Below are 144,179 nucleotides of genomic sequence, written 5' to 3' on the forward strand. Positions count from 1 at the left end.
TCTCCTTGCTTTCCAATGACTTTGTACAATTAAAAATGGTTTTTGGCTCCCACATGCCGAAGCTACAGAGGCCATCTCTGCCCAGCTGACAATTTTAAAAACAAGAGAGGAACTGGATGCTTTTTAATAGCTCTTAAAATGCTGAGGTTGAACCAAGTCTGGGGCTAAAGCAAGATGAGTAGCTACATTCATAACCTTTCCTTTCTCCCCATGTCTTAAAAAGAAACCTTTTCTTGTATGTCTATTTCAAAAAAGCCCAATATCCAGATTGCATCTGCCTCGTCCTTGAAAGTGAGATATTTAAGAAATTCAAGAGGAATCCTTTTGCATAAATTGCACACATAATTAAAGAAAAGGTGGCAGATTTGGGCAGGGGGGTACTATTTTCTCTTTGCGTAAGTGGCTCCCTTGATGAATGCACAAAGCCATAGGGGAAAATGAGCAATTTCCCAGAAGTCAAAAGACGCACATTCCCCCCACCCCAATTAGGCGGGTATCTTGAGCCACTGTGACCCTTTAGTTTTGCTGTGCAGGAGGGTGATGGAGTGGGAAACAGAAATCAATTACCCTGCTCCCCACCTATAGAGCGCTAAGGAGGGGTTCCAAATATAACTACTTTGTGCTTCAGTCCATGATTCAGGCTGTGATTTCCACGGCTCCTTCACCTGCTTCTACCTCTCACCCAAAAGTCTTAGATGCCAGGGTACTTGGAAAACTGCCGTCCATCAGCAGAGACCTCAAAACCCAGTGCTTTTTTCTCCATGGATGGAGTCCCAGCTGCAGTTCTTCCTCCAGTCTCAGACCAGTTCCTGGGCCACTTTGGCAATGATTAATTTATTATTCAGTAGAGATTGAAGACAGGGAGCTCTTAACTTCTTTCTTGACCAAGTTTTGACATTCATTCCTTTGGAAATCATTCTTCTCTATGTGAGGCTTCCCTTTTGTTTCCTTTTAATTTTTAGAATAAAGAGTTGTAGTTCTTAGGGAATCATTCTTAACCAATCATAATCATCATCATAATAACAATACCTACCAAATGCTCACCATTTGCTCCCTTACACTTCCAGGATCCAAGAGGTTAGGCAGCGACATGTAACTAGTTTAGACCAGTGTAATGTGACATGTGCCATTTGCAGGCTGAGAAAAAGAAAAGGCCCTTTGCCTTTCTCTGGACTCTTCCTTTCCTTTTTTTGCTTAGCAACCAAAACCAATCCTGAAAGTGCCAGATGGTGCAGCTTCAAGATGGTAGAACCTCTGTCAGGCTGAGTCCCCGAGGAACTAAATGGAACAAACCCATATAGACATCTAATGGAAATGCAAAATAAACTTTTGTGCTGTGAGACCTGTGAGATTTGGGGGTTAACAGGTTAAGTATTCCTCGGCCTCTCCTGACCAACACAAACCATATTCAGGGCACATAGTTCTGCAGGTTCAAAGTCTGTTTTGAACTGAAGTAGACAAGTGGACTACTTAAAATTACTTTCTTTGGGGGTTCAATGGAAAATGTGCTACCACAGGCTCTTAAAACTATAGTCCTAATAGTTTACACATACTGTGTTTCCCCGAAAATAAGACCTTGCTGGACAATCAGCTCTAATGGGTTTTTTGGAGCAAAAATTAATATAAGACCTGGTCTTATTTTACTATAATATAAGACTGGGTCTTTAATATAATATAATGTAATGTAATATAATATAATACTGGGTCTTATATTAATTTTTGCTCCAAAAGACGCATTAGAGCTGGTTGTCCAACTAGGTCTTATTTTCAGAGACACACAGTAAGATATTAGTCTTTAAGGCAGAGTTGTGAGTTACATAGGAGTTACTACCATTTTTCAGAGTAGTGGTGGGCAATTTAATCCAATCAAACCCGTGTCTTCGTTGTGTGGTGGGGGTTGGGGTGGGGAGCCAGTCACACTGGCATCATTGCTCCATCTCTTCAAACAACAAAAATCCTAAGAGACAGACTAATTTCAATCCAACACACTTTATTCTTATTTTTCACTTTTTTTGCTTAATTTTCAATGATCAAGTATTCAAGATGTTGTAAACCAAGGTTTATTAGTCCACTGACAACAGATTTCATGAAACACAAGGAAATTATACATCTTTTAAATTACCCTAATAGGTCACCAAATAAATATTCACTTTAAGAATCACAAAATCAAACTCCTTTATGCAACAACTCAAAACAGCCTTTCATGACGAGTGTACCTCTATACACACAAACACACACACACACACACACACACACACACGGAACACGCACTCCACTAGGATTCTAATGCCAGTTTGTTTAACACAATATTATATTTCCTTTAAAGACTTAGAGGCTGACCTCTCTGTTTCGTGCTTTTAAACTAACATTTGGGGTTTTGGGCAGAGGTATGTATTTTAAGAAAAATGCCCATTATGAAGTCTTACCAATTATTCTTCATTTTCTTTTCCAGATACAAACTTCCAACTTTTTTTGTTCACCCCTTTGGTTTATTATGTCCCTACGATTACTTCAGTTTTTAATAATATCTTCTCCTTCGATTTTAAATGTAATAGTAGAATACCAGAAAAAGGCAACATCTTCAAAACCCTAATATTAAAAACATTTTACATGGGTGTACATTTTTGAAGAAGAAATAAGAAACAATTATCCGAAATATTTTTCCCCTCTATGAAGTTATTTTTAGCATGTGAGTATTCTTGCTAAAATAAATATCAAAAGCACTGAGTTTTCCATAGAAAAAAGTATTTCCCCTTACACTCTTCATTTCTGCAGCGTCAAGTTCATGGATTAACTGTAGTAATGAGGAGCAATGACTGCTTGTTTTCTGGGAAGTTCTCCAGATTTCCAAAAGCAAAGCACATGCAGTCCTTTACCAGTGAAATACTGTGAATTCAGTGGGGCATTTTTGTGGTAAGCATGCGTCATCAAATACTTCTAGCACCAAGGCATTTTTTTTTAATGTTGCAAAAGCGAATACCCAGGGAGGGTTTTCATCATATACAACCCTTCTTAGGGCTGAGTAAAAATGAAATGCTTAAAATAAACTCTTCAATCTGATTCCAATGTAGCAAAAAGTCCGGGACAGATACAGCTAGCAGCATCCTGGAAGGTGAGGAAAGAAGACGGAAAAGATAAAGTACACCGAGCCAGTAACTTCGCCTGCCAGTCATGGCACTCTGTCGTGCCAGGAAAGAGAACATGCAAACACAAGTAAAGGCTACCTATTGGTCTGCATAACAGAATCGGCAGACCTGCAGTCTAGGCGATTCAGGGATTATACAGTATTGTGGTGTCTACCTGCTACTAAGAATATGCAGTATACACCTATATATATCAAGAGTTATATTCGCGTGTCTGTGCCATTTAGGATGTTTTACGCACACACAAAATCACAAGGTAGGACTGGCTACCATCCTAGGCTTGGGTTCTACTGCTCCTAGGCATACGAGAGAATTTCCACAAATGCTTCAGGTCCATTCAAACTATGAAGCTTCTCCTTGGTGCTTCTAGAGTTCATACATAACAGGCTCCAAAAAGAACGCTCTGGCTCCATGCCCACCAAAGAATGCGAGCTGCAATTGCCGACTGAGGAAGAATTTTCTGGGTGGGTGGTGAAAATGTAGGACTGCGATTACCGCCTGTAGGTAATGCCCTTCTCTGATAACTGACATTTCCAATGGTATGCTCCCGATTATTACTATAGCTACTAAAGGTCACAATCGGATCGGTGATTTAGTATATAATATATAACACTTTGTTTATGTTCACTTAACATGTAGCACTTTGTATGTGTTCATTTAAAACTTTTAATAGGACACTTAAAACCGATTTTCACCAAACAAACGAATGGAAATGTTAACATTCTGAAAGAGGAGGAGGGAAAAAAGCATACACCTGAAATCTCCAAAGCTCAGATTCCATAAATCTGAACCACCTTTCCTCATGTTTTACTTCAGAAACTCTACTAAGACTCATATGTTAACACCAAAGTTGGATTTGTTCTATATTAAATATGAACTACAAATAAATAGTTGAGGTATATTATGACAAAAAATTGTGAACATTACACTTGGCTAAATAAATGTAAATTTACCTTGCAAATCTAAACATTAAATTGTAATGTTTCCTACAGATTTTCCTCAATTTTTACACAAATAACTTCTCTACGCTTCAGAAACAATAGCACATCAAAAATGAAATGATTCACCTCACCATCTTAATCACATCTTACCTTTATTAATCAAAACTATTATCTGCATATGTAGCACAGGAAGTGAGTGACAGAGAGAAAACTGTGTCTGAGCCCTGACCTGGCCACTCTACGGTCCTAAACAAGTCACCTTACCTGTCTGAGCCTCTGTTTTTACAAGCTGTTGTTTTTTTAAATCAAAACAAAGAAAAAAACAATAAAAATAATTACCTTGCAAAGTTATTAGAAGGCTGAAAATGAATGATGTACATTAAATGTTTGACAAAACGCTCTGCAAATAGTCAATACTCAACCAACACTAATTTGTTTCTTGTCTGTTCCTCTTTTCTTCCCCCCCCCCCGCCCCCTGATCTGAATAACTTTTGACTGTTTTCAAGAATTAAAGCCACCTGCAAAGGATCAGGATTTCATAGTAATAAAGATAACCAAAGAATGTGCTCCAACCCCCACCCCACCCCCTAGGACTTTCTAAATTAATAGGCTAGACTCAAGGATATTATAGTTGCATATTAAAGTAAAATAATATATTAATCTACAGAGTTTACAAAGGAACAAGATGACCTTTTTCCAAGACAAGTAATTATAAGCCTGAGCTCATGAAGAGTGGTAAACTTATAATAGGAGCTGCGAGTATAAAGTCACATAACCAATTTATTGTTATTAACAAGCACATAAGAACCTCATATATATATATACAATTAAAAGGTGTCACCTATAAAATCGTCACTTCAGTTGGCTACATAATATTTCAATGATGCTACCAGAACCCAAAGCATTTTGGAGACAACCCTTACTTGGTACATATTCCAAAACTTCAGTCCCCCATGATTTTTACTGCTTATTCTACACACGTCAACAACACATTAATGAGACACCTGCTATTTAAAAGCATCAGATACTTGAGGAAGTACAATACTAACATTGTGGTGTACAACTCATGCCAATTTCTTTGAATTCTGGCCTAATTAACCCAAAGGATTTCATAGACTGGCAGATGGCAATGGGTAAAATGCTGCCTGAGAAAGAACTGGTGCCCAGTCAATGATTGCTGAACAGGATGACTGTTCAAGGTAGGAAGTGGTGCCTGCTGAGTCCATCATTTCCTATCCTGAGTTCTGAGAGCGGCTCCTTTTTCAAAATGTACTACCAAGAAGAGAGAGATTGTAAGAGTGTTGGAACACACGATCTTAGCTACCAAAAATAAATAAATAAATAAACATTATCTCAATGCAGTTTCTTAATGATCAGAGGGAAACTGAGAAAACACCACCTCTCCCCGAGCTACCTATCTTTAGCTCCAGCACAAAAGGAAACTTTCTCTTCTAAAGGATCAAAGATTTCCCACAGAGGGTATAGGGTAGAGGCGCCAAGGGTAGACAGTATTCAGCCATATTCTTTGCTGACCAAAGTTTGATGGACACCAGTGTAATTACAGGTAACAATGGTTTTATGACTTGGCCAAACAAAGGGAAGCCTTTGTCACTGAGACCACCAGCTCCACCCCTTGGAGACATGATTCAGTTGACTAGTAATAACCCTCTCCACAAACTACACGCAACCAAGAGAATCATTTGACTGATGCCATTCCTAGCTAGAGAGGAAAACAACCTTGTACCCAGAAATATTCATACAACCCCACCAGGGCAGCCAAGGGTGGAGGGCAAAAAGCCCGAATCATGGGATGGTTCTGTCAATCACATTCCTTCTGTGCAAGACTATAAACCAGCCAAGAAAACCGTTTCCCAAATTAGCCCAACATTAAGCACAGGATCCTTGGCAGAAACAGTGATGTTGGTATTTGGACCTGACAGTCCCTCCGAAATCTGAGTTGTCATGATTCTTTTTTCGAGTAGCCAGATCCCCTGAGTTCACTTGCCATCAGTCCATAGCACTGTTAAGAGACATCTGCTTTAAGAACCAGGTTGAAAGCATTCTGTGTGGCAGCTAGGTCGGTGTGACGTGCGGGGAGGTACTGGAAAGGACTGTGGATAATGAAGCCAAAGGAACAGAAAATTCCTCTCTCAGCTCACTTCCAGAAAGTCACAGTAGAAAGGAATCAAAGGGGGGTGTAAAATGATTCTAACCCTGATAGTGTAGGGTTCAGAACATCAGACCAGTTTATTTTAAATTGTTTTCAAACATTACTTAGGGTCACGTTCTAGGTCCAGCTCACAGATCTCCCTCTTCCTGTGTGTAGGGTGATGTTCATATTGCAGATATGACTTTCCTGGCTTACCGACTCAATTTCAGTAGCAACCATAGCAATTTTCCATACATAGGAAAGAGAACAATACAGATTTGCTAGTGTTTCCAGGCATATAACTAAAATGATTGGGTGGGACTCCATCTTATTGCTCTGGAATTCCTTTTTCCAACTATGTTGAGTAACAAGTTTACAATTCCTAACTACCCTGATGCAGGCCCTAAAGAGAAAAACAAAAAAAATCTCTGCAGCATTTTCTTGGATGAGAAAGCCATGAGTTTCTTTCCTTATTATGCGTCTCAAATGACAGTTTTTAGCCATAGAGTTTAGCACACTAGTTTTCAAACCCCCTGTGAAGGAATACTGGCGTTTATAGTCAAGCTATCAGGTTCATGGTTTAGCAGCCTCTTTCACTACCTTACGACGGGGCAGACAGACTAAAGGACAACTCGTCTCATGAAAGGAAGTAGCTGTTCCTTTTATCGAGCTATGCATTGGGCTCCTTTGAAGCATTTGAAAAATTCTACCTGATTTGTAACTCGGCTATGGCTTAAGATGCTGTTAACAGTACTTCAGGGAAAGTTTAGCTTCCTCTTTTCAAAAACGCATCTGCTTTAGTCTCTGAAAGCAGAAGTAACATGCTGCACTTCCATTTTTCCGATCAGATTGCATAGTTGAAGCGAATTCATTTGTGCTTTGTAGCAGAACTCACAGTAGGTGTTCAGATCTAAAAACTTGGATTTGTTAATGCAAAGTCCTGGTCAGCCCACCTTTGGAGTGTATGCTAATCACGTGCACCACCATTACACTTGCGTGATCTTGTTTTAACCATGTACCTCGGCCTTATTGGAGCATGAGCATTAAACTAACATAGCAGAAATGGTAACAAATCTATCTAAACTCCTCCTTCTTGGAGAGAAGGGGTGGGGGTAAAGGCTCTCAGTCTTGTTGAGGTATCCAGCCCTCAATTCCTAGTGGCTGTGTATACTGAGTTTTGTTGGTTTGAGGATTGTGTCTTTAGAGGTTAAAAAAAGAAAGAAAAGAAGGCACGGGTGTTTCTCAAGTCGCCATATTCAACTCAGCCAACAAAACGAACGTCTTCCATTTTCAAGCTTTGGGAGGGAGGCTACATGGCAGCAGGGCTTTCTTCCAACCCCGGGTCTGGGGAGGAACTTATTGCTTCTGGGAAGGGCCCCGGATAGGTCTGTGCTGTGTATTGGATCCCTTTTTGCAAGCCAGTCTCTTCGTGGAATTCTCCCTGGGTGCTGAAAACTGGGCAAGATCTAGTCCGCGCGGACTCAATGGCGCCATCGGATGGGCCCACCATCTCACTCACAGTGCCCAGAGGGAATTCTCTCCACCTCTGCCTTTGCAGGGTGTCCTCCTTGTACTTAATGGAGTACCAGGCCAGAAAAATAAAAATAAAGCCCACAAATTTGAGGCCAGCCGCCAAACCAAAATAGACAAAACGAAATGACGTCACGTTGTACTCCCAGCAAGAGCCTTGTACTCCACATTCTTGTTGCCAGAGCATGCAGGTGGTGTCAATAACGGCTCCGAAGTAAATTGGAGTAGGAATGTATGCTAGAGGTGTAGAGGAGAAGAAAAAGAAAACAAGAAGAGTATTTAGCACATCATATAAGAGACAACAGATTTGGAAATTAAGAAGGTGCTTTGTGTGCTCTGAAACCAGTGGAGGAGAATGGCTGGCTTCCTTGTGTTACTTGATTTTTTTTAAAAAATACATGTCATGTCTTATATTTAGTATAAGCTACATCGTAAATACTTTAAATCTTCAGGATGTGTTATTGATTTTTAAGATCATAAAAATGTCTATTGCTAAAAAAAATGCAATTAGGGAATCCTTTTAAACTTAAAAGGAAAGCATTTTCCACTCTGAGTCAGAAACATGTCAAATAGCATCTTTATAAAGGCACTTGGGGGATGAAAATAATTAGGGCATAAAATTCACCTTTGAAGCTTAGGAAACATCTGTGATGCGTAGTAGCTTCATTCGGGGGCTATGATACAGACATTTCTTTTTCCCCATAATAAAGTCTACCCAAGTGGACTTCCTTCATTACATGTCACTCCCTTTGCCAACACGTGCCCTCATCCCCTTCTTCTCCACCTTGCAAATACCTACTCCTCCTTTAAATTCCTGACTCACTCAGGTGCCACTACATTCCCAGTGCATTTTTGTATATACCTCCATTTTATCAACTATCACAGAGTATTTAAACGTTGCAAATCTGTCACCCATAAGCACCTTGATGGCAGGGGCCGTGTCTTTTATTCTTTTCAACCCAATGACCCGCACGGATCATCTATAGGACAGTGCATGGATGTTCAATAGGAGTTTATAGAAGGAAGTGACGGGACGGCGGAAAAGCAAGGGAGGAAGCGAAGAGAAAAAGGAGGAAGAGAGGGAGGACAGAGGGGCTAATAGGCCAGGAGGTTGTGGATGATACATTTTTTTTTATGCATTTTTAAAATGCGTTGTATTCACTTAAAAGGAGGTAAGAGTCACTACAATTAAAAATTAACATTTTAAAAATACTTAAAATTCTCTTTTTTTTTTTTTAGAATTTGGAGAAACGGAAATTGGCTTGTTGTCCTCACTGCACTTTTTTTTTTTATTTCGTTTTATTTTATACAATAAAACGTAAGGTTGAATTAAATAGTAAATGGCGAAAATGTTCTCCCTCCGCTTTGCGAAGTCCATCTGTTACCCTACCTTTAAGCTCTGCATCCAAATCAAAGCATGCAATTTCGTGGCATCAGAGATAGGCCAAGCAAAAAGGAAGAGCTATGTTTTTCTCTTCCTATTCAACTATTCCTTTGCCAAACAGACTTCTTTGAAAGTAATTTTTCAGTTTTCAGCTAGAAATATAAGGCATACTTCTTACCTACATCAAAGCATGTCAGAGTTTCCTTTAACCAACATGCTTTGGAAAATGGTACTTTCAGTAAAATCCTATTGGTACCAAAAAACAAGCTACCCATTCAATGCAATCAGAAGCCTTGGAGGTTCACCGGAAAGTAGTCACCTCAGACTGGACCATCCACCATAACATTATGACAAAGTGAGAATTTCAGAGAGGACTAAGGTTTGAAAGGGTCAGCTGATACCATTTTAAAAGGTTTCACCCTTCCAAATTGAAATAAAAAATTTGAATCAAGAAACTTTTCTTTTTTTGTCCTGTAGACAGTGATACTGATTACTGGGGGGAAACAACAGCTGAAGAAAATCACTGCCAGAAAAGAATATGCCTGATGATGAGGAAGTCAATTAAATAAAATACATTGAAATTGACCGAGAATGGACTACTTCACACACAATTGATCAAGACATCACAAAGTGACGCAGTGTTTGTAAAAATCAAAACAATATTCTTTATGCCCAAGTAAACTCTGTGACTTCCCATAGGGACACAGCACTAGCGAGGTCTCTTGTTAATAAGTAAAGGGAAGTCCCTATATGTCAATTTGGGGATCTTTTTTCTTTTCAGATTTTTTTATTTCTTTTCCTCAGAAAACGTGGTAGGTATACTCTGTGCAATCCAATAAAATTACTGGAAAGAAGTTAGGAATTGAAATTTTCACAAAGAAAATGAGAACCAATCCCCATCACTTTCATGTTAAAAAGGTATAAAGGGACAAAAACTCCAGGATCATAATAAGCCCATCACACTTGTTTGGTTCAGTAGTTCTTATGGCACAAAACTCTCAGGGGAATTTAGCTCAAGTTCATGTTCACAGTGAAAAAGAAACTGACCTAAAGTTAGTTTTGTTGTGTTTCCTCAAATGACAGAACTGGTCAGCTTTTAGTTCAAATCAGAAAATAAGGAATTTGTGCTCTCACCACTAACCTGCAAAATCCTTGCTATTACCATGGTAACAAATGACTTGTCATTGTTAAAGGACAGTGAGAATTTGCCATCTGCAAAGAGGAACTAAGAGGCACACTTGAAAATTGAGGAACATACCCAGCGTTCGCAATAAAACAAATTGCATTCCCAGAGCGAAAGGTCTCTCCTCATCTTCCACGGACCTGAAGTGCATGGAAAGAAAGAAATGTTTTAAAATTGTGGCCTCAAGAAAACGACTGTCAAATCAAGCCTGCTTGGTGCAGAAACAGGGAGAAAGAGATGCCGTGCCAAAATACTTAATTCCCTAGAATTTCCTAACCATCGCTAACTAAGCAAGGACTGCTGATGGCTAAACCAGTGATTAAAAGTCTCCCCAGTGAAGACACCAAAGAAATTCTGATTTACTCCAATTGTTTCAGTGTAAATACCCGGGGAGGGGCAAAAGATCATGCATGGCTGAAGGTACAGGAGTGGCTCCCAACTTCCCAAATCAGTTGTTAAATACACATATATATATATATATATATATATATATATATATATATATATATATATATATATATATATGTATACATATATGTATACATATAAGGAAATATATATATGTATATATATATAATTTTATCCTAACTACTGCATTTTCTCTTTGTTTGCCTGCACTTTACAGAATGGCAGGTATGTACACTGAAAGTTACTCCCATAATTTCTCAAGGAACGGTATAGAGAAAAAAGTTTTTTAAAAAGTCCAGTCAAAATATATAGGAAACAAGACAAAAGTTAGAGAGGAAAAAAAAATGAATCTTTCTTAGCTACCTCATTTTTTTCTTTTTTCTAAAACTTATGCTCCAAGTAATTCCCACCCAGCAGGAAGATTGGAGTCTATTGATTTTGTAATTAGCAAAGGTTAAACAGCTCATTTTCTGAAGTTTTGCATTACAAGCCAACTGGGGATTTGCCGCATTTGAACACTATAAATTGAGCAGCCCTTATCTGGGAGATTTAACATCTCTTGTAGAATCTAAGTTCAAAGAATGAGAGTATTTAACACCGCCTGTAGAACTAAAGTTCAAAGAATTCGATTATTAATGATCCATATTTTTGAATGATGAACCTTAGGCTTCCTATCCCACATACATAGGGTTCTAGGTATACATACCATAATGTAAAATTCTGAGGGACCAGTGCACTTGTCATCTTTTCCCCAAGTTCTTTATTTTCGCATAGTATTTGCTCAATGCTACACACATAGCTGCCACTCCCTAAGTATCTGCTGATGGAGGGGTTGAGTGAATGAACCAGCAGGCCTTTTCCAGGCTATTGTCTTACTGTCAAGGAGCAAATTGGATGGAAAGCATCTATGTCAGCATCCCATAGAGGAGAAGGCAGATTATGCAGAATAAGCAGGCAAGCAGCCCAACGGCCAGGCTGAGAAGGACGTCTCAGCAGGTGCTTCCCACCAGGTACCCAGCATAGCCTGGTACTGAGGAGCCAGGTAGGAGCACAAAGGAAAACTAAGGACTGACTCCCTTTCCTCGCTTCTTTGTGCACTGCGGCCCTGCGGCCCGCAGCCCCCTTCCCGCTTTCCTCCACCACACTCTCTCCTTCCTTCCTTTGCCCACCGCACTCTTCACTGCGAATACCAACACATTGATTTTAATGTGCTACTGTTAACTTCCATATTCTCATGTAACAGAACACAAACTGGCTCTTCTCAAAGAAAGCACAGCGCAAACAATTGAAAATTAGATTCTCCGGTCGGCCCCATCCTTGTTCAACTCCAACATTTTATATGATAGTAAAATTAATGAAATCGGCATTTTGAACTGCAGGCCCAGCATAAACTATCACTGACCCCAGAGGTATCAGCGATCTACAAGGTTGGAGATGATATTTTTCGCTGTATGCACGATTTAGCAACTTCACCAACATGACTTCCCACCTCCTCTGGGGCCAGGCTTCCTGGAGCTAACACGATGACGGCTTTCATCTCCTGAAGTACAACCTTTGAGGGCAGAGACTTTGGGAACCAGAGGCACCCAAAAGACATTTCACTAAACTACAGGAATAAAATGCATCTGAATAAAGAAAGTTCTGGAGTTTGCAATGTTCCAAGCCTCCTTTCCCTTTCTGAGAGGAGAAAACTCACTCCCAAGCTCGCCAGGCAAACATCTCATTTCCTTTTCTCTCTGCTTTACCACATCAGGCCCTGGCCCTGGGATATGTGTTCTGGCAATCCTGAATGCATCACCCCCAGAAGTTCCATGCTGTTCTCACCTGAGTGTCACTATGATGGCGGATGGCTGGGCACATGCTGTGATGAAGGTGACGATGAAAAGAAAAATCAAGAACGGGATGAGGGTATTGCAGGTCCGTTTGCACTTCCCGGACACAGCGTAGCCATTCTCGTTGAGATATGTTTTGACAATAACCACGCGCAGCTGACTGTGCTGTCCCATGGTGGGGGGAGTGATCACTTGCCGGCTTTGGACACAGGTGCATTCCGTGTAATTCCTTATCTAAGTGACAGGTAAGAAAGATCACAGTTGGAAGCCAATCAAAAGCAAAACTCAGCACAGGAATATGACGACAAAGTTAAGTTCAAGGGCTCCAAAGGAACTTTAGTCATTGAAACCACGCAAAATATTTACTTGGAAGTCTCTTTCTCGTTGCTAACAATTGGGGTCCAAAGTGTCCGATACGAAAATCCACTGGTCAAAATTATTTAAACCTCAACTTTCCTAAGAAGCTTCCTGCACTCAGTTCTAGAGCATTCATACTGTGTACTCAATTTAGGTCATAATTAAATGCTGCTTTAATTGCTGTTTAACTCTCGGGCTCTTCAATAAGAGAAGCTCTCCAAAACAGGAACCGAGCCTTATTTTTGTGCTCAGCAGAGCTTAACCTTGTGCTAAGTTGTGCTAGCTTAACCTTGAATGGAGAGAGACCTAACGTGCATATCTATTCCATAAACGCAGATCATTCATCATGCAACCCTGATGACTTCGGGGCTGATAAGAGTGCACATAGCATCTCCTGTTTCCTTTGAAACCAGCTAATTCAAGGGACTGAAAAGAAGCTTTAATGAAACAGCCAATTAAGCTTCCTGCCTATTATGTTGCTTTTAGTAACTGGACATCAGCTGAACTCACTGTCATTGTGACCTCTCAGCCACTTGGAGAGGCAGTTGGAACAAATACGGGGACGGGGCACTGTTGGGCTTTCTGAGTGCCAAGGACTGCTGGTCACTTTTCAAGAATGAGAGCTGTGCACCAGAGGACACACTCATTCCCAGGGAAGGACTTGGCCATGGAGAAGAACAGATCTCCTTGTCTCTTTCAAGTTGGTGACGTGCTGGACCAATTATAAAACTGGGAGCCAGCAACAGGAATTCTCAATGTATCGCTCTAGTTTGAAACTCTGACGTCAAGTATGACATTCCAAAAAACATGCAGTCAATGGTATAATTCCTTGTCACTACACAGAACACAGAAGTGTACCTTCACCTTTCTACAGCCTCCTACAATCTGTTTCTATGCAAAGAATGAAGCCAGGCTCAATAAGGAACTGACTAGACTAGGAAAACCTTCCCCCACAGTATTACAGCCTATTTATAATTCACGGGGAAGGGAATTCTCAAAATAGCCTATTCTTGAACTGAAAGAAATATCGTTACTCTGAAAAAAAGTAAAAGTCTGAACTGATAATCTATGAAAAATGCCCACTGTCCATCTTCAGAGACTCATTAGGGGAGGTACACTCCTAGTCTTTTCTATCAGCACCAAATGTGGTCATCTTGACCTTCGAATCTATCAGAGAGCCCAGTCAGAATACCAGATGAGAGGCCTAGCCCTCAACCTTATCGAGTTTCACTGAGTTGGCACCAAATGTAAAGTAGGAGAGGGCTGACAGGGGAGCAAATCACTACACCCAAACACTCCAGTCATTTCTGGGAAGATGGTGGTATTGCATCATTTTCTTTCCTCTGGATTTTTGTCACAGGTGTTTTGTAGGTTATTTGAAGTTTCTTGAAAAGGGAGACTGAAGTCACGTGTTTGCCTCTAAATTCTAACACATCCTTGTCACAGGATGTTAGATTAACAACAGTACAGGAAGTTGCGAAATATACTCACCCCAGTGCTAAGGTTACCACTATTAACACAGCCAGCCAGACAAGGGTTAAAGTATGTAATTCCATCTGATCCACAGACTGGCTCATACTCATGTATTTTACAACCACAATTAACATTGCAGCTTCCTGTCAGGTTCCTATGAGGCATGGTGAGAGAAGGTCTAAGAGAGAAAAGAAGCAGATCATGAGTGACATTTGCTAAAATAAAACTAATAGGGAAGTTCTTGATGTCAAATAATTTGTCCATTTTAGAGAAGATATTCCCATTCAATCAAAACTATGGTACTGTGAAACAGACATCCTGGATAATTATTTTTATGACTTTAGAACATAAAAAAAATGTTAACAATTTCTGGTACTGCAGATTTAATACTTTTGTATCAAATTATATGTCCTGCCTCAATTCTACCAGACCTGGTCTCAACATCTGGGCTCAGCAGCTCTAACCCTCGTATAACTACTCGCTTACCGTAGACACTTGGCTCTATGTATTAAGAAATCTGGGCCTTGATTTCTTTAACTGTAAAATGGAGAAACTACTTTTCTTGGCCAAATCAATAACATCATTACGACAGCATAAACATGGAATCCATCATTCACAGTTGTCAACAAAGGTTCTTTTAACCAAAACCTTTAATTGTGTGAGAATAAATTATCAAAGAAAGACACAGGACACTAGAAAATCAGAAGGAAGTGATTTTCAAAGATATGTAAACATAAAAGGAGGGAGGCCAGTAAGGCTATGCAAGGCTGTGAAGAAAAGTATATGGAAATGGCTGTGAAAGAACAGGAGCAGGCAGGTCCCCAGGAGAGACCATGGAAGAAAGAAAAAGGGGCACTGTAGTGCTCATATCCAGTGAGCTCTTTCCTTTGCTTTTGTGTCCACCATTTTTAGGTGTCAATGATGAAATACTATTCCTAAAGCCACATGAATTAGCAATAGCAGATCCTTCATTTATCTATCTATGCATCAACCATCCGTTCAACAAATATTCTGGAATGTCCATTCGGTGCCTGGACGTATTGTTAACGTCCATGCTAAGCAACCACTCCTCCAGCAGCATAGCCCATCCCAACCATATGTATTCATCTATAAACATGAAGCTTTGTTTGTTCGTAGGCTTTTCTCCTGTGGGCTCTTTCACACTTTGATAACTGAGTCCTCAAATTTTAACGGAAGGAACAAATTTATAGCCATATTTAAACCTCACCAAGAAAGGCTTCCAAAAGGCAAAACTAAAATAAACTCTGTTATTCGCTCAGGTCACTCCACAGGAGAAATTTTATCACAAGATACTGGTAACTATTATGTTCACAAACTCTTAGGATCATATAATTTTAAAGTAAAATGTACCTTTACAAATGCGATTTTAGACCAGCAGTTCTCCACAGGGGCAATTTTGCACCCCACCCCCCACCTAGGGGACATGTGGTAATGTCAGGAGACATTTTTGTTGGTCACAACGGAGGGGTGCTACTGGCATCTCGTGGCTAGAGGCGAGGGATGCCTCTAAATACCCACAATACACAGAACAGCTCCTCCCCCATTTTAAAGAATTCACAGGCCCAAATCTCAGCAGTGCGGAGGCTGAGAAACCCTGTTCTAGTCCGACTACCACATTCTACCAATGAGAAAATGGAGGCATCTAATTTCGGGCCTACCATTTAGTCGCTGTATGACTTTGGGTCCGATCTTTTATTCTATGGCTGTGAATACCCCTCCCACCTACATGAGAGGAGAACAAGGATAATCCATGAAGGCAAGTATGGGATAACATGCTACGTAATACCATAGGCTTATCAGAGGACTATGTTCATCAAAGTTGTGCTTAGTGTATCCCATCATTATTTTTACTGTTAAAGCATCCTTTATCTTTATAGCCAACAAATTCAAAGCAGGTGTAATTTGAAATTTGCATATAATGACCTACAACTAGTACAAACCATCTCTTTAAATCTGGGCTCATTTTTAATAAAATGATGTATCGCTTATATAGTGTTTTTGAAATACCTTTACTTATCATTAAAGTAATATGTATTCATTGTAGAAAATCTGAAAAATACAAAAGGATTAAAAAGTATTAAACTCACGCATAATGCTACCACCCAGGAATATCCACTATTATTCTTTTAGTATATTACCTGCTGGTCTTTTTTCAATATGCATATAGATTAACATTAGTAACAGACTGTTATCTAGATTTTATAGAGAGTTCTAAATTCTATTTTGTTTCCTGCTAACATTACATGATGAACATTTTCTATTGACTATGTTAATATGAAGTTATAGAATTGTAAAATTGGTCCTGAGCTTAGTAAGAATCATAGGAGCTTTTGAAGTAAAAAGCCTCATTATGTTTAAACGGGTATCATATAGTTTTATAGATTTCATGTAAATTTGTTTAGATCTTGATTACAAAATTTAAAACTCACTGGGAAAAAAATGTGTGTATATTTCATATTCCCTTCATACTCTTACAAGGAAATAAAACAAATGTTGTTTGTGCCTCCAGATAGATGGAATCATATACTGACAGCTAAAAATGAACTCTAAGCCTATTAATAAAAGTAGCTAGGATAATCCAGAAACACCCATACCTAAGATCTTTTAAGTAAACTTTTTGCCTGTACTTTTCAGAAATTCCCTTCAAAATTAGTAGTGTCTGTAATAAATAAAAGATTTTGAATGGTACCAAAAAGATTTCAACCGTGGGGGGACAAACTTCAGTAGGTTAAGCTGTCTGTGACATGCAGATGAGGAGACAAACAGTTTAACTAGAGAATTTAGGAGTGGTCTGGCCAGAAATGCCACTGCCGTGAAAGGCTGGTAGTAGCTTACTATCTAAATGCACCACATGGCAGGAAGGCAAGACCAGAAGTGGTGACAAGGAGAACGAAATCCACCCATGTGAAGCTAAGGCAAGGTCTGAATTAACAGACTGCAGTGGTATCTCGGTTTTCTAACGTAATCCGTTCCGGAAAACCGTTCAAGTTCTGAAATGTTCGAAAACAGCCAATAGCTAGGCCTCAGGATCTTGCACTCAGCGGAAGTCATGTGACATGTTCGACTTCGAGGCGTGTTCGAAAACTGAAGCATTGACTTCCGGGTTTATGGCGTTCGCAAACCGATTTGTCAACAGAGACGTTCAAAACCTGAGGTACTACTGTATATCTATTTGTTTTCTATAATTGTAGCACTTTGGGGCAATCAAATTACACTGGGAGAAGTAACTTCAGGGGAAAATTCCAGCCTCTGCGATTTTGGAGCTAGGTGGAACTGGGTGCAGCACCCCATCCAATAGTCACTGCCGAACACAGACAACTGAGACTATGCTTCCTCAGCAGTTCATAGCTCAAGAAATCATCCCTGGAAATGTTCTAGCCCAGTAGCTCAAGTCACAAAACCAGAAGATGGTATAATAGATTTTAGTTTAAATGCTAAGAGATGACACTTGATAAATGAAAGATAATAAAACTAGAATTATTAAATGATTTAATCAAGAGTTAGGACTGGTGAAAAATTCTGTACGTCGACATCAGATTTAACCCCATTTGAAAAAATCGTTTGAAGAAAAGGGAGAGTGAAGAGTAGGAACTCATATTATGAAAAGTGCTTATATTATTATGTAAGCCACGGTTTTCACGGTAAATGCTGCCTCTTTGGCTGCAAGATAATCGTCTTGCACACCTGTGTGAAATACAGATCAGCAGACACAGGGGAAGAAAAACACATTTCCTAATTAAAACTGCAGGGAAATTGTGGGTGTGGGAACATAATTACTTCAGTTGGAAATAGGCCAGGCTATCTAGCTAGACCTCCTAGGATCTGTCATAACAAAAACTCATCAGATTCTCAAATATAAAGTAGTCTATTTCATTTCATTTTATTGTAGTTAGAACACTTACTATGCGATCTACCCTGTTAACAAAATTTTGAGTGTATAATACAGTGCTGCTGACTATAGGTACGATTGTACAGCAGATTTCTAGAACTTATTCATCTTACTTCACTGGATTTTATATCAGTTGATCAGTAATATTCAGTTATTGAATATTTCCCTTGCCTTCCCACTCAGCCCCTGGCAACCACCATTCCACTCTTTGATGCTATGAATCTATTTTAGACACCTTGCATAAGTGGAATCATGCAGTACCTGTCTTTCTGTGACTGGCTTATTTCACTTAGCATAATGTCCTCAAGGTCTATCCATGTTGTCACATATGGCAGAATGTCCTGTTTTGTAAAGCTGAATAATATTCGATTGTATGTATATATCACATTTTCTTTATTCATCTTTTAATGGACATTCAGGTTGTTTCCACATCTTAGTTATCAGATCTGAATTTTTCTAAAGGAACCACTAATAACATGTCAGGTTCACCCTATAAAAAGACTATGACTCTGTTTTGGCTCAAAAGGAAAAGCTCATCCTGCTAAAACGTCCCAACTCCATCCCTGACACCCAGACACCTCTTGAGTAATTGATGCGAATTTGAAGATGGGTCAGTCATTAAGTCCTTTAACGTCAGGAAATTAACCATGCTGCTGAACCTGGAGTTCCTCATACAAACTTTAATAAATGGAGTTGGCTTATACCTTGTATTTTCTTCTTTGTGTTTCTTTTTTCTTCTTGCAGAATAGTTTCATAATCAAAAGCATTGCATTCAGAATCAGAGAAACATGGTATAAATCCTAGCTCTATCATTTCCTAGTTGTGTAACATTAAGCAAGTTATTTAATCCCTCTTAGCCTCTTTTTCCTCATAATTAAAATGAGAAAAATATTATTAAATAGTTACTTATCAATTGCTTATTATTTTTGGATTTTTATCCCATTTTATCCTCTATAATTCTAAGAGATTAGAATCCTAAGAGATAGCTGCTATGATTAACCCATCCTAATGATGAGAAAATCGAGGCACAGAGAGGTAAAGGAATTTGCCAAGTACCTTATTCAATGCTCACAGCCATTCAACAAGATAGCTACCCTGTTTCCCTGAAAAAAAGACCTAGCCAGACAATCAGCTCTAATGTGTCTTTTGGAGCAAAAATTAACATAAGACCCAGTCTTACATATCACATTACATTACATTATACCCAGTCTTATATTATAGTAAAATAAGACCAAGTCTTATATTAATTTTTGCTCCAAAAGATGCAGTAGGGCTTAGGTTCAGGAGATGTCATCCTGAAAAATCATGCTAGGGCTTATTTTCCGGTGAGGTCTTATTTTCAGGGAAACACGGTAGTAAGGAGGTGGTATGTGTACTTAGGTGTGTGCCTATATGAAATACAAAATTTAAAACAGCACTTCAGTGCAGTATTCAGAAAGAATACAAACTCTGAAATAAATCATCTGGATTTGATTCAGTTCCACTCCATATTAACTTATGACTTTGGGCAAATCACTTAATCACTGCCTCAGTTTCTTTAATTAAAACATGTGGGTAATAACCCATACAGAAGAGTGATATTGTAAGCATTAGATATAAAAGACATACTTTAAGTGCCAATCACCATACCTGAGCCAAACAAATGCCTAACAAAGGGTCCTCTCTTCACTGCCACTCTCTTCATCTCTCTTTTTATGGGCTTTAAAGGAAAAAAGAAAAATCCCACATGCAAGTCTCAAAATTATGCAGAACAAGAAACAGTGTTTACTAGGCCAGCCAACCGCATACTGATGACCAAGTTTTGCACTGCACAAGAACACTCAGCCAAGGGAGCAAGGAGAGGCTGAAATGTAGCCCACACCCCGTTTGGAGAAAGGGTTCATTATTCTTCACACAAAGGTAACTGCTACTCCAAAAGAGGCACACCACTGCAGTGGAACCACCCAAAAGTGTTTATACTAATTCAGTTTTAGACTATCTTCCTAGAAATATTTGGGAAGCCAAAGGAATTCTCCACAGAAACTGCATTTTTGTTTTGCTAATTTATAAACTTCACTGAAGTCAAGCTGCAAACACTACGACTGGATCCTTACAGCAGCTTCCAGCACTCCTAATCAAGTTTTTCTTTGTTGTATACAATTACATGAGAAGTGTACCAGAACTCATGGATTTAGACAGTTCAGATGTTTATTTACATCAAGTTCTTACTAGTTTCAGCATCATTATGAGTTACTTCCCTGAACAGAGAATTTGCAAACATTTGGTTAAATATTTGAATGCTTCAAACTGGAGGTTGAAAGTAAGGAAAGAAGACATGGACTTTTTATTTTCTATCCTCTGCGGTATTTTAATTTCTCAACCATATGTGTTTTACTTTAATAATACTTATAACCAAGTGTGATTCACATTATCACCAATTTTACATACGAGGAAACCAAGACTCAACAATATTAGGTCACCTTTCTGCAAGGTCACACAGCTAGAAAATGATGTCACTAGTAATTGCCCTTGAAAATAATATAACTTTTGACAAAGGAATTTGAGGGTCAAGGGGAAGAGAAGTTGAAGTAGTTCATTCTTGGGACCTCTGTTTACTCAATAATGCAGAATTCTAGGTTGTACAATAAGAAAAACAAGACTAGAGTAAGGAAAAAAATACTTGAAGAACGGATTTTTTTTTTTTAATGGAACAACCATCACAGGCACAGGAAAGGAAGCTGACTAGGACCAAGGAAATGGATTGCTCAGCAAAGATGAGGGCCTGCTAAGATTGAACTCATAAATTTGTAATAGAGCCAATCAGCACAATTATATAATTTTTGCCCGATTGCACTGGGGAGTCCAGAATCAGTTGATTCAGGATTGGCAAGACAGGTGTGGTGTTAAGCAAGGGCTTTAAAAGTCTTGAGGCGACTTGCAGTTTAAAAGAAAGTAAACCACTGAGTCTGCTTTCCATCCCTTCTGAGAATGCACTTAAAATAAAAGGAAGATTAAAAGGAATAAACTAGCAAAGAGAAATGGAAAGAGTGGCACACCAAACGTCACGTAAAGAGCAAGTGGACAGGCATAGGCTTTATGTGAAATGAGCAGATGCCACCTTGGGGAGGAGCCAGCCTGCCCCGTGGGACCTCCACAAAACTCAGTAGACGTAATAGGGGGCAAAGGGGAATGGGAAGCTGAAAACAACGGGACTCACTGGAGAGCTGAGGGAGAGAAAACTATATCACTGGGCACTTCCATTTTCCTCTGTTCACCCACCTCCATCCGCGACTGAGAGCCCAGAAATCCATCAGAAAGCTCTTCTCTAAAGAAACTGGAAGATTTTTTTTTAAAACTAAGCCTCTACTCTAGATGTTGATAACTCAGAATAAAATTTTGTCATTCTTGTATTTAGGGAAGGGTGGGTGACATAACCTGTGAGATGCTAGACTGAGTGTTGTCAACCTATAAAGCCCAAAATAAACAAAGAGAAAAATTGACCCTTAAAATCAAATAAAATGTAAGGCAGAGAAATAAGTAGAAAACAAACTTCAATTATATGCACAGAGAGATCTGTGAAGATTTTGCTCTCTAAACATCAGGATGCTATGAAAAGGGAACACCAAGAATGCAAGAAAGCAAAAAAGGTATCCTCAAAATAAAATAAATTTCCATAAAGAATAAAAAACAAGGTCTGGAAAAATCTCTCATAGCATTAGAAAAAACATGAGAAATATGAGAGAACAAATTAAACACAGAGGCAACCAGTTCACACATTCTAACTCTGACTAGCAGGAGTCTTGGAAAACACAGGAAAAAAGGAAGAGGAAAGAATGAGTAAAGCTATAATAGAAGAAATTTCCTGGGTTAAAAACAAACATACATATGAGATTAAGAGGGCTCAGAGAGTCCCTAATACAATATATGAATAAAGCCCTGTGCCAAGGCTTTCATTCATCTATTCATTCATTCATGTCACAAACATCTTGCATTGTTTTAGATGGTGGGGGTACAACTATTATGAAGACAGCTGGTAACTATTCTCAAGAAGCTCATATTCAGAGACAAAAGACAAGAGCAACACAAATAATGTAAAAGGTAAGTTCAGGTAGTGGTAAGTGCTATGAGGAAACTAAGAAGGCATAATGTGACAAAGACTAAGGGGAATGAAATCTCACCATTTGCCACAACATGGATAAATCTAGAGGGTATTGCGCTAAGTGAAGTAAGTCAGATAGAGAAAGACAAATACCATATGATTTCACTTACATGTGGAAACTAAACAACAAAATAAATGAACAAAAAAAAAAACCAGAAACAGACTCATAGATACAGAGAACAAACTGATGGTTGCCAGATAGGATGGGAGTTGGGGAACTGGGTGAAAAAGGTGAAGAGATTAAGTACAAATTAGTAGTTACAAAATAGTCATGGGGATGTAAAGTACAGTATGGGTAATATAGTCAATAATATTGTAATAACTATGTATAACGCCAAGTGGGTACTAGACTAATGGGGGAATCGCTTTGTTATGTAAATGTCTAACCACTATGCAGTACATCTAAAACTAATATAATATTGAATGTCAACTGTAATTGAAAAATTCAAAAAAAGAAAACATATAGTCGATAGTAAAATTGGGGCGGGGGAGAGGGAAGAGTGGATTCCCTTAGATTGGGCAGAGAGGAAAAGTCTCACTGAGAAAATGATACTGGAAGGGTCCAGCCAAGACAAAATTTGAGGGTAGAGCATTTCTTTTGAGATTTCACAACATCTTGGGGGGGAAAAATATCCGAAAAACTTCGAAATAAAGTTGGTTACAGAGAATTGAGAACTAGGGCTGGTATTAAATTCCTTATCAGCAACTTAAGTGCTAGATTACAAATAAATCTATGCCTTCCAAGCTCTCAGAAAAACAACTTTTTAACCTATAATTCTATAGGTCAAACTCTCATTTAAATGTGAGAGAAGAATAAAGACACTTTTTATACACTTAAAGGCTCAGAAAGTTTTTTTCCCCAGGAACTCTTCCCCAGGAAGTTATCCAAGGATTTTTCTCTGGCAAAATGAGTTAACAAACAAAGAACTAGTAGATACAATTGAGATCTGTGAAAAGAAGTTCCAGGATATAAATTATGCTAAAAGAGCAACCAGTTCAATTGAAGCAAAGGAAAGTTCCAGAAGAAAAGGAGTCAATAAAACAGAAATTATGATTGAGATCTTAAAAAATATATAGATATGATAAAGGCCAGCAGTAGGAGGAAAAAGAACAAGCCTTTAGAACTTAAAGATACATGACACAAGAAAGTTGTGGTCCAAATATGATACAACGTTAATCAAATTCCCATCCCTACGTAGTGTCATCCCTACTCTACTTAGTACATTCTGTCTTCTACCCCTCTATTTTCTAGAGAAAATGAACGAAACAAACTATGCTTAAGAGCACCACACACAAAGGAGACCTTTGGTGAGATACTAGAATGGTGACAGGAGAATTAGGTAAAAGTTTACAAAATGAACAATAGGACCTCAGCCCGTTCCTACCACTATTCGCCCAGCTCTAGAATGCCAGCAACTAGGCTTTCAACCCTGAACCGCACCAAACAGCCCCAGCTGAGAACCTGGAGGATCCTTCTCCTGAGGAGCTGAAGTACCTCAGAGGTAAGACCTTAGGTTCTCACGTTGAGCACCCCAATGAAAATGTCAACTGCTCCCCTCCACCCCCAATTATCCAACAGTGAGATACACCGTATGACAAGCCCTACCCTCAGGCACAGAGCAGCTACTCAGCTTCTTAAGTTTGCATTTTTCAATACTAAGAGAAAGCTAGGGATCACCAGAAATTTTAGAGAAGCTTCCAACACAATCAAGACAGCAAAATAAACAGAAAGTAGGCACTCATACCACATAAAGACAATTCAGGAAGGAAAAAAACAAACAAAACAAAAAAGACCTCTAAATAATGTTGAAGAAATAACAGAAGATATTCCATCCACAAAGTAAGAAGACTGGAAGCAAGAAACAATCAAAAATCAAGAAAGAAGTTTGGAATTTAAAAGAAAAACATCGCCAAAATAAAGAATTCAACGGATGACTTGGAAAATAAGGTTGAAAAATCTTTCAAAAAAGTAGGACAAAATATGAGTAATTAAATAGCTGATAAAGAATAAGAAAAGTAGAGGATCAGTAAAGGATAAAGAAGATGAAAAAATGGTGGAGAGAAAACAACAAAACAACAAAGTTAAAATAAAAACATATAAACTGAACTGAAGGACAGTCTCCAGGCATCAAAAGTTCACCAAGTGAACATCAAGAAAAAAAAATAATAATTGAACACACCTCAAAGTATATCATGGCAAAACTGGGGAATACCAGGAACAAATGGAAGTTCCCAGCAAGGAGAAACAGGTTACATACAAAAGAAAGGCCAGACTTCCCACAACAGCATTAGAAATTAGATGACAACGGAGGAAAAACTTTAAAATTCTGAGTCAAAACGATTCATCCAAAATTCTTCATCCAGCCAACAACTTAGTAATCACATATAACAAAAAACAAAGGGGAAGGTGGGGGAGACGCTATTTCATAAAAACTCTCCTGCAGCTACTGGAGGAGACATATATAACAAAATATAACAAAAACAAAGGGGAAGGTGGGGGAGATGCTATTTCATAAAAACTCTCCTGCAGCTACTGGAGGATGGGTTCTAACAAAATGAGGGAGTAAATCATATCAAAGGTGTCTACAGACTCCAGAAAACAAAGAATCAATATGGAGAGAGGCTAACGGGATTCCCAGAGTGCAGTGGGCAGCAGGCCCAGAGAGCGTTGTGTCCAGATTAGAGCCAGTAGACTAGGGCTTCTATATAGATGATTCCAGTGGGTGGGGAAATGGAGCCAGGAGTTCATCAGATGGGTGAAAAATCATACTGAGATATTGTGAGCCCTTAGAGCACATGGAAAGCTAAACGCGGATTCCAAAAAAAAACAAAGGAAATGAAAATAGGCAACTATTAATTCCAGGAAAACCAATGTACAAAAAAGGAAATCTAATCATGATACACTACTTGTACCTCAGGAGCTAACAACACTGTCAGAATCATAACGTGAAAATATCAACAAAGGACTTGAAAACTTGTGAAGGGAAAGCGGAACACTTCCCTTACTAAGATAGCAAGTCATAAATAATGCCTCCGTTTGATTAATTTAAAATTAATGCCTTAATATTATAGAGGCAAATACCAGAAGAGACAGCTGAAAAGAATTTTAAAATTATTGCCCCGGGGAAGTAGCAGATTATTCAGGAGACTGCCATTTTTTGGTTACTAACTTTTCTATTTTATTTGTTTTCCGATTGTAATAAAAATAATTTGATAGAAATAGAAGTTATTTTTAATTTATTAGTTATGACTAATAACAATAGCTAATTTTAGTGAACTTATAGTATGCCAAGCATTGAGCTAAGAGCTTTACATGGTTTATTCATGTAAACCTTGCCGCAATCCTCTAAGCGATTACTATTGAGTTAGACTGTATATTTGGATCCCTGCAAAACTCACATGTTGAAACCTAACCCCCAGTGTGACAGTATTAGGTGTGGCCTTCAGCAGGTGATTAGGTCATGAGGGTGGAACCCTCATGAAGGGGTTACGGATGGTCCCTGACTTACAATCCTTCGATTTAGGATTTTTTAACTTTACGAAGCTGTGAAAGCGATATGTATAATAAATCACATGAGATATTCAACACTATCACAAAATAGGCTTTGTGTGGCATGGTTTTCCCAACTGTAGGCTAACGTAAGTGTTCTGAGCATGTTTAAGGTAGGCTATGATGTACAGTAGGTAAGGTGTATTCAACGCATTTTGACTTAAAATATTTTCAACTTAGGATAGGTGTATCTGGATGTAAGCCCGTTGTAAGTCAAGCAGCATCTGGACCTAGAGAGACGCCTCACCCCTTCCACCACAGGAGGACATGGCAAAAAGACAGCCATGTATAAACCAGAAGCAAGTCTTCACAAAACACCAAATCCCAGCCTCCAGAACTGTGAGAAATAAATCTGTTGTTTCTGAGCCACTCAGTCTATGGTATTTTTGTAACAGCAGCCCAAACAGATGAAGACACTATTGTGATCACCCGATTTTTCAGATGACAATACTGAGGCTTTGAGTTAAACAACTGGTAGAGCAGAGTCAAGATTCAAATTCAGGGGCCGGCCCCGTGGCTCAGGTGGTTAGAGCTCCATGCGCCTAACTCCGAAGGCTGCCGGTCAATTCCCACATGGGCTAGTGGGCTCTCAACCACAAGGTTGCCAGTTCAATTCCTTGAGTCCCGCAAGGGATGGTGGGCAGCGCCCCCTGCAACTAAGATTGAACATGGCACCTTGAGCTGAGCTACCTCCCAGATGGCTCAGTTGGTTGGAATACATCCTCTCAACCACAAGGTTGCCGGTTCGACTCCCGCAAGGGATGATGGACTGTGCCCCCTGCAACTAGAAAACGGCAACTGGACCTGGAGCTGAGCTGCGCCCTCCACAACTAAGACTGAAAGGACAACAACTTGAAGCTGAACAGCACTCTCCACAACTAAGATTGAAAGGACAACTTGACTTGGAAAAAAGGCCTGGAAGTACACAGTTTCCCAATAAAGTCCTGTTCCCCTTCCCCAATAAAATCTTTAATAAAAAAAAAGATTCAAATTCAGACTGACTCAGGAAACTGAGGTCTTATTCCACACTGCCCTTCAATTTTTAAAGATTTTATATCCTATGCCCATAGGCACCGTCGAGAGGCCATACACCTGGTACATGCATTGCAGACACATCCCCTGGTAGGAAAAGAACTCTTGGGACCAATGGCCATAGTCTGTCATCTAAATAAGTTCTGATTGGTGGTTTCTTTTTTCCTCTCTAATATTCTAGATTGGCTACATAAAATTAAAGCTTTCATTATTCCAATTTCTAGTAGAACCTTTTAGAACATAAAACTCCACTGAGAATCAAAGGGAAGCAGAGCATTTGTTGGCACCAAGCACCAAAAAACCAGGCATTGAAGTACTATGCAATAATCAGATCCCAACAAACCCCCATGTACTCAAGAAATTAAAGTTAAGGTTTCCATAGCACTCAAAGAAGAGTTTTCCACCTTCTTTTGGCGAGGCTGTAGGAAATCCATGCTCATATCCATCGCTGGTGAGGATACAAATTGGTATAAAACCAGGGGAGGCAATCTGGCCATATTTATTGCAACCCCACTTCAGGGAATGTATCGTACAAATACACAGCACACAAGAGAAGTGATATATGCATCAGGTTATTTACTGCAGCGTTGTTTTTATAACTTAAGATTGGAAATAAACCACTTGCCCATCAAATGGGGACAGGTTAAATTATGAAACAGAATTAAATGGAATGTCATACTGTCATTAAAAGGAGTGTGCTTCAGGGCATGAACTCTGTGGTTTAGTCTGGGGTTAAGTCCTGAGTAACAGGCAGCTCAGCCACCTAGGGTCACTAAAATCCTTCCCTTACATTTTTAGGGATTTTGCCAACTGCTCATTTAGCACGGCCATTATTAAAAATTAAATTGTATAAAACTTACAATGAATGATATGAGAAACAAAGATAAATACTCAAACTTATCACTTCCTCATTATTTTACTACACTTTCACATGATCTCTGCCCTAGACAGGCTATAAAAGTGTATTATATAACAGCGTGTTATAGGGCATTTCCTCTTAACTCGGTGTTTGTTCAGTGTCTTCACATTGGCAGCTTGCAATCAGCCATGGGGGGAATATTTACACCTCAGGAATTGGCAAATGCTATAAACTGGGGCTTTTTATCTTAAAGAGCCATTTGTTACATATTTGTCAGTGTGAACACACACACGATCTGTATCTCAGTTTCGCCATCTGTAAAATCAGGACAGTAACAGCACCTACATGATCAGGGTCTTGTGAGGATTCATTCGTTCTTATATATAAAGCATGAAAATGCTAAGCTCTTCCCAAAAGCGGCCAGAGGTGACTTCTGAAAATGGTTCGCTATTCACTTGACCCAGGGAACCCCACAAAATCATGTAAATAGAGAGGTTCAAATCTACAGGTTCATTTTAAGAACACTCATGAAACTGCCCAGACCATCAATGGAATGCATGTCCAAAAAGCCACCAAGTATCTAAAGGATGTCACATGTTACAGAAGCAGTGTGTGCCCTTCTGTCGTTACAATGGTGGAGTTGGGAGGCGTGCCCAGGCCCAACAGTAGGATTGGACGCAGGGTCAGTGGCCCAAAAAGAGTGCAGAATTTTCACTGCACATGCTTAAAAATGCAGAGAGTAATGCTGAGTTTAGATGGAGACTCTCTGGTCACTGAGCACACCCAAGTGAATAAAGTTCCCAAGATGAGGCGCAGAACTTACAGAGCTCACAGGCAGATTAACCCTAAATACATGCTCTTTCCCTGCCACACCGAGATGGTCCTCACTGGAAAAGAGCAGATTGTTCCTAAACCAGAAGAGGAAAGATCTCCCAGAAGAAACTGAAGAAACTAAAAGTTACGGCCCGAGAGTAAATTCAGCATCAAATAAATGCTAACAAAAGAAGGGGCGGTCAGTTGGCTCAGTTGGTTACAGCGCAGTGCTCATAACACCAAGGTTGCCGGTTGGATTCCCACATGGACCCATGAGCTGCGCCCTCCACAACTAGATTGAAAACAACGACTTGACTTGGAGCTGATGGGTCCTAGAAAAACACACTGTTCCCCAATATTCCCCAATAAAAAAATTTAAAAAATAAAAATATAAACAATAAAAATAAAAACAATAAATGCTAATAAAAGTAAAAGCAGAAAAAAAATGCTTGGCATGCTGTAGTGTCAATATAAAGGTTAGCTATGTTTTGTATTATTATTACTGGTACAGAAGATCTTCAAGCTATATTGTAACATTTTTTTAAAAAGCTCAGAAGTTATGTACAGAATGCTATCTTTTGTATATAAAACAGGGAAAACTGAAAACACATATTCATAGTTTCTCATATAAAAAAGCCTTGGAAGGATACACAGAAATGAATTAAAGTAGTGACCTGGTTTGTCTTTGGTTGGAGAAATGGGGTGGGAGACTTGGGTAAGAGCATAACTTCACTGTCCATTGTATTGTCGTTGAATTTTGTGTTTTGAAACAACGTGAATGTATCATCTATTCAAACATTACATGAAATAGTCTCATTACCCCAACAAGGATTCCCTCATCTGCTGTCATCAAAACTCTTTCAGAGATACTGTGTGAGGTCAAAGGGCACCCAGACCAAGGAGACATGGCCTCTGCTCTCATTGTGCATTTCCTGCTTGGAAGAGGAAGCTCACAGAGACGCCATCTTGGCGGGGAGGAGCACGAGTCTGCCCCTGGGACGTAAACACTTAAATCATGGTTGGGATGAGATACAAGGCTCCTCCAGGATACTTACCCTGTTGTATAAGGGATGTTTATGCCTCCTAGATTAATACTTTCACATCCAACAATAAACAGGGTTGAAAAACACAGTAAAGACACACCACTGCAGATCATTGCTAGTTTTGCAGATTCTCTTGCACCAAGTTTCAATTTTTTTATGATGTAGCCTCCCAGGACAATCCCAACACCAGCACTGGGGACAATAATAACACCTGGAGAGAAGAAGGGGAAAGGATTAACTTGACATAATGTATACTATTATTTGTTTTCTAATTACTGTTTCTGTTTAGCTATTAGTACTAAGGTAAAGAATTAAAAAAATACTGTAATCAAAATTGGCAGTTTTAAAAACAGTCATGGAAATGTAAAATGCAGCATGGGGAATATAGTCAATAATATGGTAATAACTATGTATGGTGTCCGGTGGGTACTAGACCTATCGGGGGGATCACTTCATAAGTTACGCAAATGTCTAACCACTATGCTATACACCTGAAACTACTATAATATTGTATGTCACCTGTAATTGAAAAACAAAAAATGTTTTTTAAATTACAAAAAACTGTAATCAATAAATTATCAAAGTTTGTGATTTAAAGTTTAATTTATTTTCAACACATGCAACCAACAAAGGACTCATTGCCAGAGAAACCTACAAAGCAATAAAGACAAGCAACCCACTAGAAAAGTAAGAATGGGCCCTTCACTAAAGAGGAAATCCAGTAGCCCAATCAACACACGAAGGTGCTCAGCCTCATTACTAAGAGGAAAATACAAATTTAAACCACAGTGAAATACACTCCATAGCAATTACATTGATAAAAATGTAAAAGTCCACATGTTGGCAAAGATATGTAGCAATGGGCATTCTCTACACTGCTAGTGGGAAGTAAACTGTGACACCTACTTTGAAAAATAGTCTGGTGTTATCTGGTAGAGCAGAAGATATACACATCCGTGACAGGAAATTTCGTTCCTGGATCTCTACCCTGAAGAAACTCACACACAAGGGAACTAAAGGAAGTATACAAGCATCATAATTGAATGCTTGTATTGAAGCATTCAATAATTGAAGCATCACAATAGCCAAGAACTGGAAATCAACCAAATGTCCATTAATACATACATTACAGGTAGTAAATTCATACAACAGAACGCCATTTTACAGCAATAAAAATTCAGAAACCTAATGACACACAACTACATAGGTGAATCATGCAAAGACAACGTTGAACACAACAGAAAAACACAACAGAACACATGGTACGACTGCATTTGTATAAAGTTCAAGAACATGTAAAACTAACTAAAATGTTGTTTAGGAATGCCTATACAGGTGGTACAGCTAGGAAGAAAATTTAGAAGTAATTCCCAGGAAAGCCAAACAAGTTGGGGGTATGGAATGCAAGCTGCTGGGACCTGGGAGGACATGGGGAGGGGCAAGGGAGAGCGAGACCAGAAGAGATCGCGGAAAGGAGCGCATGCTGTATCTTTAGGCCATGAGAGACCACCGAAGAATTCTGAGCCAGAGTCTGACAGGTACAAGTTGTGTGTTACAAAGATCATTTCTGGCCGTGAGATGGAACATGGCTTAGATGGAGTCACACTAGAGTCAGAGAAGTGGTCAGGAGAGTCAGAGAGGCCAGGAGTGCCACAGGAAGGCCAGCTCGACAGCAATGGCACAATAAATGAGCTGAGGAAGACAGGCAGAGAACTCTATGGCACGACAGCCTGTGGGACGATCAGGTGCAAATACCTCACACCATTAGCTGCACCTAGGCGGTAAGCTCAGGAAGAGCTGGGCTGGGCTGGGAGTGGGGGTGGGCATTTATAACCTGTAATGGAATTCATGCCATAGAGAGGATGTTCCAGCAAGACTGTACAAAGAAAAGAGAAGGGCCAAAACTAGAGTCCTGGACAGCTCCACTGTTAATGGGATAACACAGAGATGAGCCCACAAAGGAAAGTGAAAATGAGCCGCCACAGAGGCCAAAAAAAAAATGAAGAAAGAAAATCTGGGAAAGGTGAATGTATTGGGGGGGGGGGTGCAGTACTCAGCCTTGGACTCAGAAAGACTGGAGTTCAAATCCTCACACCATTTTTTGTGGCCAGGTGATCACACGTAAGCTTCCTCAACGCTCTAAATCAGATTTCTTTATTGTGGCGATGTCTACCTTTCATGTTAGAATGAAGATTACAGACACTATATGTAGCCACAGTACACTACAGATTGTACACAATATAAATTGTAGTTATCATCATTGCAATTGTACCATAGAAACCAAGAAAAGAGAGTTTCAAGGAGTGTCCAATGCCTCAGAGAAGTCCAGGAAGATAAAGACTGAAATGAGACAACTACGTCCCCTGAGACCTTGGCAAGAACAATTTTCAGGGCGTCGTGAAGGTAGAAGCCAGACTGCAATGGGTTGGGTAGTCAGTCATGACGACTTAGAGACGAGTTAGGCTGCCTTTCTAGAACTTTGGCAGTAAAAAGAAGGACGGCTATGGGTCCATACGTAGACTGGGGACCAAGGCAGTGTTTGGGGTTGGAGAGTTTTGTTTGTTTGCTAAGATATAGAGGGGGCTTACGTATATTTAGATACAGTACTGACAAAAATAGACTAAAAGATAGTAGGAGGTAGAATGTGGAGGAAAAAGGTTAGTTAATGACGATGCCAGATCATTGAGAAACCAGGAGAATATTAGCACAAATTAGCCCCGGGTGTGGAGAGGTCCTTTCCTAGAGCTGGGGCCGGGATTGCGCACTGGGACCCAGAGATAACTCACTGGGTGGGCGGGAGCTCCACAAATGAGAGCTTTTCTGTTTCATTATTTTCCCATTATTTTGGAAGCAGAAGGTAACACATTGTAGCAGAAGATCTGAAAAGCAAAGAAAAGTAGGAAGGAACAAAAATCGGCTTGCATATCTCACTCCAGGTTTGTTTTGTTCCTATGCCTTTTTCCTTCAAGAATGGATAAGATGCTGTCAGTTCTTTTATTTTTTTATAGCTTTCTCCTGTATAATTGAAAATAAAAGTAACTCGTGGAGGGAAGGGATTTTGAGAAATTTCAATACGGCCACGGCTTGGGATAACCATTGTAGGGAAATGAATAGGGCACTAAATACAAATGTGGAATAGGCTTGGCAAATGGGGAGTACTGTGGGTCCAGAAGACACTAGATTCCAGAAGCCAGCCACTGCATCGGTGCACACGGTTGGAAGGCTTGCTTTGTCCTGTGAAACCACCCACACAAAGGAGAGAGAAGGAGGGCTACATTGATCTAAACTCTGAACTCTGATTGGCAACCAGTGTTCATCTTGTAATCCTCACCACAATCCTGGTTTTAGAAAATCAGTCATGGCCTTTGTACAGATGAGGTCATTGGTGGCTCTGAGAAGGGACTTGCCCACCGGTGAGCACGAGGGAAGGAGAATCTGAATGAAAACTGAGGTCTCTGATTCCCAGCCCAGCTCTGTCCCCAAAACCACGGTGGCCTCTTAGAACCATCGGGTCCCTGGAATCTTTTCGGTAAACGGACCAGAGCTCTGGGCTTCCACGAGCTGGTTAATAAAGATCCTCCTCTTCACAGAAAAGTTCACAAGCTGTCAGTATGATTAAATAAGCCAAGCTTTACCTTTAGAATGAAAATGGTCCATTAATAAAATTCCTATTTCAACTGAACAATTTAAGGAGTGACAGGTGCTATTGCCAGACCCCCAGGATAACAACAAAACAAATCCCCACGCTCAGAGCTGAGTCATGACTTAAAAGCAGTATAAGTTACTTGACGATGCATCCTAATTAGCATGCAGTTCTTAAACACAGGAAATGTGTCATCAGCAAACGTGAGGTTACCACAGAGTGAAGACCCATTAAAATTTTCTCCTGATATCTCATGTCATCTGCATCTCCCCACATTATTAAAACAGAAAGATTCTGACTATTCATCCACGCTAATCTGTACATCACTGAGTTCAACCACCTAAGTAAGAGACTCGAATGTTTCCTTGTTGGAATTCTAAGCGTATTGGATGAGTAGGGATGATTTGGTGCTGGGGAGCAACGGGGACGGGGTACAACAGAGCATTCTCACTGCCCCTTCTCCAAGCCCCTAAGTCTGGGAAACCAGACTTTGGTAGTTAGCTCTTGGAGGACGTGGAAGGGCTGAGAGTCAGTTTTTCCACCCACCCCCATGCCGCCACCTAAGCCCCCCAACTTCCCCACTGTCGTGTGGGAGAGGAAACTAATTATGTATGATGGACTCTCCCACCTGGGGCTGCCTTACTCAAAATTCACCTCACTGACCGGTGCTCTCCTTCCCTTCCGTCTGTCCTCAGGCCCCAGAGAGCCAGTGCACCTCCTACTGCCTCCACCCCTCCCAGCCTCTGCACCTCATCTAGCTCCTGTCCGACTCTAGAGGGACCGTTTTCTGCTCCTCATGTCCTCCTGTGGCCTAAAGGTGAGGAGGGCGGGTGGGGACTGGAGCGTGAGGCCCAAGGACATCTGATCAGCTGGTGCCCTAGGACACCTCTGGTACCAGTATGACGGGGAGAGGGAGGGGTCCAAGCTTGAACAGATGGCAATACCTGGACCAAGCCCAGGGACCCACCTAGGATACAGGTGGTAGAGGAAAGAAGTCAACGCAACTACAGATGTCTGAGATTCCAATCATGATCAGAGAACGGGTGGTGTAGACAGATTCCCTGAGTTTGAATCTCAGCTCTGCCACCTACAGGTTGCATGTCCTGGGGTAAGTTTCTGCACATTGCCAGGCCTGTGATTTCCTTATCTGTAAAATGGGGGTAAGAATAGGATTTTGCTCACAGGATCGCTAGGATTAGATAAGTTAAAACATAAAGTGCTTAAAACAGTATCAGACCCATAGTATACACTCAATAAATATCAGCAATCATCATCACAAAAAAATGAACATCAGTAGTACCCACCTAATATTAATGAGTTTAATATTCGCACAACTAAATACATTGAATTATAATTAGGCAAATTTCTATATGCTATTTAATCTCTAGGATTGAATATAATCTACAACTAACGGTCTAACATAAACTTCTATGTTCTTTAACTTATAAACTTTGTTTTGATATTTAGCTACTATGGTCTTAAATACATAAACTTCTGTTAGCTACTTAGCTACTGTGTGTATATGTTTCTTTGGAGAAATCATTGTTGCACTGATTACGGGAATCCTGCTTTGTTCATAAAAGGTCTGAGCACATCCCACTGCTTCCCAGTTGGAAATCTTTTCCCTACTTATTTATCTAAGCAAATTGACATGTTAATTGTCCGACTTTCTTCCTTTCTTTTCCATCAAGCACTATTATCCCATAACATTCAATTCTGAAGGTTTTATACTGTGGGTCAGAGTACGCATATTGCTTGCCCTTATAAAGTGGGACTGCCTGGAGTCCAAAGGTCTTTATGAAAAATGATAGTCAGTGAAGCACCAAATGTTAAAGCTACCCGAGGAATTCTTCCTCTTCGCGCCAATGTTTGTCAACAGAGAGACATTATCTGCATTGCAAATAGACACATAAAAGATACCTGAGCTCAATGCACAGTGTGGAGCACATGAACTGAAGGAGAAGAGGTCAAAATTAGGTGACTTGCTGATTATCAACAATGGTTTAAGTTCAGGGAATGTCAACGGTGCTGCTACCGCTGCTTAAGATCAGTGAGAATATGTTCATGGGACCCTGTCATGAGGCCTGCTTTGTGAGGCCTGTTGTATTTACGTCTGTCTTTCCTGCTGGACCACAAGGTTCCAGTGCACGGTAGGGATAATATTTTTATTATCTTCATACCTGGTGAAGACGTGGCTGAATGCATTAATTTTGTTACTTAGCATTTCTTACATAAAATCGTCAAACGACTTCTTCATTCCTTTCAGTGTTCACATACTCCTTGAACTGGGCTGTATCTCATTTTACAAATAGGAAATCTAAGATCCAATTTCGGGCTAAGATACTTGCTAAAATCAGTTTAAACCTGGCGGGAATTAACTATCTAGACTGATGCCTGAAAAATCGCACAGTTGTCAAAATTCTAAATTGGACGTTATTAGTAGAAGCTTAACTGCCAATCCACTAAAGGCGGTATAAAGCGTGTCGTGTCTGAAGTCCTGATGCCTCTTCTCTCTCGTGAATCTCAATGGTGCAGAATGTTCTGTGGTCACCTAAGCTCAGACAGACAAGAGTCTCAGAATCTTAGATGTCCTCGTGCTCTTTTCTCTAAATTCACTGACCCTATCTGTGTTCCACATCCAAAGTTTTCCTTAGTTAAGTTGAAAATAAATGGCTTGCACACATGAGACTGTGAATCAATAAGGAATATCATTGTAAGTCAGTACAATGGCTCTGCTGCCATGCGGGGTGTGGGGACAGGATGAGCCCCTGGATAAGAAGGAAGTTACAATTCATTCTCATTCTATTCATTTATTCATATTCCCATTCCCTTCCGCTCTCTCTCCCCCTTCCCTCCCTCCTCCTTTCTCTTTCTCTACACACACGTTGTTGAGTATATGCCAGCTACGTGATAACTGCTCTGCAAATAATATCCCATCTAACCCTCAAAACTGAGTCGCTCTGAAATCAGAACGAGTCCTGCAAAGGACAGTATCTCAACCCTGTGTCAGAGTCTGATTTGAACTCAAAATCATGGTGCATCTTACAATGAATGGGGTCTGAGAGTGGGAGGAAACCCAATGTGTGGCAGAGCAGGGCGATGAACTCAGGTTTCTGTCACTTTTCTAAGCACTACGCTTCTAATCTTTTGATACAACATAAATGTTTTCCTGTCACCGGAGTAAATTATTTTAGTCCTTGCAGCTTTCACTTCCCCTTGCGAACATTTTCTTGTAGGAAATCAATATCAATTACGAGAGAAGAGACTATTTTAAAAATTCAAATCTTGAAGCTAGCAAATGTGAAACACTCTGGGAATACATAGCACAGTAAGTATACATGTTCACTGCCTATACATAAACCCACAAAGTACCACAAAAGCACACTACATCTTTTTCTCTTTCATACATCTCAACACTACCCTCCTGAAAAGTCTCAGAAATCCCTTCACAAACAATGAACGACGTGTTATCATTAGTATCAATTTATGGCACCCTTTTGTGTTTAAATCATTCAACGGCTGTTTCAAGACAGAACAGACCTATTTCTTGAAATCCATATTATTTCACAGTATAACACGAAGTCAAATTGGAAAGGTGGGGCAGCAAAGTGTACGTAGACACGTGCCCTGTTTGACAGGATTAGGAGAGGCAGCCGGTGTGTTGAACAGAACAGTGGGTTTTGCAAGCAAAGTTCCCGGGACCTGAAGAGATGCCTAGAGGCCGAGGGGAAGAATTTGTAGAGTTCTTTAAGGAATTGTCCTGAGGCGGATGAGCTGGCAGGGTAGCCAGCCTGCTGCAGACAACCTATCTCAAGTCGTGTCCCTCTATGGTCTCTTCAGTTAGAAGACACAATGCCAGAAGACCTCTCTGGCCACAGCTTCCTCTGTCAAGTACCCCAGGACTGCCAGAGTGTAGGACTGCTCAACTGGGGCCATCTGCAGCTACCCAGTAAGAATGCTGTGAAATTTCTAGCATGGCCTTGCTGAAATTATTAATCAAGGCTTTCCAAGGAATGACACACTTCTGAAAACCCTCACCGCTCTGACCTCAGCACGGAGACGGTAATATATAGCTCATATTTAATTCCTGCTTGGGCAAATGGGTCTCATTCACCCAGAATAACGCTTTCTGCAACTCTGCCAGCACAGGGAGACACTGTGCAGGAGGAGAGAAATCTGAGAACCCCAACCTCTTGGGAGGGAAGGGCTTGGGACCACCAAAGCAAATGTAATAAAAGGTACATTCAACAGAGAAAACAACCACACTTTTCATTTCAGGTTTCTGCAAAGCTCTGGCTAAAATAATACAGAAAAGCAAAGACCAAGCTGTGTCATAAAAATAATTCAAAAATCAAATCAAATTAACATTCCATCGTTTACCCCTGGAAACCTAAAAGCGTTTTCTGCCTGCAGGCAATAAAACCACAGAGGGCACACACAACTTGACGTGATGAAATGCAAAAGAAAAATCAGAGCGCTTACTGGCTCTGGGGAAAAAAAGTGAAACAGCAAAAGCTTTAAACAAGTTACTGCGAAAGGGGATGGAGAAAGCATTTTGTAGTGGAAATTTTACAGGAGAATAACAGGATCTTATTAACTTTCTTAGTTATCAAACCAAGCTTCAAACAAAGACCTTGGTTTTAAGTTACAGGACTTGGTTTCTACTCATAGAGACAAAAACCTACAGATGTGGGTGGATGCCAAATGCAAAACCCTCTCTGGAGGCCCTTCGAGCAAGATCCATTTTCTGTCAGCAGTTTTCAACTTCTCCCCTTTCCATTGTTGTCCAAATCCAGCAGCTCTCAGAGCTTTCCCATCTCCCATCCAGACTGTTAGCATCACTGAGCCCACTAATAGCTGAGCCACGAAAACCTGACGAAGCCATCCTACCCCTGGGAGAAGTAAGCAGATTTCTAAAAGTATTTATCAAAAAAAAAAAATTGACAAACTTCTACACACTTAAACTGTACTTGCTAGAATGTACAGCACCCGCACAAGGGCCAGATAGAAATTTTGCTCATTAAAAACCATGTTAATTCTGCCAAGTTTAGAGGGAGGAACAGAACAGCCATTTAATAAACATAGTCAGCTCATCAATTGAATGTGTTGTTTCTTTTTCTTTTTGACAGCTTCATTGAGCTATAAGTCACCTACTTAAATGACTGTGAAATTCAATGTTTTTAGTAGATTCCCAGATATGCAACCACCATCTCAATCATTTCTAGAACATTTTCGTCACCCCTCCCCACCAAAAAAACAAAACCCTGTACTCATTAGCTATCACACCCATTTCCTCCCAACTTCCTCTCTTAGCCCTAGACAACCACAAATCTATTTTTAGCATTTATAGATTTGCCTATTTTTGATATTAATATAAAGGAAGTCATACAGTATGTCCGTCTGGCTTCTGTCACTTAGCATAATGTTTTCAAGGTTCATCCAGGTTGCAGCACAGATCAGTATTTCATTCCTATTTATGGCCAAATAATAATCCATTTTACTGATATAACACATTTGATTTATCCATTCATCAGTTTATGGACATTTGGGTTGTTTCTCTTTGGGGATATTATGAATATAGTTGCTACAAACATGTGTGTACAAGTGTTTTTTTCAATTATAGCTGACATTCACTATTGTTTTATAGTAGTTTTAGGTGTCCAGCACAATGGTTAGACATTTATATTTTATGAAGGGAAGTGATTCCCCCGATAAGCCTAGTACCCACCTGGCACCACACATAGTAATTACAACATTCTTGACTATATTTCCTATACTGTACTCTACATTCCCATGACTATTTTGTAACTACCAATTTGTACTTCTTAATCCCTTCACCTTTTTCACCTGGGCCTTCAACCACCCACCGATCTGGTAACCATCCGTTTGTTCTCTGTATCTATGAGTTTGTTTTGATTTTTTCGTTTGTTTACTGTGTTGTTTAGATTCCACATATAAGTGAGATCAGATGGTATTTTTCTCTCTGTCTGACTTATTTCATTTAGCGTAATACCTTCTGGGTCCATCCACTGGTAAGATTTCACTTTTTTATGGCCGAGTAATATTCCACATCTTTTTTATCCAATCGTCTATTGATGGGTACCTGGTTGGCTATTGTAAACAGCACTGCGGTGAACATACAGGTGCATATATCTTTTTGAATTAGTGTTTTGGATTTCTTCAGTAAATACCCAGGAGTGGAATTACTGGGTCATAAGGCAGTTCTATTTTTTAATTTTTGGGGAACCTCCAAACTGTTTTCCATAGTGGCTGCACTAAATTATAATCCCACTGACAGTGCATGAGGGTGCATGTATAAATTTTTAATTGGATATATGTTTTCATTTCTCTCAGATATATGCCTAGAAATGAAATTTCTAGGTCAGATGGTAACTGTATGTTTGAAGAAGTGCCAAACTCTTCTCCAAAGCAGCTGTACCACTTGACATTCCTACCAGCAGTACATGAGGGTTCCAATTTCTCCCCATCTTTGGGTATCTTACCAGTACTTATTATCACTGATTATAGTCATCCAAGTGGGTGTAAATTAATATCTCATTGTGGTTTCAATTTCTTTGATAACTAACAAGGTCAAGCATCTTTTCATGTGGCCGTTTGTATATCTTCTTTGGAGAAATGACTATTCAGATCCTTTGCTCATTTTTTAATTGGCTTATTTTTCTTTTGATTATTGAGCTGTAAGAATTCTTCATATATTCTAGCTACAAGACCCAATCAGATATGCATTTTGCAAATATTTTCTCCCATTCTTTGGGTTTTGGGTTTTTTTTTCTTTTTTGATAGTATCCTTTGACATACAAAGGGTTTTTTTGATTTTGTTGTGTTTTGTTTTGTTTTTAATTAAAGTTTATTGGGGTGACAGTTGTTAGTAAAGTTACATAGATTTCAGGTGTACAACAAGCTTTTAATTTTGATGAAATCCAATTTATCTGTTTTTTTTCTTTGATTGCCTTGTCTAATCCAAGGTCACAAAGATTTACGCCTATGTTTATTTCTAAGAGTATTATAATTTTAACTTTATATTAAGGTCTTTGATCCATTTTGAGTTAATTTTTATATATGGTGTGAAGTAGAGGTTCAACTTCATTCTTTTGCATGGGGATATCCAGTTGTCCCAGCACCATTTTTTGAAAAGAAAAATTCCTCATTGAATGATCTTGGCATCTTTGTCAAAAATCACTTGACCATAGATGTATGGGTTAATTTATGAACTCTCAATTTTATTCCACTTATATTTATGTCTACTTCAAGTAAGTACCATACTATCTTGATTACCATTGCTTTTTATTAAGTTTTGAAAGAAGTCTAGGTCCTCCAACTTTGTTCTTCCTCGAGATTGTTTTGGCCATTCTGGATCTTATGCATTTCCAAATGAATTTTAGAATCAGCCTGTCATTTCTAAGAAGCCAGCTGAAATTTTGATGGGGATTATGTTGAATCTATCTGGGGAATACAGCCATCTTAATAATATTAAGTGTTCCAATTCATGAGCATGAGATATTTTTCTATTTGTTTAGGTTTTCTTTAATTTTTAAACAATATTTTATGGTTTTCAGAATATAAGTTTTGCACTTCTTTCATTAAATTTATTCCTAAGTATTTCACTCTTTCATGCTAGTGTAAATGGAAACTTAATTTCATTTTTAAGTTGTTCATTGCTAGTGTATAGAAATACAATTGATTTTTATATACTAATCTTGTATCTTACAACCTCACTGAACTTACTTACTTGTTCTAATAATTTTTAGTGGATTCCTTGTGGTCTTCTCTATATAAGATCATATAACCTATGAATAGAGATAGGTTTATGTATTTCTTTCCAATATGAATGCCTTTTATTTCGTTCTCTTGCCTAATTCCCCTGGCTAGACTCTCCAGTGCAATGGTTTACGGAAGAGGCAAGAGTAGACATCCTTGTTGTATTTCTGATTTTAAGGGGAATGCATCCAGTCTTTCACCAATAAGTATGATGTTAGCTGTGGGATTTTTTGTAGATGCCCTTTCTTGCATTCTGTTGTTGTTTGTTTTTTTAATTTTATTGGGGAACAGTGTATTTCTCCAGGGCCCGTCAGCTCCAAGTTGTTGTCATTCCATCTAGTTGTGGAGGGCGCAGCTCATTTCCAAGTCCAGTCACCGTTTTCAATTTTAGTTGCAAAGGGCGCCGCCTACCATCCCATGCGGGAATTGAACCGGCAACTTTGTTGTTGAGAGCTCGTGCTCTAACCAACTGAGCCATCTGGCTGCCCCTCTGGCAGCTCAGCGGCAGCTCATTGTCGTTCAGTATAGTTGTGGAGGGTGCAGCTCACTGGCCCATGTGGGAATCAAACCGGCAACCCTGCTGTTCAGAGCTCGCGCTCTAACCAACTGAGCCATCCAGCTGCCCCTCTTGCATTCTGTTTTAAATCTTCAACCATTTTAGTATTCGTTGAGCTAAAGTTCATTTTGTGTTATTTATAAATGTGTTGTTAAGCAAAACTTTCAGAAATCATACAAAAATATATAAATTTTAAAACATGTATTTAATTTAACAGAAAACATTAATTGATCACCTACTATGTGCTGAGCGCTATACTAAACTCTGGAGATCTGTAGGGAACCAAGCTGACAAAAATTCTTGCCCACATTGAGTTTACAATTTACTGTGGAGAAAACAGACAATAAATAAGCCAATAATTAAGCAAATCATACTGAATGTTAGAAGGTGAAAAGCACTCCAGAGAAAAATGTTTCGCCTAGCAAAGAAAATCAGATGTTCTGGGACAGGAGCTGCATTTTTAAATGAAGTATACTGGGTAAGGTCTTCTTGACAAGAGGCCATTTGAGCAAAAACTTGGAGGAAAATGAGTGCGGGATGCAGAGGGAATAAATGATACCCCGGTTATACACTGTTTTCACCTATCCATTAAAGTTTACTGACAGCCAAAGGAGAAAAAATAATCTATTTATGTCTCTCTCTATCTACACATACACATTTGTATGTATATGTGTATATAGTGTGTGTGTGTGTGTGTGTGTGTGTGTGTGTGTGTGAAATCTAAACAGCAAGGAAAAGGTATTACGTATATCTAAAGTTAAATGGTAAGACAATGACTAAGTCGAATGCTTTGAAAAAGAAATTGCTCACAAAAACCAGAGGATTTTTCAGGGCTGGTGGGAGGAGAGGATGCCGGTGGAATGTTTGTTAGTTGGTCTTTGGTGAAAGGTCGTCTAATTCAATCCCTCACTCCAAAGATGAGACTGAGGGTCAGAAAGATAAATGTTTACATTCCATCATTCATCAACTCTGTGGGGTGTTCCTCAGGTGCTGATTTAATCAGGATGCACTAAGTAGCAGAAATTCTCTTACATTGGCTCCTGACACTTCAGCCTTCCCCTGGGTTCTCAGTCCTTTTGAAAAGCTCCCTAATCTTTCTCAACTAACTTTTATACACAAGTGACTCCTGCTCTGTATGTCTCTCTCTCTTTCTCTCTCCGTGTGTGTGTGCACACATGGAAAACAAAGCCCCAACATAAGGACTGGGCTATTAATCAGGTAAAAAGCAAAACAAAAACGTTTCATTTAATTGAGAGAGCTGGTCAACTGACATTTCACTGCACTGTGCTCAAACATATGAAATTAAAACACTTAAAATGTCTTTCTTCCCCCAAGATTTGTGAAAAATAGACCTATTTGAGGTTGAAAATTAAATGGAGAATGAATAAATCAGAGATATAAAGATTTGACCCTAGCTCCACACTGCCTCAGCTGAAATCAGTTCCACATACAATGTGTTACACTCTTGAAGCAACTGCCCAATTATTATTTATATTCCATCTGCAAGCCTCCTTCAGGTCAGATGAAACCATCCCTCAGCTCTTCACATTAGTATCCAGTCTCCAGCCTTCTCTTTCATTTTCCCACTTCCTGTTAGCCACACATTCTCTCTCATTACTCTTCGAATCCATTCTCTCCCCCCCACCATTCTCTTTCCTAAGACTGTCTCTACATGTCCTAAGTCCCCGCTTCACTCTTCTGCCTTCGATTCCTTTTCCGGAGTGTCTCATAAAGTGGGTATTGCAGTTATCACTAATAGCTCCTTCAAAACACTGTGCTAACACACTACCCACATTCCCTCATTGAATCCTCACCACCTGTAACTCTCATAAACGTGAAGGACCTTGCGCATGGTCACAGGCAGCCTGCCAGGTCACTGCACTACAAGGTCCTTGAGGGTGGCACCCTCTGTGTTCTCATCATCATGGCTTTTCCAGCACCTGGCAAAGTGCCAGGCCCATAGCAGAAGTTTTATCAATATTTATGGATTTATGGATGGATGGATGGATGGATGGAACAAGAATTTCAACAAGATGTATCTGTCTCCAAAACTGATCCTTATAATTGTACTATATGTCTTACCCCATACATGAAAAGTTGGAGGGGAAAGAATTAGTGAAATAAAAATTCTAACATGTAAGCAGCTTCCCTGAGGACCAGCTCAATCTATATACCATGGACCCATAATATGGATTTCTGGGGGTACAGTTTGCAAAACCTACCCTATATACCTCAGTTTCATCAAGTCGATGCTGGACAGAGTAGGACCTCTAGTGCAGTATTGCAGGGACGACTGCAAACCATGCATCGAAAGCCCCTCTGTGTCACTGGGCTTAGTTCAGGGTGGAAGCCCAACCAAAGTCACCTGCTTTGCCATCACGGCACAGGCTCATACTGAAGGAAAGACTCCAAATGGATTTGGATTCCCAAAAGCTACATCGATTTTTCAAAGTGGTTTCATAAAGATTCTCTTTTGAGCTTTATAACAGTCTGATGGTAAATGCTATACCTTGAGGGTGGGGGAGGACTGAGTATTATATGACAAATATATCCATGGGTTAGTTCTCAGTCTTCCTCCCCTGACTGCAATCAACTTCTCTGCCAGCATTATGGCAAACTGAAAGTGGGACAATGAAACTAAAAAGTTAAAAAAGAAATAAGCATACTTGACAAATTGGCTATTTAGTATGCAATGACATACAGATCATGATACTATGTGTCATTGTAGAAAAGAATGGAAACAACCCAATGTCCCCCAATAGAGGACAAAATAGACTGTGGTAGTTGCACACAATAGAGTACAGTGTGGCTGTAAAGAAATGAGCAAGTGCAGAACAGAGGGTACAGTATACCAACTTTGGGGTAAGAAAGGGGGAAAATACTAATATAAAAAACTGGTGTATACATTACATATATTGCATATTTAATACACATATTTACTTACATATTCAAAAAGAAACAAGCGAGGGATGAACTAATAAAATGCTACTATGGACAGACAGAAAAAAGGAGGAAAGCGGGATGAAAGCAAGATCTCTCTGAATGTCCTTTGTTTTATGGTTTTGACTTTCAAATCATATAAATGTCTTACACAATCAAAAAAATTGATTTAACTTAAAAATAAGTAATCTCTAAAATCTGAAAGCAAATAAACTCCACAGCATATAAGATTGCTGGCATGAGGAAACAGAGAAGAATTATTTTCAAATAACTTAAGGTCACAGGATTTTGCACACCTGTCAGAGATAGCCTCTGGACAAAAAAGAACCGCAAAAGTCTGAAACTGCATTTTGTATTTCATAGTAATAATATTGATAGTTGGTTTGACACTATTATACACACAGAGATACACATGTAGACACACATATAAGGTAATTATGTTAAAGACATTAGCAAAAAAGATTTTCAGCATTAGAGCAAAGAGATACAATATCACATCAAAGACGCAATAACCTGTCATCTTAAATGTGAAGCAGAAATATCAGTATAACCTCATGACTTATTTTTCTCTTTTTATTAACAAGTCCTAGAAACAATGACAACTTTGTAGCACTGAGCACCCCTAGTGTGCAAATGGTAATCTCCAAATACCATTTCCTCCAAAAGGAACCAGGGCTCCTTAGAGAAATCTACCGATCCATCGTAGGTCTAGGGCAGGAAACATAAGATAGACAAGCCATCTTTTGTCTTGCTGGAAACTACGAAGACACCTGAGGAGGTGCCAAAGGATCTAGGTGCTAACGTAAAATTCTTCAAACATATTTTAAAATATTAAAAGTATTATAAAATAATTAAAACCGCCAGCTGAGACTCCATTTTGAACTCTGGTTCTTGGGTGTCCCATGCACACAGAGGTGGTGCCTTATGTAAAAGAGAGCGTGGGTCCTGCCATGCTGTTCAGAGATGGCCTGTGGCTACAAAATAAATTCTTACTTTAATCTGTTATCATACAGTGTCTTTGTGTAAGTATGGTCTTTTTGGATCCCCTGAGTCTTAAACAGTGAGTCCTATTTAACTGTCACCCTTAGTGCATTGGCTAAGCACTTGTCACATGGTAGGCACTCAAACGCGTCCCAAATTAATTACTTAGTGAACAAATAGGACAAATAAAATCTGAGCATCTTGACTTATTGTCTACTATAATCTCCTACAGAAGTTCTAATTAGCATTGAAGAAAAATGTAATTTAGTGTGATAAATACCTCTCTTCCCAAAAGACAAAAAGCCTACAATTGACACTCTTAGTTCCTAACAGCCTGTATTCACGTCAAGATTATTTAAAACTGTAGCAGGGAGAAGGCTAGCAGCTGTGGCAGGAGATGGATTTGCAGGGACCTTCCTTTTCTCTCCCACAACACATCATGTTTGCGTGTGCACATGTCTCATGGAGTCAATTGTCATTGCCTGACCTTGGAAATGGGCAGTAGTGCTAAGTACATCCATACCTAAGATAGTCTATTTGCATTTAAAATTTTAATTTCAATATATTTTTTAAAAATCTATGTATACTATACATTTATAAAATTAGTACAAAACTGGATTTTTAAAACTGCTCGTAAAATTAAAGAACCATGAAAAAGCGGTTCCGGCCCTCAGAAGAACGAAACTATCAAGAGGCATGATCATGCCTCTTCTGTATCTAAAGACTACCGAAGGCTGTAATGTGAGTTTAGTGGGACCGCTTTGAATCTCATCGACAAAAACCCCAAATCAGTGTCTGAAGACAAATGGCAAGTATTTGCTTAATTAGACAACCATGAAAATTAATTTCTAAAAAAAAACTGGCTTGCCCAGTGGCTCAGGCAGTTAGAGCTCCGTGCTCCTAACTCCGAAGGCTGCCAGTTCGATTCCCACATGGGCCAGTGTGCTCTCAACCACAAGGTTGCCAGTTCAATTCCTCAAGTCCCACAAGGGATGGTGGGCTGCGCCCCCTGCAACTAAGATTGAACACAGCACCTTGAGCTGAGCTGCCCCTGAGCTCCGGGATGGTTCAGTTGGTTGGAGTGTGTCCTCTCAACCACAAGGTTGCCGGTTCAACTCCCACAAGGGATGGTGGGCTGTGCCCCCTGCAACTAGAAACGGCAACTGGACCTGGAGCTGAGCTGCGCCCTCCACAGCTAAGACTGAAAGGACAACTTGACTTGGAGAAAAGGCCTGGAAGTACACACTGTTCCTCAATAAAGTCCTGTTCCCCTTCCCCAATTAAAAAAAAAATCTTTAAAAAAAAAATCACACTCCGACCTAATCCCCTTACTACAGAAATAAGTATCTTGGTTATTCTTCAATGAATAACAAAACAGAGTGTTCCGAGACTACTTCTCTTGTAAAGAGCAATTAATGTCTAACTCTTCATAATTCTGCACACCAAAGGGCCGGATCTCAAGAAAGCAAAGGTGATACTCCAAACCACAGTGCTCTGAAAACGAATTTAGTGACCAGCTTTCAGTGACGAAGCCTTCTGTAGAATGGACGGAAGTTGAATCTTCATCGGGATATTCAACTTTAACTATTTCTCTGGAAATAGTTAAAAAAGAACAAAACTGACTGCAGATAATGATATTAGCATATGCCTATTATAACATTTCAATAAAAATGACATATGGATATACATACTCCAAAGAGTACAATCTCTAGCGTCCTGTCTCTCGCTACTTGCATGTCTTTAAGTCAGTTATTTAAACCTCTCTTGACCTTTGTTTCCTCATCTGGAAAATGGACACAATCAATAACCCCCACAGCATGAGCGTTAGTTACCTGGAGTAAATGATGTTATTCATATAAAAATGCTTAGTGTCTTCTACTTAGTAAACACTCAATAAATGTCAGCAGTTGTTTTATTATTATCATCATTACAGAAGTTTTGTTTTCTGACCTGTTCAAGTTGCCAATGGAAGATGCTATCATCATCTTCATAAATAATAATTTTCTTTCCTATAATATATGATTACGTTGTATTTCCCAATGTATATTATCATACCTATTTGACATTAGTTAAGCCTCAGAACAAATCACTCTTCACTCTCCATTTGGTCCTCGCAACAACACTGACAAAGAGACGGGAGAAATTACCCTCCTTATACAGACAAACTTCAGTTTTAGCTAAAGTTGAGGGAGTTAAGTGACTCGCCCAGAGTCACAGAGCTAGGGACCAGCAGCGGCACAATGCAAAGCCACTCTAACTCCTCCTTCAGGGCTCTTCCCATTTCAGGATTTTTCAAAATGTTAACTTTATAATTTTTAATTTCAATCAATAAATGCGACCCTAAACAGGTTAGCAGAAAGACCACAAAAGGGAAAATCACAGCGGGATCACAGATCCACGGTTGCATAGATAAAAACAAATGGGGTCAATTAAGGTTTTCGATGATGACACCCTCATCAGACGCTGGTGTCACCACTTCCCCCCAGAGCACAGGTGTCCGCAATGTGATTGCAATCTGAGCCCAGTGGTGCTGAAAGCCCTTGAGCAGATTTCCTATTCCCAATACTAGAAAGCATTCATCTCACCCTCAAGCCCCCACCCCCACCACCACCTGCTTGCCTTTAGAATCCTGTTTCTTTCCTAGGAAACAAAGTGCTCTTTGCAGGAAGAGGGGGACAAAACAAGCCTTATCCTCCCGTTTCTTGCCTTTGTTCAAGCTGGTCCTCCACAGGGAATAAATGCCTTCCCTCTAAACTCCAAATAGTCGAATTCTACTGTCACGCAGGGTGGCATACAGGGTCTCTGCTCCCGCTCTCCACATAAGAACGCAGGACATGGTGAGGCCAAAAAGGACACCCACGGAGCCATAGATAGGGGAGTCATACCACTATATTCTTGCTGGAGGCTGGGTTGGAGACACAGGAAGCAAACATCTACCAGTACCCCAACAAGGGGTCTTCCTGCACCCCCATCTCGCTGACAGCCAGGCGAGACACACAGGAAGTAGTAGCCACATGATGCGCAATCCGCCATCCACTTTTCTGCCAACCAACCAACCAACCAACGGCTAATTGACTTACTGGTTACAGCTGATGGCCAATTAGCCACAGCTGACGGCCATCTACTACCCGAGCCAGCACCTTTCCACGGGAGGCCGAGAACCTGGAAAATGTGCTCTGGGACTCTGTCCCCACATCTACTTTTCCTTAAAAGCTTGGTTAAAAGCACTGTGAAATGTAATTCAAACACACCACTCCTCCGCAAACCAAATCTTCTATTAATGTATTAAAACAGCTTTTTCTAGACTTATTTTAAAAGCTTTCTCTCTCCTCTTCGATCTGTAAGCAACTTAGGATCCTGGTTTGAGTTGTTACACACACACAGACACAGACACAGACACACACAGACACAGCGTGTGCACAGAGCTGGTGTTCAATGGCTATGCAAGAGAGTGAGCAAAGGCCTGTTTTTGATACGTGTCCGAAGTTTCATTTCCATTATATAACAACACAAGCAAATTGTAATGGACGGTTAATGTATTTATCCAAATAATGTTTTTAATGAAAAAAGAACTTTAAGTCAAAACCTTTGTCAGGTAAGAAATTAAAATTATTTTTAACTTCTTTTCCAGGTACATTTCTTAATTCTCCATGTCACTTACATGCACAGGAAAAGATTTAGAGAACCAAAGATTAAATTAAATAGGTCCTTAAAAAATACAAATCTCTGCTCAGAGAGTAAGAAGGATTTGATTGATCAACATTCAAAAAATCAAGGTGAGTCTTAAAAAGGATTATAATCCTTGTTTAATCTTCCTGTAATGACTGGCCACTCTCTACTCTTAATGAATCTGAATATCTCTTGACTTTTATTATTTGTTATCAGTCTAGAAAGGAAAGAAAAAGTATGTGACGTGGGAATAAAAAGTCTTTTATCAGAAAACAGAAAACCATCATACACTGTCTAAATTGTACTGGCAATGATTCCAAAAAAATGCTGATGATAAAACCAGAATGGAATTGGCACTTTGTGATATTGCTTCTGTCCTCCTGTGTCGGAACATGGGATGAACAAATTCCACGAGTCAGCTTTATTTGGTCCAGCCCCCTCTTTGCCAAGGGGGCCATACTCAGTGACGATTGCCTTGATCATGCCACTACAGAATTCTTCAGCCAAACACCCCAAGTCCAGCTGAACCCTTTACTCCATTTTCCATGAGTTGTCTGGCCTCTGCCTCTACAGTAATTAACAGGTGGCCTGGTCAATATGTGTTCATTAAGCATCAATTCCTACCTAGCGTGGCACCGTACCACTGTCCCAGTAGATCAGAATGGTGCATCTGGAAGGAAATGGGATGATCCAGACAGCTCTGCCCCTTAGTGTGTCTAGAACAAGAACACACAGTATGGACGAGCAGTGTTTCCCGATTTGTGTCCTGAGGAACACTGGGCATGAGAAAAATACCTCTAAAAAAATTGGATTTCATGGTCAAATGAATTTGTGACGTCTGAATCTTCCTCTGGGAGTTTCATAATGCACGCTAGCATAGTAAGAATTATGATAAGTCCTGCAGCAAAGAACTCTATAACACTTTGTTTAACTCAGCAAGTTCCAAATTTATTGGCTATGAACCTTTCCAGTAACACTTTTAATACTGAAACTTAGTTTGGGAACTACTTGAGACTACCCTACATATAATAGCCATGGAGCTTCAAATCTAGCTACTACACAAGCCAAATTTTGGTTTCCCTGCTGACGTGGTGATCAACAAAGTGTTCATATAAGAATTAAAGTAGAAATGAGAGGTTCAAATTTCTTACAACCAAACTGTAACCTATCAATTTTACCTTAACATGAGGAAAATATTTTTGAAAACTAAGAGAAAGAAAAACATATTATTAGGTCACAATTAATTCTGTGATCCACAGCACAGTACTCTTTACACAAAATTTCCTATCATGGACCCACAACCCAATTATGTATATCTTTATGCGTAAAGTGAAAGAGAAAACAAAGTGGCAACCCAAATATTTCAAGTCAACATTTTCTTTCTACAATATAATTTTATCTGTTAATTTTCAGATAATTCATGATTGTTGGGTTTGAATGTGAACATGGAGGAGAAAGGGGTAGCCACAGTCATTTAAAAAGTTACTTAATTCTCCACTTAACTGTTTAAATATAGTTCATTAATATATTGAGCCTTAGGTAGATACAATGATTTGACCATCTTTAAAACCATTAAGGAAATACCCAGAATATCATACGATACACCTAAAATTCCCCCAATATCTGAGAATTAAAGTCCCCACATTTCTGAGCGACCAGTTTGCTGGGAAAAAAAGTTTGAGCACTATAGATACACGTATCAAAGACTCCTAAATATCAGTTTTCTCAGACATGAAATATCTTCTAAAACAAAATTCATAGATTTCCTTTCTAAACGCAAGCATCTCCAGTAATTAGCGTCAGTTCACACTTATGAAAGTGCTACCATAGAACTGATCTGTATTTCCAATTATCCATGTTTAAAAACCTAACACTATAAGACTCATGCCAACCCATGAAAAGATTTATTCAAATTTAAATTTTGAATGCCACTGTCTATTTCATTCAACTGTGAACCATAAAAACATAAATATGCAAAGTTCTCCCTTTCTTTCCAAAACACAGTTGGTAAAAATGTCGCACAGTAAGTAACAGTAATACAATGTGAATCAAAGAGAAAACATTCAAAGACTTCCTACTCCTCAAATTTGGGGGGTCGGGGGAGGTAGGCGTACAGCTGTTAATGAACTTATTTAACACTTTGATTTTCGAATGAAAGTTCGTTCTCTTCCCTCATTGCATTTTAGCTTAGTGGTCACACATGGTCACGTTTTGCAGGATCTCTAGCGGCAGGGCCTTACCAGTGTAGATGCTGGCATTGGAAGCCGGGATACCAAACTGTGACTCGATGAACTTGGGGATGAAGGTAATAAAAGCAGTTACAATGGCACTCTCAGCTGTGTATGACAGACTCACAAAAAGGAATGTCATGTTGCTTAAGATCCTGACAGCTGCTCTTGGTAGGTCTACAAAATGACAAAAATGACAAATGAATGTTATAAACAAGGGATGGAAAAGAAAATAAAACTGAAATTGTTTTTGAAATGAGCTGGAAATAGCCATTCAGCAACATTTGAGAATATATTACGGAATAAAGAATAAAAATAGAAAACCCTGATGACCGATTAGAAATTACTCCCTGTATTAGCTAGATGGGGGGTATTTTTTCAAATGTTCGACGAGGATAAGGAAATTAAATAAAATATCGAAAAACATACCCACATACAAATATCCTTACAAGAAGTACCCAACCTCTGACTGCCTGTTTCAAAAACTGTTTAAAAGAAATTGTTTGCATTTTCACTGATGAAAACAATATTATTCTTTGTGAGGACTCCAAAGTCTACTAAACATGGAAAGGACCGGCAAAAACAGTCCTAAGTCACAGTTTCCACTTCACCCAACCAGCACTTCCTGGAGCAGACGCACTGCTGATTTGCCGTCTCACTGACCCGGCACTGCAAACGTTGGTTCTTGTCACCCTTCAGCCTACAGCAGAGGAATTGTTACATGACATTGAGCATGTCATCTCCCACTCTCAGTATCATACGGGAAATAATACAGCTAGAAGGGCACAAGCAACAAGACCACCGAGTCAGACCCTCCCAGGGACTTTGGAACAAAGTGAGATGATTTCCAAAGTAGCTGGAGAGCCCAGAGCTGCGGCCTTGGCGTCTGCCCAGCTGCCTCTCAAGAAGAGAGAGATGTCTCACCCTCCAGTAGGCATTTATTTCACGAAATTCGCCATATGTGTGCTTCAAGATGTACGTGCAAGTATTTTCACATCATCGTTATTTATAACAGCAAAATTTGGGGGGGAAAACCTGTAAATGTCCATCAATGGAAAGTGTTTGAATTATGGCACAGCCATATAAAGAAATACCATGCAGTAGCTAAAACTGAAATAAGCTTCATGTACTGGCATCAAAGGAACTCCAAGAAATATTTTTATTAATGAATAAAGCCAACTGCTGCAGAAATATACATATATATGCGTGTAAATATAAATATTTAATATTTTTACACATACACAAATATTATATATTTATATTTAATATTTAAGTAAAAATCAAACAAGCCAAAAAATGTATTTATATACAGTCAAATGTATACTTCTCAACATATATAACACCAAGAAATTCTTTCAATGGGCGTACGATTGGTAAAGAGAGGAATAAAAGGAAATTCATATATATATATATGAATATATATATAAATTCATATATATATATATATGGCTATGTATTTTTGCATGTTTATAATGAGAATTAATTCACATTCATGTAATCTTTACATATCTTCATGGAAAAGGTAAGCTGCATTATTTTTGACATGTATGGTCACCTCAGTTTTCAGAATAATTACCTCCATATGCTACGACATAAGTCATTTCATAAAAATTAATCAATAACTGTTGTTAAAGCTATGATTTATAGCCTATTCACGGGAATTTAAAATTTAGGAAGGCAAGACTATTAGCTGTTATCATTTTTAAATGTAAATTAATTGTAATGTACTATACCTTAATTTTAATGGTATAATAGTCACGTTTAAATAATTAAATAATAATTAAAAGAAAAATTAAGATGCATACTTTATATTTCTAATGTGGATAAACACACCAGAAAAAAAATATAATCAAAACACATCACAAAATTACCTAGTATTCTCTTGTAAACATTGCACATCAAAATGTCATTCAAAATTTAAAAATTAGAAAGTTAAGGTTTCATATCAAGATTTAAAGATTAAATTAAGTTTAGCTGCTATATTAAAAGCCAAAGTGTTGAATTTGAAACATCTGGGAAAAACGTGAAATAATTTTTTTAATCCAAGAAGATAACATGTATCACATGACTATTTTAAAAGACACTAGTTATATAAAACTGGCTTTTCATTTACACCCATTTGGAATGGTAAAATAACCTTCTAATTTCAAAGGTAACTAAAAATACATGTGGTATTTCTCTCTCCTCTTTCATTAAAAAAAAAAAAAAGAGGTCTGCTCTTATTTAAGAAGGATTTAGCAAAAGTTCAGACTTTCAAAACCTTGGGAGGTAGGGTAGTAGAAGAGGATAAATGGGGTCAAATATATGGTGATGGAAGGAGAACTGACTTTAGGTGGCAAATATACAACGCAATATATAGATGATGTATTATAGACTTGTACACTTGAAACCTATATAATTTTAACTGTCACCCCAATAAATTTAATAAAATTTTAAAAAAATATTTTAAGTTCACTTCCTGTTTTCTTCCACCTTCCTCCTTCCCCTTTGACGGGGCTAAACTTTCAGCCTACGATGCCCTGTGGGAGTGGAGGGGACCAGGTATCCAGGGTTGTGTCTTTGGCTGGTGGGGCTGGAAGTTTGTTTATATACATGGGGAGTGAGCAAATAAGTCAACACATTGAGAATAATGGGAGTTAGTTTTCTAACTGCCAGAGGAGGGAGTTACAAATATGGAAAGGGGACAGTCTGATATAAGATTGAAACTGGACGTATTTGTATGAATTCATGAGACATAGATGATACAGATAGATTAGATGATAGATAGATGATAGATAGATAGATAGATAGATAGATAGATAGATAGATAGATAGATAGATAGATAGATAGATGATAGATAGATAAGTAGATAACGATAATGCTAGATCGGTGTGTGTGTGTGTGTATGTGTGTGTGTGTGTGTGTGTGTGTACATACACACAGTTTTTAACTCTGTCTACTAACAGGGCTTAGAAGTAATGACACTCTGGTAGCAATGAGCCCAGCTGGCACCCAGTTCTTGGTTGCTAAATGCCATTTCCCACTAAATGAAACCAGAGCTCCTTGGAGAAATGTCTAACTTTAGAGCTTGGGCAGAGAAAACACAAGATGAGCCTGGAAAAATCTTGTTGAACAAAAAAGTAAAGAAGTGCACAAAGAATGATGGGGACATGGTTGAAGGACGAAAGGTAGCATGAAGGATTCCCAGTGGCCAAATCTGGAACAATTTGAGCTCAACTGATGTGAAAAAATGGTAAGTGTAAGTTTAATGGGAACAAGATCTGGTCAATCCTCATTATTCACAGATTCAGTATTTGCAAATTTGCCCGCACGCCACAATTTATTTCTAACCTGAAAATCAATACTAGGGACGCACGATCATCCGAGGACATGCTCAGAATGGCAAAAAACTGTGAGTCTCAAGATGCAGACATACATTCTTGGCTGAGGTTGGACAAGACAAGGCCTTCTTGTTTCAGCTCATACTGTAAACAAGCGTCCTTTTCACAATACAGTGTCACGTTTTTTGCATTCTTGTGCTTTTGGAGATTTCATTGTTTAAAATGTCCCCCCACCCCAAACATAGTGCTGACATGCCCTGTAGTGTTTCTAAGGGCAAGAGGCTGTGATGTGCCTTACAGAGGAAATATGTGTGTTCCAGTAGCTTCTTTGAGGCAGGAGCTGCAGTGCTGCTGGCCCTGGGCTCAATGTTAATGAGTCAACAATCCATATTAAATAAGGTGTCTTTGAACAGAAACACACGGAAAACCACATTCGATATGAAGTGGTTGGCCATTACGTTGTGACAGGAATCCAGCTCTGTATTTCCCCTAGAGCAATGCTTCAGTATTGGCTAGTGCAGTGTTTCACGGTGTGTTTATAGAACACAACTTCCACAAATGACGAGAATCGACTGTACACGGACTATTTACAAAGTATTTACTGATGTATCATTGCCATATACTTATTAACTTTAGAGTGGAGAAACCTGGCAGATACAATCTTGCCCACGTGATACAAGTTCACCTAACTGGGAACAAGGCAAATTAACATTGTGTGGCCTCGGTTACAATGCACTGAGCACAGCACTATTTCCAAGGTATGCCTACAAGAGGGCAGAAATCTGGAAGGAGGGGACATCACTAAACGCAAGTTGAGGGATATTTTATAAAGTTACTGGCTTGTACTTTTTAAAAAGATCAAGGTGATAAGAGACAATAAAAAATGCGGAACTTCTCCAGATTGAAGGAGACGAACAGACAGGACAACTAAATACAACGTGCGGTCCTGGATTGGATTGGATTGGACATAAAAGGCATTGTTGGGATCATCAGTGACATTAGAAGGGGGCCTGTGGTCTACATGGTAGCACTGGATCAATGTTAATTTCCTTTGATGGCTGCCCTGTGGTCGCCTACGAGAGTGTCCTGGTTCTTGGGAAACACACGCAGATGTTCTAGGGACGCAGTCGAATATCATGTCTTCAATGCCTCAGACGGCTCCAAAAAAACGCCAGTAGTTGGGGAATCGGGGAGCAGCGGGCAAAGGATAGTTCTGTGTGCTTCTTCTGTGGCTTTTATGTGCATTCAAAATTATTTCAAAGTTTAAAAAACTAAGTTATTGTTTTAAAAAAACTACCTTAGGAAAGAAGTTACTAAATCCATAAATTTGCAGCCAATTACCTAATGTTTACGCTACAGAATATATTTTAGATAAACTTTTTGGTGTCATTTATAACTGTGTCATTGTAAAATCAAAGATGCATTAAAAGCATAATAAAGGAGAGATGAAATAATGACTGTGATCATCTTTTTCTTTTTTTTTTTAACCAGCTAATACTAAGAAATCCTACAGATTCAATTACCGTGTTTCCCCAAAAACAAGACCGGGTCTTACATTAAGTTTTGCTCCAAAAGACACAGTAGGGCTTATGTTCAGGGGACGTCATCCTCCATAAACTAAAATCCATAAACAAATTATAGAACCACTTCCTTTCACATTTCTCCACAAAATTCCTTGAGTCCCTTCTTTTATAGGCACTTAAGGTATTTTGTCTTTCCTCTAATTTTTTAGTTCTTACTATTTGTATCCTCTTCAGCCTTCTGGTGCATCAACAAGCTGGTGGAAACATACCATCACCATGCAGAGAACTCCTAATAAATTCCTGTAGGGCCTGTATGTCTTGCACCATCCTGTATATTTCATGGGCATATAGCGGAGACAAGTTTTCGATGCCTGTTACCAAGGAACATCAAACTATTTCTTTTTTTAAATAGAGAAAGAGGAGTTTATTAGAACAGATAGTACACTCCAAAGAGTTAGGAGCGGGTCTGAGCAAAAGGAGCGGCTCAAAAGGCTGTGGCTCAAAGGCCCACATCAAACTATTTTTAGGCACGTCTTTCTGTAAAAGCAAAACCAAACTTGCTCTTCGTATGTAACATGGCCCACATAGGACACAACTGCCCTGCTCATTTTCATTTCATTTCATTCCTGCTCATTTTCTTTAAAAATGATCACTTGGGATCCCCCTGAAAGAATTCCACACATACTGGCAAAGGCATTTCCTGCTGGCCAATAAAAACGCAGAAGGAACTGGATGACCCTGGCACACCAGTCACCTCTGGATGAGTACATGGAGCTCCTGAGCTACTTATCCCAGACGGTGAACAGAAAAGGGGGCCATCGGACCCCAAAATACTCAATTAGTGGTTACCGGCCATAGCAGTATGCTGCTTGTTCAAATGCAGAATGAATGAGTATTTTTATATCTCTTTCTAGGTAGATACTACTCTGGTGAGTAACTCCACAGACAATTTGCACTGAGTATAAAGAAAGTGCTTTATTTTTTAGGACTTCTTTGCCAGGCCTATTACTATTTACCTTTTACCTCATTAGCTGTAGGTCCAAATCTAAAGGTTCTGCTTATCACCAGAAAACATACATACAAGAAACTAAATGTAAAAGAGGAATGAAACAAAGAATTAGAAATAGAGAAGACATGAGTACAGCAGAACATTGAAACCAGAGAAAAGAATTAAATATATCTATAAGATCCTTCCTTGGGTGCAGATTTGATTCCAAAAGCTAAAAGTTGTATAATCATCATTAGTAGAAACATACTCATTTCTTCCTAGAAAACAAAACTTTCCCTATGTTCCAGAGCAGAGATTTTCATAGTGTGGTCTCTGGACCACCAATGCTAGTAATACCTGGGAACTTACTAAAAATGCAGGTTCTCAGGCTACACCCCAGGCCACCTAGGCCTGGCCCAGCACTTTGGGTTTTAGGAAGCCCTCGTGATACTTCCTAGCAGGCTAAGGTTGAGAACCACCGTTCTCAAACAATCAGGTTTTATTTAGAGGGCACTGAGCCATGCTCCTATGGCAAATATGGGAAATTCAAGTAACAGCTTTCAATAAAAGCAGCAAACATAAAACTAAAGTGCAACTCAGCAAAGGAGCAAAGGCAATATGCAAGAGGGCTAAGACGGCATGGCCTAGTCACATGGCTCTTGGTCACCCCTCTTTGCTGAGTCAAGGATTGACCCTAATATATTCCACGCTACACTATATCTAAAACTAGCTATGGGCCAAATGTAATGGTTCTGAATGCTCTTAGGCAACTCCGATTCAGAAGTGATTCCTTCTGCCCCTCTCAGCTAGTTCCTCTCCTCATTACCTGAGGTTGAAACCCTGAAGCTACCTTTGGTACTTCCCTCCCCATCATTCCCATATCAGTTGCCACATCCTATAGACGCAACCTCTTTCTTCCCTCCTCCTCATTCAATAGTTCATTCATCAAATATGTACTGAGTACCTATTAGGCGGTGTGAATTCATCAGGGAACATGAATGGACAAAAAACAGCCTTCACGGAGCTCACTTTCTCATTGTGGAGACAACAAATAATATAAACAAGTAAAGTACATAGTATGTTAGAGAGGGATGGATGCTAAGGAGAAGAATAAAGGAGGGAAGGAGGGAAGAAGCTTTGGAGAGGACAGTAGAGAATTTTAAATAAGGGGTGAAGCAAGGCCTCACTGAGAAGGGACCATTGGAGGTGCCTCTCAAAGGAAGTGAGGGGATCTGGAGGACAGCATTCCCAGTCCAGGAATGGCAAGTGCAAAGGTCCTGAGGTGAGAGTATGCCTGGCATGTTTGAGGACCCCAAAGTGGTTGAAAAAAAACAAACAAATGGGACAGCAAGAAGGAGATGGGCTCAAACAGGTAACGAGGAGTCAGCCCCAGCAGGTGACACAGGGAAGGGACTTTTCTGTGAATGAGATGGAAGACCACGGAAGCTCTGAGCAGAGGACTAGCATTGTAACAGGATCCTTCTGGCTGCTGAGTTGAGAGAAAATGAAAGAAGACAGGAGAGAAGCAGGGAGATGAGTTTCGAAGGCTTCTGTCCTTTCCTTCTCTAGCTGCCAAAACCATCATCACCTCTCACTTGGGCTTTCTACCTGGGCCCCCTCCTTCCATTCCACTCCTTTCCCTCCCTAATCCACATAAGGGAGAGAGGGCTGCCAAGCATCTACTCAGACCACCCCACTGCCCATTAGGGACAGATTCCGTTCAAGGATATTAACTCAAGCTCTCGCTGCACAATATGGCCCTAGTGTGCCTTCCCAACCTCATCACCCAGGCCTCTGCCATGCCGATCCAGCACACCAACCATTTTCAAATACATGTACCCAGTCTGACCTTCTGGCCTTGGCTCTCTCTGACGGGAATACTCCCACCATCCCCCCTCCACCTACTGAAATGTCCCCTCACCTGCTTTTGAACCTCACCCCACTGTTTCTAGCCTCCTTTAGGGTGGTCAACATATTTCCATCTGTGCTTGTTCTGTCTCCCTCACTAGACTGTAAGCTTTATAAGGGCAAACCCTGGCTCACTCATCTTCACGTCTGCCACAGCATGGAGTACAACACCTTCTATAGAGCAAATAACTGTTGAATTAAATGATGACAACATAATCCTTTAGTGACCAAAATTCTGTAACTTTCAATGGCCTCTTTAAATCCATTCCTTACCTCAGAGTAACTCCTTTAGTTAGTATTGGAAACATACTGCTCCCCAACACAGACGAAATCTAGTAGAGAAAAAATAGCCTATATTTCATGTTAATTTATAATGCTATGCAATGAAGCTTAAAAAATTAAAAGTGGATACAAAAATAAAATTCTTATGACGAACTGCCATCAAAAGTTTTCTATTTAGGAAGATATCCAGTTGAATTTGGAAGATTTTAAGATGCTGGACCTTAAACCTCAGGAAAATTGATCCACTTAAATATTTTAAGTGTTTATTTTTATCAGTAAGATTTTGATGCAATCAATGTTAATCTCTTTATGGAAAGGTGATGCAGACATACTCAAAATGCTCCTTGCTCCTTTGCGGTGTTTTAAAACAGTCTTATTCCTGCATAATTTATAATAAGAATCTAGAAACACTGAGTCAGATTCTCCCAATGTCTATCATTAAAACTTGGAGGCGGAAACTGAAAAGTGTTTTCTCCTGGTATTCTCAGCAACAGAATTTTCCAAAAGGGTGCCATTCAGCATGGGCCAAATCATTTTCTTTTTAAGAAAGTATGATTTTACTAAGAAAGTATTATGTTATTAATTATTGTTATCCTTCCACCTCCTCCCTGAAGAAGCTCATCTTGGTATCCAAATTTCATATATAAAATAAAGACCCAAACAAGCCTTGCTCCAGAAAACAGAACAAGGGAGAAAAGGATCTGGGAATCAAACTCAGATTTAACTCAAAAGGAAATATTAGTAACCATTCGTTAATTTAAGACCTTAATAATGACTTTCACTGATGAAAGTTACGTCATAACATACAAGTTATGTCAACAGTGGAATGGTTCCCAGAGATTTCATTTGTTCTTTTGAAAATCAGGTTAAATATTAGACTATAGTTCTAATTTCATTTTCTCTAGGTGATACCTATTAGATACTCTAAAGGAAGTCAATATGTGCAAGATAAATGTGAATTAACTTTGTCTATTCTAATTGAATATATTATTCCAATATCATTGACATCATTTGAATCATTTTTAGCAGAATATTTTCATGGTATAATCCCATTAAAACAGGGTTCCTTTTTAACAGGAGAAAGTGTCTGTTGAAGTTCCAGTCTAGATACAATTAGAGACTCCAGCTCAAGTGGAAGTAATAAAATGAACCAGCTCTGTCTCCTAATCAGGAGGTTTAGTCACAGAACTTGAGATCAGTCATCATGATTAAGGCGCCGATTAAGAAGGTTGAGAATTTGTCAAAAATACTAACAAGAAAATAAGAATGAAAACAGATTCTATACACCAACTGCCCATCCCTGTTAAAAGACTCCTTTGATTCTTTCTTTTAAAAGAAAATACCCTGAACCATGAACCTGAGCAGAGAAAAAACAGCCGAGAGCCATCCCTAGCAGTACAAGAAGATAGCCGATAAAATCGTGTATAGATTGAATTTTGAACAAGTAATTTTCAAACTCTGTGATGGCTTGTATCACTTTGGAACCTGCCTACCTAAGTGCATGTCTCCCTCCCCCCTTCCCCGAAGCAGGTCCGGAGAGAAGGATTCAAGTGCAGATAGTTGGTTTGGTTCAGGAAATGCTAGACAGGGTGTGTGGCCATAATGCACAGGCAGAGAGGTCAGCCAACAAAGGAAGTAGGAACACAAGGAAAACTTGTCTCCCCCATGAGGTGAGGGAGCTGGGTGTTTGTCAGCCATCGTTGAACACTGCTGTGGGAGTGGGGGGGCCAGGGTGCTCATTCCTTGGCACTTGGACCTGCCTCAAGCAGGAGCCAAGCAGTTTGCCAGTCCACAAAGAAAACCTTCAGACAAATGAGGCCAGCACTGGCCATTGGCAAGCCTCCGGCATGAAGACGGAAAGGTCTGGGGTATGGATGGGGCATTGACAGCCCGTCTACACTGCCTCCTCCAAACAACTCCAATCCTATCAACAGTCATCTCCACTGGTATCTAATATCTCCCTTCTCTCTCTGTCTCTCTTTTATCTACTCTCCAACAGAGCATATCTTTCACCTTCGAGTGATCTACTCCTCAGCTATAAAATATACAATTTTAGCTTGCCTATTTCTCCCCTCTCATCTACTTTATATTCTCCATAAATTGAGATGCTAAGTCTATTGTTGTATTGTAAATTCCTTAACATCAGCCTTGCTCCCAGTGACACTGAAAAAGTCACTCCTTGATCGTGGTCCACAATATGTCCATGAAAAAGGATGGGCTGGTCCACGGGGTAAGAGCTCAGGCTACAATGGCATCCAGAGAATTCTTTATGTTATGAAAGCAGAAGTAATTCTGACAGGTCCAGAAGCACACATTGTAACCAAATGATTGGGGGAGGGTGGGGGAAGCAAATGTAAAACTTAATAGGGAAGAAGCATTTCCAATGAAATATCACTTCACTGGCTTTGAACAAATACAGACTTTAAAAATAGTCCAATCTAGCCATTATTGTCCTTAAGCTGCAGAAACAGTTTAGCATATGTTAGTAACTTCCTTTTAGGCCTGACAGGTGCCTTTTTGGCCTTGCTGTGTGCCTAGTCAAAGTGAGAGGGTAATGTGCCTAGGTACTAGGTTGGTGCAAAAGGATTTGCAGTTTAAAAGGTTAAAAATAATTGTAAAAACCACAATTACTTTTGCACCAACCTAATAAGTTTTACCTAAAACAACTTTGACCGATGTAAGCACTTGATAAATATTATGCTTCATAATTTCAAAAAAAAAACACAAAAAATCAAGTCAGGGAATTCAGGAAATAGCAGGAACTAACAGGAGTGTAGCACTGTAGGTTTTTTGGATTAAAGGGATTTATTGCCACTCAGCCAATATACTGACTACTAGACAAAGTTATCTCGTTAGGATTCAGTTAAACTGTTTAGGTTTGAGAACTGCCTAACCTACCTTTAATAAGTTATTTTTAAGAGAAATAAAAATTTTAAAAAATAGACCAATCCACATCACGGAGGCCCATTCTGGCTGTTTTTACATTGTGTTTGGAGGCCCATCCCCAGGCTGCCCTTCTCTCTGGCCACTCACAAACATTTGACGGGCCTCTGTTGAATGAGATCCCTGTCTAGTAGTAGATTTACACTTAGGACAGGATCAGGCCCTACTACCAAAGCCACCGTTCCCCTGAAACGAACCATCCATTATAGAATGCAGTAAGTACTTTTAAAAATCAGACCGCTCTAAATATAGTAAATGATACATATCTGTATCTTTGTATCAGTATCTTTGGATCTAAATTAGTGCTTCCCAAACAATCTATGAGGATGAATCATTCTATTATTATTATTATTATTATTATTATTATTTTTATTATTATTATTTCCAGTCTATCATGTACTGCTACTTCTGCAAAATCCATTCAAGATGAAACATTAGAAAATAAAATATTTAAAAAAACACACAAAATATAAGCCCAATTAATTATTAGCTTTTACAGGCATAATATAACTATCAAATTTCTTAAAAAGTTATCAAATACTCTCAATTGCGGCCCTTACCTTGTCGCAGACCAGTAACTGTTGGTGTGCAGTACTGGCCTGGGATGACGGTTTGCATAACATTGATCTAAAGTACCACGCACATAGTCATTAAAAAGATATACTTTACCTCGGACATTCTTTCCAAATCCCAGAGAAGAAACTTTTTTGTCCCCTTGTTCACTATTGTTTGATTTCTCCTTCATTACGTCATCATCACTAACAGCATCGGCAGAAAATTTTTTCTTTTTCTTTTTCTTGTGTCGAGGCGGAAGCTTTTTTGGAAAAGTAAACATTGGGAATATCACAAGAAACATTGCAATGGCACAAAGGAGGAATCCACTCCACCTAAAAAATTGGGAAATGTGAATAGCATTTATGGCTTTTGCATTATGAGTGAGAACAACTTAGCAAAGTACAAGTTTGTGGCACTAAAATTCTTCCAGGAACACCTTTTACCTTCCTCAGTTGAAAGCAATAGGAAGCCGGACAAAGTGAAAAATACAGGGACCCTCCCTTTCTGTGGTATAAGTGAGAAATCTACCCAATAACTATACTCGCATTATAATGATTATAATCAACAACCTGACTAGAATTTCATTCAAGTGTTTTTAAGCACATATGCGGCAGTTCTGCTAGTTAACATTGTTAGCGCTGTTACAATGTGTATTTTATAATAAATCAATTAACTCATAAATTTAATAAAAAAATAACACAGACTCTATAGCATGCTTTGTGGACCAATATAGATGCTGTTTTCCTAAAAAAAAAAAAAAAAAAAAAGCAAACCATTAATATCACATGTGAAATGTATTTTAAATGGCTGAGGGCACTCAAATATGTTTCTACAAGCACCTAAGAATGTATTGACCCCTCTTAGCTACCCCTCACCATACTTAATCATGAGAGTCATCAAAGACATTTATTTCATTTGATCCTGGCTTCAAGAACTTACAATCTAGTTGTAAGCGAGCTAAAAATATAAGAACGGTCTCCGTGAAATGCAAGAACATACACAGTTAAGCATTAGCTCCTGTCCTATAGACTATGAATGCTGTAACAGTTCAGATCGCGGAAATGTGTGTCAGAAAGAATCCTAGAAGAATCCTTGAGAGATGCAAAACGGAGATTCTGTCTTTGAACTCATCTAAGGTTGCTATGCGGCAGAGACCAGAAAGCAAATACAGACAGTACAACCCGGTTTCTAGTCCTGCATTCGAGTCATGTATTAAAGCCTTGGGCTTCTTGCCCGCATAATTCCCCAGGGGCAATTTCTCAGTCCCCTTTCAACCTTTTCTTAACAAATAGAGTCCGCTGGTCCTACCTAACAGGGCCACCACTTTCTAACTAGGATTCCTCAACTCCAAACTCTGTCCTCAAAGCTTCCAAGTTCACGAACTCTTAGACGCTATCCTTTGTTTCAACATGTTCCCATCAGTTGTACCTGGAACGCAAGCCGCATTTTAAGCATGAGTGTCGTCTAACTCAACCCAGGGAGACTATAGATTAATTGCAAAGTGAAAATTCATTTATAAAAAGAGTGTTTCTATTAAAGTGTTGTTAGCTGCCAAAGGTCACAGTTAAGCTGAGAGACTGATTCCGAGAACCAGTCATTAAGAATCCAGTATGCTATTTTCAAAGATGCTTAAAGTTGTATCAAACAAAGATTTTTAAGACAATCAGAAAGAGGCTTTATTTTGAGAAGATAGCTCAGGGCAGACTTCCAGCAATCTCAGTTATTCAGAATATAATGAGTGCCTCACACATGGCAGGTACACAAGAAGTTTCTTGAATAAATAAATTGAATGAAATATGTTTTAACAAATACAAGTCATCTGTCTGCAGGGAACACAGCTATTATAATATCTGGCCCCTTTAGTACTTGGCCGCTTATGAGGACTCTACTATTCGGGCCCTGTTCATCGCCCATTCTTGAATATTTTTGCAAACCCTATGAAGTCTCCTGAACCTTCAGGCCCATAGACAGCTCATGCTCTCTCCACAAGAGGGCAGGCAGCGTAGTGTAAGGGACAGTTCTTAAACTGTGGCTTCAGACAGAACGGGGTTTTCATCCGGTCTTTACCACTTACTAGCTCTAAGATCCGAGGGAATTTATTTCATTTTTCTGAACCCACTTTCTCCTCCGAAAAGAGGGTAATAATAACTGGTTGGTCATCATCAAAATTAATAAGACAATGTATAGAATGGCTCTAATAAAATGCCGGCCCCATCAGCAATCAATTCAGTACTATTTTGTTGGTTTTTATGTAGATCTGCACTCAGGCCCCCACCACCACCACCCAGAGCCTTTCACTTGAAATTACATGCAAACAACAGAAGAAAGGGAAGAATTATAGCAAATAAACAATAATATAAAAGTTTGGGAAAGGAGGGGCAGAGGATGAAGGAGAATAAGAGGTTCAAAATTTCCAGGCATGAAACAAATAAGTCATGGGGATGTAATGTACAGCCTGGGGAATATAGTCAATCATACTGTGATGGCATGGTACGGTGTAGGACGGACTTATCACTGTGATCACTTCTTTAGTGAGTTGAATATAAATGTTGAATCACTATGGTGTACTCCTGAAACTAATATAATATTGTATGTTTGCTATACTTTAATAAAAACCTTTTTTAAAAAGTTTAGAGATATTTCTAAGCAGAGCTAACCAGCCCACATTTTTCAATGGTCTACAGCTTGGTGTTAGATAGAATGATGGTGCCAAAGAGGACCCTGAGAAAAGCTGAGTAAGACAAGAAAGTGTGCATTACATGTTGGAAAAAGACACATACAGAAGAGCCAAAACTGAAAAGCCAGGGTCCCTAACTCCTTTTAATGAACCGTTACTCGGAGATTGTTTAACAAGAGGGGGTCAGTTAACTATATTGACTGAAACATCTACCCTGGACTCATTTACCCCAGCTCTCACTGACTCTGAGGCTTTGGGCAAGTTACTCAAATCACTGAACATCAATTTCCTCATCTGCAAAATGGGCATAATATTAGTGGCTACAAATGGTTGTTATAAGACTTAAACGCAAATGTGTATAAAGCTCTTCGTATAATGCTTGACACATAGAAAGTTCCCAGTAAATGTTAGCAGTGTTCATTCTCCCCTTCCTTTACTTTTTCAGCATATAGTTGTTGAGGAACATATCATTCTGCGGGGCAGGTGTAAAATAACATTGTATGAAATAACTTTGTCTTTGTTCAAGGTAGCAGTCTTATAAATAGGACTACTCAATAAATAAAATTCAATAATCAATATTGTAAAGACTATGTAGGTAGTCAGAAGGGTACTGGACTTATTGGGGGGGGATCACTTCATAGATTATATAAATGCCTAACCACTGTGCTGTGTACACCTGAAACTACTAGAAAATTATATTGAATGTCAACTACAGCATAAGGAACATAGTCAATGATATTGTAATATGTACAATGACAGAGGGCTAGTAGACTTGGTGGGGTGATCACTTTGTGGGGGGCGTAAATGTCTAATCACTATGTTGTTTTGTACACCTGAAACTAATTTAAAATATATATATATATCAAACAAAAAATATATTTAAAAATTTATTTTTAAACAGACCCCTATTTATGCATGTATATTGAGAAATTTATCGTTTGTAGAACTAATATTGGGCTATTAAAATGAATAAAACTCTTTGCACATTGATGAAATTAAAGGACTGAATAATAGCTAACACAGCATGCAACAAGAACTACAGAGCTCTACCTGTGTGGACTCATTCACTCCTCACAACAACCCAATGAGGTGGGTACTGTACCTACTTCCATTTTATGGATTTAAAAAACATCCGTGACAACAGAGACAGAGAGAAGTTAAGAACCTTCTCCGAGGTCACATAGTTCTTAGGTGGCAGACTGGGATTTAAACTCTGGGGATTCTGGCTTTAGGGTCTGCACTGTTAGTCACTCCACGTTGCTACCAGTCAGATAGATGGTTACTAGAAGACTTTTTAAAGATAGTACAAAGCACTTGTAAGCTTAATGCTCCTGCCTCCTTCCTTCTCCCTATCCGAGGTGGTCTCCTTTCTCTCTCCCTCCAGACGCGCCCTGGCTACCATGCCCTTCTGGTAGACATTTATATAGAACACAGAATATACACTGGATGTTCACAAATATATTTTAATAACTTAGTTTTCTGAGAACAACAACAAAAAAATCCTTACTCTGATTTATTTCAAAACTGCAAAGAAAACAGTAGTTAAGATAAAAAAAAATTCCACTATCAGTCAAGAACTTAAAACTCCTGTGTGATTCCCCTCATGTTGACAAGGGAACTTCCTTTTGTACAATTTCGAAATTCTACCAGGCCAGGTTCATCTAGCTCTTAGCACTTCCACCTTCAAAGAGCATTACTTATGAATGGAAGAAGTGTTGTATAGCTTAATTAATATTTGTTAACTGCTTTGAAAATAGAGAGTGGTACACATTATTCCCACGTACCTCGGAGTTATGAGGTCATTATCTTATAATGAAGCAGAGCGAGAACCCAAGTACTCTACAGAACTCTTTAGAAAGTAATTACTTGACACTAATTTCTAATAACTGCAGTGTTCTCTTTGTTATAAAATGAAAATTTACTATCAATGTTACTAATAATCTAATTACTAATTCATATTACTGTTACTATTACTAATCCATGTTACATGAATTTGGGACGCCAATGCTTCCAGTTGGTTTTTACAATCATGGGGGGACATAAAACCTCATGTTCAGGTTGAGGGCTATGAAGGACTCAGACACAGCCCTGGCTATTTGGACAAATAACCTAACATCCACAGTGGAGTTCTCATTCTAAGTCCTAGACGTTACTTATTTAGCAAGACAATTACAGGCTAGCAAAGGAGAAAGTAGCTAAATCTCCAGCACAGGTAGAGAAATGAACTATTACTGACTAAACCGTCTGATTCACTGAGAGTGTGACGATGGAAAAGTAGAGCTGGAGCTCTGGGCACTAGGGGAAGGTGGACAAAGCAGAAACACAATATAATAAGGAAATGGAAAGAACGTATTTTTCAAAGGCACAGAAAAGATCATGAAAGCTCTGATTAAAGTCCCTGAGGAAAGGGACTGAGGAAAGTCCCAACATGGCCACATCACCCTTTTCCTCCATTCTCCTATAAAGGAAACAAACGCATCCATCTGAAAGAATGGGGATTAAGTTGATGTTCCCAAACCCTCACTATTAGTTTCCTATTGCTGCGATCACACATCAACACACACTCAGCGGCTGAAAACCACACACATGTGTTATAGTTCTGGAGGACAGACGTCTAAAATGGGTTGGCGGGGCTGCATTCCTTCAGGAGGCTCTAGGGGAGAATCTATTGCCTTGCTTTTCCAGCTGCTGGAGTCTACCTGCACTCCATGGCCTGTGGTCCCTTCCGCCATCTTCAAACACATCATTCCCACCTCTGCCTCAGTCACACCCCCTTCTCCTTCTCTGACCCTCCTGCCTCTGTTTTTCCCTATCAGGGAACTCGTCATTATAGTGGGTCCTCCAGGGATCATCCAGAATAATCTCTCCACCTCAAGATCCTTAACTTATTCCCCGCTGCAAAGTCCCTTTTGCCACGCAAAGTGGCACATTCATAGGTCCTGGAGATTAGGACACGGGTAATTTGGAGGGATTCTTATTTTGCCTACCACCGCCTCTTGGTGACTTGTAGCTATTTTTCACCTTCCCGTTGGGGAAATTTTTATTCCTACTACAAGTGTACTCTGACTCTATCATGAATCCTAAGTGAAATGAAAGAAACATTTAGTGAACAGTTCTTACCAGTTTCCAATGAAGCGAGGGTCATTCTGGTCTAGGTGAACAGGATTTCTGGGATCAACATAAAAACCAATCAGAAGTCCACCTAATAAATATCCCACTGCAGGACCAAGTGCTCCCATGACATACATGATGGCTGAGAAGACAAAAGGGGAAATGTGAAATACAGCAACACGCTCCTCAATCTTCAGTAGTTGTCTAATTTCAGTCACACTATGCGGGTGCAACAGTTAAATCCAGTTAACAACTTCCAAAAACAGAGAACTTCAGAGACTGTGTCTATGTCGACATTTGGGTTTCAAACCATGTCCTCTTAGAACATCAGAATCATTTGGAGAACTTTTTGGTTGCTTTTGTTTTGTTTTTTAAAAATAAGTGCTCAGTCCCCACCCCAGACCCACTCAATTTAAATTTCTGAAAGTACAGACCTGGGCTAGTTAATGAAGCAGTCACAGGATAATCAAGAGAAGATAAAAGGTAGTCTCAACATAAGAAAAAGGTGGGGGAGTATATGTCACTTGTCACAGCTGGAAGATTCTGACAGGTTGAGGGAACTCAAGGCCAGATTTTGCCTTGATTCTGGGTGTGATTGAATTGGAAAAGCTGCGTAAGCCCCCTCAAAGCACTAATATTTTCAAATCAGCACTTTAGAATCAAAGATCTCACAATACATTCCATTTATTATTAATTAAGGAATTCTACTTAAAAATTACTAAATCTCCTTAAATGACATGAGTGAGATGACCCAAATGGAAAGGACCAATCCACAGTTGAACGAGAAAATAAATTTTTAAAGCACATGCCCAGTGAGGCGGGGGGTCGGTCTTACTTTCAGCAGAAAAGTCATTCTATGCAAAAAATATGGCCATCAAAATGGGCGTACAGGGCCAGCCCGGTGGCTCAGGTGCTCCCTACTCCGAAGTCTGCTGGTTCGATTCCCACATGGGCCAGTGGGCTCTCAACCACAAGGTTGCCAGTTCAATTCCTCAAGTCCCGCAAGGGATGGTGGGCTGCTCCCCCTGCAACTAAGATTGAACACGTCACTTGAGCTGAGCTGCCCCTGAGCTCCCTGATGGCTCAGTTGGTTGAAGCACTTCCTCTCAACCACAAGGTTGCCAGTTCGACTCCAGCAAGGGATGGTGGGCTGTGCCCCCTGCAACTAGCAATGGCAACTGGACCTGGAGCTGAGCTGTGCTCTCCACAACTAGGACTGAAAGGACAACTTGAAGCTGAACGGCACCCTCCACAACTAAGATTGAAAGGACAACAACTTGACTTGGAAAAAAGGCCTGGAAGTACACACTGTCCCCCAATAAAGTCCTGTTCCCCTTCCTCAATAAAATCTTTAAAAAAAAAAATGGGCATACAGCAAAGAATAACAAGTTCACTGTCATCTGTTTACATTGTTTTCACGCTGTGATTTAAATGCAGTATAGCTGCATATTACTTTATCATCTGTACCCAAACTTTGAATAATCTTGTCCCTTCTGTTTCTTAAAACTGCAGACAGTAATTTAACATCTGTGCTCACTTTTCACGTTGTTTCAATAGAGAAAGCACAGTGTTTATTTGTTTTACAGAATCATCTGCTTGTAATAATAAGACATTAAGTTCTTTGACCTCCACCTGTGTTTGGAAACGGAGGCACAGCCAGAAGTAATTGGTATTCTTTTGGAAGCATACTTTTAATAAAACAAAATTAGAATTTTGATACATATCTTGTTCACCTTCCTGTTCACAGCCTAAAACAGAACTCAAGAATAGAAAGCACTTTTCCAGTCCCAGGTCTTTCCATATGCAAATGAAGATAAAATTTCTGTTTACACCTTCAGGCAAACCCACACCATTTACAACTTAAAACTGTAATGAGGCCAAAATGTGACATGAATCATCTTCCAAAAATAGTTCCTCTGGCATGAAAGAGACCGTCTTACAAACACAGATCGGGAAAAGGGTATTTCTGCCATAGTGTCTGTGCCTGGGGCACTGGCGGCAGCATGTTGGACTGCCCAGCTGCAATGCGCAGGATGGGTGCTGGCAAGACCTCGAAATTACCCGGAGCAGGGAAATCCAATTAAACAGCAGTCACTGAGAAAGCGTAACTATTAGGTTGGTGCAAAAGTAATTGCGGTTTCCAACGTTTAAACTAATCGCAAAAACCTCAAGTACTTGTGCACCAACCTAATACATACTTTAGGAGACACACATAGAGCATTTTAAAATTCAGCTGTGTAATCAGAAAAAAATGTTTTTGTTCTATAGCAAACAGTGTTAAGTCCAACCAAATCATTCTCATTAACGGAAATAAATACATATATATGTATATCTATACAACTCTACTATAGGCAATACTATATAGGATAATATAATTACTATGTATAAATATGTGTGTACATTCATAAATATATATCAATAAGTATATATAAATATATAATAAATATACATAATAACTTGTCGACATGGCAGCATTTACTAAATAAATCATTCCAACCACCGAGTTAATATTATTCATTGATTAACCAAGGGCCCTCATTCAGAGCTTATTAGAGGGCTGAATTTTTGATGCAAACTCACCCCACTCCCTCCCCCAGTCAAAAATTCCCAATCACCTCCACCCCCCACTGTCTACAGAAAAAGTCTCCACTGCTCACCTAGAGTTCAAGGGTGGGACTCCAGTTGCCATTTCGATCTTAAAACCTATTGCTTGTACACTGGGCTCCACGCAGAATGACACTCAGAACTTGTCCCCACCCAGGGCCTTTCTATCTGAATCCTACCCATTCTTCAAGGCCCAACCAAGTCCAGCACTGACCATCCTCCCAAGTGGTCTCTCTCTCTTTCTCTTCAGAGTCCCCGTAAACTATATCATTTACAGGGATTTTTTTAATAGGCACGAAAACCCACATTTTTTCATCATGCATGCCTATCAGTCAAAGGTTTTCAACATGTGCCCACAGTGTACTTTTCAGTATAAATAATGTGTATGTAGCATTAGTCCCTCTGTCACCGCTTGCGTCTAATATCACTAAATCCTGTTGGTTCCACCATCAAATCAGATCCGGTATGCAGCACCTTCTCCTTACCTCTACCCCTCTACCAGGACTTGCCCACACATGTGACCCACCCCTGTTATCTCTCCGCTTGCTCTGCTCTCTCTGTCCTACTTCACACTGCACCACTGACCTCCTCATGCTTCTTCCCTCTTCGAGACACATTCCCACCTCAGGGTATTAGCACGTGTGTGTATATGTGTGTGTTGTGTGTGTGTTTCCTCAGACACTCACATGGTTCATTCCCTTACTTACTCCAGGTAGTTATTCAAACACTTCCTTCTCACTGAGGCCTTCCCCTTTCCCCTTTCCTTCCCACCCTTTCTATGCTTTAGTTTTCTCCTTGGCATGTATCACCGCCTACCACACTACATGATTTCCTGTGTTCATCTTGTTAGCCACCTGTCCTCCCCAACAAAACAGAAGCTCCACAAGGGTGGAGACTCTTGTCTGGGTGTTCGCTGCTGTGTCCCAACACCCAGGTAGCACAGGGGACACACAACCCACACGATTCATCACGTTGTCATAACCACTGAGTCAGAGAGCGTCTACTGTCATGAACAACAGTGGGTGTAGGTAATGAAGCGCTCCCTCACTGCGCCCCACCGCTTAAGATAAGAGCTGATGACAGGAGATGCCATATTTCATATCCTGAACATAGTAAATTTCATGTTTCGGGGCTGTGTCTCATCAGATCTGATGACACCGTCATCGGTTTCCTCTCATGATGAGGAGTTTGTACTGGGAGTCCAGACTATTCAATGGAATCACAATATAAACATAAAACGTTCCCATTTGTTCTTCCCACACTGCAAGAACTGCCTCCCGGGTTACTCACAACTCCCCTCTGGACCATCCCATTCATTCGAGATTTATTTCTACTTATCTCTTCAAATATTTCCACCTTATTTTTTGAAGTAGCTCTTCATCCTTGACCCCAAGAGCCATCTCCTATATATATATATATAGTATGATGTAGTGATTGAAGCAGACTCCAAACTCCTGGGTTCAAATCCCCAGCTCAGTTCTTACCACTTGGGTGACCATTAGCCAGTTGCTCAACCTCTCTGAGCCTCAGTGTCTTCAGTGCAGATGGTCAAAGTACTTACTCCCAGGGTTGTTATAGGCGGTAAATGAGTTAATTCTCGTGAAGCATGTGGAAAATCTGGCAGATGGTGAGGACTGTATAAGAACAGGCTGGCTTTGTTGTCAGTGTTTTATATGAACTGATGCACGTAGTTTAGTGTTTGGGTATGGGAGGCATTACACAAAAATTTATGGGGTGACTACACATCCATACTCACCATGTCTTTTATTTTCTGTTCTGATGTTTCAACATCTGGAGTCTTGCTGACCCCTCCCAGGGTAGCCAGCTCCTACAGATGATGAACAACTCGCCTGTGAGTATACTTTTCAAATGTAAACCAACCAACCCAGAGCCCACACCCAAACACCTCTTTTACTGGCCTCTCACTCCAGGCCACCATCCACCTGCCCTAGGAATCAGATAATGAGTGACAGCCACCCAGAGCCAGCTACAATTATTCAAACTAGCCAATCCTAACTAAGCCTGCTTACCCCACCTAACCCATTCCTTCCTGGGGAAACCACAAGACAGGCTGCAGCCCACAATTCCTCCCTCTCTCTGTCTGTGACTAACCCTGCTGCTTCCCCATGTGCCCCCTGTGACAGGGCCTGACCCCTCCTATTGGCAACTGTGGGTAACAAACGACCTTTTCAATGGTAATCGTGTCCTCATCTGTTGGCCACCCCAAACCTCATATTCTCTATTGATACACTCTATTTTAGAACAATATCATGGTCCAAAGAATGATCATGTCCCCTGTTCCCCTCCCACACGTCTGGCTTCTCCTTGGTCTGGACCTATTTCCTCCCTACCTCGGCAAGACAAGAGGTTCCCGTCACTTGCTCATTAGTAACAGGCTTAAGTACTGAGCCACCTGAAATCATCTCACTCTTCTGTTGCTATCACTTCCTGCTCATCTCACATTTCTGTCCTCACTTGACCCCTAACCCGCTTCCCATAACGTTGGCCATTGTTATTTCTCTCCTGACTATGCCTCCATCTCATCTTGCCCAGTCAGAAGGTTGACATCTTCCAGTAACATCCCCTCAGGCTTCACCCATCCCCAGGGTCTCTGTTTCTATGTGTTGGCTGCATGGTCACTCCCTGTTCCTTTTTTCCAGAATATCATCTGCACAGCTAGTTCTACGGATGCTGCACTACCCATTTTTCAAAAGCCCAACTCTTTCATGAGGCCTCCTCGGACCTATATAATACAGAACCACTGTAACAGGTTGGGTACCATTGCTACACACCGTTCGTCACCATTTTTATCTTTTCAACTAGGTTAGATGTTCCTAAATAGAGGAAAGATGAACTACACATTTCTAAATCTCCCCCAAGACCTACAACACACAACTATTCACACAGGAAACACTAAAGCCAGTACAGTGCAGGCAATCTGAGGAAAGACCCTGTATCAAACTTTCTCAGATGAGGCCCCCATTCTCCCTTCCGTGCAATGGCAGAAGTGACTTCACCTCTCTCAAATATCACTCCTCAGAGAAGCCATCGCTCGCCATCTATCTCAACATGGCACCCCACCCCACCCACGTCACCCTCTATCACCCTTCCCTGCTGGGGTTTCCATCATGGCACATACCACCACACAACACGACATTTCTTTGTTTGCTTAGTATCCGACCCTCGCACTGGCATGTCAGTTCCATGACAACAAGTACTAATTTTTTCACTGACGCCTGGTCCATGCCTAAACAGTGCCAACCATAAGCACTAATAAATATTGTTGAATAGAGAAGACATGAAGACATGGATTTCCAATCTCAAGTGGAGTAACAAAAGCGGTCGAAGTGCATTCATTCTTGCAACCGTGCCTTGAAGAGCCATCCATCCATTGGCACCTGTTCCCAAGACTTCTGGGTATGCCCTGTCCCTGTGGGTCCTCTCCATCCTCCTTCCACATGAAGTCCTTGGTTTGGCCAAGTGACTTTCTGTGGTTCACGCCACAGAGCCTGGGCTTTTATCCCACCCGACTCCAGGCCTGACCCTTACCTGGGCCAGGCTCTCCACAGGCCACCATCCTCCCCAGAGGGTTTCCAGAGTTCTCAGAGCCTCTGCAACTGGCCTGGATTTATTTGCCAGGCCCTCATTTGCACTTGGCCTCTAATTTCTCAGACTCTCCTTCCATGTGGCTTGCCACCTCCCACGTCTCACTGCTCACGGTCCACTGCCTCCTCAGGTGCCCTCTGGCATGGGACCCACTTTCTCAGCTGCCCCACATGGCAGTGAACACTGCTGGGAACTAAAACTGGTGGGGTAGAGGCTACAAATGTGACTGAGGCTCAATCTCAGGACACAAGATTGCACGCAGGGTGGTCGCACAGAGAAACATCATGCGTGGATGCCCCAGGTCCTCAACTGACTATGAAACCCAGTCGGGGACATAAAGAGAGGAGGTCACCCTCTTGAATATGTCTGGTGGCACAGCTGCTGCAGGTAATAAGAGGACATGAAAAGCAATCCACACTTCACTGCAATATAGCAGCATGACACCAACTCACATTCAACTTACATAATGTCTTGAAAATTAGCCAAGGTACTTCAGAGCGTCACATTTAAAGAAATTTTCCCTCGCTTAATCCTTCCACTCACAAGCACGGGCAGATAAGAGATCTTTGATCTCAGTTATTTTGAGCAGCAATTTATTTTTCTTTTAAGTGATTCAGTTATTTTGACACAGGCATGATAGCCAAAGAAGAGCTGCCACAGCCATCCAGGGACAGTCTTATCACTGTGCTAAATATCCAGAGAGCATCTTAGGTCACAAATGAGAAGGGAAGAGGGTTTTAGTAGATTTCAAGTATTTTTTCCTCACTGCCATAGTGAGTCATAGTTGGTTGAAATTCACCATCTTCCTTGACAAATATTTTCAAAGGAACTTGTATTCTAAAAGGGAACACACAAGCACGTATAGAAACCGCCAGTTGCACTTGATGTCTGGGGTGTTTAATGGGAAGTGTTTAATGTGCTGTGGCTTTAAAACATCAAACTGGCCACCTGTGAGTGACCACTATCTATAAACTTAATCCAGTCCTCAAAATGAACCATAAGGACTGCTATCGCAAAAGCATGAAAAAAATATCAGTTCAAATTTTTAAAAACTATATTTCAGGGCAAAAAGAAAAATTTTTTATTAAAAAAATAGATTCCCGGGGTGACCGGTTAGCTCAGTTGGTTAAAGCATGATGCTGGTAGCACCGAGGTTGCAGGTTAGATCCCTGCAAGGGCCACTGTGAGTTGTGCCCTCCCTAAAAAAAAAAGGGGGGGGGGGCCAGGCCCAATGGCTCAGGCGGTTAGAGCTCCATGCTCCTAACTCCTAAGGCTGCTGGTTCGATTCCCACATGGGCCAGTGGGCTCTCAACCACAAGGTTGCCGGTCCAACTCCTCAAGTCCCGCAAGGGATGGTGGGCTGTGCCCCCTGCAACTAGCAATGGCAACTGGACCTGGAGCTGAGCTGCGCCCTCCCAACTAAGACTGAAAGGACAACAACTTGAAGCTGAACGGCACCCTCCACAACGAAAATTGAAAGATCAACAACTTGACTTGGAAAAAAAAAACTCCTGGAAGTACACACTGTTCCCCAATAAAGTCCTATTAAAAAGAAAAAGGAAAAAAATGGATTCCCTTAGAACAGAAACAGAATATGCATAAAAGAATAATCAAAACATTAATGAACCTATGAGAAACTAACTTCACGGGTCATCAAAGAAATAGAAGCTGCAAACAATGATATACAACTCAATAAATTAGCAAAGGCTAAAATATGAGAGTACTTGAGTGCAGACACAAAATCAGTGAGTTATTCTCATCCATTGCTGGTATGGAGTTATGTTAGGTTGGTTCAAAAGTAATTGCGGTTTAAAAGGTTTAAAATAATTGCAAAAACCACAGTTACTTTTGCACCAATTTCTATTACAAGTGGTACAAACTTTTGGACTGCAATTCACCACATATATCATGATGACATTTATCACTGAATTGTAGATATAGAAAAAAAGTAATAATATTAATAACAGTGATTAACTACATTTTGAGACATAATGCAACTTAATTTTAATATTTAGTTTTTATAACCTTGAGGAAAATACACATTTTTTAAATTTAAGTGAAAATTAAAAATACAAAATTCTGTTAATAGTGTGATCATAATTAGGTCAAAAAAACATACACTTAAAAAGACTACAAAAAAATCTACTAGAAATAAGTGAGTTTGGCAAGATTGCAGGACACAAGTTCAATGTTTTAAAATTCAATTATATTTCTATATACTAGCCACAATCAGAAATTCAAATAATACCATTAATAACAGTATAAAAAACATAAAATACTTAGAGATAAATCTGACAATATATGTACAACACCTACACTGAAAATTACAAAACACTGCTGAAAGAAATTAAAGATCTAAATAGATGGCAAGATACGCCCTGTTTGTGGGTCAAAAGACCCAATATCATCGAAAGGTCAATTCTCCCCAAAATCAATCTATAATTCAATGAAATTCCAATCAAAATTCCAGCAGGTTTCATTATAGAAATTGGCAAAGTGATTCTAAAATTAATATGAAAATGCAAATGTCACAGAATAGCTAAAACAGTTTTTAAAAAGAAGAGAGGTGGAGAACTCCCACCACTGGATTCCAAGACTTATTATAAAGATACTGTAATCAGGATGTTGTAGTATTGGCTTAAAGATGGGCAAATAGATCAATGGACTAGGAAAGAGAGTCCAGAAACAGACCCACACATATACATATGGGCAACTAACTTTTGACAAATGTCTAAAGGTAATTCAATGGAAAAAGGATAGTCTTTTCAACAAACAGTGCTGAAATTATTAGATAGCTGTATGCAAAAATTAACTCAAAATGGATCAGAGACCTACGTGTAAAACCTAAAACTATAAAACTTCTGGGAGAAAACAATTGGGAAAAATATTTTCAATAAACACTTTACAAAGAACATATATGGATGCCAAATAAGCACACGCATGTGAAAGACATTCAACATCACCAGTGATCAGAGAACTACAAATTAAAACCACAATGAGATACCACTAAATTCCTATTCAAATGTTAAAATTAACAAGACAAACTATACTGAGTATTGGCAAGAAAGGGAAGCAACTAGAACCTCCATACACTGCTGACGTGGAATGTAAAATGTTACAACCACTCTGGAAAACGGTTTACCAGTGTCTTAAGGAGTGAAATATTATCTATCAGATGATTCAACCATTTCACTCCGAAGTATTTTCACAAGAGAAATGAAAGCATGTGTCCACACAAAGAGTTATAAAATTTTAGAGCAGTTACAAAAATTCAGAGCAGCTTTATTTGAAGTAGCCCCAAAACCAGAAACAACCAAACAAGTCCATCAAGAGGTAGATGGATAAATAAATTGTAGTATAGTCATACAATGGAATACTATTTAGCAATAAAAAGAAATGAACTGTTGATATATGCTGAAACATAGATAAATCTCAACATAATTATGCTGAGTGAGAGAAAGTAGACATAAAAGAGTGCATACTATTTGACTCAATTTATAAAATTCCAGAAAATACTAACTAATCTAAAGTAATAAAAAACAGTCTATGGTGACCTGGAGGCAGGAGGGGATTGGCAGGAGGGAATGGTGACAAAGATGCTGAAGGAAACTTTTGGTGACGTTGGAAATGTTCGGTCTTGGTTGTGGTGAAGGTTTCATGGGTGTATGTATGTGTCAAACTTTATCAAATTATGTAATTTAATTGTGTGCAGTTTATTTTCATATGCAATTTTACCTCAAAAAGGACAAGTGTTCTAAAAGTGGGTTCTGGTGATAATTACACGACTCTGTAAGTCATTTGAATTACACACTTCAAGTGGGTGAATTTTATGGTATGTAAATTATGCCTCAAAAAGTCATTTAAAATAAAAGACCAGGGGAGTGTGGATGAGGGAGAAGGTGAGGGGATTAGAAAGCACAATCAGTAACCACAAGATTGCCATGGGATTACGAAAGACAGTTTGGGGAATATAATCAGTAATGTTGTAAAGATTTTATAGGGTATCCGACGGACACTTGTCTTATTAGGAAGACCACGTCATGGACGGTATAGGTGCCCAACCACTGCACTGTACATCTGAAGCTGAAGTTGAATAATAATGAATGTAAACTATAATTTAACATATACATAGTCACGGGATATAGAGTACAGCATAAGGAATAGAGTCAGTGGAACTCTAACAGCTGCATACGATATCAGAGGGGTAGTAAATTGGGGGAGAGGGGTTATCATTTGGTGAGGGGTGTAAATGTCTATTACATTGCTGTGTACACCCGAAACTGAAAAAAAAAAAGACCAGAAATAAATATGCCACGTATTAAAAGTTGTTGGCTCAGGTAGTGAAATTACAATAGGTATTCTTGGTGTTTTCTTTATAACAGTCCATATTTTCAGCTTTTTCTAATTGAATACAAATTGAATACAAAGGGAAAAATGTTTTCACATATCATCTAGAATTAGTACGTTTATCTCTTTCAACTGCTAACACTCCTGCCCTCCAATGTATTGTCTTTGTGTAAACTTAAGATAAATATATTGTTTTAAACTTGAAGGAAGGCTTTACAGGTTAATGGACTTGATTTATTTGTTCTTATATCTATAACACCTCCTACAGGACATCTAACACCCAGTAATGGTCCAATGAAGGAGCATACAGTATTTGTAAAGCAATCCTTCCATTTTTCTTAAAATTGATCTGCCCAATCCTTGATGATGACATCTCCCAGGCTAAATCATTATAATAAATTAGGAGTTGGCAAACTACCAGCCAAATTTGGTAAATAAAGTTTTATTGAAACACAGCCACATGCATTCATTTACCTATTGTGTATGACTACTTTCACAGCAGCAGAACTCAGTAGTTGATATGAAGACTGGATGACCTTCAGACTAAAATATCTACCATCCAGCTCTTTATAGAAAAAATTTGCCAACCTGTGTAATTAATAAGGATAGTCATTTATTGTGTGTTTAATTTACCTTGTAGAAGTATCAGCTAAATGCTTGCACTCATGATTTGTTTTCATTTTCACCTCTAATACAGTTATAATTATCTAAGCTATGGCTATAAATCACAGAGGTATGGACAAGATTTTGTTTAAATGCCTATCTGAAAAAGCCACTTTTCTATAAGCATTTTATGCTTAATAAGTAAGTTATCTATGTACATTAAAAAATATAAATGCAAACATAAGGAATATTAGTACAACAAAGAAATTAATTTGTGAAGTCCATTTTTCCAGAGTTGGCAATTTCTCAAAGATTCAATTTATAAGAGTATAAACCACAAGTAATATTTTTGTTGAACTATAATTCACTGTGAAGTACAATGATATCATAGCTATTGATATTGTTTCTTGACGATCTTCCAGAAACTGCAATAGGTACTTTTCATCTTTTGTGCCATTCAACACTAACAGCTTTATGGAAAAAGAACATTATCCTCCCAATTTACAGATGAGACAGCTGAGTCTCTGAGAAGTTAGGAGATCATCAATTACCAGTAAGTGGCAGAGTGAAAATTAGAACTTGGCTCTATCCAAAACCAAAGTCTACCCTCTTTCCATTTATGGACACATGTCTCTAAAATACAAAAAAAGAAAAAAGTAACAAAAGTTTAATTATAAGAAGTATATTAGTCTCTAGTACTGAAGAAATTAATCCCATAAGAGCTGAAAAATCTCAAAATATTTTTGGAACTGTTAGTAGCAGGAGTCTTAAAAGCATTCTAAATGAAAAAAAAGAAGTTCATTATTTACATTTTCATCTCCAGTTTGATCACTAATTGGCTGCCATAAGGATGGCAGAGAAATGTACAGTATCTGAAAAGTACATTCCAAATATGTTGTATGACATTTATTTCAATGATTGTGGTGAAGACTCAGAAGAGCATACCAGCTGCTAAGAGCAGATTAAATCTATCTCCCGGGAAGGTAAGTCACTGCCAAGAAACACCTTGCAGGCGAGCAGGTATAGGTGTGACACAACTCCGGTTTGCTTTCCAGGCAGTCGAAGAAGCACGACTCCCATAGGAAAGATCCAGGTCTGGAGCAACAGTTTGGCACAAGTCACGTGCAAATGTCCCTACACACTGGCATCATCATGGCCTACCACTGAATTTTACAGGTAGTCAAGTGATATAAATTTTTTAGGACATCTTTAACATTACCCCATTTTTCCCATCAATCCACTGGAATTCGTTCTAGTACAGAATGAATTACACTAGGGCTTACTGTAAAGCTTATTCTTGTATTTAGAGAAGTGGTAGTTGTCAAAGTCTACAGTCACTGACAGAACTATTACTGAAAGATAACACTGGGCATGTATTACATATAAGATACTATGCTAAATGCCTTTATGTACATTTTCTCACTTAATCTTCACAACAACCTTATGAAGTGGGTACTATTATTGTCCTAACTTAAGGCATTTTCCTTTGTAACCACCTAATGGATAAAAGAAGAGAATCAATTCATCTGAATTAAAAATAGATAACCCCTGACTCTTTGTTATCTAACAATAACAAAGATAATTTATAAACACAAGCCGTTTTACCAAGTTAATATGCCTAAACGTTTTGTGTTTCTTTTATCACACAACACTTGAACTTACAGTAGTAGAATAAATTCTCACTTGGAAAGCTGGTCTACAGGCAACTTTTATGAGAAGGAAATGACCAATGACCAATCTAATATCAGGTATTTTGTTTTAAATAAAAAGTAATGCTTGACATAGAAAGACAAATACCATTTGATCTCACTTATATATGGAATCTAAAGAGCAGAATAAATGAGCAAACTGAGCAGAAATAGTCTCAGAGATATAGAGAAAAAACTGATAGGTGCTATAGGGGAGGGGGCATGGGGATAAGGGAGCAGGTGAGGGGATTGGAAAACACAAATTAGTAACCACAAGATTGCCATGGGATTACGAAAGACAGTTTGGGGAATATAATCAATAATGTTGTAAAGGTTTTGTAGGATGTCAGATGGGCACATGTCTTATTAGGGAGACCACATCACGGACGGTGTAGGTGCCTGACCACTGCACTGTACACCTGAAGCGGAAGCTGAACAATAATGAGTGTAACTATAATTAAATATATATATGTACATATATGTATATATACAGTCACGGGATATGGAATACAGAATAAGGAACAGAATCAATGGAACCGTAACAGCTGTATACGACGTCAGAGGAATAGTAGGTTGGGGGAGGGGGTTTATCACTTTGTGAGGGGTATAAATGTCTAGTTATTACATTGTTTTGTACACCCGAAACTAATAAATACCTATATACCGATAACAACAACAAACAAAAAAACGAATGCTCAACGTCCCAGGGGCCATTATGATTCAGCTCAGAATTTGACTGGTTCGTCGAGCTCTGGCTTCAGCCTCCAATGTCTGTGACTGTTGGGGACTGGCTCCACGCTCTTAGAAAAGATACTTAATCTTGCTAGACATGCGTCCTCATCTATAAATAGGGGACCATAATTTATCTGCTTCCAAGAGTAATTGAGGGAATAAATGAGATAATGCACATTAAACCCTTAGTACTTACTAAGTGCTCAGTCAATGTCAGCTCTAACAATTATCGTTATTACTTCCTATTATATCTAACTTGATAGTTAAAGTGATGATTCTGAGACAATACAGGACTTTAAAGTAGCTTCAGAGCCACCAAAGGAGGATGATGTTATATTCAATATCATTTTAGTGTTAACTGTACTTTTGTTTCCAAAGTCTTCGAACATGAAATTTGTATAGCTGGTTATCATAAAATCAGAATACTCAATTACGCAAAACACCCTATTCCCTAATCGTTCATTATTAGTAGTTACTTATTGAAATTATACTGTTTGAAATACCTGGGGTTAAATATTATGAGTGACATATACATGGAATCTAAAAAACAAAATAAATGAACAAAATAAATGAGAAAAACAAAACCAGAAACAAACTCATAGATACAGAGAACAAACTGATGGTTGCCAGATGGGAGGGGGGTTGGGTGATGGGTGGAAAGGGTGAACAGATTAAGAAGTACAAATTGATAGTTACAAAATACTCATGGGGATGTAAAGTACAGCATAGGGAACATAGTCAATATTGTAATATTATGTAGAGTACCAGGTGGATACTAGACCAATCGGGGGGAATCACTTGGTAAGTTATATAATGTCTTAACCACCAGGCTATACACTGGAAACTAATATGATATTGAATGTCAACCGTAACTGAAAATTTTTTCTAATTTAATATTATGAGTGATAAAAAGAGCCATGCCCCTTCCTATCAAGAGTTTGTGGGGAACTCTTTCTTGAGGAATGAAACACACAAGAAAATATAATTACCAACATAAGACCTTCTACGATAAGTGCTAAATGGTGGTTCTAAAAAGAATTTGAAAAGACTCAAGGAGAGAGAAAAATGGAAGAAGAAAACTAATACTTTTAAGTGTCTCTTCTGTGCTTTGTAAACACGGTAGCTAATCCTCACAACAAAATATCTGAATAATAAGTTTAATGAGTTCCCACTTTACAGGAGAATTCTGACCTTTGAAATGTCGAGAAAAACTAGTAAGTGGCAGATTCAAGCCCAAGTCCATCATGCTCCGGAGCCCAAACATTTCCACTATGCCATGCTCTTCCCATGTGATTTAAATGAAGCCACAAATGAAACCCCACTTTACAAAACAAATATCAAAATTAAACCATAAAAAAAAAATCAAATTGTCATTAGTATTCTCCCAGGTGTAAGATATTAATTTATGCAACAGCCAAATAATGCATACGAAATCTCAACACGAAGTACCAATCTTGAAAAAGAAAATCCTGAATTGCCAGAGGAGCTATTATAATTTTCAGAGCAAAGTTATCTTAGAGATGTTTTCAAGAATTTACTATGTTAAATTTTCAAATTTACTCACACACTTTATCAAGTTCTCAAGGACATTTCTAAAGTAATCTCATCACTTACAGAGCATTAATTCTGACCTGACTAGAGATAATATAGCTATTATGTAATATTTAATAGTTCAAAATGGGAAGTTAATATACTTCTAAAAATACCAAAGAAACTAGTATATAAAATGGCAACAGTGATGATCAAAAATTGCTTTGAGTTTTGTCTGATTCCCTATACTCTTTTTAAAAGTTCTGCATTTTGTGTCAGGGACAGCCTAAATAAATAACATCATTTGATATGGGGCAACTCTTTTTTATATTTTAGTTCATTCTCAATGATACAGATTTATCAATATCTTTTAAACCCCATGACCCATCCATCCCTCCATTTTAAACTCCTTTTAGGAAGTTTCACTAATAGGCAAATACGGTGAGGGGGGTGAAAACAGATCCTTCCTAAGAGCATTTTTAAAAATAAGAATTCTAAGCTGTGTCTAGCAGGCTAACATTTAATTAATATTATGCACAAAGTTTTCTGAAGTGTCAAACATCTTTGCAGCTCAACTAATGGAGTTTTTGTAATGCTATTAATTAGTGAAAAGCCTTAGAAACAATCAATGATTCTCTCAAGAAAGTAAACTTTTCATGATCTAGCAAACACACACACACATCCAAAGAAACGTAAAGCTAATGCATGTATCTAGCAATCTGGAACCCCTCAAATAATGATCTTACTTAAAAGTATCTAGATAATGGAGGGAAAACAATGTTTGTGTATATGAATACTCAATCTAAGAAAATAGTAAATAGTTAAAGATCCATTTCTTTGATTCTCTATGATTTTGGAAAGTGAGGTGAAGGTTCACTGAAAACGTTAGTAGATTGAATTTGCAAAGTTGCCTCCACGGGAGAAGGCATGAAACCCCTTCATGACCCAGGCTTGAGCAGTCTCTGAGCGTCTGCCTCATCTCTTCCCCACTAAGGACGCCCGACACATGAAATCAGTAACTTTCTATCACTTCAATTCATGGCATCAGAGTAACTTTATTCTCTCTAACTTCTAATACATTTCTGATAAATCAAAATTCAGACTTATCCATGACCTAAACTGACATATCATTTCCCCCCATTGGAATTTGTGATGCCTAATTTTATATGTCAACTTGACTGGGCTAAAGGATGCCCAAGTCACTGGTGAACCATGATTTCTAGGTGTGTCTGTGTGAGGGTGTTTTCAGGACATTAGCATTTGAGTCAGTAGAAGGAGAGAAGAGACCAGCCTCACCAACGTAGGTGGGTATCACCCAATCATGTAAGGGCCGAATAGAACAAAAGGTGGAAGAAGGGTGAATTCTCTCTCTCTCTACTCTTGAGCTGGGATGTCCATCCTCCCCTGCCCTCAGATGTCAAAGTTCCTGGTTCTTGGGTCTTTGGATTTCAAGAGTTACACCAGCAACCTCCCCACACCCCACACCGTCCCAGTTCTCAGGCCGTCAGAGAAGGCCACTGAAATACCACTGATTCTCCTGGCTCTCCTGCTGGCAAACAGTAGATTGTGGGACTTCCAGCCTCCATAACCATGTAAGCCAATTTCTATTATACATCTCCTTATAAATAATTATATATAATGTATATGTACATTTACATTTTATGTAATACATATTTATTTATACGTAAATACAAAGGGTACCAAAAAAATGTATACACATTTTAAGAAAGGAAAACTGTATTAAAATTGTAATACTCAATATATGCCAATAACAAAAGATGAATACAAGTCACATTTGACTTCTGCAATGACAAGAGGTGCTCAAAGTGGTTACCATCGGTGTCCAGACACTTCTGATTACAGAGAACAACTGCTTGAGCAACATTAACCAAAGTGTCCGCTTGTATACATTTTTTTGGCACCCCCCACTATCTATATGTGCTGTTGGCTCTGTTTCTCTGGAGAGCCCTAACACAGATTTGCTTCAAATACCTAATTTCCTTATGCCACGTGATTATCACGATCGAGTCGTCCCCGGCCACTGCCCTGAGAAACACCTTTAGCTTCCCAGACAGCCCTCGTCATCAGCATCTGCGTCTGGTTCTTTGCCACTGTAATTAATCAAGGTCACTCTTGTGAGATAAGAACATGAATTCAGGTCCACAATACCTCAGCCCAAACTCTTCTGGATGGATTTATCTTGGAATTGAGAACTGTTCCCATTCCATGAAAGTAAAGTGGTGAGTGTTGCTGTATACTACGTAATACCCCCACCAGTCTGGGATGGCACCACAAAATCAAGCATGCTATTGTTTCTGCAACAAAATGAATGAATAGTCACACTAAGTCTTATTTAAAAACCAGTCCCCTATCCGCTCAGGCTTGGTTTTGCCATGAAATGAGTTGCAAAACTAAATTTTGCATCTCAAAGCTTTTAAGACCATGTAACAGGAGCAGCAGCAGTAGAAATTATTGGCCATTGTATTAGAAGAACTGGCAGATGAGAACAGATGCCAGGTACCAGCTATGAGTCCTCATGATGGTGTTTTACTCAACCGATTAAAAAACACCCTCCTGAATCATGGATTGAGCCCAAATTGTGATTAGCCCTTTATTGGCCTTCTCCCTTGGAACATGACTTCTGCCTTTCGTTGATTAAAGGATTTTAATATCATCAAAGGTCGACATACTCGTAGTAAGTCAAGAGACAGATTTAAAAGAAAAAATACCATATAACCCAGAGAATTTAGAAAACCACAGGCTCAATCCTTAGGTTATTCACTAGTCCTATTCCTCTGACCAACATTATACGCTGACAATCATCCCTTGAAGCTTTGCGTCTTTTAGCGAATTTCTGTGTGCTTAGCCCATTAATTCTGAGATTTGTGCTTACTATGTGACTACCACTACAAAGAAAAGCTTGATTTAAGAAAGTAAAAGGCTGTGAAAGGGCTCAAAATGTTCATATTGAATTGGACAGTAATTTGCTGAGCCTAAAACCAGCATACAGAGAACTGTGCAAATCTCATTACCTGTCCTAGGTTGTGGCGAGGACATAAGCAGCTTAAGTGATCCAGTCTCCTCACTGTTTACTCCACATTTATCCTAATAATGTGGATTAGTTCTCATCCAAACGCTGGCAGCTCAGCTTGAAAATTGCCAGCCTACGTTACATTTTGTGGGGTTTTTATAAACATGATACTCCCAAATCACAAACATTGTAATATATGAGACAAGAGTGATGGTGATAATAGTCCCTTATACTTCCAGTGAACAGTTCCCTCTAACAACCCTGGTGTAAACTGATTACGCATGTAATTGTCATTTTTAATATTCATTTAGTTCAAACAATGAACCAGACACTATAACAATATAATGTACGATCATTCTATTCTTTAATAAGATGCTTCCTTGCTGTGCATCTTAATTACAGAACAAGGGTGGCATGCCAACTAAAATCATAGTCTTCGCATACCCTAAAATTACCTTCTCGTGGCTATGAACGTCTTTGCTGTAGCAAATGTCTTAGGTTGGGTTCCCCCAGAAGCAGACCCCAAGACAGGGGGTCTGAGTGCAGGTGGTTTAGTATGATTCTGGAAGATACGTAACTGAATTCACCGTCAGTCTATAGTGCCAATTCATCTAAACACTGTCTGCCTCTGAAATAGCCTCAAACACATATATTTATATATATACCTCTAATAATCTGCTTTAGTTCTCTGTGTGTGTGTATCTATCTTGCAGGAAACATGTTTTGTTTGCAAGCAGTAGAAACTGGCCTAGGACACAACACTTGTTGTCCTTCTTGGCCCATGAGTTTGAGCACCATGGAGGACAGTCACTCAGCCAATGATTAGAGTGAACATGTCTAGTCAGTTGTCGGCTTCTCTTTTGTCCATTGATTTTGGGTTCTGTGAACAATTTTGACCGGTTCTGTCCAAAGAAGAGTGTGCAATGAATAATGATGCTGACACGTAACCAGAAAAACAAACAAACCAAAAAATCTAGGTGGAGAATCTACATGGATGTTAAAAGGCATGGAAGGTTTCTCTCTCTTGTGGGTCATGAAGGAAATGGTAAGGACATAGAGGGGTAAAGGAAGCTCTTTGATATTCCGACAGCATCGGAAACAGGACTACAATTCAGGAAGACTCATCAACCAATGGGAAAGTAGGAACCGGAAAGAACAAAAGCCGGAGACAGTCATGATGACAGGGGCATTTGAAGAGAATAGAAAGCTGTTGCCAAGATTGCCATTATACTACAGTGTGTTCCCTTCAAATTTACTAACATCATTTTTTTGTTTAAAAAAAAAAAAAGGAAAAAGAGCAAAGGGCTGGGATTTCCCTGGTCTGCAGGCCATCAAATGGTCCAGAGCTGAGGCTCCCTCTACCTGGCCCCTTGTCCCCACACCCCAGATGTTCTCTGGTCACATCACTTGCTTTTTCGTTCCTTACTGGCTGGGCTCCCATCACTACCCCCCAACTGGGAAGGGCCAGCTTTTGCTGTTCTGGATTAAGCAGAACCTTTCCTCTGGTTCAGTGGGACAGCATCTGGGTCCTAAGCAACAGAAGCATTTGCTCCCTGTCGCTGAGATTTTACTGGTTGGAGTTTATTTCATTTTCAAAATCCTATACTCAAGAATTTAGTGTCCTTTTCCAATCATTGAATTACAGAAGGCTTACTTTGAGAGGTACTCAAGCAAATATTGATCTGACCATTAAAAGAAGGTCAGACTATGAGCATACACAACATTATAAATAGTAAAGTTAAAAGGAAAGTAAAAAAGGAAAATAACTAACTGGAAATTCTGTCCTTTTTTAAAAAAAAAAAGAAAGACTTATTCTAGCACCTATTCTTATTAAATATTAAAGATATATGAATTCATCAATCAATACCTTGTGTATCACCCATCTTCTGTAGGATACTGGGTGTTAGAAAATGTAAGCACCTCAGAAACACCACAATTTAGTTGGAGAGAGGAGATAAGCACATGATAGGTTAAAAAACACAGAGATGAATATCATTTCAATACAAAAAGAAAATCACAAGCCAGGGTATGACTAATTGCGAATAAACAGAGTAGTGCCACTGCAATTTACAAAGGCCAAAATGTAAACACTTTGGACATGGATATTTAAGCAAGATCTTCGAGGATGAGTAAAATTTGGACATAAAGGGGCAGGAGGGCAAAAGCACTCATGTACAAAAATACTGTCAGAAAAGATGATGAAACAGGTAAAGAGTGGAACATTTGGGAGAGCAGGGATAGAGCAAATGTGAGGACACATCAATACGAAGCAAGTGAATTGGATTGTATCCTCAGGAATGGGGAACTTGAGGAACCCCTGAAAATGTTTGAGCAAAGGAATGATACAATCAAGGTGGACTTTAAGACGTTGGTCTGTCCTCATTATGTAAGGATCAAAAGAAGACAATGGGACAAGAAAACCTAGTAGTCCACGTGTAAAGTGGTAAGCTTCTAACCTAGGCTGGCCCAATGGGCAGTGATGTGAGATGGATTCAGGAGGAAGAATCAATAAGACAAGGTAAATTCTAAGAGATACACTGGTCTCAAAAATACATGGCCAAGAGAAGAAAAGAAACATTAACAGAATTTAAAAGTCAAGGCAGAAAGCTAGTTTCTGAACAGATGCAACAGAAATAGATCACAGAATAGTGAGACAAAAACAACAATCGTAGGATTCAGTGTGAAGATCAGCATATATTCTTTTGGAAAATAATCATAGTAAATATACTATTTTTAAATAGAATTTTTTCTAAGTATGAAGCAATTCAAGTTCAAGGCAAATTTGATATCAAAAAATATTAAAAACATAAATGTCATTCAGAATCCTGCTATCAAGACATGACTACTGTAATGTTATCTTTTCAGTTTCAATTCCTCAGAAACACAAGAGGGAAAGGGAGGAGGCAGAGAGGGAAAAATAGCTAAGATTTATTGACTGCCTAGTACGTTCCAAATGCTAGTCTAAACCCTTGATATACGCTAACAAAGTTATTCTTCACAACAATAGGTACAATTATTATCCCTTTTTGCAGATGGAGAAACTAGAGCCCAGAGAGCTTAAGAAACCTGTCCAAAGTAACACAGAGTTGGGTTCGGAACGCAGGCAAGCCAGCTCAACCCGGGATCTTAACCACCATGCAATATATTGCCTCTTGAACGAAATGCTTATTATATATGATGTATATCAATTTGAACACATAGTAAGAGAACCTACGAGTATACTCTTTTGTTCATTCTTTAACTTAGTCTTTAAACTTTGCTGTTCGTAGGAACAGCAGAATTCCTTAGGAAAAGTCCATTAAGGTAGGGAATTATTTAATAAATATCTTCCCAATAGCTGTTGTTCTTTAGTCTCTTGGGATTTCCCCAGTTCACTGACTCCAATAGTCAGGAGAGGGTAGATTATGTTTCTGTAACAAGCAACCCAAAACATCTTAGGGTTTATAACTATAAATGTTTATTCCTTGAGGACAATTCATAATCCATCAAGGGCCATCTGGGGGGACTGCTCCGTAACTTTTCATTCCAGAACCCAAGCTGATGGCACCAGAATGTTGTCACTCCCTCGCAAAGGAAAAGAAAGCTCTGGAGGGTCTTGCCCTGGCACTTTAGTGTTGTGGCCTGAAAGTTGCACAGGTCACTACACACACCTCATTGGCCAGACTTGTCACGTGGTCCCACCCAACCACAAGAGGGCCAGAAAGCACACTCCGACCATGGACCACAAAGGGGGAGAACCCACACCTGTGAGCACCTCTGGCTTCACATAACCTGTGTGCATCCTGAGTCCCTGGACCTCAGGTACAAGCCACACCTTGACAACAATTATCAAATATAGGTAAAATTAGTAAAGCTATGAAGGTATCTTTATGACACCAGCGTAAGTTAAGAGAACTTATTGTAAAGTCTTTAAGGGTTATTTGGGTCCCTTCTACAGATGAAAACAATGGGCTCAGAAACACCAGTCCAACGTAACCCTAGCTAGTCACAGACTGAAATCCAACAGTTTTATTTTTGTTGTTACTCCCTCAACAATTCCTCAGAAACCCAAGAAAAAGGTAAATTTCACCTGTTATGAGATTTACCGGTTACATTCAAATCAATGATAAATATCCTTAAAATTGAAAGCTGTGTTAAAATGTTTTTCAGCAAAGTACATTGCCACCGATCTTAGTCTTTATGTTTCTTATTTTCTTTACCAGCATTTTATAACTCAAGAGTTTTATATTCTCTGACAGATTTTATTTTAATTACTAGTCTGGGAAGGATATTCGTTTGCCAGCAAAAAAGAATCTAAATGGTGGTATTTGATGAATATATTTATATTGTGTCCCAATGTTTTTTCTTTGCTTTAGCTGACACAAACTCAGTCAAAAAAAGCAACAATAAAACAAAAAACAAAAAAACAAACAATCACTAGTCATCCACCCAAAGTCACTCCAGGGTCACTAGAAAAGAGACAGTACGATCCTCTTCTTTCAGTTGAGGAAACTAAGACCCACAAAGTGCAGGTGACATGTCCCAGGTCTCCCACTAACAACATGTTAGAGCAAAGTCTCCCTCTAGTCCTGCATCTTCAAACTCAGCGTTTTTTCCACCACCACCCTGTCGCCTCAACTTTGTCATTCTGGAAAGGCATTTTTTTCTCTGGTCCTCGATTCCTCAGCCGGAGAATGAGGAAGACTCACTAGGCCAAGATTTCCCAAGTGGGTTTCAAAAAACACCAGTCTCTGAAATGATTGTGGAATTGAAAGTTTCGTGGTCATCTAAGTTTGAGAAAGACTAAAATGCCATCTTCTTTTATAATTTAAATATAAAAAGTATAATCATAAATAATATAAATATAAATATATTTCACTGTCCTCTGGGACTACAGATTATAATTCCCAAAGGAGGATGTAGGATAAAACTGGGCCTCAAAGTAAGACATTTTTGTTAGGGTCTAAAATCTATACCTTAGAAATCAATCAGGGTTTAGGCTTCTTGTATTTTCTGAGTTTATTTCCCTGTTGTTCTCCATATTTGTGGATGCCTTTTATAAGCTGCAGCCTATTGCAGCCAAAGAAAACCAGGGAATGGGCTCATCTGTCCCATAGTTCGCACACTGAGAGGCAGGCTACCCAACCCGCCCTACGCCTCAGGATGAGGGTAGAAATGAGGCAAAAACAGAAGTGAGACAACCCCAGGGGAAGGTGAACAGGCGTGTCAGTCCTATTCGTGAATTACTCATCCCACCTGAAGTTCCTTCTGCCAGAAAAATCTGGAAGTTTCTGGGTTCTCCTTCATAAAGAAGAAAGTGAGCCCCCCCAGTCACACAGAGCTTAATCAAGATAAATCTGTTCAGAGATCACATGTTAACTCCTCCTCCTCAGAAAACAACCAGCGCTCTTCAGGCTTTGTTGGTCCTAAAGGCACCCATCGCTGGGGATAAAAGATGACTTGGAGCTCACAGCCTGAGACTATTAAGAAGCATTATGCACACACTTTTCCATTTAAGGACAAGTTGTGTTCCAAAAGATTGTTAGCGACTAGCCACACCCTACCAGCCACTAAATTCTACTGGGCTGCTAATAGCCAAACCTTTTTAAAATATAGCTTGGAGCATAGAAAACAAACAAATTTTTTAAAAGCCTCTTACTGGTAAATCCCAGTGGCTATTCTATGTTCTCAAATATACTGCCGCTGGTTCTGCTGAAAGTCCCCAGAGAGAAAGAGAAATGAGCAAGAGGCTCCTGGCTCCTTTTCCCCAAGACTCAAATTGAGCTTTTCTAGACCTTAGAATCCCAACATCAGAGTTAATCCCAGTTATATATTTAAAATTCCTCAATTATAGTAAATACATATTAAAATGTATTAAAGTTATATTAAAACTAGGCAGAGGGAGGAAGTACAATGGATGATGCTGTAATCTCCATGTTTACCTTCATGGAATCCCAACTATGTTTCCCATAGTGACAAAGTTACAAAAAGCATTCAGATTTCCAAAACAACCCACAACAATCTACTTAACGTACACTGTCACAAACCAGAATTCCAATATATGCCCCAGAAACAGACTTCCCTTCCCTCACTTAAATAGCATCCAGAAGGTTGCCTCACGTAATGCACCTGCTGGGAAATCGGCATGAGCCCCACAACAATGTTGGGGAGGCCCAGGGCCTTGTCTCATAGAAGTTCCAGAAATGTGGAGACTGAGGGAAGAAGCTACACATGGCAGAGAGCAGCTAAACACAAGAAGACCAGGCCACACTCATTCCTTTGAAAAGACATGGTTGCTTCTGACCAGGATTTCTCCAGGACAATTGTTTCCAAACCTGAAAGACCAACAGGATCATCTGGGAAGCTTTTAAAAAGTCCAGATTCTCAGGCCTGACCACAGTCTTACTACTAAGCCAGAACGCCCGCACAGGTGGGTGCAGGAAGCTGCATTTTTAAGGATGCTTTCCTCGGGTAATGATGATGCTCAGATATGTTTAAGAATCCCATTCTAGGGTTTTTCATATCAGAATTATGGGCTGACATTACTTATTGCATGTCGTAGTTCTCCAAGACCTATTAAGCCTTAGCTCATACATAGCTTCCCCTTAAGGACTTTTTTAAATTTAAGTAATTCCTCCCCAAATGCAATGCCTGCGCTTTACTTGATAATACTTACCATGATTGAATTCCATGTATATTGTTTCTCTTCCCCCCTAGACTCAGTTCCAAGAAGGCAGTCCTGTTCCATGTCAGCTAGCACAGTGTGTGTCGATGAACTTTGGATGAATGAGAGGACATGGTATTCAGTTCTCTCATTTCATCTTATTACTACGTGTAGAATGTAGGGAGAGTAGACGTTACTATTCACAAGTTAATGAGATGAACTCGAACAGCTGGGTGGCTGGAGATCACAGGGTGATGAAGTGGTAGGACCAAGTCTAACCGCAAGGCTCAGGGTTCAGGTTTCCCCTCTACTTCTTTACAGTCTCCCACGATCAGCAAATCTCAGACGAGATCGGGCGCATTCAGGGTGGTATGGCCGTAGACAATTAGCAAATATCCATGTGGTTCCCATTTATTAATATCAAACTGACCGAAGTGATGGTACTTATGTCTCAAAGTCTAATATTTATTTGTCTGACAGGCAATTGTGCAATTCAGATGCATAAGCCACTGGGAGCTTATGTAGAAACCTTGAACACATTCCATTCATTTATCAGAGAAACAATATGCATGACGTAGGGTGAAAAAAATGGAAGTTCACTGGAAAATTCTGGCATAATAAATTCTAGTTCTAATAAACAAGGAAAACACACGAGATGAGAGAAGATTATTTAGCTACAAAGAAACTTCTCCAAAACCTGATCGTAAAAGAATCTTTTGCTGGAAAGAAAAGAAAGCATATTTAACAGAAACTTGAATATAGAGGGGAAGTTAATGAATTAAATATAATGAGTCTATTATAACCTAAATTATTTATAGGAAACTAAAAGGAATATCCAGAGAGAAGAAATTCTGGAAATTAAATGGATAAAAACACAATAATAATGTTGGATGAATACATTGGTCCTTAAAAGTCTGATTTTTAACAATAATGAAATTAGAAACTCGCTCATTAGGAACTCATAATACTTTGTTAATACAGACTTCGACATATTAGTTTGGTACAAAAGTAATTGCAGTTTTTGCAATTATTTTTAACCTTTTAAACCGCAATTACTTTTGCACCAACCTAATATCTGCACTATACTAAGAGAACAGATATTTAATCACAACAGCAGATTTAGGTTGTACAAAGTCACAAGGGCAATCCATTACTGACCTTATTAACACATGGGCAATTTAAAAAAATGAATTTTTCAAATTGTATTTACACAAAGTATATCTAACAAAAATCTCTAATAAAAGAATAATACAAAAGAGTGAACGAATCATAATAAATTAGGTAATAAAGTCAGTAATAAAATATCTAGCCACTTAAAAAGAACGAGTTTTTAATGAGTAAATGAGCAGACACAATAACCTTAGTAAGCATTTCGCTATCAGCCTCCTAGGGTCTCCTCTGAAACATTAATTCAGACTGACTCACGTTAGAGCAGTCAAAGAACTTTAAATCAGCAGGGGTGAATTAAAGCAAAGGGTAGTAATCAACCAATAATGTTATAAAAGTTAGGGAAGGTCCCAGTGGGAACCCATAGACTTAGTAGTAAGCTTGAATTGTGACATCAATGAAAAGATTAATAGCCCTCAAATTGAAATCACAGATGATACCAAATATAAAAGGAGAAAAAAACTGAAGGGAGAGAGCCATTTATTAACCAGATTCTATAATCAGTGAGAAATAAATATCTGGAATTAGAATATACACGGGTGAGATTTTAATTGATGGATCTTCTCCTAAAAGCTACATACAAAATAAATGTTTTTTTGTTTTGTTTTAAGGAAGACACAGCTCACAGTGTCCCATGCAGGGATCGAACCGGCAACCTTGGTATTATTAGCACCACAATCTAACCAACTGAGCTAACAGGCCACCCCTACAAAGTACATTTTTGATAATAATAGTTAAAGGAATTCATAGTATAGCAAAAGCAGTCTTATTATAATGTAAGAAAGCACCTTCCTACCTGAAAAACATATGTATTCTAAATTTTTATTTTTGCATCAGTTTTTCTTAAAGCAAGACAACCTATAAGCTCAAAACTGAGCCAATATAATCTGAAATCAACTCCTTTATAAAAATGTGCAATAATCAATATGTACTTTTTAGCATAATAACTCAGATAGAGTAACAATTCATCTTTAAAGTATATGAAAGAATATTAACACCAAAGAGAAAAAAATACCTCTTTTTTAACCTAGATAAAATTGCCAATGAAACGTGTGAATATTTTGTTAGGCATACTAATTTGAAAAAAAAAAAAAAAGGACAAGCAATGTATCAGAACATAGTCACATAGTCATATAAACCAAAAGAAAATTTGAAAAGACCTAGAATCATTTGAGTCATTTAAAACCAGTTTGGTCAGAATATTTAAATACCCTGCCTTCCCAGGTCTGTTTACAAGATGATGATTGTAATTATCATATCATCACTTCTATGACAAGTTAATTATAATTATTATCATATATTTTCCATGAAATGCGCTACAGTTACTGCCCTGAGGTGGGTTTTCTTTTTTCTTTTCTTTTTTTTTTTTTTTTTTTTTTTTTGGTGGGGGAGGAAGGAGTGTGGATTTTGTGTTTTGTTTTTGTTCTCTGCAATGGGAATGGGTGAGCACTGCTCCTATTCTCTGCCTCCTAGAGTTCAGTAAGTAACCTCATTTGCAAGTTGACAGGACAAGGTGAGAGCAGTGCATTATGGGACTGACTCATACCACACTCATGGTCATGAGCCTCATTAACACTGGACTGCGCCTATCCCAGTGAGCTCACTAGCCACAGACGCAAGATAACCCCTGCTGTGAATTCCAGCTGTGAACAGTGAAGCGCGTCTGTGTGGTTTACATGTCGGAATTGATGCCAGGACAAGGAACCCCAGTGCCCCAGGCCCCAGTGGGGGTTCTGAGAGCTAAGCAGGCAGGTCATAAAGCAGAGCTGGCCAAGCCCCTAGAGAGAGCTAATAGACAGCAAAGCTCAGCGTCCTGGTAAAGTCATCATTAAGACTTATCCAAGGAAACAGTCCACTGGAATCCACAGGAACTGGGCGGGGAGAAGGAACCCATTTCCCCGGGAATGAGCTCGAAGGGGAGACATGGGGGCAGAGCAGGCTGGTTGAGAATTTAGGGTCGGAAGTGGAGCCTGCAGATTTTTTCGGACATACTTGACAGGTGTTATTATAGGTAGCCAAAAGCCTTAAAAGTGGACAGGGAGGGAGCTGGTACCAGTGTCCACAGTAAAGACAGAAACCAAATAAAAACAAATGCTGATAACGCGACCTTTATCTGTGATATCATGGCACAAATCACATGGTTCATTGATATAAATCCAAACCTCGCTTCAGACATCATGTCCTTTCGACATGTTTAAGAAAACATTTTGTAAGTGTAATTAATTATAGGAAAATCCACTAATCAGGCCTGTACTTCCTCTCTTTGCCTGTGCATACTCTGCATGGAGCACCAATAGGTCATAAACTTACTACATTTAGAGAAGGAAAAACAAGAGGCTTTGATAATAATTTGTAAACTATCACTTGACCACGGGAAAATAAGGATTTGAAGAAATGAAAAGATTTCCTACGGCCGTGGGAGCAAGGTACACTCATATCTCTGGGAGACAGTATGAAGCAAAGCCTGAAAATGTAGGTATTTCTTCCACTCACCTCGTTTATCCTCCTGCACCCCCAACTCTAATACACACACATACACACACGTACGTACGTACGTACACACAAACATACGTACACATGAACAGAGACTGTGTGCGTTCTATGAGAGAATTAGAGCAAGAAGACCTTTTTCTGTATTCCATGGGCATTGGCTCTCTGCCCCTTCATATAACCCATCCCACTTTCCCATCAGCAATAACCACATGGGCCAAGGTATAAGTAAGTGGACTACCCATGAGAATTGCAGGCTCACTCCCGGAACCACAAAAGGCTCTGGAGTTAGCAGAACTTGCTAGTTGGAGACCTGATCAGAGATGATTCAGTCTAGAAGAGGACAGAAAATGCATAGAGAGAGCCCACGAGCATGTGTTTTGGGGCCTCCTCCCTATGCTCTTTAGCAATTAAACTTGATTATAGCCAACAGCTCCCATCCTAATTATCAGAAGCCCATAGCAACAGCATCGCGTCAGGAAGCTATTTATAACCTGAAAACTTTGCCTTCTTTCTCCCCGTGGTCATTCTTTACTTTGAAAGGGAGGTGACAGACATTTCAACCCCGAGGAAGCATAGAGTCCATGCATTAAAATGTGGGGAAGGGAGAGGAAGTGGGTCCGTCCAGAAGAGGTCCTGCCCAGCCAAGAACACCTGTGATATAATGAAACCCACATACCTTGTTCCCTCTGGCCCAGGGCCAACCTAACACACTGTGACCCAAGCAGGGGCCGTCAACACAGGCACATTGAAAATAGCCTGTGAGGCAGGCAACCTGTTCAGAACAGCCACAAGAGAAGCTGTACCTTCCCAGCTACAACGAAAGCAAACACCACCGGCTTTCTGAACAGGATTCATTTTTTTTGTTTTTAAATAACAACAGCCTACTTTTTTGAGTGTTTAACCACGTACCAGGCCAGGTCCTGTTTTACGTGCCTCATGCACATTAACTCACTGGAACCACAATGGTATCAGTGTTAACAGAGGTGGCAGTGGGCAGAGAGAGGCCACCGAACCTGCCTCAGGTTACACCACTAGCATGGCAGAGCTGGGATTTGAACCCAAGCAGCCAGCCTTCAGCAGCCACAAGATTCAAACGCCTCAAATATGCTAGTGTCTGGATCTATGCCACAGTAGGTCCAGAAGAAGTCACAGCGTACAGTCCTGGGAGGACCCTTTGAAACTCTAATTCAATTCCATTCGTTTACAAATGTGAAAACTGAAACCCTCAGATCATCTCAAATCATCCAGAGTATATGGTGCAAAATAAACAATCAAATTAGATTGTCAGTTCCTTGGGGGTCAGGATCCACTTCTTAGGGTTACTTTTAGAAACACAGTATAGAGTATATGACCACTCCCCTCTCTTACTACTCCAATCCCTAATCAAGCTTCAAACAATCGACATAGATCACTTTAGAAGTCTTCTGGTATGATCAAACTAGATCATTTTACATAAAAAGAAAACTGAGGTCCTGAAAAGTCTTCTCAGTAATTACACGTCAGTAACTAACCAGCCATATATGGTTTATCACGTCTACGAAATGGATGACCTGGGAGGTTGAAGTCCCCAATTAGTCATTACTGAAGTGGTATAAGATGACGTTATGTAAGTGATTATAAATAGGTGTCTCGCAAGAATATACGTGAGGGTCCCACACGCCTGTCCCTGACAATGGCTCTAGAACCTAAAAGGAAAGAAAGTGTGCCGAGAGGAGAACACTGCAAACCAAAAATCCTGATTCCAGCCTCTGGGAGGGGCAGAACCTGTCACTCTTCCCTCCTTACATTTAGCTCCCATTGCCTTCCACCATTCCTAAAAGCATCAAGACAAATTTCTTTAGAGAGTTTCACAAGGACAAAATCACTAGAGACATCTTTAAAACCAGCAAAACCAGGTTTCAGAATCATAAGCTCTAAGATTTGCATATTTTTTAAGTACATCTTTCTCATAGGAAATGTTTCAGATTTTTTTTCAGGAAGATTGTTGCATCTTTTTTAAAAAATTACTGCTGTCCTCCACCCTAAACAAAATGCAACTCAAATCAGGAAAGGTTCCCCTTCCAGCTGAAATTACACACCAGGGACATAAGCATATTTCGAGAAAAAATACTGGCAAATATCTTTCACCCAATAATGTGAAGATACTTTGCAAATGAGAATTATTGGTTCTACTTTATACATTCATTGATCAGACATTGATTTACAGCCAGAAAGTCTGAGGTCTAGAATTCACTACCTACGGTCTTATTCACTTAAATTTCTCCCCTTTCTTACAAAAAAAGAAAGAAAAGAAAACCTTAAAACTTCTATTTCCTTCATAAAAATTCAAGTCCAAAAAAATAGAAAAAGACTCGACACTATCAAAACCTATTATTATTATTATTATTATTATTATTAAAGTATCACAGCTAAGAATTCCTACATTCAAGGAAGCCAGAAACTGTACAGTTCAATTTCATAACCTTGCAAATTATGTAATTTCATCCTGCTGAAAATATTAATTACACGAATACTCTTTACTTTTAAGCAAGAGTAGCCTGCACCTGCCTTTCTAGGTTATATTAGGTAACAGGGATTACCATTTTTGCAGGGTGACAGTTTCATAAGTAATCATAACTCCCAGGAGGGGAAGTAGACTCTGAATTTCCCATCAGGTAATACACAGCTGCCTGAAATAGGAGCAAAAGGAATGCCTGATTCCCCAGGGACAGCTGTCACATGGCAGCATTGCTTAAGCCACCAGGGAGTGCAGGAAGCGCCCAGGAGACTAGCTTCTGATGGCTCAAGGAAAGGCAGACCAGGCTACAACCCTTCTCCAGATCCAAGTCCCAAGTTCCAGAACAAGACTATATCAAGTCAGGCTGAACAGGCACAGAACGTGAGAACGTAAGAGGCAATAGGAATCTAAGAAGCCATTAGTGTTGCCTCTTCGTCTCTTTTATAGATAATGAAATTAAGACACTTGGCCAAAATCACACCAGAAGTGTATAAACTTTTCCCTCCCTTTCCCTCTCCATAATTTTGAAAGTTAAAATGAAGGCTTTGGATGATGGATTTAGGTGCTGGTTTTGGCACTTTTTAGATGACCTTGAGCACATTACTTCACCTTGATTTCCTCATCTATAAAATGTGAAAAATAAAAGTAGCTGACAGTTTTCAACAAGAAAGCCAAGACTATACAACAGGAAAGGATGCCCTCCCTCTTCAACACATGGAGCTGGGAAACTGGATATCCACGTGCAATAAGAATGAAGTTGGACCCTTACCTTACACCGTACACAAAAATTAACCCCAATCGGATCAAAGACCTAAATATAGGGTCTAAAACTATTAAACTCCCAGAAGAAAAGATAGGGGGAAAGTTCCCACACACTGGATTTGGCAATGATTTTTTAGATATGACACTAAAAGCACAGGAAACAAAATCAAAATCAACAATGAGACTACATGAAACTTAAAAACTTCTGTCCATCAAAGGAAACAATCAACAGAATGAAAAGGCAACCTACAGAATGGGAGAAAATATTTGCAAGTCATATATCTGATAAGGGTTTAATATGTCAACTATAATTTTTAAATATTTTTTTTAATTTTTTTAAATAAAAAAATGATGAAAGACTTAAATAGACATTTCTCCAAAGAAGATATACAAATGGCCAATAAGCACATGCAAAGATGTTAACATTATTAATTATTAGGGAAAGCAAATCAAAGCTACAATGAGATATCATCTCACACCCATCAAGATGGCCACTATCTGGGATTGCAGATTGGTGCAGCCACTATGGAAAACAGTATGGAGGTATCTCAAAAATCTGAAAATGGAACTACCTTATGACCCAGCAATTCCACTCACAGGTACCTATCCGGAGAAATCCAAAACTCTAATTCAAAAAAGTTAATGCACCCCTATGTTTATTGCAGCACTATACACAATAGCCAAGACATGGAAACAACCGAAATGCCCATCGGTAGACGACTGGATTAAGAAACTGGTACATTTATACAATAGAATATTACAAAGCCATAAAGAAGAATGAAATCTTCCCATTTGCAACAATATGGATGGACCTAGAGAACATTATTTTAAGTGAAATAAGTCAGACAGAGAAAGACAAATACCACATGATCTCACTTATATGTGGAATCTAAAGAAAAGAATAAGTGAATGAACTAATCAGAAACAGTCTCAGAGACATACAGGAAAAACTGAGGGTTGCTAGATGCGGGGGAGGATAAAGGGGAAGGTGAGGGGATTAGAAAGCACAGTCAGTAACCACAAGATTGCCTTGGGGATACGAAAGTCAATTTGGGGAATGTAATCAATAATGTAAAAATTTTGTAGAGTATCCGATGGACACTTGTCTTGTTAGGGAGACCACCTCAGGGATGATGTAGATGCCTGATCACTGCACTGTACGCCTGAAGCTGAAGATGAATAATAATGAATGTCACCTATAATTTTATATATATGTAGTAACAAGAAGTGGAGTACAGCATAAGGAATAGAGGCAGTGGAAATGTAATGGCTGTGTGCAATGTCAGAGAGGTAGTAGGTGGGGGAGGGGAGTTATCACTGTGTGAGGGATATAAATGATAAATGTCTAATATTACATTGTTTTGTACACCTAAAATTAATTTTTTTAAGGTTTGAAAAAAAAGAAAGTAACCACATCAGAAAGGCAGAGTGATCAATAGCACAGGCAGTAGGGTTAGATAGATCTGCCACTTCCTAGACGATTAGTTGTGGGGCCTTGGGTGATATCTTTATGCTTTTATTTTTTAAATAAATGAAAGTTTTATTTACTTTTCTGTTGTACAAAATGAGAATTATCATTCCCACCACAGTGGTTTACTGTGACCAGTGAATGACAGGTGTACAGTACCTTGCACATAGTAACTGCTCAATAAATGGTACTTATTGGTTTTCAAAAACAAAACAACGATGGCCACTATCAAAAGAACAGAAAATAAGTGTTGGTGAGAATGCAGAGAAGTTGAAACCCTTGTGCACTGTTGGTGGGAATGTAAAATGGTACAGCCACTATGGAAAATAGTATGGAGGGTCCTCAACAAATAAAAAAGTAGGGTTACCATATGAACCAACAATTCCACTCTGGGTATTTATCCAAAAGAATGGTATAAATATGAGATATTTGAACATTCATGTTCACAGCAGAATTAGTTACAATAGCCAAGAAGAGGAAGCAACTCAAGTGTCCATCAATGGATGAATGGATTAAAAAAATGTGGTATAATATAAAATGGAATATTGTGCAAGCCTAAAAAAAAAGGAAATCCTGTCATGTGTTACAACATGGATGAACCTAAAGGACAGATCGATTGCACACCAACGTGAATATATTTAACACTACTATCCTGACAATTAAGTTCGCAACTTTTGTTGCAACGCTGTTGCTAACCTTTTTTTAATATCAGAGGGATTATTCATTATGAATTTGTACCAACTGGACAAACAGTTAACCAGGTTGACTATGTGGAAGTGCTGAAAAGAATGCGGGGAAAAAGTTAAAAGACCCGAACTTTGCGCCAACAATTCATGGCTCTTGCATCACGACAACGCACCAGCTCACAGGGCACTTGTCTGTGAGGGAGTTTTTCGTTAGTAAACAAGTAACTGTATTGGGACACCCTCCCTACTCACCTCATCTGGCCCCCAATGATGTCTTTCTTTACCCGAAGATAAAGGAAATATTGAAAGGAAGACATTTTGACTACATTCAGGACATCAAGGGTAATACGACGACAGCTCTGATGGCCATTCCAGAAAAAGAGTTCCAAAATTGCTTTGAAGGGCAGACTAGACACTGGCATCAGTGCATAGATTCCCAAGGGGAGCACTTCAAAGGTGACCGTAGTGATATTCAGCAGTGAGGTATGTAGCACTTTTTCTAGGATGAGTTCACGAACTTAATTGTCAGATCTCATACACTTTTAAATGGTTGATTAGTTTAACACGTGTGTTTTTTTTGTTTTGTTTTGTTTTTTTGGGGGGGGGAGGTTATCACAAAAAAGGGGGTGGGGAGTAACTGCCACATAGAATTGCTCTGAAGATGAATTAAAGTGATAAAGTATTTAACACAATGCCTACCATACACGGAACACTCAAAAATATTTGCTATGAAAAATGGCCGTTGTTATACCTCACATATGAAATCATATCAGATTGGGGGTATTTTTTTAGTTAATTAAGCTCTCATTTATTTTTAAGAGAAATTCTAGGTCTTATAACCCCTAATTAAATCTATCTTATATCTCCTCTTGAGGTCCAATCATTTCGTTGGTGAGTTCTGCTTCAGAATGCTGATTAATTGCTTTATGGTTTTCCAGAATTTGTTATCTCAGTGTTTTCTTTTACTAAAGCCAACACCGCTAAAACAGATTTCAGATATGTAGGGAAATGGAATATCACTCCCCTTAGTACACACACATACACACTCATACACACACACGCACAATCATTCCTTCTTCAAGGGTTACAACGTCCCCAACTCCAATAATATGGTCTAGAAATCTCTATGTGTAGAAACTTTTTTAAGTTGATGGGAACTGAAGTCACAATAAAAACCATGAAGCTCTTCATATTTTTATACCCACTAAAAATAATCTGCTATGGCACACTATAGTATTTCTCACAATCTACTAACAACACAATGTAGTATAGATACTATGGACTCTACCGAGCAATGATATAGTAGTGAGAAATGCACAATTAATTTGTATTTCCTATCCCTGGCTTGCAAGCTGACCTTCCTTCTTACAAAGACGTGTTTTTCCCGAGTCTCCCCCCATCCAAATATTCAATGCTTTCTGACTCTGTGACCTAGACCTTTCTACGTCCAGTTTCAAGATATCAGAAACCCAAGATAACAGAGAAACCTGAGTGCTTAAGATGAAAAATGCTTACAGCATCACTAGTGACAATTTTTTGCAGGATAATTCCTTGTTTTCGGGGTCTGTGCTGTGTCCTGTAGGATGTTTCACAGCAACACTGGCTGAAATACCACTCAATGCCAGTAGACCCCTTTCCAAGTTGTGACAATCAAAACTGACTCCAGATGTTACCAAGTGAACCCTGTAGGGGTAAGGAATCCCCACCCCTAGATGAGAACCACTGTTTAGAATGACCTGTGCAGTTTTCCAAAGGGAACTGAGGTTCATAACGCACAACATCTGAGAGCTGCAAATGGCTTTGGAAGAGGAAATCAGATGGCTGTGACATCCATCTCTTTTCTCTAGAACAAGGAGTTGGAAAAAGCTGGGTGAGAGTACTGGCTCCTGCAGGAGCACTCAACACAGTAGAACACGTCCATGTGGACCCACAGTCCCCATTTCCAAATAGTCCAGTCTCTCCCAAAAGAGACACAACCGAACAATCCAAATGCCCAGGTATGTTTCTTCACCTTCATTTGGATAGGTTATTAATACTGATTAGAAAAAAGGAAGGGGTGGGGCTAAATTTTCTGGCTATTGAGGCAAAAAGGAAAACATGACCAGTGGGGCAGATACAGCTGGAGGCCACTCATACTTACCCCACCCTCCTCTCACTTGCCTTCTTCTTCCATTCAGATTAGAAAAATCTAAACCTTGCCTTCCCCAAAATCATGTTAGCTAGAAAAGGCCAGGGGACTCCATTCTGGTCCATGGGACATCCTTGAGGGTAAGCAGGAGCTGCCCCCTTCACTTTCTCCTTCTCTGAGGGATAGAGAAAGGAATCTGGCACCACCCAAGGCTGTACCAGCGCTTGACTGCCTACCCCAGCCAGCTTGTTGCACAAGATAAATAAACCCCTAATTAGTCAAAGCCACAGAGATACTTGGTTTTATGGCTCTAAAAAACACTGAATTAAAAGACACGTGTATGTATCTTTCATTGCTTTTAATTACTGTACGTAAAATCATATATAGAGACATAGATCGTTCTATATAACATGGCTAAAAACTGATCAAGATTTTCCTATACATTTCTAAGGAGTGACTTCTTTTTTCCAATTATAAAAAAAGATGTTTAAGGGTTTTCACACTCAGAAAGAGCAATTTATGTCAGAAAGAACATTATGTATGTGTATATATATAATATATGCATTTGTGTATATGTACACATATGTTTATATTACTATAAAATCTTGAAATAGAAGTCAACTAATTTCAGTTCATTCTACTTTTAAAAGACTGAGAAAATGTCAAAAAAAAAAAAAAAGAAAAGAGAAGCCACCAGGAGTTTATTTTAAAACAGTAACAATTACTTCTGAGCAAGGCCCGGGACCAGTTCTTATTCAGCAAACATCCTGCCAGTCTCTGCACACATGAAGACACACAGTGGTGAAATGGGAACACCACAGAGCCCCTCAACTTCAAAAGAGCTTTTGTTATGTTACACGAAGCACAAATATACATCACAGAAATGTTCATACATTAAAGAAAGATGGCCGTCAAAGATTGACGGCAGAAAGCTTTGGTGATAAAACCCTGGATTCTCAGAAAGTTCAATTAATCAGAACATAACATGGCTGCAACAATCATCAAGATTCTCCTATACAACGCTTCGAGGAGTGATTTCCTACACTATGTTTTACTACCCTACACGATGTTTCTTTCCTTTTTCCCAATTATAAAAAGATATGTTTAAGGGTTTTCAGACTCAGGAAGAGCAAAATCTCTCTTTCTCCCTGCTCTGGCCACCCTCTAGGTTGAGTGTGAATTCTGCTTTCACAGAGCAAAACATCACCTCTTCCAGTGGGCAGAACGCTTGCACACACATATTCTCTCACTTGGTCCACAAAATATCACAGTGAAAGAAACAAACATAATAATCCTCATGTAGAAAGAGAGACTGAGAGAAGCAAGGGATTTGTCTGAAGTCTCACGACCAGTCATTGGTGGAGTCAGACTTAGATAGTTTTCTACGTCCTCTGGTGCTGACGGCCATTTGGACCATCCTGCGTGGTGTGAATTCAGGGCTGACACACCAGGGAGCTGGAACGGCTGTCCCCACACTTCTTGGACCTGTGCCAATCATTACTTATTCTGAATATCACTCAATCAAAGTTGTGGTTTTCTATGCTAGAAATGCATCCTTTTTTTTCTCTTTTCTTACTACCACTCTTTCTCATTTTCCTATTGATTCATGAATTTCTTGCTACCAAAAGATCACATTCTCCATTCTCTCTCTCTCTTTCTCTCTCTCTCTCTCTCTCTCTCTCTCTCTCTCTCTCTCTCTCTCTCTCTCTCTCCTTAAGATTTAATTACAAATCATGGACTCATTGCTAACTTGCTTCTTAATACCTACAAAGCTTTCTCTGTGCCCCAGGTCAACACCAGACCTCTCTCATTGCCAAAGACTTAGGGCATTTAGTGGGTATAAAGGCTACCGTATCTCATCTATGAACACATCCTTCTACAGTTAAAGCTGCCAGAATGTTAATATCAAACCTGCAAAAGATTAAGATACACATTTACATTCCATTTCAATGGTTTTAACATTAACTGAGACATTTACTCCTACCTGCAATTACTTACCTGCTACCTGCTTTTTTCCCCCTTCTGTAGTTACAATGAGAAGTTAGACAGACTGACAAAAAGGTTAAGAAAGGAGTAGGTAGTGAAAAAGGTAATTGAGAAAAACAGTTTTGTGAAAAGTAACAGATATTTAACTACAGTGTTTCCCCAAAAATAAGACCTAGCCGGACCATCAACTCTAATGCGTCTTTTGGAGCAAAAATTAATATAAGACCCAGCATTATATTATATTATACCCGGTCTTATAGTAAATAATACTATATATTATAGTAAAATAAGACTGGGTCTTATATTAATTTTTGCTCCAAAAAACGCATTAGAGTTGATGGTCCGGCTAGGTCTTATTTTCAGGGAAACATGGTAGTTGTTTACTAGGGGGGAAAAAATCCCACATCGTAATAGGTTAACACCACTCCTGTTTTAACATAGTAGTCTCTCTTATTTGAATTTATACACAGGTAACCTATAAAACCTGCTTTAAAAGATTTAGAGAATGGTGACTACAGTTTTGGTGACTTCAGGCTGGTTCTGCACTATTCTCAGAACTCGGTTGCACATACTGCCTTTGGATTCAGTTGACGCTGAGAGCTTCAGCGAAAGAACACACAGCGTGGAGGGCAGCTCAGGGGCTCTATGGTGAGACACACATGGGTTTGAAGCCCGTAAGTAGTCACTGAAACTCTTTGAGCCTCGGTTTCCTCATCCGTAAAACAGAGAAACCAACTCCCTTATCATAAAACCACAGAGAATATTAAATAATGCGTGGAAGATTCCTGGTACTCAAACCACTGGAGCTTTTAGTGTGATCCAGTAATTATGAAGCAGAATTCTCAAGATTGAGAATTCTCAGAATTATGAAGCAGAATTCTTAGGATACATTCTTTTTGGAGAATGTATCCTAAGGCATGCATCAAACTTTTTTTCCAAAAAAATTATTATTAGCAGTCAATATCTAAAAGAGGGGGACAGATCAAATGCCATTTGTATAATTTTCCACCTCCTTGCACGTGTCACTTCACACTCCTACCTGGAATTATACTTCGTCATGACAATGAAAGCTCCTCGGGTGCTGGAAATATGTCTCATTTTTTGTCTTCCCAAAAGTAGCACCGTGTCCAGCACAGAACATGGACTTAATATGTACTTGCTCTTTTTCTTCTTGGTGGGCAACCCCTACCAGAAAAATACAATCTTGGGCTCTTACTAGTGCTCTTAGATGTTCTCCTTTTGTGTAGGGCTCTGCCTATGTTTCTGAAGAAACAAATTTGTCAATGGTACCCAGAATGGGATGGAAGCTCCCTCCCATCCAAGTTTTCAAAGTAAATGGAGGGGAGGGTCAAGGTATCATTCTAAAGACGACTATTTCAGAGGGAGAAATGTATCTTTACAATGGGAAGACCGGGTTCTCACCCACTCACCCAAGTGATTAATCTAAACATCACTAATGAATGGACAGATGTGTGTAATATAAAATACAACATTGCCTATGAAGTGGTCTAACTAAAAATGTTTTGTCTGGGTCTAATCAAACTTTTAGACTGAACTTCCAGTATACAAAAAATATAGGGAATTGAGGAACCAGGTAAGATACACCACAAGGAAATAATCAGATAAATCCAGAATGTGGAACATTCCACAAGTCAACTAGCCTTGTCCCTTCAAAAGCCAATGTGATGGAAAAAGAAAAAAGTTGAGGCACTGTTGTAGATTATGAAATGCCAAAAAGCCAAATGCAATGTATGAATGAATCTTGATTGGCTCTTGGTTTAAAAAACTACATATAAAAGACTTTAAGGGGACAATTGAGGACATTTGAATATAGACTAGATAGATGATGATATTAGGAAATGGTTATTAACTTTCTTAGGATGTTAAATCTCCTGCAGTTATGTCAAAGAAAGTCTTTATTTTTAGAAGATACATCCTGAAGCGTATTGGTGTCTGCAGTTACTTTCAAAGGGCTTAGCCCCCACACCCAAAAAAAAATACATGCGTACACACACACACACACACAGGTTGATAAAGCAAATGACAAAAGGAGCAATCACTAACTCTAGGTAGTGGATATACTGGTGTTCGCTGTATTATTGTTTCAACTTTTTGTATGCGTGAAATTGTGTCATGATAAATGTTAGAAAACATTGAAGCAAAGTACCAAGCAAGTGATTCCTCCCTCTCTGCCCTAAGTGGAAATCTCTTTCTCTTTCATTTAGTAATAAAAATGAATTTGAAAGTTCATGTGCTCATGCATTTGGGCAAGAAACTAGAGACTATAAATGGTTCAGACACTATCTCTAACTGATTCCGAGGACAGTACTAGCACTAAGGAAAAAGCATAGCTCTCCCAAATGGGTATCATTTTCACTGTCCTCTGAAACTTGATTATTCCCACACCAAGGATCCTATCAGCGCATATTAAATGCTGGTATTCACTTATTTACCTATTTTTTTTTATGAAGTAAAATCTTTTGTCTTCTTTTAGTTGGACTCCAGTAGAGAAACATAGAAAAGCAAATATCACATCCAGCATGACCGCTATTCATCCTTTTCAAAGGTTCAGATCCATCTCTTAGAAGTCAACTTTTGAAGGGGCAGTTAGTACAGAGAGGTGCTGACAACCCACAGATTTCTAGGAACTACAATTTCCTACCCACTGCAATGGCTGCCTGCCTCACATGTGTACTGTGTACTTAACCCAAGCACCCCTGTCTAGAGAGCTGATTCATGCAGATCAACTCACCAAATGCAAAAAAAATAATAATAATGGATTCTGCTACCAGGTTCATGTAATTGAGGGTCTTCAACCAGCAATAAAAATAGCTTTGGATAAGCTTTACAACTTGCAAGGTTGCTTCTACATCAAGATAACATAGTCATGTGATATCATTCAAGTTTGTTTCTTTTCTTTTTTTTTTTCCTTAAAGTGATGCAGGTGATATGTAAGAAATATAGTTATGGAGGCAATAAAGCACATTTTATGGAGTCTGGATACCCCACTCCCCATGCTGCTGGGGAGAGGAATGAGAAGCAGCAGTAGATGAAAGCATTAAATTATCCAAAACTTCACTCCACATACCAGCTACTTCTCTATTCCTTCCAGAACCTTTCTACGAGGACAGCTATTGAAAGATAAATGTGATCAATTAGAGCTTTTGCAAACATAGGCAGAGGGAGAATCACTACTTTGTAGTTAAAAGTTTGCATTACTTGGCAAAAGAGTGTGAAATGTAACTCTAAGAATTAATGCAGAGAGCTCTCAACTATTTGATTCTCTCCCAAACTGAAACATACAACCCTAAAGCCAAAACAAATAAACTGAAACTTAATGCTTGTAACATATATGTAATATCTATATATATATATGGTCTCCAGGAAAACGTGAAGGTGTTTCCTTTTGATTTTTGACTTCAAGCTTATTTGAAAGGACAGGAAAGACTCACCTAGGTACAAGGATGCGTTTTCTTTCTTGACATTGTCATCTAAGTAGGTTGGTCCCAGGGTATAAATAGGTGTGGAGCCCATTCCAATGAGAATCTGCGCGCAAATGAATAAAGCCACATAGACCCAGTGGTTATTTCCTCCCGAGTCCTTCAGGCAGGGGGGTGGCTCCAAGGTCACCGTGGAGTTGCCATTCTGACACAGGCCGTCGTTGGAGGCAGAGGCGTTCAACTCCTGGATCTGGTAGGGAGGCGAGATGAAGTGAGGTAGGGCGAAGAGGGCAGCCCCGACGGCGATGAGAAGTCCACCCACCGCCAGCCACAGGGGTCTGCGACCCCGGCCACCAAAGTAGCTGACGAATACCACCACCACCAGGCTCCCGATGTCAAAGCAGCTGACCAGCAGCCCTGATTCGGAACTCTTCAGACTGTAGCGCCTTTCGATGGTGGTGATGACACTGCTCAGGTACCCGGAGACCATCAACGCCTGGATGAAGGTCAGAAAACACATGCAAACCAGGAAGCAACGGGAATCCGTGAGGACCACGTAGAGGCACCTTCTCCCCTGGAGCACGGCCAAAGTAGACGACACCGATATGGTTTTGCTGACGTCCACCCTGTGGTTACAGTCCACGAGCCCTGCCATCTCTGCCGAAGTGGACGGGGCAGAGGGGCTGGGGGCCAGCCGGCCCAGGCCTTGCTTCAACTCCTGGTGGCTCAAAGACTCGGCACAGCCTGGCTTGGAGCCTGCACGCGCAGGGCTGAGATCTGACCTACAGGAGGCGCTGTTCAGGTCGGGTAAACTCTTGGACCTAAAGGTGTCCGGTTCGCACTGCTGTTGGACAGCTCCTCCCGTGGCCCGGGCTTCCAGCCGCTCCCCCGCCTGGGGCTGCAGCCCCGTCCCTTCGTCCATGGCTCTTCGGATTCAGATTCGGTCTCTGATCACACGCAAGGACTCCAGCGCTTTTCATCCACCCGCACGAGAGGCCGAAGCCGGGCCCACGCCGTCGTGCCCACCGGGGCCGGGGGCTGAGGGATGCAGACCCAGGCCGCAGGGCATTCTCACCAGCAGGGAGGCGTCCAGGGCATCCTGGCCTCAGACGCGGCCCCGAGGCTCCGCAGCCGCGTGCCCCGGGGGGCAGGGGTCCTCGCGGTCCTGCGATGAGCCCTGCTTGGGGTCCACCTCGGGGCGGTAGCTCGCGAAAGGAGCCTCGCGCGTCCCGAGTGCATCCCCTCCGCAGCCGCTCGGCCTCCTGCCGGGAGCGAAAGCGCCCCGTGCCCAGCGTGGGGCGCTTAGCGCTGATGTCCACGCCGCATCCCTCCCGGCTGGCTGGGCCAGAGGCGTCCTGCCCTTGCCGCCTCGGCTCGGGACAGCCTCCGGCGCAAAAATGCCCACCTGCAAAGCAGAGAGAGAGAGAGAGAGAGAGAGAGAGAGAGAGAGAGAGAGAGATCAGCGAAGGGCTGCTGCCCCGGGGGCTGGCATCCCGGAACCCCGGGGGCCAGCACTGGGTGACTTGGACAGTCCCACTTGGGACCGAGGGACCAACGAGGAGCAAAGCCCTGGAGGAGGGAGAGGCTGCAGGCTGCAGCCGTTAGTGCCAGAACAATAAGCAGCAGGCGGTCGGCAAAGACCCTCCCCCGTTGTCTACCTCGGACCGGCCCCCACCCCGCCCCTTTTGCCTTAAACAGCGCATCTGCTTTTCCAGCGCATCTGTATGTGTTAATAATTATCAACCTGGCAGCTCTGACTCAGAGGCAGTGTCTTTTATTCGAGTGAACTAATTGCAACCTTTTGGTACTCCTACTCCATTACTCAAAATAGAAAATGCCCCAAAGAACAAAGGGAAGTTCTTTTTACAAACACAATGCATTCCCGGCCCCAATTTTCAAAAAGAAAAGAAAGGGGGAAAGCGACGTGTGCAGCAATGTGTGTGCACACTCGTCCGCGGGCACGTGCGCAGGACTGGATGGGAATCCGTCTGCTCCTTCCACCGGAGGCACTTCTTCAAAGCCTAAGGCAGCCGCAAAAAAGGTCAACGCGCTCGCCTCTTTATTCCCAGCACTAAAAATAACCCCCCCGCCCCAAAGAACTATTCAATTACAAATACCAGGAGCATGTGAGGCCACAGCCCAAACGAGGTCCCCGCGCGCAGTGTCCAGCGAAACCGAAAATCAGTTTGCCCTGCGGAGGGCTAGGGCTGTGGGGGTAGAAGCCAAACAAAGAGCCGCGAGCATGCTGTCACCGGGCGCACTGGGAGCCCCCAGAGCCGTCCTGGCTCCCGGGGCCGGCAGAGAGGTGTGCTATTTACCCCGCGTGTACCCCGCGAGCGTGGGCCCGAGGTGCGCGCGTGCGCGTGGGCGCGCACACACACACACACACACACACACACACACACACACCCGCGTGTGGTCCCGACCCCGCACCAGGTTGAATTCAGCGAGAGCCGAAAACAGGTGTGTCCCCGGAGTAAGCCCCCACCCCTAATCTCGGGGACTCCCACTCCCTTCCTCCCGCAGGGGCGTGTGCACCAGGTGGGAGCCGAGAGCCCGGCTGCGCTCGCTGCATTGGGTTTCCTCCTGCAGCGCGCTTTTGTGATGCTGCCGAGAAGAGAAAGGAGGAAGGGGAAGGGCGAGGCGGAGAGACCGGGCGGACCGGGGCCGGCCCAGCGTGTCCCCGGCCCTGCCGCCCAGACCTGCGGCCACACGGATTCCCCGCCCGCCCGCCCGCCTCCCAGCCCGGGCTTCCCCGCCGCCTCCGGACCAGCCGCCTTTTCCGGGAACCCCACCAGCAGCCGCGCGCGGAGTCGGGGAATCCCGGCAAACACCCTCCCCCGCCGGGGGCGTCCAGCCCCTGCCCGGGCCGGCACCCACACGCAGCGCAGACTCGCGTGGACCCACGTAGCCCAGCAGGGAGTTCTCGGAGCCAGTGTGGAATCCCAGGGACACCCCCTGCGCGCGCGCACACACCCCCACCCCCACCCCCCCACACACACCCCCACCCACAGAGGTGGGGGTCGGACAGGACTGCCGGCGCTCACAGGCGGCCGTTACTCACTGGGGAGTGTCTGTCACTCGGCCTGGCTGAGAGTGGAGCTCCACCAGGTGCAGACGGTGCGGCTGCGGGAATAGTTGGGAGCCGCCTGGGGAGGCAGCCTCCGTCCAGCCGCCGAGAAATCAGTGAATGAGACTGTGACTCAGGCTGAACTCTTCGCTCACGCCTCGCCTGTCACCCAAGCCTCTCTTCCTCTCGAAACAGACACACGCGCACACAGCCGCGCGGGGAGCCGAGCAGCAGAGGGCGCAGGCGCGCAGCCCGCAGGCGAGAAGCCACTCAGCTGCCCTCCACCTGCGCGGTGGGGGTGGGGGAGGGCGAGCAGCCCCGAAGCCCCCAGGGGGCAAGTCTCCAAAAAAGCCAGCCGCCGAGGCAGAGAGCCCAATCTGAATAAAGAATTTCTCAGGGTCCACAGTAGGTTCTGGAGACCCAACATGAACAGGACAGGGTCCCTCCGCTAAGAAACTGCTGCCTTGTGGAACAAACACCCCTGTAAGTTGCCTACAACAATGCGGTAAATCCTATACAGGTGCTACTGGAGAGCTTAATATCCACGAACCTGTTCCATCTTCATTTCCAGGCAGAAGGAAAGACACATTCAAAAGCACGAGAGCATAGGGCTGCAAGTAAATAGCTAGGTGACAAATGGGCTGCAGGGAAATGGCAGAGGACTGGACTGCAAGAGTGTCAGAGTAGAAAAGGGCAGCAAGGGCGTCACAGGTTGTGTGCTGTCAGCACTGAAGGACCGTGGCATTCTGACTTGCTCACCAGAAAGCTGGTTCTGGCTTGAGGGGTGCTCCACACTGGGGGCACTAAGACAAGTTAGGAAGCAATCTCTGAGCAAAATGGGATGAGGCAGTGAGTTACAGGGGGCACGCAGAGGAGGAAACTGACTGAAAACACGTTGAAAAGGTAGAAATGGCCAGACTTGGAAACCGATGTGATCCGAAGCATGAGAAAACGGGCCAAAGTAGGATGTCTCCCAAGTTTCACACTTGGATGACAGGGTGGCTGAGGTCCAACAAAAACACAGGAGAAACCTGCTCTTGGGGAAAAGATGGCTCTCATTTTAGATGTGTTGACTGAAATGCCTTTGGAACACCCGAGTGAAATGCCCCGTGAACCATATGATAGGTGACACACAGGGAGTTGGGACTGTGTATACGAATGAGGAGTCAGCCAGAGGTGCCATGAGGTGAATAAGGAAGATCGTGCAAACTGAGGAGAGGTAGGCTGAGGACAGGCGCCTGGGAACACCAGGATCTAAGAGGAGAGGGGAAAAGCTAAGGAGGGCGATTAGAAGCAATGATCAGAGAGGTATGTGAAGAATCAGAAAAGAGCGCGTGTCACAGAAACCAAAGGAGCAGAACATTTTAAGAAGGGAGTAATCAGATTCATAAAAGACTGCAGGGGAGGCCGGCCCAGAGGCTCAGGCGGTTAGAGCTCCGTGCTCCTAACTCCGAAGGCTGCTGGTTCGATACCCACATGGGCCAGTGGGCTCTCAACCACAAGGTGGCCAGTTCAATTCCTCGAATCCCGCAAGGGATGGTGGGCTCTGCCCCCTGCAACTAGAAACAGCAAATGGACCTGGAGCTGAGCTGCACCCTCCACAACTAAGACTGAAAGGACAACAACTTGACTTGGAAAAAAGGCCTGGAAGTACACACTGTTCCCCAATAAAGTCCTGTTCCCCTTCCCCAATTAAAATCTAAAAAAAGACTTCAGGGAAATCAAATACTATAATAGCTGAGAGTCCATGAGCTGTAGCAAGTAGAAGGACCCTGTTGAACTTTGACAGAGGGACATGGTGACGTAATGAGGGAAGGGCGGATTGTTCTACAATTACTGGTGACTATGCTGGCTGTCATTGGTCCCTGGCCTTTTCCAATGAAAGCATTGTCTCCACTTTACAGACATGATGAGTGAAGGGTAGAAAGATTACGTATCTTGGTAAAGGCTCACCACCCTATGAACCCAGGTGCTCCAAAATCCTGTGATCTTAACCCTGACTCTACCCTCACTCCCTTACAATTGTATGGCAGCTTGACTTTTCAAGATACCTTGTACCTGTTAATTATCTCCCGTGGGTCCAGCAACCACCACATCTATAGTTGATTGTCAGAGAACATTCCCTGTCAATGTTCGCTCTTCTTGACATCTCCATCAAGCCTCACGTTACTTTTCCACAGACAGGCAATGTGACTCCAGCTGTCTCCCACCCAGGAGGCAAAGATTTGTGGCACTTCCTGTACCTGAATACTCTACTGCACTTATTCTGGTTTCAAACAGAATCAATCTACCTCCTATGACATCCTTCCAAGCTCTTTGAGCCGTCGTTCGCTCATTTCAGCCTCAGCCCCAGGTATCAGCTGTTCTACAGCAAATTCAATTTGTTGCATCAAGTGCTAGGAGAGGGCTTCCTTGGGGAAAGTCAAACAGCCATGTCCCTGGAACACATGTGTTTATTCATGGTCAGTTATCACAGTGAAACTAGAAACAATTATAAGAACCTATAGATTTTTTTTATTGCTACTAATAGAAAGATCATGATTTATAAGCAGAATTTAAAAGGTCCAATTAGCTACCCATATAGGAAATAAGAAGAAAACATTTAGCAAGAGACATTTCTTTTGCTCCCTTTTTCATAGTTAAAAACGACTTTGGAAAAGGCCAGGTGTGCCTCCATCAGCCCTAATCTTCAGATTCACAGAAAAAAATGGACTCACATCCCGGGTTTCTGCTCCCCCCATGGCTTATTTCATACAATGGAAGCGAGTACAGTTGCCTAGAAAGGAAGCACATGACCAAAAACTTCAAATTTCCAGGTTTGCTTATACTTCTGTGGGGACAAAACCCCAAAAAACAGTTTCCAGGCTCTCGGCCTCACATAGAAAGGTGCTGGCTCGGGTAGTAAATGGCCATCAACTGTGATCAGATGGCCAGCAGCTGTGGCTAGTTGGCCGTCAGCTGTAACCCGTAGGCCATTGGCCACTAATATAACGGCTGTGGCTACGCTAGCAGGAAAGGAATGGGAGCTAGCAAGAAGATGGTGGCTGGCAAGCGCGGACTGCTGTTAGGCAGATTATGTAGATCCTGCTTCCTGTGTCTCCAGCCCAGCCGCCAGCGAGAATATATTGGTTTGACTCCCCTACTTATGGCTCCGTGGGTGTTCCTTTTTGGCCTTACCGTGTTCTGCGTTCTTGGGCGGGGAGTGGGAGCTGAGACCCTGCACGACAACTTCTAAGTCATTAATCAGTCTCACGCACACTTAACTTGCTTCTTTCCCAATCTTCATATAATAAGACGGTAGCCTTTGGAATATTCTATGGGCTTAAAATCTAGCTGCTCTGGAGAATTCAGGCAGCGAAAGCAGAGGGAGCCTTTTCTCTACCCCCTTCCCTTGCTCCTTAAAGGGAGTTCACTCCAGAGGTCTCCCAAACACAATGAGATGAACTGAATTTTGGTCCAGAATATGTTCTGGACTTAAAATATAATACAGAGTTGCCACTGCCATAAATGAATTAGGTATTAGTTCAAGAGAACAAATTATATCTTTAAAATAACATTTTTGAACACTGAGATGCAGTTTTATTCACAGACCCTGAAGAGTGTCTCTTGCTAAATGAAGAGGTATCCTGATTATTAACCTCTGTGACATATTTAAATTATACCTGTAGTCTTGATTCAAAAAAGTAGTTTATGGTATGACTCATTTCCTCAATTTCTTTTTTATTTTTTAAACTTAGTTTAACTTTTTTATTGAGATCCAATTGACATGTAACATTGCATTCGTTTTCCATGTACAACATAATATTTGATAAATGTCTATATTGAGAAATGATTCCCACAGTAAGTTAACACCCATCACCACAGATTTTCACATGTATGGGTGGGACTGGTGTCCTCTGACACAGAGCAGCACCGCAGAGTTCGACTAAAACTGAAACACACTTGGGCAGGATGTCTCCGGGAAGGTGGAGCAGCTGAGAAATTTGGAGCAGGTGAAGGGGATAAACAGGAAGTAGGATAGAAAAGCTGGTCACCTGCAGCCAAAAGTTTAGACTCTATTCTGTAGACAGTGAAGAATCATCAAAGGTTACTGAGCAGAGCAGTGACAGGATTAGGTAGCATTTTATGAAGATTAATTTCTCAGGGGTGGTGGGTGGGACTTCAGTGGGAGAGAGACTATAGGTAGAAGGACCACTCCCAAAGCAATTACAGTAATATAGGCAAAACCCTGACCTCGGTTTCCGGTAGGTAAATAAAGACTGTGTATTGGACCGCTATTGTTTTATAACGTGGGATCAGACAACTTTAAATTGGAAGGATCTTAGGGATAATTAAGCCCAAAATTCACAAACCTATGGTGAATTCAGGCTGGGGGTGAAGCCTACGTATATATTTTATTCAATTTTCAGAATTAGTTGCCAAAACTAATTTGAAACTTGGGAGATTGCAGAGGAAAGATCCAGATTTCTAGATTCTTGAAATTTGGCATTTGTCATATTGGATTCAAGGTCCTCCGTTACCTGCCTGGCCAGTACAAGCCCCTAAGTTTGAGATCTCTTAATTTAGGCCAATTCCTATCCTGCCACCCTTACCCCAATCTTAAAGATAAAGAAACTGAAACTCGAGGAAGGTAAATAAACTTTCCAAAGTTTCACCAGCAGTCGGTGGCAAAGTAATGAGAGATGACATGGTACAGTGACAATTCTGCTTCCCTATAGCAACTTGACATTACAAGTCGGACAATTACGTTCGCAAACTTTCCACCATGTAAGCACACAGTGGAAAATTTGTGAATGTAATTGTCCGACCGATGTACATGGTCTCTGTTCCTCACAAGTTCTAAAAGGCATACAGTCATTATCTCCATTTCATATAGAAGGAAATGAGTTGAGAGAAAGACTAGGTAACTTGTCCAAAGCCACAAGGTCAGCGGGTCAGCAGTGGAGACAGTGTTCAGACCTACTCGATCCACCCAAGTCCTTTTTATTACACAATTAGTGTAAGATCCTAGAGCCAGACAAGCCTACTTAAAATTTGGCCTGGCCATTAACTGGCTGTGTGGTAGTAGGGATGTTACTCAACCTGTCTGAGTTTCAGCTTTTTGGTCTCTAAACTGAAATGAACGTGTATCTACTAACACACGGTAAAAATTACTGTTCCTATGTATTGAGTGTTTACTAGGGCCAGATGTGCTAAGCTCCTTGTGCTCCACAACAAAACAGATGCTGTTATCCACATTTCAGTGGGAAAAAACTGGGATGCAATGCCCCTAGGTGGTGAAGAACAGTCTAGATTTGCCTTCTGGCCCAGTCTCATTTCTGTCTCTCCGCCGCAACCTCCACTGGTCTCCTGATGGGGCACTATGTACGCAGTTGGTACTCAATAAGTAGTAACTCTTTCCCTCACCCTTTCTCTTACTTCACATAATTAGATCATTGGTTTTTCTGCCTCTAGTATGTCCTCTATTTTAATTTTGCAAGGAAAATAAGATTGTCTTTCCTCCACTTTCATTAATGTAGACATGCTTTTAGAATCAGAACAATACAAGTCAACAAGTAGGCTATGGTTCTTAAACTTCTCTGTAAATACTGTTATAGAGTACCGGTATATTGTGTCTTCTCCAAAATTCATACGTTGAAGCCCCAAACCCCAGTACCTCAGACTGTGACTGTATTTGGTAATAGGGTCTATAAGGAGGTAATTAAGTTAAAATGAGGTCATTGGGTGGGCTTTAATCCAACATGACCCATGTCCTTATAAGAATAGGAGATTTGGACACAGATGGGTACAGAGGGAAGAGCACATGAGGACACGAGGAAAAGATGGGTGGCCCATCCACAAGCCAAGGGCAGAAGCTGCAGATGAAACCAACCCTCCTGACCCTTGATCTCTGACCTCCAGCCTCTAGAACTGTGAGGAAATAAATTTCAGTTGTTGAAGCCCCCCAGTCTGTGCAGTCCTAGCAGACTAATACAAATATTGATAAAAACAAAGTCAAATATTTAGAAATAATAATCGCTTAGTTTAAAGCTTATTCTTAAAGAAGTTTCAGGATTTAAAACATTTTTGACAATAAGGAAAAGCAGTTAAAAACTTTCATGATTCACTTCTCAAAATTAATTGGAAGGAGATGACCTAAGGTAAGAAACCCCATGGTGCCTTGTTAATCAGAGAAAATGCTCTCTTAGAGTGCATTTTAATGCATGAGAAGTGTTATAATGATTGATAGAGAAAAATACTGTGATGAGGACATATTACAAAATAAAAGCAATCAAAGTAATATAATCTATAAGTAAACAACTTAAAAGATTAAAAAGGCAAAAAAATATGCTTAATTGAAAAAAAAATGAAATATACCTCCATCTAAAATAGAAATGGTAATCACAAATCTTAGCAATTCTCTAAGATCCAAGAGTATACAAGATAACATAGATCTGGAAAGAAGTGACAAACCCCTAAATAGCAAATGGTCACATTATCGATGTGTCCTAGTTCTCCTTACTTCAGGCTTCTCAAAGTGAGGCCATGTGTGCCCAGGAGCACTGGGCCACCTGCCAGTCGTAAAGCCACACAGTAAACATGGCGCATCTTCCTAGAAAGTCATCTTTATTAAATTTTGGAAATAATGTGCCACACAGAGCTGTACTATGGGGTAGAAAGAAAAACTCGATCTATTTTTAAATAAAACAGGACGCTTTTAAGAAATGTGGTGTTTGGGGCTGGCCCGGTGGCTCAGGTGGTTAGAGCTCCATGCTCCTAACTCCGAAGGCTGCCGGTTCGATTCCCACATGGGCCAGTGGGCTCTCAAAAAAAAAAAAAAATTAAAAAAAAAAATGTGGTGTTTGTTTTAGGTTACTTAGGGCTTCTGGTATCTTCGACTCCCTGGGGTACGTGGCCACTGCCTTCCACCATTTTCACTTGTGTTGAAAAAGTTTAAGAAGTACCTTTATCTAATGCCAGTTTTATGCTTAGGAAGTGTGTATCTTATTTAGAGGAACCCAGAAAAAAATATATATCAGCCACACAGTTTGAAATTGTCTTAATTTTGTCCATACAACTCTTTTTCAAACAAAATGTACCTGAGGGATTACGCTGTCAACCATTCACACTTCAGTGTGGATTACATCAGTCATATTTTTTCTCAGTATTTTTTCTCAATAGTTTTGAGAAACTATTCTCAATAGTTTTGAGAAAACATTTTTTCTCAAAACATTTTTTTCTCAAAATATTTTTTTCTCAAAACATTTTTTTCTCAAAATTTTTTTTCTCAATTGTTTTTTCTCATATTTTTTCTCAATAGTTTTATTTCTGAAACTAACCATATTTAGAAATTGGAGGTAAGAGGGGATGTAAATCAGGATTCTCATGGGAAAAGTTGCCAACTGTATTGGGCAATTGGAGGGGACTATTCACCAAGATGTGGCAAGGTGTGGGGAAACCAGGAGGGACACGCAGTGCCCTGGAGATAATAACAGTGGGATGCTGTACTCGTCCCTCCCCCGCCTCAAGGGGAGGGGTTGGAAGCAGTTTTCAAAAGTTGGACAGAGAGAACTATGAAGAAAAAGCCAGATGGGAGCTCTTGTCTTCAGTAGAGGGACAAGGTCAGCCTGCAATGAGCCTGCAGGGAGAAAACTGGGTGAACAAGCACAGCTCAGGTCCTCACTCCTCTGCCAGCCTCTGATCTTCTATTAGCTGGAAGTCACTGGAAGCCAAGAGAGTAAGGGAGCCCACTCAAGCAACCTGAACAAGTCAGCTTCCAGGGCACAGAATAGACAGCAGGAAAATGAAGATTTGATCTGAAGAGAGAAGCAGAAGATGGCCAGCACGGGAGGACTCACGAGAGCCCTGAATGGGTGGGAGGTGTTGACAGGGGAGTAGCGGGACTGAAAAGTTGAAAGCATTGAACATGCTTAAACAAGGGGAAAACTTGAGTTCTATTTTCAAAAGCTGAAAGCTTTCCTATGCAAAAGGACTTAGAAAATATGAATGGCAGGCGAACGTTATAGATACTAGAGGTGAATACAATGGAAGCGTGTGGTACTGTGAGCTCCTTGTGTGGCAGAGGGTTACGTCTGCCCGACACTCTTTCCCCGGCTCTCTTCCACTTCCAGGCACATAGCTGGCCCAGTGGCTAGAGGAGCAGCCACGTGTGGTGAATAATCAATCGGATTCTCCTGGCCACAGTGACCACTCCAAGCATAGGCCTGGGTCCAGAAGGGCAACCAGAACCCTTCCCTGGCGTTTATACATTGAAGAGGAGAGAGAAAACCATCTTTCCTTTTGCATCACCAAGCTGAAAGGGTGAACGTCTGGCACTGCCTGAAGGCATGTTCCAAGCCCCATGGAAAATTCCAGCCTGCAGTGGTCGAGAACGAGGCCATGCGTAGTAAGGAGTGACGCAGAGAGTGCTGACAGGAACAACTGAGTCCCTCCTTTGAGTTATCCCTGAGGTTAGCGCATTCTGTCCTTCCCTTTCATGTAAGGCTAAAATTTTCCCCTTCTACCAGAGTGATTTGAATTTAGTTGCTGTCACAACCAAAAGAATCCTAACTAAGGTTATGGGTTTCATTGTGCCTCCACACACACCACCCTCACCAAAAACAAAAAACAAAAACACATATTAAAGTCCTAACACGCAGTAACTCAGAATGGGGACCTTATTTGGAAGTAGGGTCTTTATAGACGTCATCAAGTTAAAATGAGGTCATTATGGTGGGCTCTAATCCAATATGACTGATGTCCTCATAAAAAGGTGAAATTTGGAGACGGACACACACAGAGAAAACACCATATAAAGAATGGAATTATACTGCCACAGGCCATGAACCACCAGAAGCAAGGAGAGAGCCTTCTCTCACTGCCCTCCGAAGGAACCAAACCTGCCGACACCTTAATTCACTTCTAGCCTCCAGAACTGTCAGACAATAACTTTTTGTTCTTTAAGTCACTCAGTTTGAGGTCCTTTGTTACAGCAGCCCTGGCAAACCAATACACCGCACATAATCAAGATGTGGTAGAAAGAATTTGTACATAGAGTTGGACAAGATGATTTCCAAAGTCTTCCACCTCGAACATGATCATCTCAGATATGGATAATTAGCCCGCAAGAACCAAAACTTGAGTCTCTTTGTTGGGAATGGGATATGTACAGTTGCTACTTCAGAGACACTCCCACAGTCCTCCACAGGAGTCCACACCTAACCCTGGCAGTCAGCTACACGGCATTTATCGAAGACCTGTTATTATATTTATTACATACAAACACTAAATAAGAAAACAAAAATAATAGAGACCGTTTTGGGGGGGTCCTTGTGAATTATATAGAGAAAATATAATGGACAGGCATAAAGCAACTCATAAACCAAGTTATCGGGGATGCGAACTACCAACTGTGACTCATCACATCTAATGAGGCAATTTTAGAGAGGCCCTATGCCCCAGTCCTCTAGCAGGACAGAGTCTGGACAAGCCCCATTTCTGAGCATTTTGTATCATGCGTGTGGAATAAAAATGAATGCTCCTAAAGTAGGGCTAAATCTTTACATCGTTCCTGAGACCTACGGAGTTCTCCAAATATGAAATCTACCTATAAAAACTGGGAAAACATTAAGCCAATACCAAATTTATTTTTCTAAACAAGGTTCAGGTTTTCAAGCTGTGGACTTGGGAGACTACACCCTTATTCCAACAACACTTCCATTGCTCCCTTAGAATTTGTAGTAAGACAATCAAATCCACGGTTGTTAGTTTCGGTAGTAAGGAGCTCATTAGAGAGTAGTAACCATCTTGTGGAATCTCCAGGAGGGTCAGGAAAGCAGATCTGGGTACTACACAGCCATAAACAATACCTGGAAGAAGGTCTACAGGACTGTTCTGGCCAGAACCCCAGTGCTGCCACCTCAAGTTACTTGGCACCTCTAACGTTGGGGACCAGAACCTTGAATCTCAGCCAGAACGGCCCCAGAAGAACCAAATGCCTCCACCCTTGTCCCCTGCAAGGGAACTCACTTGCCTGCCTGTCTGGCCACTGCCTCCTATGGTCACTCCTCCATCCATGTCCTTTGCCAATGTCCCTGTTTAGCAAAACCACCATATCTGGACCCCCAGCTACACAAGGGTCCAGGAAACGCAGGTCATAGCTTCCGAGCCCCATCTATCTACAGGAAAGCATGCAAGAAGGGTGAACCAGCCCACTGTTTCTGCCACAAAATTGCCTTCAGAACTAGTTTGTCAGCCATGAGAAAACTGTATTTCAGTATTTTGTCGTCACACCCTGCTTTGACAGACCAACAGTGGGTTTGATCCGACACTTTCCTTGCGTTATTGGCTCTGAACATCTTTTTAGTGTCCAAAGAATACTATCCAATCCCCAATTCTGAGAGTTTTAACACTGAAGGCATTCAAAAGGTTGTGCCATAAGATTTTAACTTTTTTCCAAGAGATTCCACAAACAGTTTGGGCAATGGTGGCAATAGGGGAAGTAATGTTGAGCATCCCAAACATCCTACCCAAAGATCCTCCAAGGAAGACTGCCGAAACACCTGACAGTGAGCAAAGCTCATCACCACTTGACTTCCTGCCAGCATTCTTACCATCACCAACCTTTCCAAAGCAGCCTCTCATTAACAGGTCTTGCAAGCAACAAGACTGCAACGATTCAATATTTAGATGAAAGGCCTTTCCTAAAGCAAACAGGCTTCAAAACATCATAGTGCCATTTCCCCCTTTCATTGAATTGGCCTTTTTAAAGATTCTAATGCTCTAAAATGAAGTTTTCATTTACCTGTTCCCCCGCATTTTCTTAGACATTACTTAGAGCGTGTGCTCTGTCAATACAAAATTCTGGACACGTGCCACACCCTAACTCAAAGTTCAGCCATAGCTCTCCTTTTGGGCAATGGATTTCTCTTTACAGATGCGTAGGTAAGTGGTTTCAGTTTTAACCCTGAGTGTGTACATATTCATTCTTGTAGGTGCCCATCAGATTTATATTGGAGGGGGGGATTAGGAGGCTTATTTCAAACACACTGATTTAGGAACCATTTTGCAAATGGGATTTTATTTACAAGTGACAATGCGTACCCTCCACCAGGCATGTCAAATCACAGCAAGGACCACAACGGACATCAACCAAGGAGCCACATTTCATGACTGGTGACTGCATAGGTGCAATCCAGTCATTTCATCCACCTTCAAAAGCACGATGCCACTTCGGCTTTGGGACTATTTGGATTCCATGTAGCACATCATGGCAGAGTTACTCGAACCTACAATGCTCTTACCCATGGTAGATTCTCAACATACGAGTATAACCTGGGCACAGTAACCCTAACACAATGGCAGGCCTCAGCCAGGTGTCCAATAAATCTAATGGGATCCTCCTAAGAGAATCCTGTGGGTCCCTATACATGTGTCCCCATGTTCATACGTATTTATAAAATTTGCAAAGGTGAGATGTTTTAACTGTAATCTATGAAGACCTTGGTCTCTTTCCAGTGCAACTTCCGCTTCTATCTGTTGGCATTTGGAATTGCCATAGGCATGTGCAGGACCCAACTGAGGGGAAATAGGACTAGGGAATCGTTTCATTTGTAGAGTGTTCTGATTCACAGTTACATCCACGCACAGTTGGAGTGTGACTCGCTGTCCCAGAGCAGGAATGGCGTCCAGGAGTATACATAAAACCCACTATACCCACTCACCCAAAGTCAGAAGACAAAGGTTGTAGTGCCAGAGGTTCACACTGGGACATTGTACCTGCCAGTTTACCGACAGTGGGTAAGAAATAAAGTTTGAAGTATACTGCATGAGTCAGGGTTGTCAGAGAAACAGAATAGGAGATAGATAGATATAGATAGACAGCCAGCCAGCCAGACAGACAGACAGACAGACAGATAAATAGATAGATAATTTATTATAAGGAATTGGCTCATGCAATTATAGAGGCTGAGAAGTCCCAAGATCCAAAATCAGAAAGCTGGAGATGCAGGAGAGCCAATAGATAAGTTCCCGTCTGAAAGCCAACAGACTCGAGAACCAAGAAGAGCCAATTTTCAGTTCAGTCCAAAGGCAGGAAAAGACCCATGTCTCAACTCAGAAAGTCAGGCAGAAAGAGTTCCCTCTAACCCAGCCTTTTTCTTCTATTTAGGTCTTCAATTAATTGGCTACGTCCCGCCCACATTGGGGTGAGAAATCTGCTTTACTCAGTCAACCAATTCAAATGCAATTTGTACCCAGAAACACCCTCACAAATACACCCGCATAATGTTTATCCAAATGTCTGGGCACCCCATGGCCCAGTCAAGTTGATACTTAAAATTAAACATTACATATACCAAACCAGAAAATCCTGCCAAATCTTACAGCTCACAGATGATGAAATCTCAGTAGAAATTTTCCCAAATTTAACAATTCTAAAACTTGCATAATATTACCAATAATGAACTGTGAAGCTGAAACCAACTTTTCTGAACTACCCATAATAAAAATAAATCGATTCAGTTGCAAAAAATGAAGTTTTCTGTTTATTCTCTCTATAGGCAATGTTACAAAATTGTTGTCAAATGAAGAAGCAATCAAAGAGTACATGGTCAAGAAATCTAAAAAAAAAGGTATCAAAGACGTACGTCTGATCATTAATAATAATAATAATAATTCTGGATTATTTTTTATACCTGTGGTAGTTGTCAGCTTTTTAAAGTTTCTAATTGGTTGTGTTTCTTTTTCATTCTAAATAAATATCCTCTTTAATCTAATTTTGTGTTTGTAATTTTGTATTTTTTTTGTGAAAGATGACCTCTGATATTGCTTAAGACCAGATCTGTCATTTGGCAGGTCCACACCATTTCATAAAATAAAAATGTTTCAAGCTGTTATGGCCCTTCAGAAATCTTTCTGGTCAAATTGTCTCAACCTTGGATACACATAATAATTCACTGGAGAGCTTTCCATAAAAAACAAAAAAACAAAAAAAGAACAAAAAAAAAACAGTACGAAGGTCCCAACACAGACCAATTAAATGGGCTCCCTGGAAATGGAGCCTGCCATGATATTTTCTAAAAGTTCCCCAATTGACTCTCTAGTACAGTCAGGATTGAAAACCACTGTTCTAGCCTGATCTCTGCATATTACAAATTATGAAATAGAGGCCCAGGAGAGGCTGGAGATTTCCATGAGTCATTCAGCTAGTAAGTGGCAGTCTTGACCTTAGACCAGGAATCTCCTAAGTGTAAACCATAACACAACACTGGCACATTCCTTTTTTAATCAGAGGAACGGTCACACATGATATTATTGGAGGTGACCAATAGTGCACGTTCACTAAAGGTTGCTGACCAGGGAGACCAAGAGATTAATGTTTTAAAATCTTTAGGTGGAAACATACTGTTTACATTCAATTTTCATTCTGCTGTGGCAGAGCAGTGAAGCCCATCAAATGGTTCAGAGACAAAAGGTAGAGAATGAAGCTTATAATCAGACTTAAATTGACTGTGTTGATTTAAATGTCAAGGTCATGCCAGACTAAAAGCTCCTAAATATAGCTGTTCTATTTTAAGCAAAATAGTCCATTCTGTTTCCATAGCTTCGTGTAAAGTTTGTCCTACATTTTTATTTTTTAAGACTTGTTAGGGCCCTATTATTTAGATAACGAAAGTCACTAATGCACCCTAGGACTTCAATTTCCATTTAAATGCTCGAGTGAGAAATCATAAACACCTCTCCTTCCCTGGATTTCCATGGTTGGAAATCAATGGACCCAAATGAGCTTTAATATCCCTTCCAGCATAAAAATTATTTTATTCTATAAGATAATACAAGCCTATCATTTTGTTAGTGTTATTAAGACTTAGTATTTTCTGGGAGTCTACAGTGGGTAAGCAGAGTTGGATTTTTCTTTCACAGTTGCCGTTTTTCAAATGGTTCCTTTACTGTATACAGCAATACTTAACATATTTTAATAAACATTGCATTTTGATCATTAATCCCATGCTGTCTCATTTCACAACCTGTCTTAGAATCTTATGTATGTATGCCTCGTTTCCATAATGAGAAACCTTCAACTTTGTATTTACCAAAATATTAAGCACCTAAAATAAAATATCCATATGTGTGAGATTGAACGAATAAAAGCGCCAAATTTTAAAAATTCTAGATTTATAAAATTTTCCCTGAAGGCAACTTTTGAAGACATTTCTACAAAGTGGAGCATAGTGTATAGTTCATGGAGACCTCCCCCTGCCTTAGTCCGCTCAGGCTGCTGTCACCGAACACCAATGACCAGGTGACGTATAAACAACAGCAACGTATTTCTCACAGTTTTGGAGGCTGGGAGGTCTAGGATCAAGGCAGCAGCAAGTCAGTGTCTGGTGAGGACTCAATTCCTGGTTCACAGAAGTCTGTTTTTGCAGTGTCCTCAAATGGTGGAACGGACAAGGGAGCTCTCTGCAGCCTTCCTTATAGGGTCACTAATCCCATTCATGAGGGCTCCACGCTCACGACCGAATCACCTCCAAAGTCTCCACCTCCTAATACCGCCACATTGGGCATTAGGATTTCAACATATGAATTTTGGGGGGCATTCAAACATTAAGCCTATAACAACCACTGATCCAATTACCTGGGAGTTATGGCTGATTTGTATTCTTCCTTAATCCCCACCTTCACCCGGCCATTTTTACCCCCACACTATTCTACACCTTCAGTATCTTTTATTTGTCACTTATTTTCCTTTCCTACTACTGCTGCTTTAGCCTAGGTTCTCATAATCTCCCCTCATTACATATCTTTCTAAACCTTCCCTTCTCTTTGTGCCCCTCTCCTGTCTTTTTATGTGCTGCTACACACATTTTTCTAAAATAAAAGTCCCTTCTCCTTGTCACCCCGTCGTGACTCCCACTTGCTGACAGTAGAGAATATAAAGTCCGCCATGCAGTCTCCTGCTCACATGTGTAGTTCCGCTGCCACAGCCATACTACATGATCGGGAGTTCTTTAAGCTCGGCAAAACTTTTGTCCTGCCTGGACTCTCCTTCTCTCCAGAGCCAAAAGAACCCACTAACATCCTTTAAGACACAACTCAGCAGTCACCTCCTCTCTCACGCTTTTCCAACCACAACCCTTCCAGCAAACCACAAAGAGCTGACTACACCCTCGTCACCCTACAGCCACAATACATGCTTGGTATAACACTTTATTTTGTCATGCGTTTGCTGTCCATTTCCTCTTCCTAGAAGGAAGTGTCCTTGAGAACAAAGATTGCATCTGATTCATCTTTATAGCCACAGTACCTAACTCAGTTATTGACACGTGGTAGATGTCATATTTATTGAATGAGTAAATAAAACAGTAGATTGAGGTTAGACTCTACAGACAGCATTAGGTAAAAATCCTGGTGTAATCAAATTACTCTTTACATCTCTAAATTGATTCTAAAGGACAGGATCCATGGTTTGTGGATATACCATACCATCTTTTAGGAGGTCCAACTAAGCCAGTTTTTTGGGTTTTTTTTCCCATCGCTGGAACAAATAATTACATCTTTGTTTGAATTCCAAATGAAATATTTGGCTTGCATTTCTGGGCCGTACTGTAAAGATAAGGTGGGGGGGGGCAATTGGAGGGGGGACATGACAACATTGGTGGTGGTAGTACAGATTCTGTGTATTTGAATTTACTTAAGTTAAATGTGTGTAAGAAAAATTCCATCATATCTCTCTTTATTTAGAAAAAAGTAGATACTGGAATAAACTAGAAATCCAACCAAAACAAAGGCTATCGATAAAGTAGTAGTATTTAAATGACGGGTCAGCTCTATCATAGGTAAGGAGACTATCCAAATCCAGGATGCCTGAGGAGTGACAAAAACTCTTTCTGCTCACAAATATGCGCCTAACCAACCTGCCAGAATTCCCAAGGTTCCTAGTCGTATTGTCACCAATATCCGTGGAAGATGGACTATGTAAGTCAGAGATATCGCATGTGCTTCTTCTTAACTTCATTCAGCTTTTAGTGGCTGCCTTGAACACTGAGTTAGAAAGATGGTAAGGCCAAGTGTGGACTCTGAGGGGGAATAGTGTTCTTGTTGGCTGACAAGGGCTGCCGCGCCATCCTAGTGTAAGCTGGGACATGTGACTCCTAGAAGACCTGAGCAGAGAAGGACAAGTAGGACGGCCTTGAATTAATTTCTCAGGTTACTTCTGATGGAGCAGTAATCAGAACAGACTCAGCCAAGGATAGCAGTGAATAGGAAACATACAACGCTTGCTAGAACTAGAGTGCTCTTCCCCTCCCCTGTGAGCAGCCACATGAAGCTAGTTGATGACAAAATTGTGGGGACCCAGGAGAGCCAACATGAAATCAGTATACAGGCCCGACTCTGGGTGAGTCTATGTTAGCAAATAAGAGCAAAATTGGTTCTGGGAGAAGCAATATGGGAGAAGGAGGCCAGGGGCCAAGAAGACAGAGCAGAGACTGGGCACTGAACACCTCGGGTGTAGAGACCATGGCCGCCCTCCTGGGACTGGCTTACGGAGGCGATGCGCCAGCCTGACGAGGAACTGCCTTGACCCTCAAAAGGGTAAAGGCCTTAAGGAAATGAAATTCCATAATAAGAAAGATTTGCATTTGAGAAGGGAACAGGTGGGTGCACAGAACAGAACCAGGAAAGATCTGCGTGGGGTACGTCGGTCTCTGAGAGGAATAACTAGGAACTAGCATGGAGGTCCCGTGTGAAATGAAGTAGAACTCCACGGAAATCAGGGAGGGACACAGAGTGGGAGACAAATGCAGGTAAGTTGATTTGATTGGCATAGAAGTCCCTGAATGTACCAACCGATTCCATTGTCCAAACTCCTGTGAATAGCAAGGAGACCTAGGAGCCCCTGGGGTTTTCTGCCATTAGAAGGTGTGACATCAAAGAGACATTGATAAAGTAGATGCTGCAGCTGCCAGGAAAATAAAAGGAAAATCAGGTAATTAACAAGTGCTAAAAGACCAGAGCAGAGAGGAAGAAGCTTTTGAAAGAAACTCACCATATTTTAAATGTGGAGGGAGGAGGGAATTAAGGAAAACATGCGAAAATAGCCTTTGAATCTGGCAGTTAGGCGTGAGGCCAGGGGAAAAGAAAGATTAATCTCAACTTCATTCATCATGCCCATTCTTGTGAGCACCGCTCAAAGGAGATTCGATGAAGGAAAAGGCTGAAACTAGTGGCTAAAATGGACCCTGGGGGATTATCAGCTAACATTCATTAGCATGGCAAAGTGAGAGCTCGGTACACTGCACAATAACCAAAGAAACAGTGCACAGTCTCAAAACCATCTTTCTGTGACAGGTGGACTGTCCCGGCAGCTGTAAGGATCAGTTTTTTGAATCATGTGAGGAGAAAATGTCACGATCCCACAGTAATGATAGAGCAACAAAGGAAAATGATCTGTCTCAGCTATTTTTAAAGGGCTAATGGTGCCCTTTGGCTCTGTCTAGTTCCAGAAATTATACACTCATGATAAGTACCAAGCAGCCCCAAACAAAGGAGCCCTGTTTTCCATTTTTCACCTACTCTTACTCCAATCTGCAGAAGCAAAAATAGAATGCTATTATAATACTGGTCATTACAGGGAAGATAATGCCTCAGGCAAGATATCAATGGGGGAAAAAACATTACCTTTAGATTATAAAAATCACACTCAGGGGTTTATCCAGCATACACACAAATAAAACCAGACGTGAACAAACTGGTGAGTGGGACTGACCATTTTTAAAACAAAGCATTTTAATGCTACAAATGAATGAAACTTCGTGAAAATAGAAATATCCCACGATTCAACCTTCATTTTAATTAAAAGCACCGTAAGCAGGGTAAAAGAAAATTTTTCACTACTTTTTCAGAATAATGATTATGGTTATTGAGTTACTGTAGTAATCTCCAATTAAATTTACACTGTGAAAAGCAAAACTGTGAAACGATTTTACAAATTCTTAGGTCTATACGTAAAACAGTTCCTAGGCATTTAGCCATATAGATAAAGGGTAAGAATCGCAAACCCTAACACACACTGTTCTGCTGCCTGCAACCATAGACATAAGTCAAGAAGATTTTGAGTGAAGCTTTAAATTTAATTTAGGTCAACTAATATTTGAAAAGGGAGACAAGAATACTCAATGGGGGAAAAAGTTTCTTCAATAAATGGAGATGGGGAAACTGGATATTCACATGCAAAAGAATGAAACTGGGCCCCTATCTTACACAACTCACAAAAATTAACTCAAAATGGATTAAAGATCTAAATGTTAAATCTGAAGCCTAGAATAAAATATAGAGGGAAAGTTCCTTGACACTGCTCTTGGCAATGATATTTTGGATATGACAGCTAAATCACAAGCAACAAAAGCAAAAATAAACAAGTAGGACTACACCAAACTAAAAAGGTTCTGCACAGCAAAAGAAACTATCAACAAAATGAAAAAACAGCCTACGGAATGGAGAGCATATTTGCAAACCAGATATCTGTGAAGGGGTTCTTATCCAAAATATATAAGGAACTGTACAACTCAGTACAAAATAATAATAACAATAATACAATTTCAAAATGGGCAAAAGACATGACTAGACATTTTTCAACAAAAGACACACAAATGGCCAAACGTACATGAAAAGATGTTCAACATCATTAATCATCAAGGAAATGCAAATCAAAACCACCTCAAACCTGTCAGAATGGCTTATCAATAAAAGTGACACAAGAGAAATGCTGGTGAGGATGGGGAGAAAAGGAAACCCTTGTGCACTGTTGGTGGGAATATAAATTGGTGCAGCCACTATGGAAAACAGTATGGAGTTTCCTCAAAAATTTAAAAATATAACTACTATACAATCCAGCAATTCCACTTCTAGGTATATATCCAAAGGAAATAAAATCACTGCTTCAAACAGATACCTGCTCCGCCATGTTCCGTGTGGTATTATTCACAACAAGCAAGACATGGAAACAACCCAAGTGTCCGTCAACAGATGACTGAATGAAGAAAATGTGGTTTCTATATATACATAATACAATATTATTCAGCCATAAAAAAGAAGGAAATCCTGCCATTCATTGGTGACAACAAGTCAGATAGGGAACGACAATTACTGTATGATCTCATTTATATGTGGAATCTAAAGAAAACCGAGAGTACGTTGCTGGCTGGGGGTACGGGAGGGGGAGAAATGGGTGAAAGTGATCAAAGGGTAGAAACTTCCAGGTGTAAGATGAGTAAGTCCTAGAGAAATAATGTACAGCATGGTGACTACAGTTAACAACACTGTATTGTATACTTGAAAGTTGCTAAGAGAGGAGATCTTAAAAGTTCTCACCACACACAAAAAAAGGTAACTATGTGAGGTGATGGATGTATTAATTAATCTTACTGTGGTAATCGTTTTGCAGTGTATACGTACAGTAAATCACACTGTACACCTTAAACTCACACATATTATACGTCAATTATATCTCAGTAAAGCTGAACAAAAATTTTTAAACAAAGTTTTCACAAAGACTTTAGACAAATTCTTTAGGGTTCCAGAAAACATGACAAATACTGTTAATTAAAACTACTGTCAGAAAAATAACTGGCCAGAGTCCAGTGAAATAATACACAGAAAAACATTTGTGAATGATAGCATTCTGTATAGATACAAGGTCCCACTGTTTGGGGGGAGGGAGTGTCAATATATATATATTCTTTATTTAAAATATTTTTCCAGCTTTGTTGAGTTATAATTAATAATAAAAATTGTATATATTTAAAGTATACAACATGATGGGTTGATATAAGGTATCCACTACTAGAATAGCTTTAAGAGTTCTGGAATATTGGGATTTAAAAAAAATAGAGAAATGTATATAATGTTATAAACCAATGTTACCTCAATTTTAAAAAACAGAGACCTCAGGGAAAGAGATATGTCCTACAGTCATCTTTAAATAACTAATCCCCCCCAAAAATATATATCCTATATTCTCCTAATTAACAAGGAGGAAAATATGACCATGAAAAATGCATTCAAACTAAGATGTGGTTAGACTCATTACGTAACCGTCTTTCTAAAATAAGAAGTATAATAAAAATAAGCTCAGTGTAGGGCCCGCCTGGTGGCTCAGGCGATGGGAGCTCCATGCTCCTAACTCTGAAGGCTGCGGGTTCGATTCCCACCATGGGCCAGTGGGCTCTCAACCACAAGGTTGCCGGTTCAATTCCTCGACTCCCGCAAGGGATGGTGGGCAGCGCCCCCTGCAACTAAAATTGAACAGGGCACCTTGAGCTGAGCTGCAGCTGAGCTCCCAGATGGCTCAGTTGGTTGGAATGTGTCCTCTCAACCACAAAGTTGCTAGTTCAACTGCCGCAGCACCCTCCACAACTAAGATTGAAAGGACAACTTGACTTGGAAAAAAGTCCTGGAAGTACACACTGTTCCCCAATAAAGTCCTGTTCCCCTTCCCCAATAAAATCTTTAAAAAAAAATGTGTATACACTTAAAAAAAAATAATCTCAGTGTATTTTCTACAGATTATTTAGATGCCCAAGATGTTTATGTTACATCCAAAAGAGATTTAAGCTTCCAAATCAAAAAACTAACATTTCGCTTTTCATTTATTTAGAATTGCACTTGCCAAAGAAAAATATTTAAAGCAGTTTACTAGACACATTTGGACATTGAGTTAATTACCTGCACACTATTAACCATAAATGTGATGTTAAGTATAAAAGGCCTGACTCAGAAAGGAAAGGAGGAAGAGGAAGGGGGGCAAAAGTAGGAGAGGAGAGAGAGACAGAGACAGAGAGATGTGTGCTTGTCAGAAGCCCCAGCCATATTGAAATCAGAGGAAGGACAGAGTTTTCCCAGCGTTGGCACTGTGGGTGGCGGTTGAGGACAAACATGAAAGCCATGGAATTAACTAGTCTGAAGACTCCCAGTGGAACTCTGGCATACAGTTGTTGTTGGCCCCAGAGCTGACTCAGCCTTCCAGGTGCTGGGAGGATTTGATTCTTGTCTGCAAACAACCTCCAGTGACCTTGGAAGGTCCGGAAGTGAATCAGGACTCCAGATGCCAAAGCATGCTGATTCCTTTTTAAGAAACTACTTCATGTCAACAATAGGTTAGAATGTGACCCATCTAAGCGATTTAGCCCCTAACTTTAAGTGACAAAAGCAAAATACAAAAGATGTGAGTGGTAATGAGAACTGATTATATCTAAACATGAGTATGGACAAGTCTAGAAGGAAATGCACAAAATAAAAAATTATGCTGAAAACTAACATAAATATTGTATGCCAATTATGCTTAAATTTTTTTTTAAGTTACATTGAGGTCACAAAATAATAAGACTTTTTTCTTTGACTTTGCTATATTATTTCTGCCATTTCAACGTGATTATAAGGAAAAGTCAAAAGACAAAGGATAACCTGTGAGAAAATATTTACAACTTACATCCCAAAGAACAGAGTATATAAAAAGCTCTTAAAATTTGAGAAAAAGGACAAAAATCTCTGTAGAAAAAAAGTTTAAAAAACAAACAGTTCTCTGAAAATGAAAGGCCACTCGCTTAACATGTGAAAAACATGCCTTCACCTCAACTCATAAATGTAAATTAAACTGCATTGAGATATAATTTCTCACATAACACATTGGCCAAAATCCAAAGCTTAACAATACTCTCGCGTGGTGATGCTATGGGGTAATGCACTCTCCTACATTGCTGGTGGGAATAAATTACAGATACATTAACTAACCTTAGACCTAGCGATTTCTCTTCTAGGAACCTATCTTACAGCTAGATCAGCACTGAACAACAGATTCACAGGGTTAGTCACTGCAGAATGGTTCGTAGTAACAAAAGATTGGAAACAACCCAAATGTTCACCAATAAGGAACTGATTGAATAAACTACCCACATAATGGAGTCACGGAAAATGAATAAGATTTCTAAGTACTGCGAAGGAGTGATTTGAGTGGCTTCCAGTGTATAAGTGAAAAAAATCCACAATGGTACATATAAAATGCTGCCTTTTATATAAGAAAGAAGATACAATAAGAAAATATATACATATATACACATACACATATGTGTGTGTATTTTTTTATTTTGCTTAATTTTGTAGAAACTCTGGGAAGATTAACCAGAAATGAATGCTAATAGAATTAGCATAGGGGAGTAGAGAGTGGGGAACTGGGAGAGAAGAGACAGGAATGTAAGCAAGACTTTGCTGAATACAGTAGTCCCCCCTTATCTGACGTTTCACTTTCTGGGTTTGTGTTACCCGTAGTCAACCATTTTTTGAAAATATTAAGTGGAAAATTCCAGAAATAAACAATTCATAAGTTGTTGGGGTTTTGTTGTTGTTGTTGTTGTTGTTGTTAATACTTTTAGAAATACTTGTACTTAGCATTCTCTTAACGTCTACCCATATAGGTCAGTTTTTCTTATAACAGCTCAAAAAGCTAGGCAGGAGAAGGAAACCTCTAGGAAAAACAGATCATTTTAAAACTTGGTTATTTAAGAAACAGACACGGTACCAGCCCTCCCCACGCCCCAACCCAAATCCATCAGAGGGCATGCTAGGATTACCATTTCAAACACTGACTCATCAAACAAATGGAATAATAGCACTGTTACAGTGTTCAAGAGTCTGGTTAAATCACAAACCATATTACTTATTGGAAAGCCAGTCTCCAAGACCTGAGAGAGTGAAGATCATAGCTTCGACAAGCATCAACAAACAGTCCACGTCACTCGCTTTAATTTTCTCTAAGAATCTCATGAAGGATGTGTTACCAGTGGACATCCATGGAACAGTAACACACATATCTGAGGACAGCAAGTAAGGACAGTTTCTACAGCCTCATCAGGCAGATTCATACAATGTCCCACATGACTCTCCTCTATTTCTTGGCACAAGGTCCACTAACAAGCGCAACCACACCATTGTCAGATACCTGAGTCGATGAAAAATCAACAGACTGCAAAAATAAGCAGTTTTCTCCTAATACACATAAGGACACAGCAGTAATACCTAACTCCGCAGCCACCTAAATCTATGACCTTTAACAGCTGGCAATTGCATGCAAGAGCAAGGACTCCTTTATTCGTGAGACTGCAGCATGTTTTCAAAGAAGCTGCATGCAGATATGAACAAGATGAAGCCACAGCTTTTATTCCTTTTGTAGTTATGGAAATTGTTTTCTTTTGAGAAATTTAAATTTAATTTGTTTAGTTTTCTGCAGTTATACAGGTACAGGAGAGCAGTATCTGAAGTACCACAGCTCTGTAGATCTACAGTTTGGTCTTCAGGATGTAAAATCACAATAACCCGGGACCGGTGGGGAGATGACAGAGCTCAATGGTCTCATCAATGCAGGCACCAGAAGTGGAGGCAAGCCACTGTGGATCCCACTTCTCTGACACCATGTAATGTCAATCAATTTTGACCAAGAACTCACTTATATTTGAATTTGTTATCTGCCCCTGCTGGCTCATTATTTGAATCAGTCTTCCTTTTATGTTGGGAGGCAAAGGCTTATGTCTGTGATATATCTGGAAATATTCTTCACGAAGCACCAAAGGCATAGATCCAGGAGCTGATAGACCAGCCCCTGGGTGGGCACCACGGCTGTTCTCGGGTCTCGGGAGACTCTTCCTCAGTCCCAGAGAACCTGGCCAGAGACCATCCTTCAACTCCCGCCCCTCATCTAACCCGTAAGTTTTCAATTGTGTGTCATTCTGAGTAGTCTGATGAACTCTCCGGCTGTCCCACCCCATCCCACCTGGGACTTAAATCATCCCTTTGTGCAGCAGTCTCCACGCTGTAGATGCTCCCCTCCCACTAATCATTTAGCAACCGGTTGGGTTATTAGATTGACTTTGGTTATTAGATTGATTGTGGTACCACAGTGCTTGTGTTCAGGTCACCCTTGTTTTACTTAATAATGGCCTCAAAGCAGAAGAGTGGTGATGCTGGCAATTCAGATCTGCCAAAGAGAAGCCTTAAAGTGCATCCCTTAAGTGAAAAAGTGAACATGGCACAATAAGGTGTTTTGAGAGAGAGACCACATTCACATAACTTTTATTACAGTGTATTGTTATAACTGTTCTATTTTATGATTAGTTATTGCTGGTAAACTCTTACTGTGCCTAATTTATAAACTAAACTTTATCATCGGTATGTATGTACAGAAGAAAGCAGAGTATAGATGGCGTTCGGTACTATCCACGGTTTCAGGCACCCACTGGAAGTCCTGGAACATATCCCCCAAGGATAAGGGTGACTGCTATATACCTTTTTGATTTTTGACTCACAGAAATGTTTTAAATGTTTAAGGAATAGATTAAATTAAATCGAAAAAGGGAAAGCAATCCTAAAATTGAGAAGAAATAGAAACAAACAATTCCATATCAAATGAGTACCACACTGACATAAAGCAAAAAATTATATCAAGTGATTTTTGAATATGTATTTGCACTATACATTTCCTGGTGGGATAGTCTAAGAACTAAAAGAACTACATAAAAAATCCTCAAAATTTACTGCCTCATCTCTGTCTGCCCTCTGTTGCTTATAAGGGCACTTGTCATTGAATTTGGGACTCACTTAGATAACCCAAGATGATCTCATTTCAAGTTTCTAATTTAATCACATATGCAAAGACCTTTTTTGCAAATAAAGTTACATTCACAATTCCAGGAATTAGGACATGAACATATCATTATAGGAGCTCATTTAGCCCACTATAGTCTATCCTCAGATGACCAAAAATTCACATCCATTCCACAAACAAAATACACTCAACCCATCTCAACAGCCCCCAAAACTCAACTCTAAGTCCAATATAGAATTATTTGGACTTAAATATCTTCTAAGTGTCAACTTAAAAGTCCCAATTTTTATTAGCCTAATTATCTAAATCAGGTATGGGTAAGACTCTGGGTATGAGCCATCCTGAGGCAAAATTCTTTTCCATCTGTGCACCTATGAAATGAGTAAACAAGTTATCTGCTTCCAAAAACAGTGGTGGAACAAGCATAGGATAAGAGTTATGGAGCTTCCCATTCCAAAAAGGAGAAAGTAGAAGAAACAAAAGGGGGGTAATTGGTCCCAGCAAGTTTGAAATCCAGCAGCGTAAATTCCACTAGGTTTCTAAGCTGAGGAGTAATCCCCTGTGTCTCGCAGCTCTGCAGGCCTTATGTCTACTGCCCTCTGCTTCTGTGCCTGTGGCCCTATTCTCTGGGCTCAAGGCTCTGCCGTTGGAGTCTTTCTTCCTTTTTCTTGAGGGTAGCACGTGTTTGCAGTGAACTAGCTCTATCAGTCAATTTCCTGCCTGCAGCATGTTAGACATCCAACAGCCTTTGTCCATTTAGTCCAGCCTCTGTCAACTTTCAGTTCAAGCTGGCCATGTTCCTGCTGATATAATATTCTCAAAACCTTGTGAGTCTCCTATGTGTGTCATGGAACACCACATAGTTAGACAAGAGGGTCCTCCATAGAGGCTTCCTGGATAACCTCATCTCTATTCCTGACTTCTACTGAGATGGTTGACTGAATCCATAAGTCACACCTAATCTTTTCTGCAAAATGTTGTCCAGCCAGCCAAGATTGCAGAAAACAACATCAATTTACAAAAATCAACTACATTTATACCACCAATAACTGGAAATTGAAATTTGAAAATAACATTTACAATAGCATCAAAATATTAGATAGTTAGGGATAAATCTAACAAAAGGTTTATCTGTACACTAATAATTACAAATAATGCAGAGAGAAATTCAAGAAGACCTAAATAAACGAAGAGATATACCACAGGTCCAAAGACCCCCAAAGATGTTGATTCTCCCCAAATTGACCTATAGATTTAAAGTAATCCCAATGAAAATCTTAGCAGGATTTTGTGTAGAAAATGACAATCTGATTCTAACATTCATATAGAAATGCAAAGGACACAGAATAGCCAAAGGACTTTGAAAAAGAACATCACCAAAAATTATAGTGTATGACCTCATTTCAACACTAATGAAGACAGTGTGGTATTGGCATAACATTGACAAATAGATCACCAGAGAGAGTGGAGGGCCCAGAAATAGACTCACACTTACATGAACAACTGATTTTCAACAAAGATATAAAAGTAATGCAGTGGAAATATGATAGCCTTTCTCATTTTTTAACAAAATTTTTAAAAAATTAAATACTAAGGATGGAAATAAAAACCTTAAAATGGTAAGTTTTATGTTATATATATACATATATATATACATATATGTGTGTATATATATATATATATATATATTTACCACAAATCATTTTTAATGGAAATAATAGATAGATATGGAGCAAATATGACAAACTACTGACAATTATTGAAGACAGTTGCTTGATGTATGAGTCCTCATTACACTCTTTCGACTTTTTGTATATTAGAAAAGTCCCCATAATAAATAAGCTTTTAGAAAAGAAAAGCAAAAATATTGACAATAAGGGAAAAAGAGGGAAGAAAGAAGGAATCAAAGCAAGAAAGAGGAGGAAAGAGAGAAAGAGAAGGAAAAGGAGAAAATTCTCTCTGTTTGCAAGACTAATCACTGTAAGACTAAGATTCCTACTGTGCAGGCTCACCGGAGAGCAGACTGTCTTCAGCTAACACGTGTGGAAGCTACGCAAACATCCAGGCAAAAGCATCTTAGGGTAGGACCACAGTGAAAGGCTGAGCAAGCGTTACCTTGCACAAAGCACCACATAGGAGACACTGAGGATTTCTATATGGATTATTACAATTTTCCAAAAGATAGAATCTATGAGCTCACAGGGGCCCGGTAAGGTAGGGTGACATTCAGAGAAAAGGAAACGGATCAATATGCAGGTCCTAAAGGGTTAGAGCTTGGACTAGAATATTATATAGTGTTGCTTTAGTTCACAAAGCCACTTTGTGCTTAGTCATAACAAAAAGAATTTCATACGGAAATATTAAATATGATTTCCTATTATTTCTATTCCTGTTTCTTAAAAAAGAAAATAAAAAGCATTTCTAAAGATCTGCCTTTAATAAATAATTGATGTTCTTCATATCACCAATAATGTTTAAAATTACAAGTCTAGACTAATCACGTTTTAAATGTTTTTTAGATGTCCTGATATGCCTGCCTCCCAAAAAGCATTAGCCATTCTGAAGAATACATGATACTTCTGGGACTAAATTTATCAGCTGTAAAAGTGATGCCGCATCAGCATGGTTTTACAGGAGTTGATTACATTTTTCTCCTCCCACCTCCCACGTCTTCAATCCGGGAGCTGACCTGATTTATGGTATAAACATGTCAGAAGGCAATGTGAAACAAAAGCAGAGGAAAAATCACTAAAAATCCACATTACTGAGATAGCTACAGCAGCAGCCATAAGTGATTTGGGAACACAAAGTGTCTGAAAGTATTATATGCATTTAGTCAATGTAAACCTTATAAACAATAAATAATAATCCCAAAATATTTCACTGGCTTCAGGGGGTTTTAATGAGAGAAAACATCCTACTTTAATTAAACCTATGAATAAACCATATATTAGACAAAAATTCTTGTTTATTTTAAACACCACCCACCCCCGTGAGTACCTCACCTCTTAACTGTTATCAGAGTTTAGAATTATATGACTTAACCTAGAAAACAGCCCTAACCCCATATATTTGAACCCGAGGACTTTTGGCAAAAGATTCCCAGAAAATGGTCAGCTGACCCAAAGATTAACCCATGTATAAATGCATCCAGTAGTCACTGAGTATACTGGGTTTTTATTCGTTTAATGAATACTGACCTAGTGCAAATCTGTGTGGAGTAAACAATAAATAACCCCGTTTAATCCTACGCAGAACATTTATTTTGCTTCTCATACAGGACTGCTGTGGAGGTAAATGTTACTTCCAGAATGATAGATTCCTACAGAATAACTCAAACATACTAATGACAATAGCAGGAGGACAAAGCACCCCATGCACTTTGCTCAGACACTACTCATTAGAATTCCTAACGTTAAAAAAAAAAAAAAAAGAAAGATGCAGTCTCCAGGCGCAACTAACAGTGGTCAAAACCTCGTGCCTCTAAGCAAGGTGATTAAAAGGAAAAGAAAGCTAAGATTGAGTTGCAATGAGTTGAAGATCACAAGTCTGGAAAAGCCATGAGGAGCCATCAAAAATATGAAAAGATGGGACAGAAAAGGGGGGACAGAGCCTGTTAGCTCAGTTGGTTAGAGCGCGGTGCTCTTATCAACAAGGTTGCCGGTTCGATCCCCACATGGGCCACTGTGAGTGTGCCCTCCACAACTAGATTGAAACAACTACTTGACTTGGAGCTGATGGGTCCTGGAAAAACACACTTAAAATAAATAAAAGTTTAAATATATATATATATATATATATATATATATATATATATATATATAGAGAGAGAGAGAGAGAGAGAGAGAGAGAGAGAGAGAGAGATCCTAGACTTCGAATTCTCTTCAGTTTATATTTCCAGTGTTTAGCAAGGTGCCTGCTACATAGTAAAGGCTGAACGAATAAATAAATGAGTTGATGTTCAATACTATGGGTGAGAGAGACACTCTGATATCCAGTCTGCTTCTGCCATAGTAATAGATACCAAATATCCAGTTGGGTATTATATCCAGGTGGAATGCCCAGATCAGACTATATTTCCCAGGCTCCACTGCACCTAAACATGACCATGTAATTAAGTTCTGACTTTTTTTGCACTAGGTCAGTATTCACTAAATGAATAAAAACCCATGTAATATAAGTAGACGTGGAAGGCCCCATTGTCTTCTTTGCGTCCTCCTTCCGGCTGGCTGGAATGCAAGCAGAAAGCCTGGAGCTCCAACAACCATCGGGGAGAGAGTCTCGGGAGGGACAGAGCCTGGGTCTCTGACCCATGGAATTGAATTTCGTAACACTCCAGGACTGACTGACGCTCTTTGAAATTCTTGAATGTGAAATGAACTTGTATTTTCCCTAAGTGACTGATATTTGGGTGTGGGAGGGTGTCCTCTCTTTGCAGCTGAGCTTAATCCTAAGTCATACACAGGTTTTATTTAATTACTTCCTTACTGTGTTTTCAGCTGTTGTTTTTTTGTTTGTGTGTTTGTTTTGTTTTCCTTTTTAACCTCTACAAACAGCGCGACAGCCATGCTCCATGGCAGTGGCCAACAGACTTGTCTTGCAAAGGGTCAGATAGTAAATTGGCTTTGGAGGTCACAGAGGGTCTTTCTCACGCATTCTTCCTTCCTCTTGTTTGGTTAACACCTCCTGAAAGATGTGAAAACCATTCGCAGCTCATAAGCTATATACAAAAACAAGCTGTACACAGACCACACTTGGCCTGTGGGCCACAGTTTGTAGACTCTTGATTTGTGGCTACCACTTTTAAATTGTTTTCTAACCTCAAAACTCACTATCCTCACTAAACGTTACTGTATGGAAATATGTAAAAGAGAGCAAGACTCGGTCTGGCTGGAGGAAGGGAAACAAGGCTAAACTCTGCCTGTTCGGCTCTTTCTTTTCTCTTCTTTATCCTCACCTCGGATCCTCACATCCCTGTTCCCTACAAAGCTTCACGAAGCCACAAAGCTCCTATGGATGAAAACCTCTGATCTATGACTTAGGATTTCGCAGTCTCTGTCATCTGCTAGTTCAAATATTATTGTAAGTCTACACCCTTTTTTTTTTTTGAGGAAAATCTCAATCACAACAGTAGGTCATTCTTCGGAGCAGAGGTTGTATGTGTAAAGTTGTAGGTATACAGATACATACACACTCAGGCACATATAAATATGTATTGATTTTTACCAGAAGGGGAAAATGTGCTACTTTCAACACAAAATCTGATGATCCATAATTCTCCCTATAAGAGAAGGTGAGCAATACTGCCATTCATCTCAGTGGGGACCTAAATTTTATACTGCTCCCTTTTGTTTAATAAGGCTGGAAAGCAAGGGACGACATCCTTAAAGCTATAACTATGTTAAAAAACAGATTACCGGTGTGGCTGGTTAGCTAAATTGGTTAGAGCACAAAGCTCATAACACCACGGTTGCCAGTTCGATCCCTGCATGGGCCAGTGTGAGCTGTGCCCTCCACAACTAGACTAAAACAACTACTTGACTTAGAGATGGTGGGTCCTGGAAAAACACACTTAAAATAAATAAATAAATAAACAGAGAGAGAGAGATTACAGACTATAGTTTTAAACGTCAGCCATGCTTCAAATTACTAAAGGTGAAGACCCAGAGATGACTCTTTAATGAGTGCTGAAGACTTAAAAACAGTCAACATGAGAAATGAACATGAGTTTTAGGGGTGTTGGGGGCTCTTCATATAAAAGAAAGGAAAAAGAAAAAAAAAAGCATGGGGGAAGCCAACCTGGGATAAAACACAGCTAGTGAGAAATTACCAATTGCTGGAATTATCAGGAATAGAGATACCTATTCTAAACTTTTTATTGTTTACTGATTGGTGTTGATGTGTAGTCTCTTAAATAACCCCAACTTTTGATAAAATGAGAAATGCATAAGACCTATGTTAATGATAGAGTAAGGGGAAATATAAGGAAAAGGACATGTATTACCTCTCTTTTGATGTAATATTTGAATAATATAGAAATGAAAAAGAGAACATTTAAGGTGGCAAGATACAAAGCAGAGAACCAACATTTAATGAGAGCAAGAAATTGGAGCCTGGGCTCTCCACGATTTTTTTTTTTTTACTGCAATAATAGAACTATTTTATTAAACATATGGATCATAGTTATTTTATACAAAACACGGTAACATGTCTTC

General features: G+C 40.0%; 1 protein-coding gene and 2 pseudogenes across 4 annotated transcripts; 1 reads left to right on the top strand and 2 right to left on the bottom strand.

The window, feature by feature from the left end:
• Window positions 1–1,976: 1,976 nt before the first annotated feature.
• SLCO5A1 (solute carrier organic anion transporter family member 5A1) lies at window positions 1,977–113,539 on the bottom strand. Of its 2 annotated transcripts, XR_013994767.1 has the most exons (12): window positions 113,325–113,539; window positions 110,273–111,665; window positions 68,859–68,991; window positions 63,176–63,393; window positions 51,554–51,718; window positions 29,758–29,956; window positions 14,419–14,578; window positions 12,563–12,804; window positions 10,406–10,470; window positions 6,944–8,000; window positions 5,230–5,356; window positions 1,977–3,105 (listed from the first exon to the last, which is right to left on the bottom strand). XR_013994767.1 is itself a non-coding variant. In XM_081070642.1 (10 exons), exons 2-10 carry the CDS (start codon window positions 111,180–111,182, stop codon window positions 7,543–7,545), a joined length of 2,550 nt encoding a protein of 849 aa, XP_080926768.1. In that variant the 5' UTR covers window positions 111,183–111,665; window positions 113,325–113,527; the 3' UTR covers window positions 6,284–7,542. The 2 variants fall into 2 exon arrangements, 1 of the variants encoding a protein (XP_080926768.1); XM_081070642.1 differs by lacking the exons at window positions 1,977–3,105; window positions 5,230–5,356 and having other exon boundaries at window positions 6,284–8,000; window positions 113,325–113,527.
• Window positions 28,329–28,835, top strand: LOC308506882 (large ribosomal subunit protein uL22-like; annotated as a pseudogene). Its single transcript has one exon. The product of its transcript is annotated as a large ribosomal subunit protein uL22-like (transcript).
• A 22,587-nt stretch (window positions 113,540–136,126) lies between the features above and the next one.
• On the bottom strand, window positions 136,127–137,613 carry LOC308506568 (protein AMN1 homolog; annotated as a pseudogene). Its single transcript has 3 exons — window positions 137,574–137,613; window positions 136,810–137,006; window positions 136,127–136,705 (listed from the first exon to the last, which is right to left on the bottom strand). The product of its transcript is annotated as a protein AMN1 homolog (transcript).
• Between the last annotated feature and the right edge of the window lie 6,566 nt (window positions 137,614–144,179).

The sequence above is a fragment of the Rhinolophus hipposideros genome (genome assembly GCF_964194185.1).
Source record: "Rhinolophus hipposideros genome assembly, chromosome: 13".
NCBI classification, from domain to species: domain Eukaryota; kingdom Metazoa; phylum Chordata; class Mammalia; order Chiroptera; family Rhinolophidae; genus Rhinolophus; species Rhinolophus hipposideros.

Excerpts from the sequence above, each read along its gene's own strand:
- SLCO5A1 (XM_081070642.1), bottom strand. The coding sequence starts at position 111,182 with ATGGACGAAGGGACGGGGCTGCAGCCCCAGGCGGGGGAGCGGCTGGAA. Across the intron at positions 10,471-12,562 it reads GCCATCATAGTGACACTCAG|GTCCGTGGAAGATGAGGAGA; the intron begins GTGAGAACAGCA and ends CATGCACTTCAG. Across the intron at positions 8,001-10,405 it reads TGTTTTATTGCGAACGCTGG|CATACATTCCTACTCCAATT; the intron begins GTATGTTCCTCA and ends CTACACCTCTAG.